At 42.4% G+C, this 138,286-nt stretch overlaps 4 protein-coding genes across 10 annotated transcripts; 2 read left to right on the forward strand and 2 right to left on the reverse strand.

The window, feature by feature from the left end:
• Positions 1-255: 255 nt before the first annotated feature.
• On the reverse strand, positions 256-8,321 carry LOC110505203 (MAPK/MAK/MRK overlapping kinase). Of its 2 annotated transcripts, none has more exons than XM_021584271.2 (12): positions 8,208-8,321; positions 7,046-7,160; positions 6,645-6,734; positions 6,475-6,545; positions 6,273-6,351; positions 6,085-6,133; positions 5,797-5,975; positions 5,467-5,568; positions 5,172-5,345; positions 4,917-5,040; positions 4,496-4,696; positions 256-594 (listed from the first exon to the last, which is right to left on the reverse strand). In XM_021584271.2, exons 2-12 carry the CDS (start codon positions 7,063-7,065, stop codon positions 517-519), a joined length of 1,167 nt encoding a protein of 388 aa, XP_021439946.1. In that variant the 5' UTR covers positions 7,066-7,160; positions 8,208-8,321; the 3' UTR covers positions 256-516. The 2 variants fall into 2 exon arrangements, with proteins under 2 accessions (XP_021439946.1, XP_021439945.1); XM_021584270.2 differs by having other exon boundaries at positions 7,955-8,315.
• A 19-nt stretch (positions 8,322-8,340) lies between these two features.
• Positions 8,341-43,015, forward strand: LOC110505202 (nuclear export mediator factor Nemf). Of its 2 annotated transcripts, XM_021584269.2 has the most exons (32): positions 8,341-8,539; positions 8,930-8,998; positions 9,154-9,256; positions 9,349-9,474; positions 9,652-9,803; positions 19,840-19,907; positions 20,043-20,132; positions 20,262-20,335; positions 20,433-20,500; positions 20,664-20,739; positions 20,908-21,048; positions 24,645-24,853; positions 26,502-26,681; positions 26,835-26,898; positions 26,995-27,083; positions 27,339-27,442; positions 27,719-27,781; positions 29,527-29,639; positions 29,738-29,795; positions 29,895-29,953; positions 30,075-30,195; positions 30,288-30,555; positions 33,905-33,944; positions 35,369-35,424; positions 35,516-35,666; positions 35,840-35,917; positions 36,135-36,326; positions 37,757-37,795; positions 37,953-38,059; positions 38,261-38,304; positions 41,865-41,944; positions 42,629-43,015. In XM_021584269.2, exons 1-32 carry the CDS (start codon positions 8,481-8,483, stop codon positions 42,704-42,706), a joined length of 3,219 nt encoding a protein of 1,072 aa, XP_021439944.1. In that variant the 5' UTR covers positions 8,341-8,480; the 3' UTR covers positions 42,707-43,015. The 2 variants fall into 2 exon arrangements, 1 of the variants encoding a protein (XP_021439944.1); XR_002470712.2 differs by lacking the exon at positions 42,629-43,015 and having other exon boundaries at positions 37,701-37,795.
• Positions 43,016-43,286: 271 nt separating this feature from the next.
• LOC110505204 (kelch domain-containing protein 2) lies at positions 43,287-60,002 on the reverse strand. Of its 4 annotated transcripts, none has more exons than XM_021584275.2 (15): positions 59,839-60,002; positions 52,176-52,239; positions 51,996-52,073; positions 51,748-51,841; positions 51,473-51,548; positions 51,254-51,337; positions 45,147-45,228; positions 44,844-44,921; positions 44,651-44,731; positions 44,412-44,470; positions 44,138-44,247; positions 43,975-44,047; positions 43,781-43,868; positions 43,615-43,667; positions 43,287-43,449 (listed from the first exon to the last, which is right to left on the reverse strand). In XM_021584275.2, the coding sequence occupies exons 7-15, from the start codon at positions 45,198-45,200 to the stop codon at positions 43,326-43,328; spliced, it is 720 nt and encodes a 239-aa protein (XP_021439950.1). In that variant the 5' UTR covers positions 45,201-45,228; positions 51,254-51,337; positions 51,473-51,548; positions 51,748-51,841; positions 51,996-52,073; positions 52,176-52,239; positions 59,839-60,002; the 3' UTR covers positions 43,287-43,325. The 4 variants fall into 4 exon arrangements, with proteins under 4 accessions (XP_021439950.1, XP_036818821.1, XP_036818822.1 ...); XM_036962926.1 differs by lacking the exon at positions 59,839-60,002 and adding an exon at positions 56,661-58,095; XM_036962927.1 differs by lacking the exons at positions 45,147-45,228; positions 59,839-60,002 and adding an exon at positions 56,661-58,094.
• Positions 58,344-64,686, forward strand: LOC110505205 (kelch domain-containing protein 1). 2 transcript variants are annotated; one of them, XM_036962924.1, is made up of 12 exons: positions 58,344-58,707; positions 61,827-61,944; positions 62,049-62,161; positions 62,326-62,410; positions 62,519-62,602; positions 62,757-62,837; positions 63,026-63,084; positions 63,209-63,318; positions 63,424-63,496; positions 63,714-63,798; positions 64,036-64,088; positions 64,358-64,686. In XM_036962924.1, exons 2-12 carry the CDS (start codon positions 61,831-61,833, stop codon positions 64,464-64,466), a joined length of 966 nt encoding a protein of 321 aa, XP_036818819.1. In that variant the 5' UTR covers positions 58,344-58,707; positions 61,827-61,830; the 3' UTR covers positions 64,467-64,686. The 2 variants fall into 2 exon arrangements, with proteins under 2 accessions (XP_036818819.1, XP_036818818.1); XM_036962923.1 differs by lacking the exon at positions 58,344-58,707 and adding an exon at positions 60,576-61,231.
• The last annotated feature ends 73,600 nt before the right edge of the window (positions 64,687-138,286 follow it).

A 138,286-nucleotide genomic window follows, 5' to 3' on the forward strand; every position in this document is an offset into this window, starting at 1 on the left:
ATTTTATCAAGCACTAGCATACACTACACTACACTGTGCTGAATCAATGAACTAATGCGGGCTCTTTCATCACTTGACTAACTATATCAGAGCTCATCCTTGAATTTCTGCGTTGCATGCGAGTAGTCATTAGCTACATTTTGAGCAAACTTATCAACAGCTGTTAACATGACACCTAATTTAGTTAGGAAATGTCTGGGTAATTAATGGTTAGTAGGCAATATCTCATTAGGCTAACACTGATGACAGAGTCAAATATACTTTGGGGATCATGTTATATTTCATCTGCAGGAATTATGACTTGTACAAATTAACCCTGGTAATTATTGCTATGTGATATTCCTTTGTCAAAAGCCCTGTTTGCATTTCTCACCAGAAAGTGGCATGCTTTACAGAAGCTGAATAGCTTTGTTCAAACAATATTGTCTTAACATTTCAAACAAAGCAGATTAGAGTATGTACAGTAGCTACAGGTATGTTCTGTTAAACAGCAACGGTTCTTATAAATTGGGGCTCTCAGTAGCCACTGCGTTTCCTGTCCAAAGGAGGCATGTAGTAGGTCTTGAAAGCAGAGCGGTAGGACTCATCCCTTGGCTGTTGGGAAAAGAGACAAAGGTTATTAACATAAATATGAACAACACATGGGTGAGTCCTGATACTGTATGCATCAAGGGTCTCAGAGTAGGAGTGTTGAGCTAGGATAAGTGTTGCCTTTTAGATCATAATGCATAAAATTACAAGGACCTGATCCTAGATCAGCACTTCTTCTGAGACGCTTGACACTTACAGCCTCAGATGTTCTGACATTAGGGTGGTCTTCCATTAGCTCTGCCTTAGCTCACTGGTCACCATAGCTACACCCACCCGTAGCACACGCTCCAGCAGGTATATTTCACTGGTCATCCCCAAAGCCAACACCTCGTTTGGCTGCCTTTCCTTCCAGTTCTCTGCTGCCAATGACTGGAACAAATTGCAAAAATCACTGAAGTTGGAGACGTATCTCCCTCACTAACTTTAAGCGTCAGCTATCAGAGCAGCTTACCAATCGCTGCAGCTGTACACAGCCCATCTGTAAATAGCCCATCCAACTATCTACCTACCTCATCCCCATTTTTGTTTTTCTGCTCTTTTGCACACCAGTATTTCTTCTTGAACATATCACTCCAGTGTAAATTGCTAAATTGTAATTACTTTGCCACTATTGGCCTATTTATTGCCTTACCTCCTTACTTCATTTGCAAACACTGTATACAGATTTTTCTATTGTGTTATTGACTGTACGTTTGTTTATCCCATGTGTAACTCTGTGTTGTTTTTGTTGCACTGCTTTGCTTTATCTTGGCCAGGTCACAGTTGTAAATGAGAACTTGTTCTCAACTGGCCTACCTGGTTAAATAAAGACAAAATAAAAAATAAATAATCCGTGGTCACCAACCTTTTGAGTACACTTTGTGTCAAAGTGCAAGCTGAGATCTACTGTTCTGATTTTTTTTTTTTACTAAAAAAACATAAGCCAGTACTGTAGCAATGAGGTTTGTGCAGTAGGCTATAGGCCCAAAACATGATCACCTCATATTGGCTTTGCTTGACTTGCCAATGAATGCATTGTTCTTCTCAGACTATTGAAAAAAACCATTTAATTTGATGTAGTTTATATGATCACACCGGTAATCGATCAGTTGTTGTATTACTTGTGAGGCACAGCTCAGTGAGCATACATTTAAGTACTTAGCTTCTTTAAAATTTTACTGGGCTGAAGGAGCCTGCATCTGATGGTCAGTCTCAGCAGAGGGAGAGGGCAGCAGACTGAGGGTCCGCCTCTCAACGTCCCTCTGCTCTCCCTTTCCTCCGCTGACACTGACTAAAAAGGGACACTGTCTTCCAGCTGATGGCGAAATTCAAATCGCACCGCATTATTTCTACCTCATGCACAAATTCGTGTTGTTACTCCTATGACCAGAGAAAGTGAAATATTCCTCAATATAAAAAAAAGACCCAAGCTTATCGATACACTTTCCTACTCATTCATTGCCACTGCAGTGCTGGTTGTAGCATGAGTGGAAGTAGGGAGAACGCACATGTTATGGCTTTATAGAAAGTATTGACAGTAGAGGTTGACAGATTAGGATTTTTCAATACCGATACTGACTATTGGAGGACCAAAAAAAGCCGATACCGATTAATCGGACGATTTAAAAAATAGATATTTTTATTTGTAATAATGACAATTACAACAATACTGAATGAACACTTATTTTAACTTAATATAATACATCCATAAAATCAATTTAGCCTCAAATAAATAATGAAACATGTTCAATTTGGTTTAAATAATGCAAAACCAAAGTGTTGGAGAAGAAAGTAAAAGTGCAATATGTGCCATGTAAGAAAGCTAACGTTTAAGTTCCTTGCTCAGAACATGAGAACATATGAACGCTGGTGGTTCCTTTTAACATGAGTCTTCAATATTCCCAGGTAAGAAGTTTTAGGTTGTAGTTAATATAGGAATTATAGGACTATTTCTCTCTATACCATTTGTATTCCATATACCTTTGACTATTGGATGTTCTTATAGGCACTTTATTATTGGCAGTGTAACAGTATAGCTTCTGTCCCTCTCCTCACGCCTACCTGGGCTCGAACCAGGAACACAACAACAGCCACCCTCGATGCAGCGTTACCCATGCAGAGCAAGGGGAACAACTACTCCAAGTCTCAGAGCGAGTGACGTTTGAAACGCTATTAGCGCGCACCCCGCTAACTAACTAGGCATTTCACATTGGTTACACCAGCCTAATCTCGGGAGTTGATAGGCTTGAAGCACAGCGAAGAGCTGCTGTCAAAAAGCACAAAGGTTTATTCTTTCAGTGAAATACGGAACCGTTCTGTATTTTATCTAACGGATGGCATCCCTCAGTCTAAATATTGCTGTTACATTGTACAACCTTCAATGTTATGTCATAATTATGTACAATTCTGGAAAATGAATTACGGCCTTTGTTAGGAATAAATGGACATCACACAGTTCGCAATGAGCCAGGCGGCCCAAACAGCTGCATATACCCTAACTTCTTGCACGGAATGCAAGAGAAGTGACAATTTCCCTAGTTATAAGAAATTCATGTTAGCACGCAATATTAACTAAATATGCAGGTTTAAATATATATACGTGTGTATTGATTTTAAAGAAAGCCATTGATGTTTATGGTTAGGTACATTGGTGCAAATGCGCTTGTTAAATCATCACCCGTTTGTCGAAGTAGGCTGTGATTCAATGAGAAATTAACAGGCACCGTATCGATTATATGCAACACAGGACACACTAGATAACTACACATGGTTGATGATATTACTAGTTTAACTAGTGATTATGTTAAGATTGATTGTTTTTTATAAGATAAGTTTAATGCTAGCTAGCAACTTACCTTGGCTTCTTGCTGACCTCACGTAACAGGTAGTAAGCCTGCCACGCAGGCTCCTCGTGGAGTGCAATGTAGGGCAGGTGGTTAGAGCATTGGACTAGTAAACGTAAGGTTGCAAAAACGAATCCCCGAGCTGACAAGGTAAAAATCTGTCGTTCTGCCCCTGAACAAGGCAGTTAACCCACCGTTCCTAGGCCGTCATTGAAAATAAAAATGTGTTCTTAACTGACTTGCCTAGTTAAATAAAGGTGTAAAAAAAAAAAAATATTTGGCAAATCGGTGTCCAAAAATACCGATTACGATTGTTATGAAAACTTGAAATCGGCCCTAATTAATCGGCCATTACGATTAATTGGTCGACCTCTAGTTGACAGTGCAGAGTAAAAACAAACATGAACTCACTCATAAAAACAGCAACTCTGCTGTAGTCGTTGAAGTCTCTCTCTAGTCATGGTTTTAAAAGTTTAGAAATCTCACAGTATCAATTTTGCTGTAGCTTTCATTTTTTTTAGTGATTTAGCAGACGATCTTATCCAGAGCGACTTACAGTAGTGAGTGCATACATTTGAATACTTTTTCCCCCCATACTGGTCCGCCATGGGAATTGAACCCACAACCCCGGCATTGCAAGCGTCATGCTCTACCAACTGAGCCACACAGGACTTTCTTTTATGCCTTCTACATTACTGCAGACATGGTAATCTGAGCCATCTGATTGGCCAGCGGTGGGCATATAGTGCTCCCCCCGGGAAGGCAGGATTTGTACCCTCTGACAAATAAAATGGGAACACGTTATCCACCCGGCGCACAGGACAGCTGAATCGGGTGCACATACCACCAAAAACGCAAAACGAATTAAAAAAATAGGAACGTAAGGTTTATCGACTTAGAAGGCCTTGGAGATCGACCAGTCAATAGCGATCGACCGTTTGGAGACCACTGCTTTATAAGATGTGCAATAAAGTAATGTCCATACAGGACTTTTGTCGTAGAGAGTAGCCTTAGGGATGTCTTAAAATAGGGAGTAGCCGTAGGGATGTTGTAAAATGTACATCGTAATGGAGTGTGTTTACCTTAGCCAACCGCAAGTGGCACTTTTTTGACGTGATGACTGGAAGGGGGGACCCACAGTGAGTGATGGTAAGAGCTGGCACTGTGGTAACAGGGTAGGTGATCTGGGGTGCAGGCACTACCACATTGAGCTTTGGTAATTCCACTGGATAATGTTGGATGTTGCGTCTGATCCGAGGCTCGGCAACATGCTTTATGTTGTGCTGCAAAACAAAATAATATTAGGCCATCATGAGAGACTAACCACATCATGGGAAAGGGCAGGGCAAAGTGCATCGCAATGGTACTTTTGGTACTATTTCCAGTATGTAGCCTACTATTACATGTCATCCTAATCTTTGTAATGGGGTTTTCATTACTCATAAAATCTGATGTAGGGTCAACCCTTTGGACCTATTTTTAAGCGATGTGGCCATCTCTTACATGCCTCCTGCCCTGTCTGGCCATGCGCCACATGTGATCCACAGAGTTGGGGGTCCCACTGCTCTGTCCTCCCTCTACAGTCCCAATGGCCCTGTGCAGACTATCAGCTCTCCTCTCTGCCAGCCTGAGACAAGGACCAAAGAGGACAGGAGGGAAGATAGCATTTACCAAATGAAATAATGTATCTTACACACTACAATTTTAAGGCACAGTACAGTATGTCTGGATTTTCTATCCAGTACAGTGTGTGCTTACCGTAGCTCTCTAAAATAGGCGTGCTGTAGCGCCGCTCGTGAGCCAATGCGCTCCTCTGGGTCGTAGGCCAGCATCTGGTAGAGCAATGACAGACTGGGCGCAGAACAGTTTGGGATGAGCCGAGAGATCCCACTGCCCTTCCGTGGAGGGAAGTCAAAACGAATCGCCCTAGACCTGTCAGCAATAATGTACAACAATGTCACTAAGGACAATTGTTTCCATTGAACATACTGTGAAGGTATTGGTCTCCATTACATGAGAAACGTATATAATGCAGCCAAAGTAAGAAACGTACTGCCTGAATTTTTGAAGAAGACTGCTGTCAGGTGTACCCAAAACATCATGGATCTTGGTCACCTGATCCAACTCGTTGGTACCCGGAAACAGAGGGCTGAGACTGAAATATAAAAACATGATAATCTGTGATGCCATCAAGGCTACTTACACAACAGTATGTGTTCATGAATTTCTGACTTTGACCATAGAGGAATACATATCACTAAGGCTATAACCTAATTATAATACTACATCCTATTTAGTCGGCTTTTTGGGTATGCAAGGATGGAAAGTACATAAGCAGTATGTAGTTTGAGAATTTGGTCACAGCCAATGACAAGAGAGGTACCTGATAATCTCGTAGAAAACACATCCTACACTCCACATGTCCATCTTGTGTGAGTAATAGCCATCTGTGAGGAGGCACTCTGGGGCTCTGTACCAGCGGGTGGAGATGTACTCTGTGTAGGGGGGCTTGGAGTGCAAACTCCTGCACGAGCCAAAGTCTCCTAGTTTGAGCACATCATGCTATGGAAGCAACCAACCAAATCATGGGCAACATATGGTAAATAATGTAACAGTAACAGTTCTTATTTACAAATTAGCAGGCAAGGTTTTCAGCATCATTTTTACTTACTTTGATGAGAATGTTCTCTGGCTTAACATCACGGTGGAAGATCCCATTGCTGTACGAAGGTAACAAAAGAGTAAAACGGTTTACTTTTAGGGGAAGCAAAACAATTACCCTTAACCCCCCTGTAAGAAATGTAAACAAAAAAAAAGAATTATTTCATGGACAAGCTCCCATCCATATTTCATTCTTACCTATGCATGTGATCGAGTGACTTGCAAAGTTGATACATGTAGTGTCTGATTTTACTTTCTGGCAAAGGTTGTTGCCTCCCTGCAAGTGAGACAAGTTAGCAATACACAAGATAACAGAATTGGAAATAGTCTTTGATGTACTGTAGTTACAGTTATGGTAAAGGTTTAATGTCATTCACAGTAGCAGTTCCCTGTGTCTGACCTCGTATGTACTCATAGATGTTCATCTCCATCAGCTCACATACCAAGGACAGGGTCCCTGATTCTTTGTCACTGTAACACATTGAATGAATCAGACAAAATGATCATGTTATAATTCAGTTCAGGCTTCACGCATACAATGAAAATGACTGTGACAAACATTGTACTCACAATATCAATTCATGCAGCTGAATGATGTTGGGGTGAGGGTTCAGTTTCTTCATGGCCTGGACTTCTCGTAGGTTGTTGGCCTGTTCCAGGCTGAGCAACAAAAAACAAAACACGTTTATTATGTGTAACTTTATCTTTCTATTGTAGAGAACATGTCTCATGACTCATTTTCAAAGATGTAGGCTTAAAAATTATTGCCACAAAACTTCAAGCCACGTTGTATATTGAAACCAATATACACATCAATGGTTGACACCCAGTAGGATAGGTAGGGGTGTCATGCTGCTGCTGCTGGCTTTCGAGGCAAGGGTCAACGTACAAAGAGGATGCCATGCACCTGAAGGCAAGCAGCAGGCAGAAAGAACCATTATATACTTATGGGCAACACTCATGATAATTACCTGCTGAGTGACTGCTTCATCGTTTTACAAGCATAATATTTCCCGTCTTTCAGGCTTTGAGCCTTCACCACTTCTGAAAATGTCCCTTCTCCAATTTTCTTGATTATCTTGTAATCTGCATAAGAACAAAGGAGTTGAGAAAAAAACATGCAGCTATCTACAGTAGCTGTATCTAGCGTACTGTACTAGTTTGCTAACGTTAGTAGCTAGCTAGCTCGTTAGTACAGGCAAACAATTCGATCAACTTACTATCCATTCTTCAAAGTGTACACTGCATATGAATAAATTATCCATAACGTTACTATCTAGTCCTATATTTAAATAACACATATGCGATATTTTCATGACACATTGTTGTCAAAGATTTGTATAACTAATCTCATTGTTCTATTTGTGGTGTTGTGGCATGTATTTCAGCTAACTAACTCCAAGATTGAAAGGCTTGGGGGAAAATACGCCTTTCTGGTCTCTAACATAGGCAATGAATGAAGACATTTCTAATCTCTACTACGAGCTGGCCATGTTGGCTGGGCCGTCACCTTGGTAACCAGGCACGCCTCACCTCAACTCTGACCTAAAAGGTGGATGATTTGAAACAAGAAACTTGTCTCGTACAGTGGCTGGCTATCTATTTCTGACATTGGACTCACACTCAATGATGTATGCACACTTTTACTGTTATGGACATCCACATGCCTGTATTCTGCAAATAGTATAACAATTGTGTTTCTGCTCTATTACAAAAGGTCTGCACCCATCAGTCGCTCAAGCAGAGAGATGGAGCCAAATGCAACATAGCTTACCAAAAAAATGCACAAATGAACCAAACATATATTTCCCATAACGTGGAGCATGTTCATGTAAACATGTTGTTCGTTTGAATGCCATTTTGCGAAGTATTGATCTCACCTTTTTTCCAAAGAAGCTTGCTTAAAATGAGCTCAGATCTATTTCGATTGTACGACGTTGTATTGTTACATAGGTCCATGAAGCTTTTCCAGTCGATACTATGCGTTTTGTTTGCTTTGCGAATGCATGCTCTATTTTTCACACCAACAAGCCAATTTGTGTAATACATAATTATACGTTAGCTGACGAAGAGAACGCATTTAGTACAACAATGCCCAAAATCTACCGTTAATTTGTATCTTGAAACACTCACAAGTAGCAGCGGGTGACCATCACCTGGCAGCATCAACCAACAAAATTCATCATTGCGTAATGTAAATCATTTTCTGCGCATGCACGTGCACAAGTGTGTGTTTGTGTGCGAGAGTCCAAGCTTGCGTGGTATTTTTGATTCAAACAGGATTCCGTACAAATCTAGACCGCGCATGCGTGCTGTAAAAGCTAGCGTGTTTCGTTGCTGTGTGCTGCTCTCCTTGTCTGCAGTGTAAATGTTTCGGACAACGAATACAAACTACTAATTTTTACCATGAAAACAAGATTCAATACCGTGGATATCAGGGCGGTCATTGCTGAGATAAATGCTAAGTAAGTTAGTCTGGTTCATGCATCATGAAACGTGCTAATGTTGGCTAGCTAGTTAACGTTAGCTAGTTACTGTAGCAAATGTCGAAGTTAAAAGAGAGTTTTGGCTTGTTCGACATAGCAGGCGACTGACTGATCTTCAAATCACCTTGGGTCATAAATAACGACTCATTATTATTTGTAGCAAGATCAGTCACAATTTACCCACGAAACCTCACGGTTTTGACACTCGAACACGGCCATTGAATAACTAGCTAACTAAATAACTACTGTCAAAAATGGGTTTTTGACAGTACAGATATCTAGCTAAATGGATAGCTAGCTAACAAAATATGATTGGGACTTATGAATAACGTCAGCATGACACTAACTTAACTTGTTATGTTATCACAGTTACCTTGGTATGCGCGTAAACAACGTGTATGACATCGACACCAAGACCTATCTCATCCGTTTGCAAAAGTAAGTAATATCTGCTGCCTGTCAGTGGTACCAAGCTACAGCAACCATCCATGTTGTTTCCATGATGTTTGTTTCCAGAACTTGTCATGTACACGTAGTCCTAGGGATGACTGGTGTTCAAGGTTAGAATGGAAAACGTTTTTGTTTGTTTTCAGGCCTGACACCAAATCTATTCTACTGGTTGAATCTGGACTCCGCATTCATTCTACAGACTTTGAATGGCCCAAAAATATGATGCCCTCTGGCTTTGCCATGAAAGTGAGGATATGTTGTTTTTTCAGTTGTCCATTCACTTGTCAAGCAATGATGGATGTCTTGGTAACTGACTGTATGATGACAATTCCCCACAGTGTCGAAAGCATCTCAAGTCAAGACGACTAACACAGGTGAAGCAGCTTGGGGTTGACAGGATTGTTGACATCCAGTTTGGCTCAGATGAGGCTGCTTACCATCTGATAGTGGAACTCTATGACAGGGTGAGAAATTACCATTCCCTTTTTCCTCTCTCCGAGTCTGACGTTTTCATTGTACTCCTCAACTGTAGAATACAGTACTCGTTTCATATTTAGCAATGATATTAGATAATCCATGCTGTTCTCTTTATGATCGTCATGTTGAATGCAGTGTAATGTGCACCCCCTGTGTATGTGAAGGGTAACATTATCCTGGCGGACCACGAGTACACCATTCTGAACCTGCTGCGCTTCCGCACAGCAGAGGGAGAGGAAGATGTGAAGATAGCAGTGAGGGAGAGGTATCCTGTGGAGAACGCAAGGCCCCCAGAGCCTCTCATCAGCCTGGAGAGGTAAGACATCCCCTGGAGGCAGATAGTGGGGTAGGATGAATTAATCATGGGTGAAGAGTGGGTTAGGATGAATCATGGGGCCAATGCAGGCAAAAGATTGGGAAAATTTAAATATTTGCAGATTAATTTGGTGAAATGTTGAGGGATTTGTCACAAGATGTTTAGTGATCTAAGCATTGTATTCAATTATATATATATATATATATATATACGGTACCAGTCAAAAGATTGGACACACCTACCCTTTCAAGGGATTTTTATTTTTACTGTTTTATACATTGAAGAATAATAGTGAAGACATCAAAACTATGAAATAACACATGGAATCATGTAGTAACCAAAAAAGTGTTAAACAAATCCTAATATATTTGAGGTTGTTCAAAGTATCCACCCTTTGCCTTGATGACAGTTTTGTACACTTTTGGCATTCTCTCAACCAGCTTCATGAGGTACCGTGGGGCAAAAAAGTATTTAGTCAGTGCACGTTCTCCCACTTAAAAAGATGAGAGGCCTGTAATTTTCATCATATGACAGGACTCAAATCCTGCAGTGCCAGACGTATCCCCCTGCTTAAGCCAGTACATGTCCAGGCCCGTCTGAAGTTTGCTAGAGAGCATTTAGATGAGCATTTGGATGATCCAGAAGAAGATTGGGAGAATGTCATATGGTCAGATGAAACCAAAGTATAACTTTTTGGTAAAAACTCAACTCGTCGTGTTTGGAGGACAAAGAATGCTGAGTTGCATCCAAAGAACACCATACCTACTATGAAGCATGGGGGTGGAAACATGCTTTGGGTCTGTTTTTCTGCAAAGGGACCAGGACGACTGATCCGTGTAAAGCAAAGAATGAATGGGGCCATGTATCGTGAGATTTTGAGTGAAAACCTCCTTCCATCAGCAAGGGCATTGAAGATGAAACGTGGCTGGGTCTTTCAGCATGACAATGATCCCAAACACACTGCCTGGGCAACGAAGAAGTGGCTTCGTAAGAAGCATTTCAAAGTCCTGGAGTGGCCTAGCCAGTCTCCAGATCTCAACCCTATAGAAAATCTTTGGAGGGAGTTGAAAGTCTGTGTTGCCCAGCAACAGCCCCAAAACATCACTGGTCTAGAGGAGATCTGCATGGAGGAATGGGCCAAAATACCAGCAACAGTGTGTGAAAACCTTGTGAAGACTTACAGAAAACATTTGACCTCTGTCATTGCCAACAAAGGGTATATAACACAAGTATTGAGAAACTTTTGTTATTGACCAAATACTTATTTTCCACCATAATTTGCAAATAAATTCATAAAAAATTCTACAATGTGATTTTCTTGATTTTTTTTCTTCTCATTTTGTCTGTCATAGTTGAAGTGTACCTATGATGACAATTGCAGGCCTCATCTTTTTAAGTGGGAGAACTTGTACAATTGTTGGCTGACTAAATACCTTTTTGCCCCACTGTAGTTACCTGGAATGCATTTCAATTAACAGGTGTGCCTTAAGTTAATTTGTGGAATTTCTTTCGTTAATGCGTTTGAGCCAATCAGTTGTTCTGACAAGGTAGGGGTGGTGTACAGAAGATAGCCCTATTTGGTAAAAGACCGAGTCCATATTATGGCAAGAACATCTCAAATAAACAAAGATAAATGACACTCCATCATTACTTTAAAACATGGTCAGTCAATCCAGAAAATTTAAGAACTTTGAAAGTGCAGTCCCAAAAACCATCAGGCGCTATGATGAAACTGGCTCTTACGAGGACCACCACAGAAAAGGAGACCCAGAGTTACCTCTGCTGCAGAGGATAAATTAATTTATTAACTGCACCTCAGATTGCAGCCCAAAAAATAAAAATACATGTATTTCAACCAGGCAAGTTGAGAACAAGTTCTCATTTACAATTGCGACCTGGCCAAGATAAAGCAAAGCAGTTCAACACATACAACGACACAGAGTTACACATGGAGTAAAACAAACATACAGTCAATAATACAGTATAAACAAGTCTATATACGATGTGAGCAAATGAGGTGAGATAAGGGAGGTAAAGGCAAAAAAAGGCCATGGTGGCAAAGTAAATACAATATAGCAAGTAAAACACTGGAATGGTAGATTTGCAATGGAAGAATGTGCAAATTAGAAATTAAAATAATGGGGTGCAAAGGAGCAAAATAAATAAATAAATACCGTAGGGAAAGAGGTAGTTGTTTGGGCTAAATTATAGGTGGGCTATGTACAGGTGCAGTAATCTGTGAGCTGCTCTGACAGTTGGTGCTTAAAGCTAGTGAGGGAGATAAGTGTTTCCAGTTTCAGAGATTTTTGTAGTTCATTCCAGTCATTGGCAGCAGAGAACTGGAAGGAGAGGCGGCCAAAGGAAGAATTGGTTTTGGGGGTGACTAGAGAGATATACCTGCTGGAGCGTGTGCTACAGGTGGGAGATGCTATGGTGACCAGCGAGCTGAGATAAGGGGGGACTTTACCTAGCAGGGTCTTGTAGATGACATGGAGCCAGTGGGTTTGGCGACAGTATGAAGCGAGAGCCAGCCAACGAGAGTGTACAGGTCGCAATGGTGGGTAGTATATGGGGCTTTGGTGACAAAACGGATTGCACTATGATAGACTGCATCCAATTTGTTGAGTAGGGTATTGGAGGCTATTTTGTAAATTACATCGCCAAAGTCGAGAATTGGTAAGATGGTCAGTTTTACAAGGGTATGTTTGGCAGCATGAGTGAAGGATGCTTTGTTGCGAAATAGGAAGCCAATTCTAGATTTAACTTTGGATTGGAGATGTTTGATATGGGTCTGGAAGGAGAGTTTACAGTCTAAACAGACACCTAAGTATTTTTAGTTGTCCACATATTCTAAGTCAGAGCCGTCCAGAGTAGTGATGTTGGGCAGGTGCAGTTAGCGATCGGTTGAAGAGCATGCATTTAGTTTTACTTGTATTTAAGAGCAATTGGAGGCCACGGAAGGAGAGTTGTATGGCATTGAAGCTTGCCTGGAGGGTTGTTAACACAGTGTCCAAAGAAGGCCAGAAGTATACAGAATGGTTTCGTCTGCGTAGAGGTGGATCAGAGACTCACCAACTCATATACAGAGAAGAGAGTCGGTCCAAGAATTGATCCCTGTGGCACCCCCATAGAGACTGCCAGAGGTCCGGACAGCAGACCCTCCGATTTGACACACTGAACTCTATCAGAGAAGTAGTTGGTGAACCAGGCGAGGCAATCATTTGAGAAACCAAGGCTGTCGAGTCTGCTGACGAGGATGTGGTGATTGACAGAGTCGAAAGCCTTGGCCAGATCAATGAATACGGCTGCACCGTAATGTTTCTTATCGATGGTGGTTAAGATATCGTTTAGGACCTTGAGCGTGGCTGAGGTGCACCCATGACCAGCTCTGAAACCAGATTGCATAGCAGAGAAGGTATGGTGAGATTCGAAATGGTCGGTAATTTGTTTGTTGACTTGGCTTTCGAAGACCTTAGAAAGGCATGGTAGGATAGATATAGGTCTGTAGCAGTTTGGGTCAAGAGTGTCCCCCCCTTTGAATAGGGGGATGACCGCAGCTGCTTTCCAATCTTTGGGAATCTCAGACGACACGAAAGAGAGGTTGAACAGGCTAGTAATAGGGGTGGCAACAATTTCGGCAGATAATTTTAGAAAGAAAGGGTCCAGATCGTCTAGCCTGGCTGATTTGTAGGGGTCCAGATTTTGCAGCTCTTTCAGAACATCAGCTGAACGGATTTGGGAGAAGGAGAAATGGGGAAGGCTTGGGCGAGTTGCTGTGGGGGGTGCAGTGCTGTTGACCGGGGTAGGAGTAGCCAGGTGGAAAGCATGGCCAGCCGTAGAAAAATGCTTATTGAAATTCTCAATTATGGTGGATTTATCAGTGGTGACAGTGTTTCCTATCTTCAGTGCAGTGGGCAGCTGGGAGGAGGTGTTCTTATTCTCCATGGACTTTACAGTGTGCCAGAACTTTTTTGAGTTAGTGTTGCAGGAAGCAAATTTCTGCTTGAAAAAGCTAGCCTTAGCTTTTCTAACTGCCTGTGTATAATGGTTTCTAGCTTCCCTGAACAGCTGCATATCACGGGGGCTGTTAGATGCTAATGCAGAACGCCATAGCATGTTTTTGTGTTGGTTAAGGGCAGTCAGGTCTGGGGAGAACCAATCGATATCTGTTCCTGGTTCTAAATTTCTTGAATGGGGCATGTTTATTTAAGATGGTTAGGAAGGCATTTAAAAAAAATATCCAGACATCCTCTACTGACGGGATGAGATCAATATCCTTCCAGGATACCCCGGCCAGGTCGATTAGAAAGTCCTGCTCGCTGAAGTGTTTCAGGGAGCGTTTGACAGTGATGAGTGGAGGTCGTTTGAGGCAGTGATCGCTGAGATCTTGGTTGAAGACAGCAGAGGTGTATTTAGAGGGCAAGTTGGTTAGGATGATATCTATGAGGGTGCCCGTGTTTAAGGCTTTGGGGAGGTACCTGGTAGGTTCATTGATAATTTGTGTGAGATTGAGGGCATCAAGTTTAGATTGTAGGATGGCTGGGGTGTTAAGCATGTTCCAGTTTAGGTCGCCTAGCAGCACGAGCTCTGAAGATAGATGGGGGGCAATCAGTTCACATATGGTGTCCAGAGCACAGCTGGGGTCCAGCGTCTAGAACGTCTGGAACAGAGAGTAAAAGGAGGTTTCTGGGGGCGATAAAATAGCATCAAGGTATAATGTACAGACAAAGGTATGGTAGGATGTGAATACAGTGGAGGTAAACCTAGGTATTGAGTGATGAAGAGAGAGATATTGTCTCTAGAAACAATATTGAAACCAGGAGATGTCATTGCATGTGTGGGTGGTGGAACTAATAGGTTGGATAAGGTATAGTGAGCAGGACTAGAGGCTCTACAGTGAAATAAGCCAATAAACACTAACCAGAACAGCAATGGACAAGGCATATTGACATTAAGGAGAGGCATGCTTAGTCGAGTGATCAAAAGGGTCCAGTGAGTAGAGAGGATTGGTTGGGGGTCACGGCGATTTAGACAGCTAGCCAGGCCATCGGTAGGAAGCTAGCATAGGATGGAGGTCTGTTATTAGCCACCTCTTGCGTTCCGTCAGTAGATTAGTGGGGTTCCGTGTGGTAGAGGGGATTAATCCAAATGACACAACAAAAAAAAAAACTATAGATATAGTTATAGAGGCCCAAGAAGAAAAAATAATAAAAATAAATAAATTAATTGTCAGATTGTCTATTCAGATAGCAGCCGATAAGACAGCTAACGGTTAGCGGGCCGCAGATGGGCGTTCAGGTAACGATGGAGGAGCCAGCCGGATAACTCCTTCGGGTAGATAACGATGGCAGTCCAGTTGTGAAGGCCCGGTTGGGCTCCGCGTAGGCAGTAAAACAGGTCCGGATAGGTGATTGTAGCCCAGGAGTGATTGATGGAACTCTTCAGCTGGCTAGCTCCGGAATAATTTATGTTTGCTCCGGAATCGACAAAAGCCAATAGTCACACGGATAGCAGCTAGCTAGCTGTGAGATCCAGGTATCCAGGTCCAGAGTTAGCGGTTGAAATCCAGGGACATGGAGAGAAAAATTGGTCCGGTATGTTCCGTTCCGCGCTGCGCCGTACAAAACTGGCGATAGATTTCCGAGCTAAAGGATAGCTGATGACCACAAACCGTGGTTAGCTGAATACTAACGATTAGCCAGTAAAGAAGCTACCTAGCTTCTGATTAGCTTCTGGATTAGCTTCTGGATTAGCTTCTGGCTAGCTTCTGGCTAGCTCCTGGCTAGCTTCTGGCTAGTTTCTGGCTAGCTTCTTGGAGGATTACAGATTTGAGGTAAATAATATTTTTTTTATAAATATAAATTGGTGAGGCGGGTTGCAGGAGAATGTTTTGAAGATGAGTTTATGGAAAATTTAAAAAATATATATAAAAGGTATGTGAAAAAAGTTGTGTGTGTATATATATATATATATATATATATATATATATATATATATATATATATATATATATATATATATATATATATATATATACGGGACAAGACGAGGACAAAAGACGTCTGAACAGCTATGCCATCTTGGAATCAATGAATCAAATGCTTCACAGAGTTCAAGTAACAGACGCATCTCAGAGGAGAGTGCATGAATCAAGCCTTCATGGTTGAATTGCTTTACAGAAACCACTACTAAAGGACACACAAAAGAAGAAGAGACTTGCTTGGGCCAAGAAACACGTGCAATGCATATTAGATGGGTGGAAATCTGTCCTTTGGTCTAAGTCTAAATTGGAGATTTTTGGTGCCAACTGCCGTGTCTTTTGTGAGATGCAGAGTAGGTGAACGGAGGATCTCCATGTGTGGTTCTCACCATGAAGCATAGAGGAGGTGGTGTGATGGTGGGGGGTGCTTTGCTGGTGACACTGTCTGTGATTTAGAGTTCAAGTCACACTTAACCAACATGGCTACCACAGCATTCTGCACCGATACGCCATCCATCTGGTTAGGGCTTAGTGGCACTATAATTTGTTTTTCAACAGGACAGTGACCCAACATACCTCCAGGCTGTGTAAGGGCTATTTGACCAAAAAGGAGAGTGATGGAGTGCTGCATCAGATGACCTGGCCTCCACAATCACCCGACCTCAACTCAATTGAGATGGTTTGGGATGAGTTCAGTGAAGGAAAAGCAGCCTACAAGTGCTCAGCATATGTGGGAACTCTTTTGTGGTCACTACATGATTCCATATGTTATTTCATAATTTTGATGTCTTCACTATTATTTTACAATGTAGAAAATAGTACAAATAGAGAATAACCCTTGAATGAGTAGGTGTGTCTAAACTTTTGACTGTGTGTGTGTGTGTGTGTGTGTGTGTGTGTGTGTGTGTGTGTGTGTGTGTAATCTGACAAGGGGAACTGTTTTGAAAACACCACGCCTCCATCTTGACATTCCCCCACCATTGCAAAATGTTTTTGAAGCTATAGAAATGCATTTATTAATGTCTACATTTGTTTTTGTCACATGCATTCTGTTAGACACCTTAATACTTACTTTTTAAATTGTATTATGTCAGCTAAACATAAAAATAAACATGAGAAAATATATAACATTTTCCTTAAAGTTATGCTAATATCCCCACTACAACAACAAAAATACTTGAATATGTGTAATTATCTCCTTTAAATTGAATTGAAATACTGTAGAATTCTATTCATTACTATGGAGGACTGCTCCTTCTATAGGGAGTGACAATATCGCCGTCCGGTGGCTTCAAAGCTCTACAGAGGGTAGTGCGTACAACTCAGTATATCACTGGGGCCGAACTCCCTGCCATCCAGGACTTCATTACCAGGCGGTGTCAGAGGAAAGCCCAAAAATTGTCAGACTCCAGCCACCCAAGTCATAGACTGTTTTCTCTGCTACCGCATTGCAAGCGGTACCGGAGCGACAAGTCTCTGACCAGAAGGCACTTGAACAGCCTATACCCCCAAGCTATATTCACTAGATTCTACCCACACACTCACATACTACACTGACACTCCAACACATACATATATTGACGCCACAGACACACTTTACACACTCTGCTTCTACTCTGTTTATTATACACTGCTCAAAAAAATAAAGGGAACACTTAAACAACATAATGTAACTCCAAGTCAATCACACTTCTGTAAAATCAAACTGTCCACTTAGGAAGCAACACTGATTGACGATACATTTCACATGCTGTTTTGCAAATGGAATAGACAACAGGTAGAAATTATAGACAATTAGCAAGACACCCCCAATAAAGGAGTGGTTCTGCAGGTGGTGACCACAGACCACTTCTCAGTTCCAATGCTTCCTGGCTGATGTTTTGGTCACTTTGGAATGCTGGTGGTGTTTTCACTCTAGTGGTAGCATGAGACAGAGTCTACAACCCACACAAGTGGCTCAGGTAGTGCAGCTCATCCAGGATGGCACATCAATGCGAGCAGTGGCAAGAAGGTTTGCTGGGTCTGTCAGCGTAGTGTCCAGAGCATGGATGCGCTACCAGGAGACAGGCCAGTACATCAGGAGACGTGGAGGAGGTCGTAGGAGGGCAACAACCCAGCAGCAGGACCGCTACCTCCGCCTTTGTGCAACGAGGAGCAGTAAGGAGCACTGCCAGAGCCCTGCAAAATGACCTCCAGCAGGCCACAAATGTGCATGTGTCTGCTCAAACGGTCAGAAACAGACTCCATGAGGGTGGTATGAGGGCCCGACGTCCACAGGTGGGGGTTGTGCTTATAGCCCAACACTGTGCAGGATGTTTGGCATTTGCCAGAGAACACCAAGATTGGCAAATTCGCCACTGGCGCCCTGTGCTCTTCACAGATGAAAGCAGGTTCACAATGAGCACATGTGACAGACGTGACAGTCTGGAGACGCCGTGGAGAACGTTCTGCTGCCTGCAACATCCTCCAGCATGACCGGTTGGGCGGTGGGTCAGTCATGGTGTGGGGTGGCATTTCTTTGGGGGGCCGCACAGCCCTCCATGTGCTCGCCAGAGGTAGCCCGACTGCCATTAGGTACCGAGATGAGATCCTCAGACCCCTTGTGAAACCATATGCTGGTGCGGTTGGCCCTGGGTTCCTCCTAATGCAAGACAATGCTAGACCTCATGTGGCTGGAGTGTGTCAGCAGTTCCTGCAAAAGGAAGGCATTGATGTTATGGACTGGCCCGTCCGTTCCCCAGACCTGAATCCAATTGAGCACATCTGGGACATCATGTCTCGCTCCATCCACCAACGCCACATTGCACCACAGACTGTCCAGGAGTTGGCGGATGCTTTAGTCCAGGTCTGGGAGGAGATCCCTCAGGAGAACATCCGCCACCTCATCAGGACTATGCCCAGGCGTTGTAGGGAGGTCATACAGGCACGTGGAGGCCACACACACTACTGAGCCTCATTTTAACTTGTTTTAAGGACATTACATCAAAGTTGGATCAGCCTGTAGTGTGGTTTTCCACTTTAATTTTGAGTGTGACTCCAAATCCAGGTTGATAAATTTGATTTCCATTGATCATTTTTGTGTGATTTTTGTTGTCAGCTCATTCAACTATGTAAAGAAAAAAGTATTTAATAAGAATATTTCATTCATTCAGATCTAGGATGTGTTATTTTATTTCCCTTTATTTTTTTGAGCAGTGTATATCCTGATTGGCTAGTAACTTTTACCCCTACCCATATGTAGTTGTGTAAAGTTCTTAAGTAAAAAATACTTTGGTGTATCTGTACTTTACTATTTATATTTTTGATAACTTTTACTTCACTACATTCCTAAAGAAAATAATGTACTTTTTACTCCATACATTTTCCCTGACACCAAAAAGTACTTGCTACATTTGGAATGCTTAGCAGGACACATGGTCTAATTCACACACTTATCAAAAGATCCTCTCTGTTCATCTACTGCCACTGATCTGGCAGACTCACTATCCATAAATTAAAAAACAATAAAATGTTGCTGTCTGGTTTGCTTAATATAAGGAATTTGAAAATATTTTTATTGTAAGTTTTGATACTTAAGTATATTTTATCAATTACACTTACTTTTGATTCTTCAGTATATTTTAAACCGAATACTTTTACTCCAGTAGTATTGTACTGCATGTTACTTGAGTATTATTCTATTAAGGTATCTTTTCCACAATTATGACAATTGGGTACTTTTTCCACCACTGCCTACATGTACGTACTGTATTGGCTACCTTGTACCCCTGCGCATTGACTACCCCTGCGCATTGACTTGTATTTCTTACTTTTTAACTCTGCACTGTTGGGAATGGGCTTGTAAGAAAGCATTTAATTGTAAAGTCTACACCTGTTGTATTTGGCGTTGTGACCAATACAATTAGATTTCAAAAAGCAGGACTTTTGCAATCATCCAGCCAGGATTTCTGGAAAACTTGGTTATTTTGGGAAAGTTTACCGGACTTTTGCAACCCTAGTTGGGCACAAGAGTTCATTGAAGAAATAATCCTTTGTTTTGGTTTGTTTTTCATGTAGACTCACTGAAGTCCTGTCGAAGGCCACGAATGGAGAACAGGTGAAAAGGATCCTCAATCCCCACCTTCGTAAGTAGTCTTCATCTCCTCAAAGTGGCTCCATCCATTGCTCATCCAGGTTTAGTTTAAAAATAAATGTTTTACACAATGTTATTATTGTAAACAGCAGACTTACCTTCTAATATGATCTATCTGCTCTTTCAGCATATGGGGCTACTCTCATAGAGCACTGTCTGATGGAAGTGGGACTCCCCGGCTTCATCAAAGTGGACAGCCAGTTTGATACTGCACGAGGTACGTTTCTTTTAGACCAGCTGTAGCCTTTGGCAGATTACAAAGATGTGCTGCTGGTATATACTATTCAATCAATGATCATCAGAATTGTGATATTCTGGATGAAATAGGCTTAATTGTTGTCTGTAGATGCACCCAAAATCCTCGATGCCCTGCAAATGGCAGAAGTTTATATGGAGAAAACGGCAAGCTTCGATGGAAAGGTAGGTCTCACGTCTTATTGAGAATATTCATTCATACATCAGATCCATTTGTCATAGCGAAATGATAGAAAACTGTTTCTCCCTTGTTTCGTTGCAGGGCTACATCATCCAAAAATGTGAGAAGAAACCAAGTTTAGCCCCAGAGAAACCTGAAGAATTGCTCACGTAAGTTATTTTATTTGACTCTCATTCTGTGCTTATGATATTATGTCTCCAAGTTCTGTTACTGGTAAGATCAGCATTACGTCTCACCAGAAGCGTTATGGAGGTTTTTGTTTGCTTGGTTGGTGAGATATGTTCAAGTCTCCAACATTGTCTTCTTTTACAGATATGAGGAATTCCACCCCTTCCTCTTTGCCCAACATGCAAATAGCCACTATGTTGAGTTTGATACATTTGACAAGGTGAATTTTAGAATATATGTCCTTTATATGTATTTATTTACCCTATGCATACGTTGGGAAAAATGTCATTGTTTCCCATACGTACCTAGTGTACTAAAACTATATTGGTATTTTCACAAGACGTAAGGTATGAGATCACTTCAGTAAGTCTTGCTCCTCTGCGCTTAGGCAGTGGACGAATTCTACTCCAAGATGGAGAGTCAGAAGATTGACGTGAAGGCCCTGCAGCAGGAGAAACAGGCTCTGAAAAAGCTGGACAATGTCAAGAGGGACCACGTGCAGAGGCTGGAGGCACTGCACCAACTTCAGGTCAATACTGAAGAACTCTCGCATTACCACCAGACCTGAGCTGTGTTCGAATACTCATACTAACCGCACTAACTGTACTATTTGTGACGTGAATTGAGTACAGTTGAAGTCAGAAGTTTACATACACTTAGGTTGGAGTCAATAAAACTTGTTTTTTCAACCACACAAATTTCTTGTAAACAAACTATAGTTTTGTCAAGTCGGTTAGGACATCTACTTTGTGCATGACACAGGTAAGCTTTCCAACAGTTGTTTACAGACAGATTATTTCACTGTATCACAATTCCAGTGGGTCAGAAGTTTACATACCCTAAGTTGTCTGTGCCTTTTAAACAGCTTGGAAAATTCCAGAAAATTATGTAATGGCTTTAGAAGCTTCTGATCGGCTAATTGGCATCATTTGAGTCAATTGGAGGTGTACCTGTGGATGAATTTCAAGGCCTACCCTGCTTGACATCATGGGAAAATCAAAAGAAATCAGCCAAGTCTGGTTCATCCTTGGGAGCAAACGCCTGAAGGTACCACGTTCATCTGTACAAACAATAGTACGCAATTATAAACACCATGGGATCACACAGCCGCCATACCGCTCAGGAAGGAGACGTGTTCTGTCTCCTAGAGATGAACGTACTTTGGTGCGAAAAGTGCAAATCGATCCCGGAACAGCAGCAAATAACCTTGTGAAGATGCTTGAGGAAACGGGTACAAAAGTATCTATATCCACATTAAAACGAGTCCTATACCAACATAACCTGAAAGACCGGTCAGCAAGGCAGAAGCCACTGCTCCAAAACCGCCATAAAAAAGCCAGACTACGTTTTGTAACTGCACATGGGGACAAAGATTGTACTTTTTGGAGAAATGTCCTCTGGTCTGATGAAACAAAAATAGAACTGTTTGGCCATAATGACCATCGTTATGTTCGGAGGAAAAAGGGAGAGGCTTGCAGCCGAAGACACCATCCCAACCGTGAAGCACGGTGGTGGCAGCATCATGTTGTGGTGGTGCTTTGCTGCAAGAGGGACTGGTGCACTTCACAAAATAGATGGCATCATTAGGTAGGAAAATTATGTGGATGTATTGAAGCAACATCTCGAAGTCATCAGTCACAAAGTTAAAGCTTGGTCGCAAATGGGCCTTCCAAATGGACAATGACCCCAATCATTCTTACAAAGTTGTTGCAAAATGGCTTAAGGTCATCAAAGTCAAGGTATTGGAGTGGCCATCACAAAGCCCTGACCTCTGTCATATAGAAAATGTGTGGGCAGAATTGAAAAGCGTGTGTGAGCAAAGAGGCCAGAAACCTGACTCAGTTACAACAGCTTTGTTAGGAGGAATGGGCCACAATTCACCCAACTTATTGTGGGAAGCTTGTGGAAGGCTACCCGAAATGTTTGACCCAAGTTAATCAATTTAAAGGCAATGCTACCAAATACTAATAGAGTGTATGTAAACTTCTGACCCACTGGGAATGTGATGAAAGAAATAAAAGCTGAAATAAATCATTCTCTCTTCTATTATTCTGACATTTCACATTCTTCAAATAAAGTGGTGATCGGACTTTTTACTAGGATTAAATGTCAGGAATTGTGAAACTGAGTTTAAATGTATTTGGCTAAGGTGTATGTAAACTTCCGACTTCAACTGTATATAGTATGCTTATTGGTCATAGTATGGATATCGTTAGTATGCCAAAAGTTTCCGGATGTCGTCCTAAATTTGCCAAAATACGAAGTATACATGCAGAGGACACCATTTCCGTACTTTTTGGGCTCATTATGCACATCTTCAGAAAATGGGCGTGCCATCACAATGTTTTCAGATTTGGAGAAAATGTCGGACTTCAGCAGTATAGTTTCTGGCTAGAGCGAATTCAAATTCATTGAACTAACTAATGGCAAATATTAATGTTGAGCAATGTAATAAAGTAATGATATTTCAAATAAGTTACGTTACACGTTATGTTGGCTGACAATTTGTTAGCTACGCTATCCTTATGCAAAGCATTACAGCACTATGTACCACCGGTATGTTAGCTAGTTACCTAACGTTAGTTGGATACTAATACATCGAGCTTGCCAGGCAGTATATTAACTATCTGCTAACTAACCAATGTTTTATTGACTAGCTAGTCATTTGTTATGCTAGCAGAGGTTGCACAGCAACAGCATCGACTTCCGGTAGACAGGCGACGCTCTAGTACGCTCAACTGAAATGATACCGTTCGTTTACAGTATACTAAAATTAACTAATATATACTCATTAAGTATGTAGTATGTTAGAATGGGTATTCGAACACAGCCCTGGGTTCAACTAGTATTTGTTTTCTTTCAGATACTTAAACTGCTCTTGATTTAGCCTTCCTTGCTCAATGGAACCAATGGAGTAAACCCGGCACATCAACAGGCAGTCTCAATCAAGCACTCAAAGTATTTAAAAGATAACCGATGATATTTGAACTCGGGTCTGATCACCACAGTGAAAACAAATGGTCAGAGCTAAAGGAGTGCTAATGCTCAAAGAAGTGCTAATGGGTCCGGCCAGAGTCATGTATTTAGAGAGTTGGGCCAATGCGGTTTTACATTATGATGCGTTTACATGACACTTCACCGTTCTATGGCAGCCACCACGTTAGGTCCCAATTTACATTACATGGGGAATATTAAAACAATGTTATGTAACTGAATGTCTAGAATTAGAACAATATTCAAAATTCTAAAAGTTTGCCTCTCTAAATGCATGGCCCTTGGTCCCGCTAATCAACCCAAAAGTACCCACAACTCAAAACAAACACAAACGGGTACACAAAAGAACCCATAACAACCACAAACAGGTTCTCTCTCCCCCTCGCTCTCGCCATACTACCTGTCTAATAAAGAGTCAGGTTATGGCTGGAATGAAGGATGACTGATAGGCTGTGTGGGGGGTAATGATGGGAGGATTGTCCTCCATGATGACCCACTTTGTGTATATGTCCCAAATGGCACACTATTCCCTATAAAGTGTACTTCCCTCTTGGTCAAAAGTAGTGCACTTTATAAGGATGGGGTGGCATTTGGAAATCCGCCTATGTAGCGGAGGAATATGTAGCTCCCAGGCTGTGGTTTACATATTGATCTGATCCGTAATGGGGTGATTGGGTTGATCACCTGATCGATCGGCAGTCACAAACCTTGTTACTGTAGCAGGTGACATGCATGGATTTCCATAATTTCATAGAGGTGAGACTACTCTGCGTCGCAAATGGCAACCTTTTCCCTGTATAGTGCACTACTTTTGGAACATAGTCACCTGGTGTTGGCAGCACCTTATCCCAACATCTCTGTGTGTGTAGGCAACACTAATGTACATAACCTGATCACAGGTAATCTCATTGAAGGAGGAGAGGTGGCTCTGCCAAGACATGTAGTTGAACACCTTCTGTGTGTTATCTAGTTATGATGGTAAGCATGTGTGTCCGTGCCAGGGTTATTTCGAAATGAAGATGGTCAATTCAAGAAGTGATTTTAATTTAAAACGGAAAGACTTTTGATATAAATAGCTTGTACTCAGTTATGCGAATGCTAAAGGAGTGCTAATGCTAACATGTGTTGCAGGAGGTAGACAGGCTTAGGGGCGAGCTGGTGGAAATAAACTTGCCCATAGTGGAGAGGGCTCTGCAGGTGGTGCGGAGCGCCCTGGCCAACCAGGTGGACTGGGCCGAGATAGGGCTGATCGTCAAGGAGGCCCAGGCTGCCGGAGACCCAGTGGCCTGCGCCATCAAGGAGCTGAAGCTGCAGACCAACCACATCACAATGCTTTTAAAGTGAGTTGATGCCCAAAATGGGGATACATTTCTAATTGCCCCTCAGGGATTGATAAAGTCATATTGAATTGAACTGTCTTTGGTTCGGTTTAACTTGACTTACTGCCCTTTAACATTACAACTGAGCTGAGCTGTACTAAGCTAACCTGGTTACGCATCCATCCTATGCTGCTGCAATCTTGCTGGAAGGTTGTGGGAGCGTGGCGTTGCAGTTTCCCAGCATATATCGCCCACAGCGTCTAGGATTTGAATCCCACGTCCTTGATGCTCCCCTCTATCACTGTGTCCCATCCTCTTTCAAACTGTCTAAATAAGCTGAACAATATGTAAGGGGGGCCGAGCTCTTTACTGTAGGTGTCATATGTATGCATTTATAAAGCCTTGTATAAACAGTGTTGCCAAGAATCCCACTCGAAAGGAAAAATGTGATATTGTATCCAGCACAGAACAGTTCATAGTACTCCAAATACTATGAATCAACCACTAACCCACCTTTATCTGCCCTCTAGCCAATTAAATAGATGGATGCTGAACAGAAAGAACAGGGTCATGCTCATTAGGGCCTCCATTAGAGTTCCATGTAATACTGTGTGCCTCCCATAGTCTGTTCTGGACTTGAGGACTGTGAAGAGACCTCTTGTTGCATGTCTTGAGGGGTATGCATGGGTGTCCGAGCTGTGTGCCAGTAATTTAGACAGACCACTCGGTGCATTCAACATGTCAATTCCTCTCATAAATAAAAGTAGTGATGAAGTCAATCTCTCCTCCATTTTCAGCCAGGAGAGATTGACATGCATATTATTAATATTAGCTCTCTGTGTACATCCAAGGGCCGGCCATGCTACCCTGTTCTGAGCCAATTGCAATTTTCCTAAGTCCTTTTTTGTGGCACCTGACCACACGACTGAACAGTAGTTAATGTGTGACAAGACTAGGGCCTGTAGGACCTGCCTTGTTGATAGTGTTGTTAAGAAGGCAGAGCATTGCATTATTATAGACAGACTTCTCCCCATCTTAGTTACTACTGCATCAATATGTTTTGACCATGACAGTTTACAGTCTAGTGCTACTCCAAGCAGTTTAGTCATCTCAACTAGCTCAATTTCTGCATGATTTATTACAAGATTTAGTTGGGTTTAGTGAGTGTTTTGCTCCAAATACAATGCATTTAGTTTTAGAAATATTTAGGGCTAACTTATTCCTTGCCACCCACTCTGAAACTAACTGCAGCTCTTTGTTGAGTGTTGCAGTCATTTCAGTCGCTGTAGTAGCTGACGTGTATAGTGTTGAATCATCCGCATACATAGAAACTCTGGCTTTACTCAAAGTCAGTGGCGTGTCATTAGTAAAAAATGTAAAAAGCAAGGGGCCTAAACAGCTACCCTGGGGAATTCCTGATTCTAACTGTATTATATTTGATATGCTTCCATTAAAGAACACCCTCTGTGTTCTGTTAGACAAGTAGCTCTTTATCCACATTTATAGCAGGGGGTGTATAACGCCATAACACATACGTTTTTCTAGCAGCAGACTATGATCAATATTGTCAAAAGCTGCACTGAAGTCTAACAAGACAGCCCCCCCCAATCATTTTATCATCAATTACTCTCATGCCGACTGAAAACTACGCTGTTGTTTCCCCGTTCAGGAACCCATACATTGTCCCAGAGGAAGTAGAGGAGGAGGATGTAGCCAAATTGGCTGAAGAGAAGAAGGGGGGGAAGAAGAACAAGAACAAAGAGAAGGGTCAGAAGGGCAAGCCCAAGAAAGACCAGCCCATGCTGGTGGATGTGGACCTCAGCTTGTCAGCTTACGCCAATGCCAAAAAGTAGGCTCTCCACTCTCCCTGGCTTAGTGTATTCTTTGAACTGAAAAATTAAATAGAACAGTTATGTTTTATCTCTATGCTTTGAACAGTATGGCCAGATGTGGTTTTAGGTATCAAGCTGACGAACCCAAACGTTTATCTCCTTTTTTCCAGATACTACGACCACAAGCGAACCGCTGCTAAGAAAGAGCAGAAAACCGTGGAGGCAGCCCAGAAGGTGATGGTGCCACATGCATATGAAATTCCCTGTCGATTGTGTTTGTGGTCAGTTTTTATATTTGTAACATTTTCCCCCTTTTTTATTTAATTCAAGGCTTTCAAATCTGCTGAGAAGAAGACCAAACAAACCCTTAAAGAGGTCCAAACGGTTACGACCATTCAGAAGGCCAGGAAAGTCTACTGGTAAGACACTTAACCTAACTGAATCTGCGTTCACCCTCTGAAAACTTGCCATGTGTAGAGAGATGAGCAGTCATTGACAAATCTGAACTAATGCAGCCATTTTCAGCTAATGTAACACCTGTAAGAAGTAATTAAATGAGCGCAAAGTTCTCTCCACCTTTGTGTCAGATTTGTGACAAATTCATATTCTTCTGGGCAATTACTTTCTCTTTCTTTTCAGTATGTGACAAATTATGTATCGTTGTGCTCTGTCAGGTTTGAGAAGTTCCTGTGGTTCATCAGCTCAGAAAATTACCTCACCATCGCCGGACGTGACCAGCAACAGAATGAAATTATCGTTAAGCGCTACTTGAGGGCTGGTAAGAGTGGAATACACTTATTATAGTCCTGCCTTACAACAGGCTATGGACAACTATCCAATGTCCATACCAGTATCAAATACATGCCCAATACATTGTTTCGGACTTGAACGTATGCTAGTTTGGTACACAACACGCTATGTTCCACTATCCATACTAGCATACCACATAGAATGCAGTCACAATACATTGCTTCATTGTAGTTAGTATGCTAGTATGGATATTGGAAGTCTATCTCTACCTGTGTGAAAATCTCATGTTGGTGTCTCTTATCAGGAGATATCTACGTTCACGCCGACCTCCATGGAGCAACTAGTTGTGTCATCAAGAACCCATCTGGTAAGAGCTGGCCTAGTTCTGTGATCAACACACTGTTGTTCAGTCAAATGATGCTCTCTTATCCTCTGGAATTTCTCTTTAATATACAGTACCAGTCAAAAGTTTGGGCACACCTACTCATTACAGGGTTTTTCATTAATTATACTATTTTCTACATTGTAGAATAATAGTTTCATATAGTAACCAAAAAAGTGTTAAACAAATCAAAATAATATTTGATATTCTTCAAAGTAGCCAACCGTTGCCTTGGTGACAGCTTTGCACACCCATGGCATTCTCTCAACCAGATTCATGAGATAGTCACCAGCTTCATTAGGTGTGCCTTCGTAAAAGTTAATTTGTGGAATTTATTTCCTTCTTAATGCGTTTGAGCCAATCAGTTGTGTTGTGACAAGGTAGGGGTGGTATACAGAAGATAGCCCTATTTGGTAAAAGACCAAGTCCATATTATGGCAAGAACAGCTAAAATGAGAAAAGAGAAACAACGGTCCGTCATTACTTTAAGACGTGAAGGTCAGTCAATCCGGAACATTTCAAGAACTTTGAAAATTTCTTCAAGTGCAGTCCTAAAAACCATCAAGCGCTATGATGAAACTGTCTCTCATATGAGGACCGCCACAGGAAAGGAAGACCCAGGGTTACCTTTGCTGCAGAGGATAAGTTCATTCGAGTTACCAGCCTCAGAAATTGCAGCCCAAATAAATTCTTCAGACGCATCTCAACATGAACTGTTCAGAGGTGACTGCGTGAATCAGGCCTTCATGGAAGAAGAGACTTGCTTGGGCCAAGAAACATGAGCAATGGACATTAGACCGGTGGAAATCTGTTCTTTGGTCTGATGAGTCCAAATTTGAGATTTTTGGTTCCAACCACAGTGTTCCAACCAGAGTAAGTGAATGGATGATTTCCGCATGTGTGAACCACATGTGAAGCATGGAGGAGGTGTGAGGGTGCTTTGCGGGTGACTCTGTTATTTATTTAGAATTCAAGGCACACTTAACCAACATGGCTACCATAGCATTCTGCTGCGATACGCCATCCTATCTAGTTTGCGCTTAGTGGGACTACCATTTGTTTTTCAACAGGACAATCACTCAACACACCTCCGGGCTGTTTGACAAAGAAGAGTGATGGAGTGCTGCATCAGATGACCTGGCCTCCACAATCACCCGACCTCAACCCAATTGAGATGGTTTGGGATGAGTTGGATCGCAGAGTAAAGGAAAAGCAGCCAACAAGTGCTCAGCATATGTGGGAACTCCTTCTAGACTGTTGGAAAAGCATTCCAGGTGAAGCTGGTTGAGAGAATGCCAAGAGTGTGCAAAGCTGTCATCAAGGCAAAGGGTGGCTACTTAAAAAAAAGTTTTATTTAACCTTTATTTAGCTAGGCAAGTCAGTCCTAGGAACCGTGCTTTGAAGAATATAAAATATATTTAGATTTGTTTAACACTTTTTTTGGTTACTACATGACTCCATATGTTCTTTCATAGTTGTGATGTCTTCACTATTATTCTACAATGTAGAAAATAGTAAAAATAAAGAAAAACAATTGAATGAGTAGGTGTGTCCAAACTTTTGACTTACTGTATGTTCATGCAACTTAAAGTGAATAACCCATCTTAGCCCAAATTCTAGTTATAACTAACTACCCGACTTGAATTCAAGCTTAAGTGTTGACAATCATCTGTGAACTCTCCATGTATTTTAATGGGGTGTATTGTGGCACTTATATCTCTTCCCTCTAGGTGTGCCCATTCCTCCACGCACCTTGACCGAGGCGGGCACCATGGCCGTGTGCTACAGTGCAGCCTGGGACGCCAAGGTTATCACCAGCGCATGGTGGGTGCACTACCACCAGGTGAGTTCTCCTGGGAGCCTACTTCAGGATTGGATGGTTGGATCAGGGTGTGGTCAGAGCTGCTCCAATTATAACTCTTCTCGTCTCTCTCTGTCTAGGTGACTAAGTCTGCCCCCACTGGAGAATACCTGACCACTGGAAGTTTCATGATCCGAGGTATGCCAAGATCTTCCCAGTAGCCTCCACATGGTGGTTATGTGTCAATTATGTAGTTTTGGGTTATCGACAGCTAAAACAGCATTCCTATTTTCACAGGAAAGAAGAACTACATGCCGCCCTCTTATTTAATGATGGGTTTCAGCTTTCTCTTCAAGGTGAAAGCTAATGTTTTAAACGTGTTTGCTCTGTCATAGTCTTAAAATATGTCTGACTGCCTTTTGAGGAGTCAGTTGGTAAACCCTATCTTGGCTCAACAGTCTAGTCTTGTGTCCACAGGTAGATGAGCAGTGTGTATTCAGACACCGGGGTGAGAGGAAGGTCAAGACCATTGACGAGGACATGGCGGATGTGACGTCCAGCACAGCAGAGCTACTAGAGGATGGGGAGGAGCTTATTGGTACAGGGCTTCAAGAGCCACAGACACATACACACCTCTGTACGTGAATCTATTGGTTGTTGCATTTATGTACCATACATATGTTTTCCCAGGAGATGACAGTAGCAACGAGGGAGAGGGGGAAGACGGAGGAGGAGATGGAAAGAAGAATGGAGTGGAGGTAAAAGTAGAGAAAGCCACTGAAGGGGCAGAGGCTGAACATAAGGAGGATGGAGATGCTAAAGAACTGGACGACATGAAGGAGGAAGGAGAGGAGGATGAGGTGGAGGGGCTCGAGGCAAAGGTGAAGAGTGATGGGGAGAGTGCAGAGTTCAGTTTTCCAGACACCACCATCTCCCTGTCCCACTTGCAGTCCACCAGGTAATATTATGCTGCTACTGTATGTCGCCGTTGTATGTGTGCCGGTCATGTTAATATGTTATTCCACTGTAGTTGAATACCAAATATTACCTTTTGAATTGAGTAAAGGCTGGTGTCTAGAACAGTAGACCTAGGTCAAATATGTAGGTGAAATAGTTTAGAGATACAGTACCAGTCAAAAGTTTGGGGACGCCTACTCATTCAAGGGTTTTTCTTTATTTTTTTTTACTATTTTCTACATTGTAGAATAATAGTGACGACATCAACAATATGAAATAACATATATGGAGTCATGTAGTAACCAAAACAGTGTTAAACAGATCTAAATATATTTGAGATTCTTCAAAGTATTCACCCTTTGCCTTGACAGCTTTGCACACTCTTGCATTCTCTCAACCAGCTTCACCTGGAATGCTCTTTCCAACAGTCTTGAAGGAGTTCCCACATGCTGAGCACTTGATGGCTGCTATTCCTTCACTCTGCGGTCCAACTCCTCCCAAACCATGTAAATTGGGTTGAGGTCAGGTGATTGTGGAGGCCAGGTCATCTGATGCAGCACTCCATCACTCTCCTTCTTGATCAAATAACCCTTACACAGCCTGGAGATGTCTTTTTGGTTATTGTTCTGTTGAAAAACAAATGATAGTCCCAAATGATAGTCCCAACCAGATGGGGATGGCATATTTCTGTGGTAAGTGTGCCTTGAATTCTAAATAAATCACAGTCACCAGCAAAGTACCATCACATCTCCTCCTTCATGCTTCACCGTGGGAACCACACATGCGGAGATCATCTGTTCACCTACTCAGCGTCTCACAAAGACACTGCAGTTGGAACCAAAAATATCAAATTTAGACTCCTCAGACCAAAGAGTCCACCGGTCTGATGTCCATTGCTCATGTTTCTTGACCCAAGCAAGTCTCTTCTTATTATTGTTGTCCTTTAGTAGTGGTTTCTTTGCAGCAATTCGACCATGAAGGCATGATTCACGCAGTCTCCTCTGAACAGTTGATGTTGAGATTTGTTTCTTACTTGAACTCTGTGATGCATAAATTTGGGCTGCAAATTGGGGGTGCCGTTAACTCTATTGAGCTTATCTGTAGCAGAGAGAACTCTGGGCCTTCCTTTCCTGTGGTGATCCTCATGAGAGTCAGTTTCATCAGAGCGCTTGATGGCTTTTTAGGACTGCACTTTAAAAGTTCTTGACTTTTTCCGCATTGACTGACCTTCATGTCTTAGTCTAAACCTTGATGAATGTCATCAGAGTGCGACGTATGTTTGTTGTTGTCGACCACTGAAACCTGTCGAACACTGAAGCCTGAACTAAAGACCTTGGTTTACTGACAGTGTTTTTACTGACTGTTTACTGACAGTGTTTTTATATACTTTTATTTTATTTTGAATCCTACGGCTCTGTTGAGCTAAGTTGCTGTGAGCGCTGCTATCTGTCCTGCTGGGATCCTGACAGATTCTGTATAGGGGGAGAGACGCGAAAGCCCAGCTAGCCTAGCTGGCTCGGCGGTCTCAAATGGAGGCCGCCATTGAACGTTTCCAACGTTGCAGGAGCTGCGTTTACTTTGTTTTGCTCCGGGACAATGTGGACCGCGTTGACTTTCAATGTAGCAACTGCTTGCTTGCGAAGGACTACAGGAGCGAAGTAGCTACACTTAGCAAGCAAGTAGCAAACCTACATAAGCTACTGGGCCACGCCCACCTACTTTTCCCCACATGACACTGTCGTAATCCATGTGGGGTCAAACGACATCAGGAGAGCTAGCTTGGAACGTTTGAAAAATTGATTTTAAAGAACTGATTTTAGCATTAAGACTCAAAAACAGCCAATAATTTCAGGTCCAGTACCATCGTCGGGCCGCAGGTGTGAAAGATTCAGCAGACTGCTGGCATTACACATCTGGCTAAAAGACTACTGTAGTCACTTTTATTGATAACTTTGACACCTTCTGGAAACAGAAGATACTCTACAGGAATGACTGAGTCCATCCAAATCATCTTGGCTCCTGAACTCTGTCCAAGCATTTCAAGGCTATGTTGAAACAATGACTGGTAAATTATAAAAAAGGTATTTCTCACGACGGCTACGGAGAGCGTGATCACACAGTCGTCCGGAACAGCTGATTCTCTCATGCATGCCTCGGTGTTGCTTGCCTCAAAGCGACTGCATGGCCAGGCACGACTACAGCACCACCATTAAGTTTACAGATGACACAACAGTGGAAGGCCTGATCTCCGACAATGATTTAGCTTGTCTGGTAGGCTCATGTCACTGGGCAGCTCGTGGCTGTTCTTCCCTTTGTAGTCTGTAATAGTTTGCAGGCCCTGCCACATCTGACGAGCGTCGGAGCCAGTGTAGTACGATTCAATCTTAGTCCTGTATTGGCGCTTTGCCTGTTTGATGGTTCGTCGGAGGACATAGCAGGATTTCTTAGAAGCTTCCAGGTTAGAGTCCCTCACCTTGAATGCGGCAGCTCTACTACAGTTTACAGTCCTGTAGTTTAGACCGAGTCACTTCCTGCTTAAATTTTTACTTGTAAGCAGGAATCAGGAGGATAGAATTATGATCAGATTTGCTAAATAGAGAGCGAGGGAGAGCTTTGTACGCGTCTCTGTGTGTGGAGTAAAGGTTACCTAGAATTTTTTAAATGTGGTTGCACAATTAACATGCTGATAGAAATTAGGTAAGAAGTTTCCCTGCATTAAAGTCCCCGGCCACTAGGAGAGCCGCCTCTGGGTTAGATTTCGTGCACCAGCTGTTTTCTTTACAAATATACACAGAACCCCGCTCGTCTTTCCGGACGTAGTGTGTTGTTCTATCTAGCCGGTGCAGCGTATATATCCCGCCAGCTAAATTTGATCCATGTCGTCATTCAGCCACAATTCAGTGAAATGTAAGATATTACAGTTTTTGATGTCCTTTTGGTAGGATATTCGTGATCGTACCTCATCTAATTTATTGTCCAATGATTGTACGTTGGCAAGTAATATTGATGGTAAGGGCAGATTTCCCAAACGCTGTCAGCGGATCCTTACGAGGCAAACCCGCCCTGTGTCCTCTATACCTGCGTCTCTTTCTCTTGCCAATGACAGGGATTTTGGCCTTGTTGGGTGTCTGAAGTACATCCTGTGCATCCTGCTTGTTGAAGAAAAAATATTTGTCTAATACAAGGTGAGTGATTGCTGTCCTGATATCCAGAAGCTCTTTTTTTGCCGTAAGATACGATGGCAGAATAAAGTGCAGCTCAAGTATTTGAGATGTCTATTTGACCCAGGTCTGTTCAGTACCCGAAAGTGCAACAGTATCAGAAAGGTTTCTGTTTGTTTCTCTCTCCAGGGAAACCCAAAGTGCTGGTTTCAAAAAGGTGTCCATTCAGGTAAAGCCATTGTGATCGGTGAACTTCTGACCTTTTGCATTATGCAATAAAATAATTGATGTTTTATAGTATACGTTTTTATTTTGTAAACGTAATATCATACAGTTGAAGTCGGAAGTTTACATACACATAGGTTGGAGTCATTAAAACACCTTTTTCAACCACTCCACAAATGTCTTGTTAACAAACTATCGTTTTGGCAAGTCAGTTAAGACATCTATTTTGTGCATGACACAAGTAAGCTTATTTCACTGTATCACAATTCCAGTGGGTCAGAAGTTTACATACACTAAGTTGACTGTGGTTTTAAACAGCTAGAAAAATTCCAGAAAATTGTCATGGCTTTACAAGCTTCTGATAGGCCCATTGACGTAATTTGAGTCAATTGGAGGTGTACCTGTGGATGTATTTCAAGGCCTACCTTCAAACTCTGTGCCTCTTTGCTTGACATCATGGGAAAATCAAAAGAAGTCAGCCAAGACCTCAGACATTTTTTTGTAGACCTCCACAAGTCTGGTTCATCTTTGGGAGCAATTTCCAAACGCCTGAAGGTACCATGTTCATCTGTACAAACAATAAACACCATGGGACCACACAGCCGTCATACCGCTCAGGAAGGAGACTCGTTCTGTCTCGTAGAGATGAACGTACTTTGGTGCGAAAAGTGCAAATCATTCCCAAAACATCAGCAAAGGACCTTGTGAAGATGCTGGAGGAAACGGGTACTAAAGTATCTATATCGACATAACCTGAAAGGCCACTCAGCAAGGAAGAAGCCACTGCTCCAAACCCTCCATAAAAAAATCCAGACTACTGTTTGGAACTGCACATGGGGACAAAGACCGTACTTTTTGGAGAAATGTCCTTTGGTCTGATGAAACAAAAATATAACTCTTTGTCATAATGACCATCGTTATGTTGGGTCTTTCAAATGGACAATGACCCCAAGCATACTTCCAATGTTGTGGCAAAATCGCTTAAGGACAACAAAGTCAAGGTATTGGAATGGCCATCACAATGCCCTGACCTCAATCCTATAGAAAACGTGTGGGCTAAAATTCACCCAAAATGGGTGAAAATGGGCCAAAATTCACCCAACTTATTGTGGGAAGCTTGTGGAAGGCTACCCTTAATGTTTAACCCAAGTTAATATAAACAATTTACAGGCAATGAAACCAAATACTAATTGAGTGTATTGTAAACTTCTGACACACTGGGAATGTGATGAAAGAAATAAAAGCTGAAATCACTCTCTACTATTATTCTGACATTTTACATTCTTAAAATATAGTGGTGATCCTAAGACAGGGAATTTTTACCACGATTATATGTCAGGAATTGTGAGAGAAAAAAGTTTAAATGTATTTGGCTAAGGTGTATGTAAACTTCCGATTTAACTGTATGTACAATTTATTCTTCATTAGGTTGAGGTGGAGGCGCAAAAAGAGGGGGGAAAACACATTACAGCCAAGCAAAGAAGGTAAGCTAAATACATAGCAATGTAACCTTCCCTCGTGGCTAACATGCATGAATGCAATGGTTTTGTTTTGCTGCTTTCTTCTTGTCCAAAGGGAGGAGAAGAAGGGGAAACAGGATCATTCTGAATCTCAGGAAGAAGAGGGAAAGACTGAGGAGACGCATGGTGCCTCCGCAGCCAATCAGAAAACCAAGAGTGGAGGAGGGGGAGGAGCCTCTCAGCATCCTCTTAAGAGACATCAAAAGGTGAGACATTTTCAAAGTTTTAAATGAACTAAATTAGTTGTAGTCCAATTCGACCAGAGATTGGTTCTAGTGCTGGCTAAGGTGGTCAGCTTTGCTGTCTTTGTGGTGGCATTAGTTAGAATAAACTGCTCTTGAAAGTCAAGCTTTTCATCTATGCTGTTGTTGAAATCTAGAACAAGCTGAAGAAAATTAAAGAGAAGTACAAAGACCAAGATGAAGAGGATCGGGAGCTGATGATGAAATTGTTGGGGGTGAGGAGTATATTGTTGAACTTTCCCTCACACTGTTGAAATGTCTGGATTACGAACTGGAACACAAATTAATGATATGAACATATCTGTATACCAGAAAATGTATAAAAACACATTGAATGAAACTGATTTTTTTTATGGCTGGTTACTGGTTACCAATAAATGTTTCCAATAAAGCAGTACAGTACAGGAATTTATTGAAATTTTCCGTCTGCAGTCTGCTGGCTCCACTAAGGAAGAGAACCCTAAGAAGGGCAAGAAGGGGAAGGGCAAAGACGAGGTGTTGAGAAAAGCACCCCAGAAGCAAGCCCAGAGACCCCGTCCTCAGGAGGTCATCTTAAAGAAACCAGAAGGGGAAGAGGAGGGTCTAGCTGTGGAGGAGGGAGCAGCACCTGAACAGGATGACAAGGTAAAAAAAAAAGTTTTTGTTTTCCTTTCTCCAGGGAACACGCAAATACTCTTAAAATGAATGATTCCTTCCTCAAAGTAATCACTAGGCAGGTTTCCATTGACCTGAGGTTTATTAGACAAAAATAGTGTCCCAAAATTGTGATGATAAAAACATTTTTTTAATTACATTTAACTAGCCAAGTCAGTTAAGAACACATTCTTATTTTCAGTGACGGCCTAGGAACAGTGGGTTAATTGCCTTGTTCAGGGGCAGAACGACAAGAGTTTTATCTTGTCAGCTCGGGCATTTGATCTTGCAACCTTTCGGTTACTAGTCCAGCACTCTAACCACTAGGCTACCTGCCGCCCCACTAGTATAATAGAAATAGGTCAAAAGTATAATAGAAATGTTCTAAAGATCAATACTGAACAAAAATATATAAACGCAAAACACGCAACGATTTTACTAGGTTACAGTTCATAGAAGGAAATCAGTTGATAAAAGGAGAAATGCTCACTAATGGGGATATAAAACATTTGTTAACAAAATTTGAGAGAAATAATATTTTTGTGCGTATGGTATATTTCCACTCATGAAACATGGGACCAACACTTCATCTTTTTTAAATGTTTAACTATTCAACGGGTGGATTTTTCTTTCGTCAAACTCTTTTATTGCAACAAATGATGGAAACTGTTTTTTTGAATAATGCTGATTGCTTAATCATTTATGAAGGTACGTGTGGCACGTGATATCACGCAATTACAAAGCTTCACTCCACATTTAATTCTAAATGCCTACTGCTTTCTAAATATCATTTTTTCCACAAGGATTGTCTTGACTTTCAAGAATGCTTGAATTGCGTTGGCTAGATGCAAGTTTCACCATCCAATTATTTCAGATCTACAGGAGTGCAAGTTTCACCATGGCATGGTGTGTGGCACATGATACATTTTTGTAAATTCTTGCATTCTATCCATGGCTTTTGCGGGCTATCTGAGACATGAAACAGATAGGTGGGAGGGAATACAGGGTGCCTAAATGTATCATGGAAACACTTCATTTCTATTTGACACTAGGTTTTTGTGAAAAAGTGCTTTCTTTTTTGTTGTGACATCATTATGTCCAGCTGTTTTTGTCAACACAAGACTGTTAAGACTGGAAATGCACCGTAGAAGGCAATTGTCACATCTATTTTCTATGCAAACAGGCTAAATGTCGAGAAAAAAATAACTGGACAAGTTAATAAACGTAGCTACTGATCTACATGACATAATTGGTTAAAGCAATGCCATAGAAAACTTGCACCAATTATCAATCCATTTGTCAGATCAGTGATTATTTTAAGAATATTTGAACAGGGCCTCTGAATCCATGTTTTCTTGATCTAAGAATTGAAACAAAGGTGACTGAAGAAAAGGGAGGAAGACTATTTATTTCTGTTGCAGGAAGGAGATGATCAGGACCAAGACAACCCTGGAGCAGAGGTGGGTTCTTCGAGATTACTGTATTACTGTTCAAACCTGGCCTATAATATATTTTATTTTATTTTATATAATATATTTTTAAATATATTTTAATGAAATCCTTTGTTGCAGGGCCAACATCCTTGTCTTATTGTGTCTCTCCCATTGACTTCCTTAGGAAGCAGAGAAACTGCTGAATTCTCTGACGGGCCAACCCCACCCAGAGGATGTACTGCTGTTCGCTGTGCCAGTCTGTGCCCCCTACACTGCCCTCTCCAACTACAAGTAAGGACAACATATCTACCTAGTTTTATAATATCTATGTAACGCCAGTAATTCCTACCATTCCATCAAAGCCAACCTAACACGAATGTTGATTAATCCATTTACCCGTATAGGGATATACTTATTCCGCTTCCATTTGCCATAGGAAATGGGACATGGCTATGTTTTCAAAGTTAGCTAAACAACAGTGTTTCCCACTAGGCACAAGGTGAAGTTGACCCCAGGGACCCAGAAGAAAGGAAAAGGTAATATCAGAGCAGTTAACGTGTTATAAATGATAAGAGGGTGTGTGCCGAGTGATTAACCAACATTTCGGTTAATTTTCAGTTTTTAAACAACTAATTGATCCGACGTCGTTTCAATTGAAATTAATTCCATTTCGTTCAGTTTTTTTCTGAGCTCAATCCGCACATTGTTGTTTCTCTATAAATAAATCAGATCCAGCCTGAACTGTGTGAGGGAGTTGTAGTTTCCAACAAGTCAGAATTCTACATAGTTAAGTGCATAAAACGTAATTAACTCCAATGACCACAATCAATCAAATCAAATACACATGGTTAGCAGATGTTAATGCGAGTGTAGCGAAATGCTTGTGCTTCTAGTTCCGACAATGCAGTAATAACCAACAAGTAATCTAACTAACAATTCCAAAACTACTGTCTTATACACAGTGTAAGGGGATAAAGAATATGTACATAAAGATATATGGATGAGTGATGGTATTATTATTATAATACTATTATATAATACTATTAATACTATTATATTATTATATTAGGTAGCATTGTTTAAAGTGGCTAGTGATATATTTTACATTTCCCATCAATTCCCATTATTAAAGTGGCTGGAGTTGAGTCAGTGTATTGGCAGCAGCCACTCAATGTTAGTGGTGGCTGTTTAACAGTCTGATGGCCTTGAGATAGAAGCTGTTTTTCAGTCTCTCGGTCCCAGCTTTGATGCACCTGTACTGACCTTGCCTTCTGGATGATAGCGGGGTGAACAGGCAGTGGCTCGGGTGGTTGTTGTCCTTGATGATCTTTATGGCCTTCCTGTAACATCGGGTGGTGTAGGTGTCCTGGAGGGCAGGTAGTTTGCCCCCGGTGATGCGTTGTGCAGACCTCACTACCCTCTGGAGAGCCTTACGGTTGTGGGCGGAGCAGTTGCCGTACCAGGCGGTGATACAGCCCGCCAGGATGCTCTCGATTGTGCATCTGTAGAAGTTTGTGAGTGCTTTTGGTGACAAGCCGAATTTCTTCAGCCTCCTGAGGTTGAAGAGGCGCTACTGCACCTTCTTCACGATGCTGTCTGTGAGTGGACCAATTCAGTTTGTCTGTGATGTGTATGCCGAGGAACTTAAAACTTACTACCCTCTCCACTACTGTTCGATCGATGTGGATAGGGGGGTGTTCCCTCTGCTGTTTCCTGAAGTCCACAATCATCTCCTTAGTTTTGTTGACGTTGAGTGTGAGGTTATTTTCCTGACACCACACTCCGAGGGCCCTCACCTCCTCCCTGTAGGCCGTCTCGTCGTTGTTGGTAATCAAGCCTACCACTGTTGTGTCGTCCGCAAACTTGATGATTGAGTTGGAGGCGTGCGTGGCCACGCAGTCGTGGGTGAACAGGGAGTACAGGAGAGGGCTCAGAACGCACCCTTGTGGGGCCCCAGTGTTGAGGATCAGCGGGGTGGAGATGTTGTTGCCTACCCTCACCACCTGGGGGCGGCCCGTCAGGAAGTCCAGTACCCAGTTGCACAGGGTCTCGAGCTTGATGACGAGCTTGGAGGGTACTATGGTGTTGAATGCCGAGCTGTAGTCGATGAACAGCATTCTCACATAGGTATTCCTCTTGTCCAGATGGGTTAGGGCAGTGTGCAGTATGGTTGAGATTGCATCGTCTGTGGACCTATTTGGGCGGTAAGCAAATTGGAGTGGGTCTAGGGTGTCAGGTAGGTTGGAGGTGATATGGTCCTTGACTAGTCTCTCAAAGCACTTCATGATGACGGAAGTGAGTGCTACGGGGCGGTAGTCGTTTAGCTCAGTTACCTTAGCTTTCTTGGGAACAGGAACAATGGTGGCCCTCTTGAAGCATGTGGGAACAGCAGACTGGTATAGGGATTGATTGAATACGTCCGTAAACACACCGGCCAGCTGGTCTGCGCATGCTCTGAGGGCGCGGCTGGGGATGCCGTCTGGGCCTGCAGCCTTGCGAGGGTTAACACGTTTAAATGTTTTACTCACCTCGGCTGCAGTGAAGGAGAGTCCGCATGTTTTCGTTGCAGGCCGTGTCAGTGGCACTGTATTGTCCTCAAAGCGGGCAATAAAGTTATTTAGTCTGCCTGGGAGCAAGACATCCTGGTCCGTGACTGGGCTGGTTTTCTTCTTGTAGTCCGTGATTGACTGTAGACCCTGCCACATACCTCTTGTGTCTGAGCCGTTGAATTGAGATTCTACTTTGTCTCTATACTGACGCTTAGCTTGTTTGATAGCCTTGCGGAGGGAATAGCTGCACTGTTTGTATTCGGTCATGTTACCAGTCACCTTGCCCTGATTAAAAGCAGTGGTTCGCGCTTTCAGTTTCACGCGAATGCTGCCATCAATCCACGGTTTCTGGTTAGGGAATGTTTTAATCGTTGTTATGGGAACGACATCTTCAACGCACGGTCTAATGAACTCGCACAGCGAATCAGCGTATTCGTCAATGTTGTTATCTGACGCAATACGAAACATATCCCAGTCCACGTGATGGAAGCAGTCTTGGAGTGTGGAATCAGCTTGGTCGGACCAGCGTTGGACAGACCTCAGCGTGGGAGGTTCTTGTTTTAGTTTCTGTCTGTTTCTGTCTGTAGGCAGGGATCAGCAAAATGGAGTCGTGGTCAGCTTTTCTGAAAGGAGGGCGGGGCAGGGCCTTATATGCATCGCGGAAGTTAGAATAACAATGATCCAAGGTTTTTCCAGCCCTGGTTGCGCAATCGATATGTTGATACAATTTAGGGAGTCTTGTTTTCAGATTAGCCTTGTTAAAATCCCCAGCTACAATGAATGCAGCCTCAGGATGTATGGATTCCAGTTTGCAAAGAGTCAAATAAAGTTCGTTCAGAGCCATCGATGTGTCTGCTTGGGGGGGAATATATACGGCTGTGATTATAATCAAAGAGAATTCTCAATTGCGCATCTACTTGTCTGGTTGGTTTCTTTTATGCCTGCTATGAAGAGGCAGAAGAAATCACGATCTTGAGGGGATATAGAGAGCAGCTGTTGCTTCACGAGGTATCTCTACCTGAAAATACATGATAAGTGATTGGTTGTTGGTATTCAGCAGTCATAAAAGTATGCCTTTACTTTGAAAAACTACAAAATTGTGGTTTTATCAGATAGCATATGTAGCAGCTCTATAGAGATGATGACTTGGAATTAAATAAAAAGTCATAAAACAAATGTAATACACAACTGAAGTATTTTATTAAAGTGAATAAATTATGGTCAATAAGTGAAAAGCAGTCAATACCTTCATGGGACTTTTTATTAATTGTTTCAGCGTTCCATCCATATATATTTTTAAATGAACCAAAACAACCTCAAGCACTAATCGCTCAGCACTTGCGTCTTAAGGTCCTTACTACTGAATAGTGTCTGTTCCAGGTGCATAGGAGTCAAAATATGAATACTGGAAGAGGTGGAGACCCGCACAGTAACAAAAAAGGGAATAAATCCAAAACTTTTTTTGACAGTGTGCAGGTCTCTATCTTATCTAGTATTATAAATGGCTGGATCCTAGGAAATTCTGTATCTATATTTTGTCCTCCCAGCTGCCCGCACTGCAGTATTCAGCTTCATGAAGGCCAGGGAGGCTTCGACTAGAGAGAAGGACCTGTTTCGCAGTGTCAAGGTAAGGCGGAACGTGTTCATTAGGGTGCACTGTAACAAAACAAGTTATTTTTATTGGACAGAGTCCATTTTGAGACTACTGAATGGCAGGTAGCCAACGTGCTCGAGTTATTTTATGTAAATGGAATGTTATTTCTATAACATGCCGGTCCAGACAAATCTTTTGTGATTTCACATTTGAGAAACCCCAAACAGCAAATCACTTCCGAAAAATATGAACAAAGGCTCCAAATACATCCTTTTAGAAACAGCAAAGCTCTCAGTATAGTGATGCAGGTCTTTAGACGTTGTACACATGAAATTGTGTCATTCCAAACTTTATCCACAACATCTAAGTAAATGAAGAATACAAAGTATATTGAAAGCTACAGACAGTTGTAGAATCTATGCCAAGAGGCATAGTGGTGGCCAACAAGTTAGTGTTTCCTTTACTTTGGCATGCAGCAGGCTACACGGAGAATTGAACAGCAAAATTAAGAGTCGCGCAAAAGGGAATATAACATTGCGTACAACATCTAAAGACTTGCATCACTATACTGAGAGCTTTGCCATTTATAAACGGGTGATTTATGTATATAAAATCAATTTGACATTCTAGAATATGTAAGCACCTTAGCTATTACTTGATATGAATGACTGCGTAGCCACTTGGCACAAAACAACAACCATCCTTTTCTCATTTCAGGATACAGATTTATCAAGAAACATCCCAGGCAAAGTTAAAGTGTCAGCACCTAACCTAATGGCAGCCAAGAAGAAATAGACCTATACAATTTAGTCGACATGGACTTTCTTCACGAAACAATGAGTTAACCCCACCCTTAATAGTACTATGATGTCTGCAATTGGATGACAGGAAAAGCTTGTGCACCGAAGCATTACATTTTCCTGGATCTTTACTTCAAGATGACAGGGAGGGGGAAAGCAATATGCAAAATGTCCGAACAAAATCTGATTTTACATGTATTTTTTCTTCAAAATGAAACTTGTGCAAATAATACAAAATGAGAAACTTTTTGTGGTAACTTCAGTGCAACTGGTATTATTACCTGATTAAAAACAGAAAATACTACACAAGCCTCTTCTGACTAACATGGTCAAAGGTATAACACCTTTCCAGCAGGACTGAACATGGTACTTTCACTTTAAAAAAATATATACATTTTCAAACACTGGCATGACAAATTCACACGTAAGGATAATGAACATTGCCATGCTTGCTGACTGGCCAACACCACTCCCATCAAAAGCCTACAATTTTTTCACTAAATTAATAACACTCATGACAAGATGGGTTGAGCTGTCCTCTTTGTTCAGCTAGCACCAAGGTCATGGCTGTCCACACACACCCCGGCATCCCATAGAATGTGGTGGTATATGCCTCATGACCCCAGTGCATTGATGCCTCCCATCCTCTGTTTGAGACTGTGTAGCAGGTGTTTAGGCAAGCAGTCCCATGACGCAGCCAGCAACTCTCTGTGCTGCAATGCTGCTTCCATACAGAACCTAGAGAGGGGGACAAGCAAGTTTTACATTGACTAAAATATGTGTTCATTAGGCACCAAACAGACTGACTACTGAACCTTTGTTGTTGCATGCCCTCCCTAATAAACAAAACCCAGTAGTTAGGGCCATGTTTTTGTCTGGGTTCAGGGTTGTTTCTCTACTCACCAGACAAGTGACTTTGGTTGAACCGTGAACACCAGCAACTCTTTGCTGTGAGCCTGTTAAAGGCAATTGACATATCTTTATTCAAACCATACTTGGTAGTAAACCTTGTTATCAATCAGTTTGTAGTTCTAATTTTAAGTGACACTTGTGGTCTCACTGTACTCACTGCTCGCTGATGGGACAGCAGGTTATTGGCACAACCGCCAAACACAAAGACCTCCCCATCAGGACCGGAACAGGCCGTGTGCCAGAGCCTGACACAAAAAAATAGGAAAATGACTAAGGACACACACACACAAACAGTGAAACAAGCAGCTCCCATTCATTACCACTAATTTGGTTTCTCTCTTGTGATATTACCTGGGGCTCTGTGTATGATTGTGCTTGTACTGCTGCCACTTGTTCTTGCTGACGCAGTACAGCCAAGCGTCACCTGTATATATTACAAAAGGATGGAGGAATAAAAACATTTGGTCATGCCATGGACTCAAGGAAAATGGATAAGGAAGTATTCTTCACTCACTCAGTGTCTCTCTATATGTTGTGAAGCCTCCGAACAGGAAGATGTGATCAGGTGACACGGGGGTGAGGGAGTGCCATGAGCGTCCCACAGGACCCTGCTGAGGAACACTCCTGTAGAGGGGCAAGGGAAGGTCAAGGGGAAATAGGACCGGGGTAAAGGGTTAGTCCCATAAAGGTGAACAGAGGTACATCTATGGGTTAGAGCACAGCCCCTTCCCCTAAAAAAAGGTGTTTAATGTTATAACATGCATGAAGACATTTTGGATGAGGACTACATTTCATGCCACTCCCAGGAATCCATGTCGATGTAGTGCAAGTCGTTCAGGCGGTAATCCTGTTGTAAAAGAGACAAAGCATCAAACATTTAGAATACAAGATCCTTTATGTGATAAGTCATAGAAATGAACATGGTCAACATCCATCTACAGGCCCGTGATACAATTTCACATTAGACAGTGTGACCGTAAACTCAGCAGGAACTTGAGTAATCTCTTTTCAGAACATTCCTACTTACCCTGTAACGCCCCCCAAACACATAGCCTCGGTTGCCCACCTTGGCACAGGCATGTGCTGCCCGGGGAGATGGGGCATTACCCTTCAATAGAAAGGGGGAATGGAGAGGTGAGACTGGAGCTCCCATTGAAACAGATGTGCAAAATGGCTTCCAACACAGAAAGTTGTGACATGATTTAAGGGAATGCTGTTACCTTGGTGACTGGCTGGCTCCAGGTGGACAGGTCCAGGATGTGAATGTGGTTGTTCCAGCCCCGCCCCGGATTATCTCCCTGTTACAACACACAGAGAAGGGATTGTTTTCATTAGGGCATGCAAACATTTAACTACGGAACAAAAATGTGCGTTTCTTATTGGTAATCCAGGTTGTCCATCCCCGTTTCAGTAAAAAAAAATAAACTCCCTTTGCTGCAGACAGATACACTTAACAGACCATTTTCATACTGGTGTTAAAAGCAGCTGAAGGTTTCAAGGGTTGTGCAATTAATTGACCATACCATGAATGAAGTTTCATCGTATTCAAATGTCCCTCTGTGAGCTCCTTGTGCCATATATCCGTAGCCACCGAAGAATACTAGCCTGTGAACAGTTAATGTAGAAATGGTTTGAAGTGACAAATGCATCAGAAAGGTATTGGGAAGATCATCAGTCAATTTTGTATGATCTGTGTAGAATTTCTCTTGCAACCCCATAGCTTGGTAAAGGCTGCTTTAGAGGTAATGAGATGGAGCAACTCGAAGACCTATTATACAGTGCCTTGCGAAAGTATTCGGCCCCCTTGAACTTTGCGACCTTTTGCCACATTTCAGGCTTCAAACAAAGATATACAACTGTATTTTTTTTGTGAAGAATCAACAACAAGTGGGACACAATCATGAAGTGGAATGACATTTATTGGATATTTCAAACTTTTTTAACAAATCAAAAACTGAAAAATTGGGCGTGCAAAATTATTCAGCCCCCTTAAGTTAATACTTTGTAGCGCCACCTTTTGCTGCGATTACAGCTGTAAGTCGCTTGGGGTATGTCTCTATCAGTTTTGCACATCGAGAGACTGAAATGTTTTCCCATTCCTCCTTGCAAAACAGCTCGAGCTCAGTGAGGTTGGATGGAGAGCATTTGTGAACAGCAGTTTTCAGTTCTTTCCACAGATTCTCGATTGGATTCAGGTCTGGACTTTGAGTTGGCAATTCTAACACCTGGATATGTTTATTTTTGAACCATTCCATTGTAGATTTTGCTTTATGTTTTGGATCATTGTCTTGTTGGAAGACAAATCTCCGTCCCAGTCTCAGGTCTTTTGCAGACTCCATCAGGTTTTCTTCCAGAATGGTCCTGTATTTGGTTCCATCCATCTTCCCATCAATTTTAACCATCTTCCCTGTCCCTGCTGAAGAAAAGCAGGCCCAAACCATGATGCTGCCACCACCATGTTTGACAGTGGGGATGGTGTGTTCAGCTGTGTTGCTTTTACGCCAAACATAACGTTTTGCATTGTTGCCAAAAAGTTCAATTTTGGTTTCATCTGACCAGAGCACCTTCTTCCACATGTTTGGTGTGTCTCCCAGGTGGCTTGTGGCAAACTTTAAACGACACTTTTTATGGATATCTTTAAGAAATGTCTTTCTTCTTGCCACTCTTCCATAAAGGCCAGATTTGTGCAATATACGACTGATTGTTGTCCTATGGACAGAGTCTCCCACCTCAGCTGTAGATCTCTGCAGTTCATCCAGAGTGATCATGGGCCTCTTGGCTGCATCTCTGATCAGTCTTCTCCTTGTATGAGCTGAAAGTTTAGAGGGACGGCCAGGTCTTGGTAGATTTGCAGTGGTCTGATACTCCTTCCATTTCAATATTATCGCTTGCACAGTGCTCCTTGGGATGTTTAAAGCTTGGGAAATCTTTTTGTATCCAAATCCGGCTTTAAACTTCTTCACAACAGTATCTCGGACCTGCCTGGTGTGTTCCTTGTTCTTCATGATGCTCTCTGCGCTTTTAACGGACCTCTGAGACTATCACAGTGCAGGTGCATTTATACGGAGACTTGATTACACACAGGTGGATTGTATTTATCATCATTAGTCATTTAGGTCAACATTGGATCATTCAGAGATCCTCACTGAACTTCTGGAGAGAGTTTGCTGCACTGAAAGTAAAGGGGCTGAATAATTTTGCACGCCCAATTTTTCAGTTTTTGATTTGTTAAAAAAGTTTGAAATATCCAATAAATGTCGTTCCACTTCATGATTGTGTCCCACTTGTTGTTGATTCTTCACAAAAAAATAGTTTTATATCTTTATGTTTGAAGCCTGAAATGTGGCAAAAGGTCGCCGAATACTTTCGCAAGGCACTGTATGTGTGTATAGAAAACACTCTGAAGTCTCTAAAACTGGTTAAATCGGGTCTGTGGCTATAACAGAACGTGTTTAGGAGTAAAAATCCCTGGTAAAACTGTTTACCAAAAACACAAAAAAAATATTCGTCCGCCATTCAATGTATTATTTAACGCGACAGAAAATATATGCGAATCCCCTGTAAACGCCTACACACGCTTCCACACGATGTCGCCATTGCTTTCAATTTCTGACCCCTCCTTTCTTGAGGCGCACCACAGTATGTTGTGAAACTGAAAAAATGGACGATGATTTCCAGACTTGCTGCTATCGAATACAGATCGCCCCGTGATCAATTTGATACATCATTAACGTTTATTAATACCTAAAGTTGGTTTAGAAAAGTCGTTTGAAGTGATTTGTAAAAGTTTATAGGCGACTTTTGTAATTTTAAAAAGTGTCGTTGCGTCTTGTAAATGGGCTTTTTGCAGCATCAGACTGGCCTTCAGCAAATGACATTTTGGGTATACAATGACGGATTTAATCGGGAAAAAGACCCAATTGTGATGTTTATGGGACATATAGGAGTGCCAACAAAGAAGCTCGTCCAAGGTAATGAATGTTTTATATTTTATTTCTGCGTTTTGGGTAGCGCCGGCTACCGCAAAATCTGTTGTTTACGTGTCGTGCTGGTATTTTGGGGGGGTGCATGCTATCAGATAATAGCTTCTCATGCTTTCGCCGAAAAGCATTTTACAAATCTGACTTGGTGGCTAGATTCACAACGAGTGTAGCTTTAATTCAGTACCTTGCATGTGTATTTTTATGAAAGTTTGAGATTTATTGAGTACTATAGGTGGCGCTCTGAAATTTCCGCTGAGCTGTCCCTGTTCAGGGACCACCTCCGTAAGTCGTTATCAGAGGTAGACTTACTCATGTTATTTACATTGGAGCTGATAGTGCAGGATGAGCAGCATAAAGTGGTCTTACTACTATTGCACACCGCCTCAGTGCTAACAGTGTAACTCTGGATTATAGGCTCATGATTACGGCTTACAATAGCTATAGGATAAACAGATGTATTCGGTGCAATTAGGGGTACAATTAAATTACTTACATTGTGTTTGCCAATGCCCCTAAGATCATGTACATTTGATGCAGCATTATGGCGACTCATTGTCACAATGGTAGGGATTAACTGAGCTGGTCTTGGATAATTTACCAGTCACTGTTTCAAAGCAGCCTTGAAATGAGTTTCACACCCACGGCCCAACGATGGTACTGGACCTGAAATTATTGGCTGTCTTTTAATGCTAAAATCAGTTCTTTAAAATCAATTTTCAAATGTTCCGAGCTAGCCCTCCTAATGTCGTTTGAGCAACACATGGACTACGACAGTGTCAGCTCCCGGCATCTGTGGTAGAACAGTCGGAAGCAGCCTTGTTATGTCCTGTACTCGTGCTCCTGGGTAGCACAGGGTTTTTGCCAAGGGGACCGAGATGTTTCTCACCGTAGAGCTGCCAATGATGACAGCTGGTGATGTTGAATGGGCCGGTCTCTCAGCAGCCTCACGGTCTGGTGAACCCGAGGTAGAAGACACCGGAGAGGGAGACAGAGCCGAGGACGAAGACGCAGGTACCTCCGGATCTGATCTTGATTGGGAAGCCACCATGGACGAAGGCAAAGCCGTTTCTGGTCTGTGTCAGTTCCGGGCTCAACATCTCCATGGAGACCCCCGTTGCCAGAGGACGCCTTCTTCGATTTCCACGGCGAGTGACATACCTCCATGGCTGGTTGGTTGGGTCGAGATCAGCTCCGTTCTCCAGGGAAGGGGGAGACCCCTTCAGGGATGGCCCACTCCTTAGCACCGCTCAGTCGGCTGTGGAGAGCCGACACGGCGGTGAAACTTCCACCAGACCAGAGCGGTGTCCAGCTACTGGTGTGGAAGAAAAAAGGTGGCCGTGGGTTCCCCAGTAGCTTATGTAGGTTTGTAACTTGCTTGCTAAGAGTAGCTACTTCACTCTTGTAGTCCTCTGCAAGCAAGCAGTTACTACATTGAAAGTCAACATTTTCCCGGAACAAAACAAAGTAAACGCAGCTCCTGCAACGTTGGAAACGTTCAATGGCGGCCTCCATTTGAGACCGCCGAGCCAGCTAGGCTAGCTGGGCTTTCACGTCTCTCCCCCGCTACAGAATCTGGGGCGGCAGGGTAGCCTAGTGGTTAGAGCGTTGGACTAGTAACCGGTTGCAAGTTCAAACCCCCGAGCTGACATGGTACAAATCTGTTGTTCTGCCCCTTAACCCACTGTTCCTAGGCCGTCATTGAAAATAAGAATTTGTTCTTAACTGACTTGCCTGGTTAAATAAAGGTTAAAAATAAATAAAAATCTGGCAGGATCCCGGGAGCGGTGTCCAGCTACTGGTGTAGCAGCACTCAGTGCTCCCAATTTAGCCCAAAAGTCACAGGATTCAAAATAAAACAAAGTATATAAAAATAAGTTCAGGTTTCAGCATTCGACAGGTTTCAACAACAAACATTGCAACAAACGCTCTGATTGTGTGTGTATAGTATTCAGACCTCTTGACTTTTTCCACACTTTGTTACATTACAGCCTTATTCTAAAATGGAGTAAATATATTTTTTTCTCTCAATCTACAGACAATACCCCATAATTGGCTCCCGAGTGGCACAGCGGTCAAAGGCACTGCATCTCAGTGAAAGTGGCGTCACTACAGTCCTTGGTTCGATTCCAGTCCCTGGTTCGATGGCACACCTATATTTGGGGAGTTTCTCCCATTCTTCTCTGCAGATCCTCAAGCTCTGTCAGGTTGGATGGGGAGCGTCGCTGCACAGCTATTTTCAGGTCTCTCCAGAGATGTTCAATCGGGTTCAAGTCCGAGCTCTGGCTGGGCCACTCAAGGACATTCAGAGACATGTCCCGAAGCCACTCCTGCGTTGTCTTGGCTATGTGCCTAGGGTCGTTGTCCTGTTGGAAGGTGAATCTTCGCCCCAGTCTGAGGTCCTGAGCGCTCTGGAGCATGTTTTCATCAAGGATCTGTTTGTATGTCTGCTCCATTAATCTTTCCCTCGATCCTGATTAGTCTCCCAGTCCCTGCCGCTGAAAAAGATCCCCACAGCCTCGAAGGCCAGCATGCAAGAGTCTCCTTTTCACTGTTGACGTTGAGACTGTTATTTTGCGGGTACTATTTAAATGAAGCTGCCAGTTGAGGACTTGAGGTGTCTGCTTCTCAATCTAGACACTAATGTACTTGTCCTTTTGCTCAGTTGTGCACTGGGGCCTCCTCTTTCTATTCTGGTTAGAGCCAGTTTGAGCTGTGAAGGGAGTAGTACACAGCGTTGTACGAGATCTTCAGTTTCTTGCCAATTTTTCGCATGGAATAACCTTCATTTCTCAGAACATGAATAGACTGACGAGTTTCAGAAGAAGATTCTTTGTTTCTGGCCATTTTGAGCCTGTAATCGAACCCTCAAATGCTAATGCTAAAGATACTCAACTAGTCTAAAGGCCCGTTTTATTGCTTCTTTAATCAGGACAACATTTTTCAGCTGTACTAACATAATTGCAAAAGGGTTTTCTAATGATCATTTATCCTTTTAAAATGATAAACTTGGATTAGTTAACACAACGTGCCATTGGAACACAGGAGTGATGGATGCTGATAAATGGGCCTCTGTACAATGGGGAGAACAAGTATTTGATACACTGCTGCAGCGTGCGCAAACCTGGTCAAGAACTACAGGAAACGTATGATCTCTAATTGCAAACAAAGGTTTCTGTACCAAATATTAAGTTCTGCTTTTCTGATGTATCAAATACATGCATGCAAAAAAATGCAAATGAATTACTTAAAATCATACAATGTGATTTTCTGGATTTTTGTTTTAGATTCCGTCTCTCACAGTTGAAGTATACCTATGATCAAAATTACAGACCTCTACATGCTTTGTAAGTAGGAAAACCTGCAAAATCGGCAGTGTATCAAATACTTGTTCCCACTGTAGATATTCCATTCAAAGAAATCTGCTGTTTCCAGCTACAATAGTCATGTACTATTAACAATGTCTACACTGTATTTCTGATCAATTTGATGTTATTTTAATGGATACATTTTTTTGCTTTTCTTTCAAAAACAAGGACATTTCTAAGTGACCCCAAACTTTTTAACGGTAGTGTATATTCATTCATTTGTATTGCAGATATTACTATATTTTCCAATTCAAAGTCCTTAACATGATTTTAGCTGCTCACCTCTTTAGCGTGTGTGACCATCCCCAAGACAATGATCTCTCGTAGCTTAGCCGTACTACCTAAAAGTGCTTCAACAGTCTTAAGCTGAAAACAAGCACAGATCAAGATCAGGGCAATCCATTCACAACACTTGAGGAAAGTCTGGAAAATGTCCTCATAGCTTATGTAAAATCGATTAAACACGTAAAGTGTGTCTTTAAGTTATAACAGCGTTATTACCTGAAATGTGTTCCTGCTTTCTTCTGCAGCGGCCCTGCCTCTATTACAGGTGGGGTGAAGAGCTCATGCCGATGGCCTAAGTGTCAATGTGGATCATGGTACACATTTCACTATCATGTACTTACTTTACATTTATTTGGCAAGTGGATTTGGAACACATTCTCTTACAACAACCTCACAGAGGTTGCAGAGCAGCGTGTCAGGGGACTTTTTTGTATATCAAAGACCAGCAATATAGGATTCATTCAAAGGCCAAAAAAATGGAGCGAACTGACCTGCTGTAGGAGTGTGTAGCGTTCCCTGAAGAACTCTGCCTTGTCCCTCGCTGAGCCACAGAGACATGGAGCAGAGTGGGTGGTCATGGTAAGGCTGGGGGAAGAACAAACAACAGCTTCACTGAGGGATGTCTTGATATGGTGGTTTCATTAGAAATAACATTTATTCTAGAGTGTATTTGGTATAATATTTGGACCATAGGACCATGACCCATGCAGACGAAGTCAACACACACATTTATACTTACGGTACAAACTTCTTCCTCTCCGTACTGTAGATATATCTTGGCACATCAAAAGGGCCAATGATGTTGAAGACGTTATCTCTGAAAATAATTATATTTCACATTGACAAGGAAAATATGGGGGGTGACAAGTGAATGTATGTGAAATTGGTTCTTGTGAGACTGACACCTTGCTCAACTTACATGGTTTCATCACGACTGGCTGGAGTGCTGCACAGTAGTCTCCACCACAGCCAGCTCAATCATACTGGAGGTCACCGTCCAGGAGAAAAGAGGAGTACATCATTGACATAATTCACAACTGATTGTATTGAGAATTGTGTACATTATGTTAGTGGTTATGATCAAAGACTCATCGATGATGACATCCAGTTCCAGCCCATTGACAGACTAACACCTCCACCATGTACCTGCAGGCTTCATTGGAGGACAACAACACATATATATGCCCAGTCAGACCATTATTACTGTTCCAGCTGGCTGATAGGCGTTATTAGGTAGGTAATGTAAAAACTAGCACATTGAATTTTCCATCAACCTTTATTTGGTGATCCTTCCTCAATTCCAACTTGGAAGGAAACAAGTCTTCTAAACTGCCATGTCCAAATGCAGGGAGTTTGTTTGATGCTCTGTTAAAAAATATACTTTTTTGCTCCATGAAGTAATCCAACAATGTGTACGCCGCCATCTTGTCCATTTCAAATCTTCTCTCATTCATTGAGACAGGTGGATGTCCAGCCCAAAGTGCTACATGTCATGACACTCACCCATCTCGATCAATGAGAGAAGATTTAAAATAGACAAGATGACCGCGTACATACTGTTGGATTACTTCTACATTCCTAAATTCCAACAAACCCCCAACAACTAGACATGGAAGTTTAGAAGACAAAACGTCTTCCATGTCGGGAATTGAGGAAGTATCGCAAAGTAAAGGTTTATGTGTGCCACGCTTAACATTACCCATCTAGCCATTAACACCCATCAGACAGCTGTAATCGTAACTAAAACATCTGACTGCCATACATCATTACCCCCATAAACACTGAGTGTACAACACATTAAGGACACCTTCCTAATATTGAGTTGCAATATTTTCCCTCAAAACAGCCTCAATTTGTCAGGGCATGGGTTTTACAAGGTGTCCCACAGGGATGCGGGCCCATGTTGACTGGCTGGACATCCTTTGGGTGGTGGACCATTCTTGATACACACAGGAGGGAAACTATTGAGTGTGGAAAAACCCAGCAGCATTAATTCTTGACACAAACCAGTGCACCTGACACCTACTACCACACCCCATTCAAAGGCAGTTAAATATTTTGTCTTGCCCATTCCTCTAAATGGCACACATACACAATCCATGTCTCAATTGGCTCAAGGCTTAAAAATACTTATTTAACCTGTCTCCTCCCCTTCATCTACACTGATCTAATGGATTTAATCTTTCTGGGACGGGGATTCCGCTAGCGGAACACCTGGCCAACAACCAGTGAAATTGCAGGGCGCCAAATTCAAAACAACAGAAATCTCAGAATTAAAATTCCTCAAACATACAAGTATTATACACCATTTTAAAAGATACAATTCTTGTTAATCCAACCAGTGTCCAATTTCAAAAAGGCTTTACAGCAAAAGCACACCATATGATTGTTAGGACAGCGCCTAGCCACAAAAACCATACAGATATTTTCCAGCCAAGAAGAGGTGTCACAAAAGTCAGAAATGGCGTTAAAATTAATCACTAACCTTTGATGATCTTCATCTGATGGCACTCCCAGGTCTCCATGTTAGACAATAAATGTTTGTTTTGTTCGATAAAGTTAATCTTTATGTCCAAATACCTCATTTTTGTTCGCTCGTTTAGTCCAGTAATTCAAATGCACAAAACGCGAGCACAAAGTCCAGACTCAAAGTCAAAAAAGTTCCATTAAAGTTCGTAGAAACATGTCAAACGATGTTTCTAATCAATCCTTAAGGTGCTATCATAAATATTCAATAATGTTTCAACCAGACAATATTGTTTTCATTAGAAAGGGAACGAACGTTGTGCGCACGGCCACGCGAGATAAACAACTTATGGCTTTCAGCTGAGCCACTTGCTCCGAGTGGTCTTATTCTTTCCCCTTTCACAATAGAAGCCTGAAAAAACTTCTAAAGACTGTTGACATCTACTGGAAACCATAGGAAGTGCAATCTGACCCCACAGACACTGGATATTTGATAGGCATTCACTTAAACTACAAACCTCATAATTCCCACTTCCTGGATGGATTTATCTCAGGTTTTCGCTTGCCATATGAGTTCTGTTATACTCAAACATTATTTTAACCGTTTTTGCAACTTTAGAGTGTTTGCTATCCAAATCTACTAATTATATGCATATTCTAGCTTCTGGGCCTGAGTAACAGGTAGTTTACTCTGGGCACGCTTTTCATCCAAACTTCCCAATGCTGCCCCATATCCATAAGAGGTTTTAACAAGTGACATCAATAAGGGATCATAACTTTCACCTGGGTTCACCTAGTCAGTCTATTTCATGGGAAAAGCAGGTGTCCTTAATGTTTTGTACACTGTGTGTGTGTGTGTGTGTGTACACACCCATATACAGTACCAGTCAAAAGATTTGACACCTACTCATTCAAGGGTTTTTCTTTAGTTTACTATTTTCTACATTTTAGAATAATAGTGAAGACATCAAAACTATGAAATGACACATATGGAATCATGTAGTAACCAAAACAGTGTTAAACAAATCAAAATATATTTTACATTTGAGATTCATCAAAGTAGCCACCCTTTGCCTTGATGACAGCTTTGCACACACTTGGCATTCTCTCAACCAGCTTCATGAGGTTGTCCCCTGGAATGCATTTCAATTAACAGGTGTGCCTTGTTAAATGTCTTTCCTTCTTAATGCATTTGAGCCAATCAGTTGTGTTGTGACAAGGTAGGGGTTGGTATACAGAAGATATTTGGTAAAAGACCAAGTCCATATTATGGCAAGAAGAGCTCAAATAAGCAAAGAGAAACAACAGTCCATCATTACTTTTAGGTAATGGTCAGTAAATTTGGAAAATGTCAAGAACTTTGAAAGTTTCTTCAAGCACAGTCGCAAAAACCATTACGCACTATGATGAAACTGGCTGTCATGAGGACCGCCACAGGAACGTAAGACCCAGCGTTACCTCTGCTGCAGAGGATAAGTTCATTAGAGTTACCAGCCTCAGAAATTGCAGCCCAAATAAATACTTCAGAGTTCAAGTAACAGACACATCTCAACATCAACTGTTCAGAGGAGACTGTGTGAAATCAGGCCTTCGTGGTCAAATTGCTGCAAAGAAACCACTACTAAAAGGACACCAATAAGAAGAAGAGACTTGCTTGGGCCAGGAAACACAATCAATGGACATTAGACCAGTGGAAATCTGTCCTTTGGTGTGATGAGTCCAAATTTCAGATTTTTGGTTCCAACCGCCTTGTCTTTGTGAGACGCAGAGTAGGTGAACGGATGATCTCTGCAAATGTTTAACTTTTAACATGGCACACCTGTTAATTGAAATGCATTCCAAGTGACTACCTCATGAAGCTGGTTGAGAGAATGCCAAAAGTGTGCAAAGCTGTCAAGGCAAAGGGTGAATACTTTGAATCTCAAATTTATTTAGATCTGTTTAACACTGTTTTGGTTACTACATGATTCCATATGTGTTATTTCATAGTTTAGATTACTTCACTCTCATTCCACAATGTAGAAAAAAAATTAAAAAATAAAGAAAAACCTTCGAATGAGTAGGCATGTCCAAACTTTGGACTGGTACTGTATGTGTAATATAATGGAACTGAGAGTCATGATCAAAGACTAGCTCGGGCCCTGCGCCACTAGGGGGCTTAGCCCCCTTCAGTTTAAAAACTTTGGCCGCCTCAGTTTTATGTCCCTATATAAAAATAGCAAAAAAGTTAAAATGATTGAGTTAGAGGTTGGCGCCCGCAAAAGATCTGTATCTCCTCTCCTCTGTGTCAGCACAATAGACAGGGCATGATGTGGTGTGTGTAAGCAGCCTGGTATTTTTTATTTATTTAACCTTTATTCATAGACTAGACGTAACATAGTCAATATAGATTAGTATCATATGTTATGTTTGGTTACATAAGACAGAAGGTTACTTAAAAGGTGCTAAATATGCAGAAATCGCTACCGCTATTTTCTGGTTGCTAAAATAAGAATAGCTCGCATAATTTCAGTTTGTAAAAACAAACAGTTATAGTACAATGATTCTCTGCACAATCTAAACCGCTGTGAAAAATATTTTCCATAACCAAAAATATATATTTTCAGCTGTTTGAAGCTGGTGTACAAAACCGAAAGTAAAAGATGCAAAAACAAAACTTAAGAATGGAACTCATAGAAATAGTGCACATAGAACAGATCTACTGCTTCTTAGACATGCTTTCAATGAGAATGGCAGATCTATAACTCAACATTTATTTGTGAATTTGGTCAGGTCGTCCAAAAAGTTACATATTGCAGCGTTAAGGCAAACAAATATTGTACATTTTGCAAATTCGTAACAAATCACACATATTGTAATTCGTAACATATACAAAAATAGATACATACCATACGAACGTAACATATTATACTAAATGGAGTATCTCGGATTTACTTACAGAATAATACAAAATGCTCTGAGACCAGGTTGCAGCTGGGGGGCTATGGAAAGCCACTGGGTGGTTAGGTGTGACTCCGTTGGGTTTACACTCCGTTGTGAAAGTGAATAATGTGATACACCTCCTCCTGTAATATTTGATTTCAACGTTTTCCGTTGAGGCTGCTTCACTCTTAGGTATAAAACGAGTTAGCGTTATTAGCTTTAGTCTATTTAGCTAGCTTGACCCAACTAATCTGCCACGATGGATATCTGAAATTGGCTTCGCCCAAGTACCCAAACAAAGGAGAAAGAGAGCGATGAGCAGCTGCATCAAACCACCGAGGCCGCCGCCAAGCCCAACAGCGATGATGCTCCCGAGCTGCAGCTAGCTCCATGTACAGAGCATACCCACCCTTCCACAAGTGCTGCCATAATGGCTCCACAGCCGCCTCCACCCCCGACTGTTCCTGATGATCTTGGAACAGAGAAGCCAGCCCAGGTTAGCGTAGAATCCTTTAATAACAACTGGCTAATAGGAAGAGAGTGGCTAGAATACTCGGTTACTGCAGATGCTGCATTTTGTTTTCCCATGTCGAAAGTTCTGTTTTGGGTCCAATGCTAACGCAGACAAGGTCTTCCACCCAAGCTGGGTATTCTAACTGAAAGAATGATATTGATAGTACCAAAGGATTTGCTAGACACGCATCAAGCAAAGAGCATTGCACTGTGGAAATAAAAAATTGTTTGAAGTGCTATTGGGACCATTGGTGTCACTTTCAACACTTGTTAATGATCGGCAGCTGGCAAGAAATCTCATTTATTTGTCGGCGATTGTGATTATCGAGTTCCTTGTTTCTAACCAGCAACCACTGAGGGGGACATTGGACACGATAAGAATCAAGATGGGAGGGGGGCAGCGGACTTTTTCTGTCTATGATGAAATATACTCTCCAAAAAGACGAGGAACCTGCCAAGGTGTTTAGCACCATATCCCATAATACCACATAAGTAACACGATATTCAAAATTAAATCGTTCCTACTGGATGTGAATATATATCCACTGGACAGTACAGCAGGACAGAGGAAAAGAGACTGAGTGTAAAAGACTGTTCCTCAACACGTTGGATGTGGTCATTGGTGAAATGTCAGAACAATTCAGCAAAGGCAACTGCCAACTGGTGGCGGCACTGTGTGCCCTTGACCCAGAGAGCCATTACTTTCTAGATGTAAAGCGAAACCTGGATCTAAGCAAAAAAAATATTTGGTGGAAGCTGAGTTTAGGGTCGAGCTGCAGTTTTTGCAGCCTCAAATGGACCCCACTTGTTATCCTGTAACAATTATCTGGGCCTCTCTCCACTATAACGATGTGATAACATGCGTCTTGGTGAGAGGTGTAGGAGTCAGGCGCAGGAGAGCAGGGATGTCTGAGGAGCGTGTTTAATAATAGTCCAGCAATGCAAATGGCACAGAACAAAAATCCCAAAACTACACTCTCGAATAATCGTGCAAACACACGGAGGAACTAACACAGTTCCGACACTTTACATACACGTGCGTAAATGCGAAAAAAACAACAAACATCAAATACCATCGAACGCAATACACACAAATCTAATCCTGCACGAATTACGGCAGGTAACAGCTGCCCTATATACCCACAGAAATCAAAGCAATTGAAAACCAGGTGTGAAAAGGAACACAGACAAAACAACCAGAAAAAGAAAAAGGGATCGGTAGTGGCTAGTAGACCGGCGACGCCGAGCGCCGAGCGCCGCCCGAACAGGGAGAGAAGTTACCCTCGGTAGAAGTCGTGACAAACGACTGTGCTTTCTGCACTGACACATGGACTGACTTTGGGGCGTCCACAGCTACATGCGAGAATTCGACTTTTTTTCCACTTTGAAAAATATGTTCAGTCAGCAGAGTAGAAGCACGCTACGCCAGAAGAAAGCTCAACTAATACAACTGTCATTTGAGGGGGATCTTACAAGATTTGGGGAGAATAGAATTATCAATTTCTCCGGAAATTCCACAGAGCATCAAGGAAGCTGGAACTCTTTAAAAGGTAAGATTGAAACAATCGAGCTGGTTGGTTTTATAAAAACCTTGCTTTATTGTGTAGAGCGCTGTCCATTGTGCTGATAGAGCGCCGCAAGATTGTGGACTTGTCACTTCTTGGTCAAATGCATTTAAAAAAAAAAACTTTTGTGTTTGTGGTATAGCGTGATATAAGCAGGATTCAATTTTATTCCAACGCAAGTACCCAAATGACTCCCCATTTATTTGGCAAAACAGCTGAGCATGGCTGCATCTCACTGTATTAGGCTGTAGGCTATGCTTTTGTTATTTGGATTTCCATTGGCCTTTCATTTACTGCGTTTGTTAACTGTTAATGTAAAATACATATAGTTGGTGTCATGCCTTATCCGAGGTGATATTTTGTTTACTAGGCTTACTACTATGTACCACTGTTTTGTTCTGTTCGAGGTTGTCGGTATTCTAAGCCAAACTGCTATACAGTTTTTGTTTGCATGCATAAATAACTAGCCTACTTGTGGTAAGGCAGCTGTGTGTACGGCTGCATTCACATAGGCTGCTTGTAATAGGGTAATTGCCTATCTAAACCGCACTGCTGTAGGGGGCTGTCCATTGTTCTGATACGTCGCAACAGACAGGCTACAGATTCCAAAATAACTCAATGATCTCGAAGTCTCAGCATTTTAACGTTGTTTATTATGGTTTATTACATGATTCCATAAGTGTTATTTCAAAGTTTAGATGTCTTCACTCTCATTCTACAATGTAGAAAATACTTTTTTTGTTTAAGAAAAGAAAAACCCTTGAATGAGTAGGCGTACTACTTTCGGCATTTAGTTAGCATTATTGTAAATGAAAGGCGAATGGAGATCCAATGATTATAAGCAGAATTCGATATAAGTCCAATGCAAGAACACAAAATGTAGCCCGCTTGGCGATTTCAACTGACCCTAGCCACTCTATCCTGTCTGGGCTAGCATAGCTTCTTGGTATGACACTGACACAACAGACCAATTTGGCTTCTAACTAGCAATGCTGCCGTTACATTTACTGTAAACAAATGTCAAGAACAACATGATTGACAAACAATAACATAAGGTCGAAGCATAAATCCCCGCATCTTGCAGACAGCAGATACTTTCGTCTTGACTTTGCTAACCTTCATTGTCAATCCAATCTTCCTTCAACAATCAAACATTTGGACCTAAATCTTAACTTCCGCCGATAGGCTACATGTTTCGTCACTTCCTCCAACGCAAAAATTCTACACAAGTTTATTTTTAGTCTGCAGTCTTTGCAATCCGGAATTTTTGGGACATCCGCATTGAAGTTGAAACGTAAATTGGTAGGGTAAAGGTTAAAGGGGCAGTCAGCAGTTGCTACATGAATTTACATCCATATTAATGATATGTATGCATTGATTATTGGAAAATATCATTTATAAATGTGTTTTTAAACAAATAAAATGAAAGCAAACACCTTATAGCCTAAAAACATGATTAAACTGTAATGTTTTATATCATGGAAGGTCAATCCTTGCACCCGTAGCTCTGTCTATTAATTTGAGAGTGATTACATTTCTCCAGCCCCATCCCTAGGCTTTTTACCGAACCATGAGTGGGAACGCCTTTATTGTTTTTAATGCTGATTGCCGCTATTAGGTTAGGGTTTAGGTAGGGACGTCCCGAGGATCCCAGATAGTACAAATCACGATTATGCCGAGATTTACTGTTTGAAGTCAGCTGATGTTGTTAAAACACCCCGTATTCACAGACATGTAAGTATATAAATTATTACTCGAATGTTAATTAATGTATTATCCTCCATGTGTTTATTCATCATATCTCAATAATATTCTCATGTTTACAACACATCAGTGTAGAACGAATACAGAATAAAACAACTATTAGGTTGAATTGGGACAACCTGCCTGAAAGGGAAAGAAAAACTTGTTTTCTCTGAAAGCTGTTGCACTTGATTAAAAACATCTTGAGATGACAGGACGCGACCAATTGTAATTCTTCAATTACCATCCTCTTCTCTTCGCTGTGTTGACAAAAAATGAGCAACTCGGATCTCTGAGCAGATTTCTTCAACGATACCATATAATGTCCTGACACAGTGATATTTGTTTCAATGTGGCAACGTATCGTATTTTATTTTTCCTTATTAGCATTCATGGATTCTGCAATTGAAAAGCACTGTTCAGAGCTTGTAGCCCGTGAGCGAAGCGGTCATACGGCTCTAACTGAGAGAAATGTCCTGTACGTGTGGGGAGGCTACGTGGTAAGCAGAGACTGTCAAACAGAAAGCCTACCTGGCTGCAACTGTCTTGACAAGCATTGCCAATGACTAGTGTTATCTTTCATTTATGTTTTGCATTTCACCAACATTCTATTTGGATCATGAATAAATATTCAAGGATTATGCAATATGTTGATTGATGCCAAATTACTATTCTATGTTACTTGTTTTCTGCAGTCAATTGCTGATGATGAAGTTTTCCTACCTAATGATGAAATCTGGTTATATGACTTAGAAAGAGGTGTATGGTAAGAATATGAATGGAATTTTAACAAAGTAACACATTTCTAAGATCATGAATGGAGAAGTTGATATCTTATGAGAACTAAGCTTGATTTCGAATCTTCTACTACAGTCTACCCATCAAAAAACAACCACGCAACAATTTACTTAACCAGTTTTTTCCCAGTGGGTTGGTTCAGTGCAAAAGTTGAATAATTTAATTTCAACAACAACAACAAAAAATCTATGTGATGACATTGAATCAATGTGCAAAAACGCATCGAGGTCAGGGAATTTTGTCATTTTTTCACCCAACGTTTAACCTAAATCCAATGACAGGGTTATTTTTTTTATTTTATTTCATGTTGAATTCATATCAACCAAATGTAAATCAAAACTAGATGTTGAGCTGACATCTGTGCCAAGTGGGAAACATTTGAGAGATGTAAACACTACATTTCATAATTATGGAGCTCTGCATTATTTACAATGTTGTTACATAGTTGCTAGAAGTTTATTGGTCAGTGGTTTGTGTTTATATCTGTACTCTTTGCTTTTTGTGAATTTTGCACCCTGCAACTTACATTTCCCTGTTTTGTTTGTTTATTCTCCATTCTGAAGGGAAATGTGCAGGATGTCAGGTGAGGTCCCGCCCCCCATGTCAGGCACCTGTGGCTGCTGTCTGAATGGAGACATGTACATATTTGGGGGATGCGATGACAACGGCCAGACCAACCAGGTAAATGTACAGTACATTTGCAAGGATGTGTGAAAATCCTCAATAGCTTACTAAGCCTTACATTGTTTTGTTTACATTTACATGCTGAAATGGTCTGTTTTCAGCTTTACTGTGTCAATCTTCTGGATGGAATATACACTTGGAGGAAAGTTAACCATAAGAGTGGCTCCCCTCCCTCACCCAGAGATAAGCTCTCTTGCTGGGTTTTCAATGGCAGGCAAGCATTCTTTAAAAAAACAAAACAATGCCCATGGCAGTACTGCCCTAATTGGGAACATTTATAAATCGAACCTTGCCATTTTACTATTGGTGGTGATCTAAAAAAATCGTTGGGGGTGCACAGCTACCCCGTAAAACGGATATGTTTTGGTTATTCTGTAGGCTCATCTACTTTGGTGGATATGGTCATAAGCAACTTGATGACATCAATAACAACAGAAGCTTCCTTATGGATGAGGTGTCATGGGTAAGTTTATCTTATGGGTGCAATTATAGCCAAACATATAAATACATTTTCTAGTACTATTAACTATTTTAACTTTATTATATGGATTAGTAATACTGTGCTCTGTAGGTGGATGACATCTATTGGGGATGGAACAATGAAGTCCATATGTTTGACCCAACATCGGCCAGTTGGAGTGAACCACATACCAGTGTAAGACTATATATTGAACGTGTTTATTTATTTTTAAAAAGACATGATATCATATACAATAAATTTAAGAATGTGCTATGACATCACATGATTTGAGGAATGGAACATACAAGGCACGTATTATACTTTATTTGTGGATATCTACTGTCTACAGGGTTGTGACCCTGACCCGAGAGCTGCCCATGCCAGTGTAACACTTTGCCACAAAGGATATGTATGTGGGGGCAGAATAAGGGTGAGAAATTATTAATTTTGACTCCTCTTCATGGTTGCATTGAAACACAGACACAAAAATACTAAAGTGTATTGCTAATAAGATTTGTGGGATTAAATCTTTTATTGTACATACAAGTTTAAATATACATACTTAACTCAAGTTTTTTTGATTTGGTTTTAAATCTTCATTTTTCTTTTCACTTTCAGGAAACCAGGACAAGTGACATTTATTGTCTAGATCTAGAATCATGGACATGGTACGAAATGTACGCATTTACTGTTCACTCTTTCAAATGCTCAACTTAAAATGGTTACTTTCCTGTTCTATACTGTTGTCAGAACACGCTTGATTTTATTTTTTTAACTGTTCTTTCAAAATGGCTTTTCTAGAGTACCAGCATCCAATGTTCCAATGGGAAGGTCGTGGCATACCCTCACTGCAATATCTGACAGCGGTTTGTTTCTATTTGGAGGACTGAGTATAGACTGCAAACCAATGAGTAAGTCATTTACCTGTACAGATTCAAAATCCTACCTCTGTACCTTAATAAGGTCCACGGAAACATGGCATTCGCTTTTCTAAAAAATAAATTAAATCTCTCCAGGCGATGGCTGGGTATTTGATGTTGGGACGAAGAAATGGAGAGAGTTTGAGCATCCATACATGAACAAACCAAGGTAGTGCATGTTCAAGTTGTTTGTGTCATGTTTAAATCAAGCTAAATTACTAAACTGGTATTGGATAGCATTACATGTTCCAATCTAAAGTCTGAGGAATGTACCCAAAATGTGCAAATGATAAAACTGTAAGCACATTGTCTGACCCATAGAGATCCTTTGATTTACTTTACATGTAATTCTATGATCTGACCCTTTATTTATTTTCCACCCTCAGGTTGTGGCACACAGCATGCCAAGGGAAAGACTCTGATGTCATTGTGTTTGGGGGTAGTTGCAACTACATCCTTCGAGTAGACACAGTAAGTATAATGGAAACCACCTTAGAATCATTCTAATTCTATGGAAACCACTCAAGGATCTTCTCTAATCATTCACATTGGATGATTTTACCATTTGTGACAGGAAGGAAATTGCTTGGTATTATGTTAATGTACATTATTAAAATTCATAAGCAGATCATTGATGAATTATGGAACACATATCATGAATTATGGAAGACATGTTTACAATGAGCTGTTATGGTACTGTTTCTTCAGGGTCACTGCAATGATGCACATGTTTTCCAGACCCAGCCCTACCCACTCTTTCGGTAACTAATCAATTATGATAATTCAATGAGGGAGAATCTGTTCTCAGCTAGAAGACACTGATATTTTGGAAATCATGTTGACTGATAAAACAAAAAAATATTCTATATGCAGAATGGTCCCCATACAAATAGTTCATGGAATTTATTATTTTGCTATTACATAGATGCTATAACACAGTGACAGTTTAGTATAGTAAGCTACAACTACCAAATGCATGCAATGCCCTCTTAGCCTATACTTAAAATGTTTTTTTTTAAATGTCTCACAGGATATGTGAGGATTACATAGCCAAGAATGTGAAGAACTGCAAGATGCTTGAAAAACAGCTTCCATTTGTGCCCCCAAAACTACTGCCAGCTGTACAGAAGATAATATAATTTTTTCGGACAACAAAGAAAATATAGCATTGTCAGATATAAATATTTAGGGAAATGTTCAGTATTATAAACTAGGGGGTTTGAGTCCTGAATGCTCATTGGCTGACAGCCATGGTATATCAGACTGTATACCACATGTATGACAAAACATTTATTTTTACTAATTACGTTGGTAACCAGTTTATAATAGCAATAAAGCACCTCTGAGGTTGGTGGTGTATGGCCAATATACCACAGCTAAAGGCTTATTCAGGCACTCCGCGTTGCATCGTGCTAAGGACAGCCCTTAGCCATGGTATATTGGCCATATACCACCAACCGCCGAGGTGCCGTATTGCTTAAGTAGACTACAGTAAACTGATAATGCAGAGTTCAGACTATGTTCCTCATATTACTGTTGAGAAGGCCTTCATAGTATGTGGGGCGATTTGTCTTACAAAACATTATTGATTTATTGTCAAATGTCTTAGTGTATTTTACAAGGCATTCAGAAATTATTCAGACCCTTTAACTTTTTCCACATGTTATGTTACAGCCATCATTACTTTAACACATGGTCAGTCAATCCGGAAAATTTCAAGAACTTAAAAGTTCCTTCAAGTACAGTTTCAAAAACGATCAAGCGCTATGATGAAACTGGCTCTCATGAGGACCCCCACAGGAACGGAAGACCCAGAGTTACCTCTGCTGCAGAGGATGAGTTCATTAGTTACCGCCTCAGAAATAGGAGCCCAAATAAATGCTTCAGAGTTCAAGTAACAGACACATCTCAACATCACCTGTTCAGAGGAGACTGCGTGAAATCCGGGCCTTCATGGTCGATTTGCTGCAAAGAAACCTCTACTAAAGGACACCAATAAGAAGAAGAGACGTACTTGGGCCAAGAAACACGAGCGATGGAAATCTGTCCTTTGAGTCCAAATGTGAGATTTTTGGCTCCAACTGCTGTCTCTTTGTGAGAAACAGAGTAGGTGAACGGATGATCTCCGCATGTGTGGTTCCCACCATGAAGCATGGAGGAGGTGTGATGGCGCTTTGCTGGTGACACTGTCAGTGATTTATTTAGAATTCAAGGCAAACTTAACCAGCATGGCTACCACAGCATTCTGCAGCGATACGCCATCCCATCTGGTTTGCATTTAGTGGGGCTATAATTTGTTTTTCAACAGGACAATGACCCAAAACAGCTCCAGGCTGTGTAAGGGCAATTTTACCAAGGAGAGTGATGGAGTGCTACAGTACATCAGATGGCCTGTCCTCCACAATCCCCTGACCTCAAACCAATTGAGATGGTTTGGGATGAGTTGGACCGCAGAGTGAAGGAAAAGCAGCCAACAAATGCTCAGCATATGTGGGAACTCCTTCAAGAATGTTGGAGAAGCATTCCTCATGAAGCTAGGTGATAGAATGTCAAGAGTGTGCAAAGCTATCATCAAGGCAAAGGGTGGCTATGAAGAATCTAAAATCTAAAATATTTTGATTTGTTTATCACTTATTTGGTTATTTCACAGTTTATTCTACAATGTAGAAAATAGTAAAAATAAAGAAAACCCTTGAATGAGTAGGTGTGTCCAAACTTTTGACTGGTACTGTAAGTATTCCTACCCTTAGCTATGAGATTTGAAATGGAGCTCAGGTGCATCCTGTTTCCATTCATCATCCTTGAGATGTTTCTACAACTTGATTGGGGTTTACCTGTGGTAAATTCAATTGAATGGACATTTGGAAAGGCGCACACACATCCTGTTTCCATTGATTTGGAAAAGGCACACACCTGTCTATTTAAAGGTCCCACTGTTGACAGTGCATGTCAGAGCAATAACCAAACCATGATGTTGAAGGAATTGTTCATAGAGCACCGAGACAGGATTTGTGTCGAAGCACAGATCTGGGGAAGGAACGGTACCAAAAAAAATTATAAAGCATTGAAGGTCCCCAAAAACACAGTGGCATCCATCATTCTTAACAATGGAAGAAGTTTGGAACCACCAAGACTCTTCCTAGTGCAGGCCACCCAGCCAAACTGTGCAATCGGGGGAGGAGGGTTGAGCTTGAGGCGTCACTACAGACACTGTTGCCCGGGTTTAGCCGGTATAGGCCGTCATTATAAATAAGAATGTTCTTAAATGACTTGCCAAGTTAAATAAAAGGGCCTTGGTCAGGGAGGTGACCAAGAACCCGATGGTCACTCCAGAGTTCCTCTGTGAAGATGGGAGAACCTTCCAGAAGGACAACCATCTCTGCAGCACCACCAATCAGGCCTTTATGGTAGAGTGGCTAGACGGAAGCCACTCAGTAAATACACATGACCGCCCGCTTAGAGTTTGCCAGAAGGCACCTAAAGGATGATGAAACCAAGATTGAACTCTTTGGCCTGAATGCCCAAGCATCATGTCTGGAGGAAACCTGTAATCTCTACGGTAAAGCATAGTGGTGGCAGCAACGTGCTGTGGGGATGTTTTTCAGCGGCAGGGACTGGGAGACTAGTCAGGATCGAGGGAAAGATGAACAGAACAAACACAGAGGTCCTTGATAAAAACCTGCTCCAGAGCGCTCAAGACCTCAGACTTGGGCAAATATTCACCTTCCAACAGGACAACAACCCTAAGCACACAGCCAAGAACATGCAGGAGTGGCTTCGGGACAATTCTCTGAATGTCCTTGAGTGGCCCAGCCAGAGCTCGGACTTGAACCCGATCGAACATCTCTGGAGAGACCTGAAAATAGCTGTGCAGCGACGCTCCCCATGCAACCTGACAGAGCTTGAGAGGATCTGCAGAGAAGAATGGGAGAAGTTCCCCAAATACAGGTGTGCCAAGCTTGTAGCGTCCTACCCAAGAAGCCTCAAGGCTGTAATCGCTACCAAAGGTGCTTTAACAATGTACTGAGTAAAGGGTCTGAATACTTATATAAATGTGATATTTTCCCATTTAAAAAAAAAATAGTAATACATTTGCAAACATTTCTAAACCTGTTTTTGCTTTGTAATTATGGGCAAGTGTGTGTGTAGATTGATTGGAAAAAAACTATTTAATACATTTTAGAATGTCGAAAAAGTCAAGGGGTCTGAATAATTTCCGAATGAACTGTATATGATGACTATGAATGGATGTGTATTCTGCCTGCAACAAAAGCAAAGGCATTTTAATAAAGAAGACTGTTGTAATGTTTAATATCATTCCTAATTTTTACAACTTCAACTTTGCTTTGGCCACCACCCCCAACATGGTTATAATAACATATAAACCTTTTGATGAGTCATACAATTTTTAATTCACTGATGTCAGAGAGGCTGAAGTTCTTATTATTACTTTTTTTGCTTTTTAGACAAACGTCACGCAATTGGATGAGCCCCTTTCCTGGGCCCAGCACCTGCCTTGTTGCCATGTTTTCGTCAGAGCGAATGCTCTCTTAGCGTGGTGTTTTGGGAAATGCATTTTACATCTTCCACCGTTGTAGGAAAATGCATCGCTAAAACCTAAATTCCTCAACCTAAATTCCATCGCTATCTGGAAACCGGGCCCTGTGAGGTGATTGGTTAAAAAAAACAATTAGTGGAAAAAAAGATGACAGGCTGTGTAAACGCAACCAGTAACACTCTCATGTCTTCAGTATCTATTTCAGAGTTCTTATAATTGTTATTCATTATATTATTTTTTACAAAAGGGGACATATTCTTCTTTCTAAAAAAGGGGAAAGGTTACATCTTGTGTGTTTAGCTTTACTTACCTTGTGCTGTTACACCATTTGAGCATAGCTTCTACAATTGCAAAGTGCTGTACTCTGACCTTGCCAAGAGGGTCAAGTCTGCTTGGAATATCAAAGAGCATTAGTCACACCAAAATAAATACTACAATTTGAAAGAATTGTATTACTGTTATCATAATTTTCTTGAACATTGTTTGTATTACTACAAGGTGTAACCAGATGATAATGGAATTCTAAATCTCCAAACATAATCTAATTGAGACAAGGATAGATAAGGATGGCAACTTTAATTTATTTAAATCTTGTAACAATATAGTAAAAATGTAATTACATTTTTGGAATCTGCAAACTAATGTTTTATATACACAAAATAACCTTTTTAAACCAGACAAACATACATTATATACTACTTCTTGTCATTTTTGGTCTCCCAATCTGTAAAACTGATATGTGCGAAACATACCTGAGCATATGTTCGATCAGTGATCACATGACAAGTTCTAAGGTACGTGTCGGGTACAATGTCCAAAGTCTCCATACTGTCCTTGACATTACACTACACTGGCTGGTCACCATTTCATTCAGAATTACATCAAAAGCACTGCCACGGAACAGTTAAGGGACCTTATCATCTTAGGCCTTGCTGAAGGCATTGGTCTAGGAACTCAGAGTAACACAATAGGGAGCAAAAGTGGTGATGCACTGGCACATCTGTGCCTCCCATGTCATCTACCAATACCACAGTGTGAGAGACGAGATGCAGATTCATGCTGACTGCTGTTTTGATGTAGTTCACACTTGACAAAGGTGGGCAGGGATGAGATGAGGCCCATATGGGATTCTGTGTGGTGTAAACACAAAACAAGAGAAAAAGTTTAGGCTAAAATATTATATAACACCTTGCATGATACTACAGGTGATCCTATACTTCAAAACGTGGTAAAAGCATTTTATGGGTGAAATGTTGAAATTAATAATTGAACACAGCCCTGGATGCCATCTCCTGCAGTGTGAGGGGAAAGGTGAGCTGGATGGTGTGGCCCAGGGGGTTGGGATGGGCTAACAGATTACCAAACAGGTCCAGGTTCAAGAGTTAACTTTCGGAAGTCCCCTGGCAGCACGGCCAGCTTTTGTGGGCTGCTGACAGAAAGCGCAGCTTGGAGATATGGCCGATGTGAAAGGGCAGCCACACCAGTTTGTTGTCGTCCAGCTTGAACTTGATCTGCTCTCGCAGCTGGCAGAACTGAAGCGGCAGGGCCTGTTCTGACTCAGGTCTAGGTGTTGAAGGGTTCGCTGCAGGCTGGACAGGCAGAGGGCATCACTAAAGGTCGTTAAAGTGGTCGATTTGGAGCAGTGGTTCCCAAACTTTTTATAGTCCTGTACCCCTCCCTTCAAACATTCAACCTCCAGCTGCATATCCCCTCTAGCATCAGGTTCAGCACACTCTCAAAGGTTGTTTTTTGCTATCATTGTAAGCCTGCCACACACACACACGCACATTTATTAAACATAAGAATGAGTGTGAGTTGTCACAACCCGGCTCGTGGGAAGTGACAACAAGCTCTAATAGGACCAGGGCACAAATAATAATCAATAATTTTGCTCTTTATTTAACCATCTTACATATTACATATTCATCAAAAATTCTGAATAACTCCCCACAGTTTAATGAGAAGGGTGTGCTTGAAAGGATGCACATAACTCTGCAATGTTGGGTTGTATTGGAGAGAGTCTCAGTCTTAAATCATTTTCCACACACATTCTGTGCCTGTATTTACATTGTCACATAGGTACGTGGCTGCAAAGGGCATCAGTTCATTAACAGCAGGATTTGCCAAGGCAGGATACTCTGCGCGCAGCCCAATCCAGAAATCTGACAGTGGCTTCTGATTTAAATTACATTTTCACAGAACCGCTTGTTGCAATTTCAATGAGGCTCTCCTGTTCTGATATCGGTAAGTGGATTGGGCAGGGCATGAAAGTGCTAACGAATCCAGTTTGTGTTATCCATTTCAGGAAAGTACCTGCGAAATTGCACACCTAACTCACTCAGGTGCTTCGCTATATCACATTTGGTACTAATTAGGATGAGAATGTTGAGTATCAACATGCAAGAGTACCTAGTTCTGCAAATAGGTGCTGGAGGTCTGATACTCATGGATGTGTGTCCATTCAGCAACATGTGGATGAGTTAGGGGGTGGAGCTGACATCCTGGAGTGATAGGTACCTTCCTTCATTTGAGATTACCAATGATCAGCGACCACCCTACCTAGTAATTACACATGCCCCTATTGTTATGTTTTAATAGGTCACTCTCTCAGAACTTGTCTCAAATGCACCAGGACGCGTTTGTCAAAGTAGGACAGAGGAAGCGTGATCAGACAACAGATCTATCTGCCTGTGACGGTACTAAGGTTGTGGAATGTCTAATGCCTGTTGAATTGACTCTTAGTAATGGCACTATGACTATTTTTTATGCCAGTACCTTTGGTAATATCATCAATAATTGTATGATAGTCCTATCATACCATTGGGACTTACTTTATTTCCTAATGGGACTTACTTTATTTTATGCCTATTCCTGGTTACCAAAGTTGTGGCAAGGGTCGTGTTATTTGATATAAGTAGTACCACATGTAAGACATTCTGTGAACTCTCCCTTTTCACACCGTCACTGTCACGTTATGACCCTAGTTCCTTTGATTTGTCTTTGTTTTAGTATGGTCAGGGTGTGAGTTGGGTGGGTTATCTATGTTCCGTTTTCTATGTTGTGTTTGCGTTTGGTCTGGTATGGTTCTCAATCAGAGGCAGGTGTCGTTAGTTGTCTCTGATTGAGAATCATACCTAGGTAGCCTTTTCCCACTTGTGTTTTGTGGGTGTTTATTTTCTGTCTTTGTGTATGTCACCAGACAGGACTGTTTCGTTTCGTATCATTCTCGTTATTTTTGTCTGAGTTGAATAAACAAAGCGGATCCCTTTCCACGAAGGTCTGGGCCCAACAGAGATACCTGATGACGTCCTTCAACACGTAAATACATGCATTACTACTTACCCAAAAGGGTGGCAGTTCGGGGCAAGAGCTACTGTGAGCGTAGTTCCCAAACAGATCAAAGTGTTGCTTCTCTTTCTCTCTCTTTAACTCCCATCTTGTGTCATATTGTGTTAGTCCGCTAGGGACTTGTTGTCATCGAATTAAGTTTTGAATCAATAACCTATACCGTGTGTGTGTAGCCTATGTTATCATTTAGTTTGTTAGTAATAATAAATGTATTTGTGTGGTACGGCATGATTAGTAAGATTTGGGTTTGTGCAGATTCACGAAGTCTGCACAAAATCTGCACGAAGTCTCAAAATGAGACGGATATGAGGAAATTATTAGTTAGTGGCTGGTATCAAAATATATATTCTTGAGTTAATTCGGGAGACGATAACTCGGTAAACAACTTCTCCTGTGGTGCCCCAAATTCCTAATGAGTTAATTATTACGTGATTAAATTAATTGAGTAACAATTATACAGATTCGATAACTAACAGTCATTAGATTAATGATAGTCATGTCACAACATCTGGAATGCATTTAAATTAAGAGTTAAAAGTTAATTTGTGGAATTTATTTAGTTCTTAATGCGTTTGAGCTAATCAGTTGTGTTGTGACTAGGTAGGGTTAGTATACAGAAGATAGCCCTATTTGGTTAAAGTCCATATTATGACAAGAACCGCTCAAATAAGCAAAGAGAAACAACAGTACTTTAAGACATGAAGGTCAGTCAATGTTTATTCAATTGCAGTCGCAAAAACTGCTCTGATGAAACTGGCTCTCATAAGGACTGCCACAGGAATGGAAGACCTAGAGTTAACTCTGCTGCAAAGGATAACTTCATTAAAGTTACCAGCCTCAGAAATTGAAGCCCAAATAAATGCTTCACAGAGTTCAACTAACAGACACATCTCAACATCAACTGTTCAGAGGAGACTGTGCGAATCAGGCCTTCATGGTCGAATTGCTGCAAAGAAACCACTACTAAAGGACACCAATAAGAAGAGACTTGGGGGGGGAGGGGTTGCTTTGCTGGTGACACTGTCTGTGATTTATTTAGAATTCAAGGCACACTTAACCAGCATGACTACCACAGCAGTCTGCATCGATACGCCATCCCATCTGATTTGGGCTGATGATGACCTAGCCTACACAATCCCACGACTTCAACCAAATTGAGATGGTTATGGATGAGTCGGACCACAGAGTGAAAGAAAAGCAGCCAACAAGTGCTCAGCATATGTGGGAACTCCTTCAAGACTGTTGGAAAAGCATTCCAGGTGAAGCTGGTTGAGAGAATGCCAAAAGTGTGCAAAGCTGTCATCAAGGCAAAGGGTGGCTATTTGAAGAATCTCAAATATAAACTGTATTTTGATTTGTTTATCACTTTTGTGGTTACTAGTTTCGATGTGATATTTCATAGATTTGATGTCTTCACTATTATTCTACAATTTAGAAAATAGTAAAAAATAAAGAAAAACCTTGAATGAGTAGGTGTTCTAAAACTTTTGACCGGTAGTGTACGTGTCACGTCCTGACCTTAGTTCCTTTTGTAGTATGTTTCTATTTTAGGTTGGTCAGGGCGTGAGTTGGGGTGGCATTCTGTGTTTTGTTCTTGTGTTTATATTTCTATGTGTTTGGACTGGTATGGTTCCCAATCAGAGGCAGCTGTCAATTGTTGTCTCTGATTGAGAATCATACTTAGGTAGCCTGTTTTCCCACTCTTGTTTGTGGGTGGTTATTTTCCATTTCAGTGTTTTTCACCATTCGGGACTGTTTCGGTTTCTCTTTATTCGCTTGTTCGTTTGTTTCCTGTGTTCAGTGTAATAAATATGACGAACACTTACCACGTTGCATATTGGTCCGATATTTCCTACTCCTCCTCAGAAGAGGAAGACGACAACCGTTACAGTACGTTCCCATAACTTCCATGGAACCCAATGTTTTATCTGGGCTGTATCAAGTGAATTGAAAGACTCACAGGTTAAGGCCAGGCACCAAACCCTAATAGGGTATTTTTCTTCCTTTAATCGTATCACAATCAACTTTTACCAGTTGAATGTGGACACAAAGATACAATTTTTCTGAAATATTGTATTACAATATGCAAATTAGGCGATCTCATTAAATAGACACATATTTGCATATAACGCAAATAAGGTTTCTGGACACTGGATGAAGCTAAGCAGGTTTGGTCCTGGTCAGTCCCTGGATGGGAGAACAGATGCTGCTGGAAGTGGTGTTGGAAGGTCAGTAGGAGGCACCCTTTCCTGTGGTCTGCAAAAAATATCCCAGGGCAGTGATTGGGGACATTTCCCAAATCATCATTTTTGGATGGGACGTTAAATGCATGGCCACTTAAAGAGCCCATGGCAAATATCGTAAGAATAGGGGTGTTAACCCCGGTGTCCTGGCTAAATTCTCAATCTGGCACTCATACCATAATGGTCACCTAATCATCCCCAGTTTACAATTGGCTCATTCCTCTCCCTTGTAACTATTCCCCAGGTCGTTGCTGTAAATGAGAATGTGTTCTCAGTCAACTTACCTGGTAAAATAAAATAAAAAATATGTAGTTGGTACCCCCTCTACTGCTATAACGGCCTCCTCTCTTCTTGAAAAGCCTTCCACTATCTGTTCGAACATTGATGCGAGGACTTGCTTCCATTCAGTCACAAGAGCATTAGCAAGGTCTGGCACTGTTGTTCGGCAATTAGGCCTAGCTCGCAGTCGGTGTTCCAATTCATCCCGATGGGGTTGAGGTCAGGGCTCTTTGCAGGCCTGTCAAGTTCTTCCACACCGATCTCGACAAACCATTGCTGGATGGACCTCGCTTTGTGCATTGGGGAATTGTCATGCTGAAACAGGAAAGGGCCTTTCCCAAACTGTAAATAGCTGTGCTGCGACGCTCCCCATTCAACCTGACAGAGCTTGAGAGGATCTGCAGAGAAGAATGGGAGAAACTCCCCAAATACAATTGTGCCACGCTTGTAGTGTCATACCCAATACTTTGCTTCAACAAAGTACAATTTAATCAATTTTAGAATAAGGCTGTAATGTAGCAAAATGTGGAAAACATGAAGGGGCCTGACTAATTTCCGAATGCACTGTATGTTACAACTTGGCAGCTTTAACAGAAAGCATGAGGATTTTAGCTCAGGATTTTAGCTCACAGATACTATATTAGTGATGTAATAATGACTTGGATGACTCACAACTTCTTCCAGCTAAATCAAGAAAAGACCAAGGCACTTATTTTTGGAGTGAATCTGTCCGCACATTTTAATTCACAGGCAATAAAGATTAAACACCAGGTAAAACACCTAGGTGTGATTTTAGATTCTGAACTCAATTTCAAATCACACATTAGGAATGTGACCAAAATAGCTATTTACCACTTGAGGAACATTGCCAAGGTGGGGCCGTTTCTATCTCAGGCTAATACAGAGAGACACCACACTCATCAACCTATGTGTGTCAGGGAACCACAGCGAGATGATCCAATTCCTGCTCATTAAGTCTCCTCAGGTTGCCGTGGAATTGGGATTCTCTTTGCTCCAGCGACACAATCCCTGAATTGACTGGTCTGCTGGTGCCATCACGGACTGGAGCCCATTCTGCCACGCTCATTGCCTGAAGTCAGCACAGCCTGCCCCTGGACGTCTTCCTGGGGGCTCGGAAGTTGCCCCGGACCTCTCCTCCATTCCCGCAGAGTACCAGGACCTCTGGGAGGTGTTCAGGAAGGCCCGGGTGACTTCGCTTCCGCCGCTACTTGTGCCTCCTCCGCCGGCACAGGGTTCTTCTTTGTGGAGAGGACAAAACCCTGCGCCCGTACATTGAATACCGGGGCCTCAAAGACATCACGGTGAAGAACCGCTAACCGCTACCACTCATCTCCTCTGCCTTTGAGCCACTCCAGGTGGCCACCGTGTTCTCCAAGCTGGACCTACAACCTGGTGCGGATACGGGATGGGGACGAGTTGAAAACTGCCTTCAACATGGCCAGCGGTCACTACGAGTATGTGGTCATGCCATTTGGCCTTACCAACACCCCTGCTGTGTTCTAGGCTCTGGTTAATGATGTTCTCCGTGACATGTTGAACCAGTTCATCTTCACCTACCTCGACGACATCCTCGTCTTGTCCCGCTCCACCCAAGAATAAGTGCTCCACGTCCGACAAGTTCTCCAACGCTTCCCGGAGAACCAGCTTTTTGTGAAAGCAGAGAAGCGCGAATTCCATCGTTCCACCATCCCTTTCCTGGGTGACATCATCACCGCAGGGAGTGTACAGATGGATCCTACATCCAGTGTGCAGCTGCAACGTTCCCTGGGATTTGCCCAAATTTTATCGCCACAATTTTAATCGCCATCCAGGGTTACAGCACCCTGTTGTCCCTCCTGTCTGCACTTACCTCTCCCAAGGTTCCGTTCACGTGGTCTCCAGCTGCTGACCGGGATCTCAAACACTGTTTCACCACAGCTCCCATCTTGGTTCATCCTGAACCGTCCTACTAGTTCGTGGTGGAGACCAATGCTGCATCTGGGTCTTCCCTGAAACGTGATATGCTGTTGCAGAAACCAGAGATACATAAGCGATTCTCGCAATAGTTACATAACAGTGACCGTTGCTTTGAATTATTAAAAAGGTTCAATTTGATATGGTAAAATGATACTGTATTTTCTAGATTAAATTATTTAAAATGTATAAAAATCACTGATAAGCATAATATATAATATATACACTATATATACAAAGTATGTGGACAACCCTTCAAATTAGTGGATTCGGCTAATTCTGTCACACCCGTTGCTGATAGGTGTATAAGATCGAGCACACAGCCATGCAAGCTCAATGGACAAATATTGGCAGTAGAATGGCGTTACTGACGAGCTCAGTGACATTCAATGTGGCACCGTCATAGGATGCCACCTTTCCAACAAGTCAGTTCGTCAAATTTCTGCCCTTCTAGAGCTGCCCCGGTCAACTGTAAGTGCTGTTATTGTGAAGTGGAAACGTCTGGCTCAGCCACGAAGTGGTTGGCCACACAAGCTCACAGAACAGGTCCACCAAATGCTGAAGCGCGTAGCGGGTATAAATCGTCTGTCCTTGGATGCAATACTCACTACAGAGTTCCAAACTGCCTCTGGAAGTGGAGGGTTAAACCAAGGCCTCATACCTTTTAAAGGGTTAATAAATTGTGTTATGATAAACTGTAAGGTCTCCTCTTCAGGAGACCTGTCTCTGTGTGTGTGTGTGTGTGTGTGTGTGTGTGTGTTAAACCTGTTTTGAGTGTTGTGCCCTTCAGACACTATCAGAAGGCGAAAAACTACAGTACGTTCATACTCCACCTCTCTGGGCTCCACCATGGTTATCTGGTTTTCTGAGAACACAAGGCTATCGCAGGCCTGATGAAAACAGCCGTCTGTCAGAAGATGCTTTGACTCGTTCACCTTGTTATGACTATACTTGTGATGAAAGGTCAAGTTTCGGTCAAACCCACTTCTGAGCTATTAATTGCTGATAGGGGGAGGTTAGATTTATTAAAATGTTGTTGCCAGAGAAACTCACACAAGGAGGACTGGGAGAGGCTATATGAGTTACAGGATATCTTAGACATTTTGCAGAACCTGGGGAGAGCTATCATATACTGTACTCTGTACCAACTTCTGCCTACAGTTGTATTGCTAAAGGATAATTTGAATACTTAAACAAAGAGTCTGTTTCCTTTCCATTACTAATAATTATATAGACCTGATCATTTGTTGAAGAAATTGACCAACAGAAGAATTGTTTGTCGGCAGCTTCATGAAATTGGTTTCCATTGCCGACAAGCCTAAGATCACCATGCGCATGGCAAGTGTCGGGCGGTGTGGTGTACAGCTTGCCACCATTGGACTCTAGAGCAGTGGAAACGCGTTCTCTGGAGTGATGAATCACGCTTCCCCATCTGGCAGAACGCTACCTGCCCCAATACATAGTGCCAACTGTAAAGTTTGGTGGAGGACGAATAATGGCATGGGGCTGTTTTTAATGGCTTGGGATAGGCCCCTTAGCTCCAGAGAAGGGAAATCTTAAAGCTACAGCATACAATGTCATTCTAGATTATTATGTGCTTCTATCTCTGTGGCAACAGTTGGGGGAAGGCCCATTTCTGTTTCAGCATGACAATGCTCCCGTGCACAAAGCGAGGTCCATACAGAAAAGGTTTGCAAAATCAGTGTGGAAAAACTTGACTGGCCTGCACAGAGCCCTGACCTCAACACCATCAAACACCTTTGGGATGAATTGGAACGCCGACTGCAGGCCAGGCTAAATCGCCTAACATCAGTGCCCGACTTCATTAATTATCTTGTGGCTGAATGGAAGCAAGTCCCTGCAGCAATGTTCCAACCTCTAGTGGAAACCCTTCCCAGAAGAGATGATGGTGTTATAGCAGAAAAGGGGGGACCAACTCCATGTTAATGGCCTTGATTTTGGAATGAGATGTTCGATGAGTAGGTATCCACATACTTTTGTTATGTAGTGTATGAGTATATAGCTATTTGCATCCCACACACCTAAAAATCTATTTGTCTGGAATTCAGCTTTTAGCTACAAATGTGTACAAAATCAAATAAACCTCACTATAAAATAAATGCCACACTGAAGTACATTATTATACAACATGTCAGTGATAACATTTGCGTTGTATATGTTATGATAGGTATAATTTCATTACATTAATTAAATTCCTATGAACAGGTTACACAATAATAGTGTGACAGGTTAGAATACAAAAGTGTTGTTCAGTGTTTCCCTGGGGACCCTTATAATGTGAAACATTTATAATGGGGAGACATCCCACAAGTAGACCAGACCCAGCTGCTACTGCATTGGTGTCTATGGGGGAGCCACCCCTTAAATAGACTGCAACTGACAAGTTTTTTAAATGGTAAACAAACTGAGTGAACTATCTTAATTTATCCACCATCTTTGCTTACACCTGTTCAGGTGAGGGCATTATCCTGACAGGGATAGTTCACCCAAACTACAAGCTGACATATTGGTCATCTTAATGAACAGTCTATGGACAAATGCTCAAATGTTAGCTTTTAGCATTTGTGGCACAAATCCAATGCAAGTCAATATCCCCTATATTAGTATTTTTCACACTTCATGTCCAAATCATGTTAAATAAACTTAATTGAGCTACACAATCAATTTTAAACACACTTTTCATAAGAAGCCTTTGATGATGCGTGCAGCATTCTGTTTGAAACAAGCAAAATATACCTTTATCCTCTTTCAGTAAACTTAGCTTGTCTTTAGGTCTGCTTCAGACTGTTTACCTTATATTGGCCTAGAACCTGTGATTTGATTAGATAATACGTATCTGTTATTTTGATTAGATAATATGTACAATAATACAGTTGAAGTCGGAAGTCTACATGCACTTAGGTTGGAGTCATTAAAACTAGTTTTTCAACCACTCCGCAAATTTATTGTTAACAAACTATAGTTTTGGCAAGTCAGTTAGGACATCTACTTTGTGCATTTTCCAACAATTGTTTACAGACAGATTATTTCACTTCTAATTCACTGTATCACAATTCCAGTGGGACAGAAGTTAACATACACAAGTTGACTGTGCCTTTAAACAAAATTATGTAATGGCTGTAGAAGCTTCTGATAGGCTAATTGACACCATTTGAGTCAATTGGAGGTGTACATGTGGATGTATTTGAAGGCCTACCTTCAAACTCAGGGCCTCTTTGCTTGACATCATGGGAAAATTAAAATAAATCAGCCAAGACCTCAGAAAAAAATTGTAGACCTCCACAGGTCTGGTTCATCCTTGGGAGCAATTTCCAAACGCCTGAAGGTAACACGTTCATCTGTACAAACAATAGTATGCAAGTATAAACACCATGGGATCACGCAGCCATCATACCGCTCAGGGAAGAGACGTGTTCTGTCTCCTAAAGATGAACGTACTTTGGTGCGAAAAGTGCAAATCAATCACAGAACAACAGCAAAGGACCTTGTGAAGATGCGGGAGGAAACAGGTACAAAAGTATCTATATCCACAGTAAAGCGAATCCTATATCGACATAACCTAAAAGGCCGCTCAGCAAGGAAGAAGCCACTGCTCCAAAACTGCCATAAAAAAGCCAGACTATGGTTTGCAACTGCACATGGGGACAAAGATTGTACTTTTTGGAGAAATGTCCTCTCATCTGATGAAACAAAAATAGACCTGTTTGGCCATAATGACCATGGTTATGTTTGGAGGAAAAAGGGGGAGGCTTGCGAGCCGAAGAACACCATCCCAACCGTGAAGCACGGGGGTGGCAGCATCATGTTGTGGGGGTGTTTGCTGCAGTAGGGACTGGTCCACTTCACAAAATAGATTAACAGATATGACAGCTTGTTACACATAAGAAAAGGAAAAGAGCTGGGTTTGAGTGAAAGAGCGGGAAGACTGAGGAACAAAGGACGAAGCTGTGCTCTTGTAAATACAGTATCTTATGAATTCTAAATTACTGCCCATTTGGAAAAGGCAAATGCTATAAATATTTACTCTGAGCTACGCTTCAGTACGTTGGTGGTAGATGGAAGGCCGTGTTGCCCAACCGAGTCCTTTGAAGAATGTCTCTGCTGGTAAATTGGATACGTTGTAGTAACGTCGTTGTGTGACGGGATACTCTGTCTGTTCCTTCCTAACCTGCGTTTGCAGCTGCTGTTGCTAACTCAACGGCTAGGAAGTATCACTTCTGTAGTGAATAAGAGTTCAAAGTTCATACCATTTGCAACCAAAACTCACGCTGATGTTGGCTTCGTTCTGTAGTTATTATCTGAACATCGGACCGTCGTCCTCACATCCTCGGAAAGGAGGTTATTTTGTCGTCAAGGCTTTATATAGGAAGGGAGAGGAGGGCGTGATTGAAAAGTTTTATAGCCCATGTCCCTTCACAGGGGCGGGCCACTGATTGAGCCCAAATCTCACATTTTAGAAGCTAAAATCACATTTCATCACATCACGAATAATTTCATATTGAAACATTTGAATTGAACAACAATTCCATGTGAATCCGATAACTCTGATGTGTAGACTTTCCACTGTAGAGTTTGCCATCTTATCATTGATGAGAATGTCTCAGATGACAACCGAACTGACATCATATTCATTAAGTACCACCGTATGTGTTCAATTGGTCGGGTTACCAGAATATAGTTCATTTCCCCCACCTTCTGATGTTCCCAGAATCTCTATGTTAACCAAGGGGTTTACAAATGTTACATATGTAGGGTAGAGAGAGGAAAAAGGGGGAAAGAGGTATTTATGACTGTCATAAACCTACCCCCAGGCCAACGTCATTACACAACACAACACTAAACAATACATTAATTGCACTATAACAGTGACAAACTGTGGCCACAAATTGTTATGGCCTACATAAAGCTGTCCCAACAGCAGAGCTTTCTTTTCATGGAGTGCATTGCTACACCAGGCTATCAGTGGAGCCTTGTCTGGCAGCGAAACAGTTAATTCAGTCTTGTTTTACTACCTTTTAAAAAAACATAGCTGATATGCCTGACATGCTTTAACAAATGTGGTTTCTACTGACAATTGAGATTTACAAACTATGGCATAAGGGAACGACTACTGCAGAAGAGGCTATCAGTAATTTTGATTAAGACATTAATGAGCGAGCTAGGATGGACGTAGTCAATATAGCTATTTGTTCAGTACTTTTGAAATGTACAGTGACAGAATTCAGAACATAGGCCATTCTTACAGTATTCTCCCTGTACAACATGTCAGAACCGTAGGATATATAAAGGGAGCATATAAGAAGACAACGAAAGCTCTTACAATATTCGATGATTGCAGTATACATCTCCCTGGCATATTACATAATTTATGCAACAGCATACAATACATTTTTAGACTTACCTTGTTGTGCTGTGCACACTTGAACCGGAAGATGGCGGAAGACGCCTCTCCTTCCAGTTCTCTGCTGCCAATGACTGGAATTAACTACAAAAATCTCTGAAACTGGAAACACTTATCTCCCTGACTAGCTTTAAGCACCAACTGTCAGAGCAGCTCACAGATTACTGCACCTGTACATAGCCCACCTATAATTTAGCCCAAACAACTACCTCTTTCCCTACTGTATTTATTTCATTTATTTAGCTCCTTTGCACCCCATTATTTTTATTTCTACTTTGCACATTCTTCCACTGCAAATCTACCATTCCAGTGTTTTACTTGCTATATTGTATTTACTTTGCCACCATGGCCTTTTCTTGCCTTTACACCTCCCTTATCTCACTTCATTTGCTCACATCGTATATAGACTTGTTTATACTGTATTATTGACTGTATGTTTGTTTTACTCCATGTGCTTTATCTTGGCCAGGTCGCAATTGTAAATGAGAACTTGTTCTCAAATTGCCTACCTGGTGAAATAAAGGTGAAATAAAAAAATAAAAAAAAAAAATGTCCCATAAACATCACAAATGGTCCTTTTGTTCGATTAATTCCGTCGACATATATCCAAAATATCCATTTATTTGGCACGTTTGATCCAGAAAAACACCGGTTCCAACTTGCTCAACGTAACTTTTGAGATATTTTGTAGTCAACTGTAAACTTTGCCAAAACATTTCAAACTACTTTTGTAATACACCTTTAGGTATTTTTTTAATGTAAATAATCGATAAAATTGAAGACGGGATGATTTGTGTTCAATACAGGAAGAAAACAAACTGAAGCATGCTTTCTGGTCACTTGCCTCTATCTAACAGCACACTTCAAGTGACCCTCGTTCAAGATGGCCGTACTTCTTCCTTACACAAATGAATAACCTCAACCAATTTCTAAAGACTGTTGACATCCAGAGGAAGCGATAGGAACTGCAGGAAGGACCTTTAGAAATCTGGATTCCCAATGAAAACTCATTGAAAAGAGAATGACCTCAAAAAAATAAAAATCTGAATGGTTTGTCCTCCGGGTTTCGCCTGCTAAATAAGTTCTGTTATACTCACAGACATGATTCAAACAGTTTTAGAAACTTCTTTCCAAATCTCTACTAATAATATGCATATCTTATCTTCTGGAGTAGCAGGTAGTTGAATTTGGGCATGCATTTCATCCGGACGTGAAAATACTGCCCCCTGTCACCAAGAAGTTAGAAGCCTCTTGGACTTGGCTCTCCGCTACCACTTGCCGTGCGGTAGCAGAGAGAACAGTCTATGACTAGGGTGGCTGGAGTCTTTGACAATTTTTAGGGCCTTCCTCTGACATTGCCAGGTATAGAGGTCCTGGATGCGAGGAAGCTTGGCCCCAGTGATGTACTGGGCCGTATGCATTACCCTCTGTAGTGCCTTGCGGTCAGAGGCCGAGCAGTTGCCATACAATGCAGTGATGCAAACCGTCAGGATGCTCTCGATGGTGCAGCTGTAGAACCTTTTGAGGATCTGAGGACCCATGCCAAATCTGTTTAGTCTCCTGAGGGGGAATAGGTTTTGTTGTGCCCTCTTCACAACAGTTTTGGTGTGTTTGGACCATGTTAGTTTGTTGATGATGTGGACGCCAAGTAACTTCAAGCTCACAACCTGCTCTACTACAGCCCTGTCGATAAGAATGCGGGCGTGCTCGATCCTCCTTTCCTGTAGACCACAATCATCTCCTTTGTCTTGATCACATTGAGGGAGAGGTTGTTGTCCTTGCACCACACGGTCAGGTCTCTGACCTCCTCTCTATATGCTGTCTCGTCGTTGTCGGTGATCAGGCCTAACGCTGTTGTGTCATCGGCAAACTTAATGATGGTGTTGGAGTCGTGCCTGGACGTGCAGTCATGAGTGAACAGGGCGTCCCTGTAGATTTTGCTGTGACGTAATGTCCCCTGTGACAGCAAACTGAACCAATCACGGCGCAACTAGAGAACATTACCATCCCCTATGCTCTGTATTTTCCACTGGCTGCCCAACCACCACAGAAAACACTGAGCTAGGCTGAAACACCTGCATTTTGGAGCTGCCTTACTCAAGAAGCAAAAAAGAGAGCATGTTGGTATGCGGCTTTATTAACTCAATTATATATATTTTTTTACATTGTTTGCAAACAGATAGTGACACATTAATAATACTGATGACGAGTACATACCGTATCTGGCATATTGGTGTCTGTCTTGTGTTGTCTCACCAGCTCACACAGGCACTACTCCAAACTGGACCTAGACAATTGCGCTTTGCAAAAAAAAGCACAAAAAAGGAAGCTTGCAAGTAGTAGAAGCGAAGTAGCGGAACGTCCATCTCTTCTGTGTTTATACCAGAAGGGATACCGGAAAAGATGTGTTGTAGAAACAGGGGCGGGACTTCTGTTGCAAAACTCACTCAATACTGCCCCTCAGTCTTTGCAAGGAATGATCGGGTCTCAATTTCCAGGTAGGAAAAAACTGCGTTGAACAACGGAGCGTATTACAAGGAGCAGCCTCTTTTGTGATGAAAAACGACATTGCAACACTGCGCTACTCTCCGACGACCCTGTTTACGTATTGTCTGTAGACCCCTTTAGTGTGAGTGGCCATATAAATTATATGGCAATGACCTTACTTGTCATCATTTCATTTCAGTGAATCACACGACTGCTAGTAGTGGCTCTGTGCTTGTGATGTGCTAGTGTAAGGGGTGGGTTAGGAGGGAAGGTGTTATGGGAGATGATTGGTTGGTCGATTTAGCCGGTTAAGCCAATGCCTATGCCCCAGGAATTTCTCCTGATATTTCTGTATTTGTTAACAGGCCAAGTTTGACGTGTTGGTTCACCAGACTCTTTGCGCATTTGGGTAGAAGTGTCTGGGAACGAGATTACTGTATTTACCCTTTTATTTGATAGACAAGAGACCTCTTAGGCAAGAAATGACTTTGTAATGATTACATTGAGTTCTCTACTTAAATCATACCTACACTCAATGACATCCTCCATATTTAATTTACATACTATCTGTCACCTGTCTTGAGACCCATTTTAGGTCACTTTCGAGCTCCTTCATAGCCTGAGTGTCATGAAAGTGGTGTCACCTTAGCACATTTTATCTAGACGTGTGCAAATGTCAAAAGTGACTTACAAAAACTGAATTGATCCTTAACTCCACATATCCCCAGGCTTTATTCAGAAAGGCATGAAAAAAACAAACACATCAACAAACACCGTATCGATCAGCAGGGCAATGATTGGCCCATGTTCTACTGAAAATCCACTTGTACTACTGCCAATCGATATTATTTACAACCCTCTATGGCTACATTTACACAGGCAGCCCAAGTGCTCTGGGAATAATTGCAGATAGAAAAGCTGAAGGAAAAGTGATGGGAAGCAGGCATGACCCAGAATTGCTTCAAGGAGAGAAAATATATTCAGTTTAATGATCAGGCCCCCTCCATTGACATTTGGAAAATCCAATATTCCAACTTGGAGCAGGCAATCTCTGAGTCTCTTTCTCTTTCTCATGGCAATGCGTTTTTTAGCGCGATCCGCGGCGGAGTCCAATGAACATTTATAACTCCCCACATATTTTGCATCAAGTCCACCATCACCAGTGTACCAGAGACAGGTAATAACACTGTGATGTGTGAGAAACAGAAACATCCCGCTGAGCTGCAAGAATGATTTCACCAGGATGCAAAACCACAGGATGATATAATTAAACTACTTAATCACGTAACTGTAATTAACTAGGAAGTCGGGGCACCAAGGAAAATATTCAGATTATAAAGTTATAATTTTCCTAATATAACATTTCAGATATTTTAATATCTGATCAATAGTCTCCTGAATTAATGAATTATTTATTTGACCTCACGTTAGTCTCATTCCAAACGTCGTAAATTGTTGGTTATCTGCAGGAACCCAGTCTTCACTATGAGTCATCCATACATCAATTGTCTTAAATCATTTATTTATTAACTAACTAAACAATCACAGAATTTCACACACAAACAAACAAAGTAAATATGGTTACAAGAAATGATAGGGGAATGTGCCACTAGGGTGGGCTAAACCGGCATGTACAAAAACTGGTGTACAAAAGGGAAGTGGGGGTCGACTGAGAAGACAGCACACAGTTGATAATTATAACAATTGAAATGCTAATCCTTTGCACATGAACGCTCACTCATTTGGCAACAATTGCAATCAATACATATATTTACGCTCAGTGTGTCGTCGGGATCTCTGCTGAAAAGTTTGTTTCTGTTGAAGACTTTTCATCCTCTCTCTCTCTCTCTCTCTGTGTCGTAGTTAGAATGGATGGTTCAGAGTGACATTCATTCATTTCGTTAAAGATGTTTCGGCGGTTGTCGTTCTTTGCGTTCAATGATACCGAATTCCTAGCTGCAGACTAGTAATTAATATCAAAGACTTGTTCTTATTCTGTCGGTATCGATAGTCTAAGAGTTTAACCACGTGGGATGGTTAAAGGATTCAGCAATCGTCTCAAACCTTGGCCCTCTTGTTATCGAGGTAAGCTGGTCTGCAACCTTCGTCCTGTCGTAATTGAGAGAAACATGGTCTGTTGAGAAATTCTCAAAGTGGGGGTTTCATTCGGGACAGCAGAAAAAGGCTGTCTCATGACGCCAGGTCCGAACTGGGCTCATGGGCAGTCCTCTGATTTAGTTAAACTCAAAAGGCAATTGGAGTTTCCTTCATTAAACAGTCCAAAATCACATTACACAATTTTACAAACAGTATCATCTTCACTCATTCATCTTATACAAAAATTCGATGTAAACCTCATATCTGAGGCTATTATATAAATTGCGTTATGGTAATGTGGCCGTATTGTCTCCCATGAGTGTCACAAAATGGTACCAAATGGACCAGTTCGGAGCTGGATTCTTCACTGATCTTTTATACCTTCTCCAGAACATAAATGTTGTTCGGACCTCAAAGTTCTGTGAAGTGGAAGAAATTCCTTTGTTCTCTATGAAAATTCACTCTGTCTCTATACTGTGGCCATGAGGAGATCATCTCCTCCAGGAATTTACGACCTCTCTCTGACCACAGCAGCCTCTGTGTAGGAGACAGGGAGAGGGGGATGGGGCTTGGTGTACCCAAAGAGGCCAACATCATGATATTCCCGACCCTCCAAATGGTGCTGAGGCACACCACTTTCTATTCCAATTCAATTTCTGCTGTAATTTTGTAAATGTACAATTTTTAAATCACATTACTACAAAAGTAAAAGTACATTGAGAACTTCACAGTTTCTATTTTCGATAGGAGAAGCATTAGCTACTTTGAATGTGTTTAAATAAATCAACCAACCACCGGTATAAAAAACCTGAACTGTAAATAAGAGAGCACAGAACAACCTGGCTCAACCTTCGCTCCAGCAGATTACAGTGCCTTGCGAAAGTATTCGGCCCCCTTGAACTTTGCGACCTTTTGCCACATTTCAGGCTTCAAACATAAAGATATAAAACTGTATTTTTTTGTGAAGAATCAACAACAAGTGGGACACAATCATGAAGTGGAACGACATTTATTGGATATTTCAAACTTTTTTAACAAATCAAAAACTGAAAAATTGGGCGTGCAAAATTATTCAGCCCCTTTACTTTTAGTGCAGCAAACTCTCTCCAGAAGTTCAGTGAGGATCTCTGAATGATCCAATGTTGACCTAAATGACTAATGATGATAAATACAATCCACCTGTGTGTAATCAAGTCTCCGTATAAATGCACCTGCACTGTGATAGTCTCAGAGGTCCGTTAAAAGCGCAGAGAGCATCATGAAGAACAAGGAACACACCAGGCAGGTCCGAGATACTGTTGTGAAGAAGTTTAAAGCCGGATTTGGATACAAAAAGATTTCCCAAGCTTTAAACATCCCAAGGAGCACTGTGCAAGCGATAATATTGAAATGGAAGGAGTATCAGACCACTGCAAATCTACCAAGACCTGGCCGTCCCTCTAAACTTTCAGCTCATACAAGGAGAAGACTGATCAGAGATGCAGCCAAGAGGCCCATGATCACTCTGGATGAACTGCAGAGATCTACAGCTGAGGTGGGAGACTCTGTCCATAGGACAACAATCATTCGTATATTGTATATTGTTTATTCGTATATTGCACAAATCTGGCCTTTATGGAAGAGTGGCAAGAAGAAAGACATTTCTTAAAGATATCCATAAAAAGTGTCGTTTAAAGTTTGCCACAAGCCACCTGGGAGACACACCAAACATGTGGAAGAAGGTGCTCTGGTCAGATGAAACCAAAATTGAACTTTTTGGCAACAATGCAAAACGTTATGTTTGGCGTAAAAGCAACACAGCTGAACACACCATCCCCACTGTCAAACATGGTGGTGGCAGCATCATGGTTTGGGCCTGCTTTTCTTCAGCAGGGACAGGGAAGATGGTTAAAATTGATGGGAAGATGGATGGAGCCAAATACAGGACCATTCTGGAAGAAAACCTGATGGAGTCTGCAAAAGACCTGAGACTGGGACGGAGATTTGTCTTCCAACAAGACAATGATCCAAAACATAAAGCAAAATCTACAATGGAATGGTTCAAAAATAAACATATCTAGGTGTTAGAATGGCCAAGTCAAAGTCCAGACCTGAATCCAATCGAGAATCTGTGGAAAGAACTGAAAACTGCTGTTCACAAATGCTCTCCATCCAACCTCACTGAGCTCGAGCTGTTTTTGCAGGGAGGAATGGGAAAAAATGTCAGTCTCTCGATGTGCAAAACTGATAGAGACATACCCCAAGCGACTTACAGCTGTAATCGCAGCAAAAGGTGGCGCTACAAAATATTAACTTAAGGGGGCTGAATAATTTTGCACGCCCAATTTTTCAGTTTTTGATTTGTTAAAAAAGTTTGAAATATCCAATAAATGTCGTTCCACTTCATGATTGTGTCCCACTTGTTGTTGATTCTTTACAAAAAAATACAGTTTTATATCTTTATGTTTGAAGCCTGAAATGTGGCAAAAGGTCGCAAAGTTCAAGGGGGCCGAATACTTTCGCAAGGCACTGTACCTCGTTGACCTTAATGGAAATAAACATGGAGACTATTCACAATCACTGCAACAACAAAAAATTATGGGAAATCACCTCAAGTGAAAATGGGACATCTTTGTAGTTTGTTTCTCATTCAGCCCTCTCTTCTTTAATTAAACTTCAACAAATTCCAACTCAAGAAGCTGTTTGTATGACTGGCAGGGTAATTACCCATGGAAGAAATTCCCAATTTGTTTTGTTGCCAGTGTTTAAATGCTTTTTGGATTTATTTGTAAGCCTGAAATTTGGATTTATTTGTAAGCCTGAAAAGTAGCTTGGCATCTAAATCGTTAACAGCGGGTAACTCCATGTTTAATCATGAAGTTCGTTTTTGCCAGGGTACATGTAAACCCATTCACCACCACCTGCACAATTACTGTATGAGCTCCAACCTGAGGGAAAACACAACAAACAAATAATGCACGATGGAGAGATGCTTCTCTCAGTACATGACCTTGTAGGGTGCTTTCAGGAGGTCTATCAAAACGTTTTATTACTTTGGCCCCAAGGCCAACAACAACGTACTGTAGCTTTGTATAAAAATATATCAACATTAAAGCCAAACATAATTATGAAATATCCAGTGTTTGGGCTTTTTAAACACACCTTAGTAATTGTTGGGTTGAAGATTTTAGAGTATGTTCAGGTATTATTTTTTGACTATATCAAAACACTTTAAGCAAAATATGTCCCATCCCAAAAATATCTAATGACCTAATGCAGAGGTTAAAACCTACAAAACATGTAAAAAATGTATTAATGCCACTTTTTTATTGTCTGGCAATAGGAAGCCACCTAGTGCATTTGGAGAGTATTCAGACCCCTTGACATTTTCCCCTCATCAATCTACACACAATCCCCCATAATGAAAAAGCAAAAACTGTTTTCCATTTATCTCAAGTTCTGTCAGGTTGGATGGGGAGCATCGCTGCACAGCTGTTTTCAGGTCACTCCAGAGATATTCAATCGGGTTCATGTCCGGGCTCTGGACATTCAGAGGCTTGTCCCAAAGCCACCACTGCGTTGTCTTGGCTGTGTGCTTAGGGTTGTTGTCCCGTTGGAATGTGAACATTCGCCCCAGTCGGAGGTCCTGAGCACTCTGGAACAGGTTTTCATCAAGGATCTCTCAGGATTTTGCTCCGTTCATCTTTCCCTTGATCCTGACTAGTCTGCCAGTCCCTGCCGCTGAAAGACGTCCCCACAGCATGAGGCTGCCACCAACATGCTTCACCATAGGGATGGTTCCAGGTTTCCTCCAGACGTGATGCTTGGCATTCAGACCAAAGAGTTCAATCTTGGTTTCCTCAGACCAGAGAATCTTGTTTCTCATGGTCTGAGAGTCCATTAGGTCCCTTTTGGCTAACTCCAAAAAGGCTGTCATGTGCCTGATTGGTGGAGTTCTGCAGAGATGGTTGTCCTTCTGGAAGGTTCTCCCATCTCATCAGACAAACTCTGGAGCTCTGTCAGAGTGACCATTGGGTTTTCAGTCACCTCTCTGACCAAGGCCCTTCTCCCCCGATTGTTCAGTTTGGCCGGGCGGCCAGCTCTAGGAAGAGTCTAAGTGGTTCCAAACTTCTTCCATTTAAGAATGATGGAAGCCAATTTGTTCTTGGGGACCTTCAATGTTTTTGGTACCCTCCCCCAGATCTGTGCCTTGACACGATCCTGTGTCGGAGCTCTACGGACAATTTCTTCGACCTCATGGCTTGGTTTTTGCTTTGACATGCACTGTCAACTGTGGGGCCTTTACAAATCATGTACAATTAATTGAATTTAGCACAGGTGAACTCCAATCAAGTTGTAGAAACATCTCAAGGATGATCAATGGAATCAGGATGCACTGGAGCTCAATTTTGAGTCTCATAGCAAAGGATCTAAATACGTATGTAAATATGGTATTTCTGTTTTTTATGTGTAGTAACTTTGCTAAAATTTTGAAAAACCTTTTTTTCACTTTGTCAGGGCCAGGACTGAGTTTAGGAAAACCTGCTTCATAATTTGATCTAATTAATGCCACTTAGCAGGCGCTTTTATCCAAAGCGACTTACAGTACTGTGAGTGCATACATTATTTAGGCTATATTTATCTAGCTAGCTATAGCACAATATTTGATGAGGGTTTGAGTATGGTCATACTGTCGTCGAAAATATCCAGTTAGTACCGTGGACAACCTGGGACCAGAAATCAGGCATTTCTAACACATGATTAATGAGATATGTGTCGCTCTGCATGAGGCAAATCGTGGTCACACCAGATACTGACTGGTTTTCTGAGCTACGCCCCTACCTTTTTTGAAAGGTATCTGTGACCAACTGTATTCCCAGTCATGTGAAATCCAAAGATTAGGGCATAATGAATTTCAATTGACTGATTTCCTTATATGAACTGTAACTCAATAAAATCTTTGAAATTGTTCCATGTATCATTTATATTTTTGTTCGGTGTAGTATTTGGAATCTGTAAAATATTTGGAGTGTTTGCTTGAACCTACCTGCACTGTCAGATGGGTGGGGTTGTGACGTATATGCAGTCAGGAAGGAGGTGCAGGAAGAGCGTTTAATAATAAGATGAGGCAGATGACTAAAACAGGAGTAGCGTACTGAATGTGAAAACAAACCAATACTGCCTGATGACTAAGGCTACTGAGGGCTAAATAAAGGGAAGGTAATCAAGGTTATGATGAAGTTCAGGTGTGCGTAATGAAGGGGAGCAGGTGTGCGTAACGATGGTTGTGAGCACAGGTGGTTAGTAGACCGGCGACGTTGAGCGCTGGCGAGGGGGTTTACACTTTTGGGATGATTCCATTGGTTTCATTGTGCCAGGCAGGCAAGATCAATCAAGCAAACCTAAAGTAGGCCTATGTGAAAGATGTTAAATATTATCTGAACCCAGATCTGACTACTGCAAAACAGTAAAAAATAACTAGCTATCTGTGTGGTTCCAACATGGCTTTTCTGTGTTGTAACGTTCCTTATCACCATCATAAGGCTAAATGTAAACATGGGCAGATAAGTGGCTCGGTCAGGTTAATGTTGTGTTAATTATGTGTTTTCATTCCATGAGTGAGTACAAAATACAAATGAGATGTATCAAATTGTTTCTGTCAGCAAGGCAAGCGAGTACAGAAGGGGAGACGTCCACAATTCAGCCAATTACGTTGAAAGACTTGGTTAAAAACTGTGTATAAAACTGTATATATACACAGTGTGTATAAGAACTACAGTAAATCACACGTGAGTTTGCATACAGTAATCATCTTGATTAGTACACACATCTTTTTCAATCAAAATAAAGATTTCAGCCACTGTAAACGTATATTTCTCGCAACGCAAACATATAGGCTAAAATAGGACCTCAAATATCAAAATGGAAAAGCCTGACGGAAACCATTCCCCACACCTCAGAGAATTCACGTCTGATAACTGTCACACAGGTTTTATTGCCCCCATGTAGGTTGATTATAACTTGCTTGACTTTGCCTTTACGGAGGTTGACGGTAATAGAGTTATGGAATCCAAACAATCCATTTGTTTGCTGCAATGTAATTCGTTTTTGCCCATATATTATTAACGTTGACATTGAGGGTAATAGCCAGTTGTATCCATTTCAGGGGGACTGACTCTGCTGTGAACTAAATGGGGAGCGGTGTCACAATTAATGAGAACTAATGGCGCTTGATTACAAATCTCCCACCCAAAACCAATCTCATTTCTCATAAACAATGTTATTTTTCTCCATCTCCTCTGGTGGAACCTGATTGCAGACTTCACAGGATGTTCCTCAAATTTAAGGCTTTTAAAGGGAATTTCACCCTGGCTCTTGTCGTGGGATAATCAGAATTTGTTGGTAACATTTGTAAGCTGTTTAATATTCATCAAATGTGTGTAAGTTACTTCTCATCAGAATGGTATTTTTGTGTAATTCTGTGGTGAGGTTGCAGTTATCTGTTCTATGTCAAAACTAAGTTGCATGGGCCGCTGAGAGGAGAGAGGTCAAAGTGTCATCATGTGTAAACATATCTTTCACTCCCTACCTTTCCCATGGTGGGGAAAGGAAGGTTGCAGTGTCTGGAATCATTATATGCTCCCTCTTATGTTGTTTCTATCTTAAACTATAGCCCCACCCTCCTCTCCGTGAGTTTGTCCAGGAGTTTGTATTTAGAGTGGGTTGTATATAAATGACAATTTGATATATGCCTGTTGATATGGATGATTTGGTTTATGGTTTCACGGGTTTGGGAAAGGAGACAAAGCTGAACGATGAGTTATGTCTATGCTGTCTGACTATGTGTGTCTTTGCTATTAAAGGAACTCAGTTGCATTGTAAGGGGACTCTCAGAGGATTCACTGGGAGACACTGAATGATCTGAGAGTCACAGGATTGTGATAAGAGCTCATATAATTAAAGATGGACTTTTATAACTAACTCTGACGTGTGTGTGTGGTTTGCTCCCATGATTTGGTAAATAGAGGAAATTTCCACGACACTCTGCCATGGCATATAGTCATTACTATATTAACAACATTACATTTTTATCATAAACATCGCAATTATCCAAACCACAAGCTAGAACAAACACATTTTAATGTCACTGGTAGAATCGAGAAGTTTCGACTCATCTGCTCATAGTGAACCACAAAGTCCGGCATTCATGGTGAATGCTGATACCGCCCCCTAGGCAGAGGGGGTCCACAAACTTGAATATTGGCGTTGTTTACTTTGAACGACCAACACACAGTAATCTCTAAACTTCTCTAGGCAAGATTTTTTTGAAAACTGTTTTTCACTGTTTGTCATGATGCCCATGTGGTGTTTTGTGCCTGGCTGTGCTAATTACAAACAAGCGCCAAAATCATGAATTTGGATTACTGGGCTGAACGCGCAAACAAAAAGGAGGTATTTGGACATAAAGATGAACTTTATCGAACAACTCAAACATTTATTGTGGAACTGGGATTCCTGGGAGTGCATTCTGATGAAGATTATCAAAGGTAAGTGAATATTTATAATGTTATTTCTGACTTCTGTTGACTCCAACATGGCGCCGTACTCAGATTATTGCATGCTTTTTCCGTAAAGTTTTTAAAAAATCTGACACAGCGGTTGCATTAACTTCTTATACCTGCAGGGGCAGTATTGAGTAGCTTGGATGAAAAGGTGCCCATTGTAAATGGCCAGCTCCTCAGTCTCAGTTGCTAATATATGCATATTATTATTAGTATTGGATAGAAAACACTCTAAAGTTTCCAAAACTGTCAAAATATTGTCTGTGAGTATAACAGAACTGATATTGCAGGCAAAACCCTGAGGAATATCAAACCAGGAAGTGGCTTCTATTTTGAAAACTCCATGTTTCATAGCCTCCCTTTGCTCCATTTAAAGGGATATCAACCAGATTCCCTTTCCTATCGCTTCCTCAAGGTGTCAACAGTCTTCAGACATAGTTTCAGGCTTTTATTTTGAAAAATGAGCCAGAACGATAACATTGCGTCAAGTGTTCGCATGAGTTTTTCTCGCGCAACAGAGTTTGGGCAGACATTGCCGTTCCCTCTCCTACTGAACAAGACCGTTGCCGTTGATATATTATCGATTATATATTTTAAAAACAAGGATTGATTCTAAAAAAACATTTGACATGTTTCTGTGTACACTACGGAAACTATTTGGAATTTGTCTGCGTTGTCCTGAACGCTCTTTCCTGTGGATTTCTGAACATAACGCGTCAAACAAACGGAGGTATTTTGGATATAAAAATAATCTTTATGGAACAAAATGAACATTTATTGTGTAACTGGGAGTCTCCTGAGTGAAAACATCCAAAGATCATCAAAGGTAAACGATTAATTTGATTGCTATTCTGATTTTCGTGACCGAGCTACTTGATGCTAAGTGTACTTAATGTTTTGTTGAGCAATGGATAAACTTACACAAACTGTAAAGCATAATTTCAATAATTTCAAAATCTGACACGACAGGTGTTAACAAAAGGCTAAGCTGTGTTTTCCTATATTGTACTTGTGATTTCATGAATATAAATATTTTTAGTAATATTTATTGAATGTAGCGCTATGCTATTCAGCGGTTGTTGATGACAATTATCCCGTTAACGGGATTTTAGCCATAACAAGTTAAGGAGAAGGATATCTTTAATTCTGTGAATAAAAGTTGTATCTTTTATCAATGTTTATTATGAGTATTTCTGTAAATTGATGTGGCTCTCTGCAAAATCACAAGATGTTTTGGAAGCAAAACATTACTGAACGTAACGCGCCAATGTAAACTGAGATTTTTGGATATAAATATGCACTTCATCGAACAAAACATACATGTATTGTGTACCATGATGTCCTATGAGTGTCATCTGATGGAGCCCCTCTGCTTTTTGTGACTCCTCTCTTTGGCTGGAAAAATGGCAGTGTGTTTTTGTGACTTGGCTCTGACCTAACATAATCTGTTGTGCTTTCGCTGTAAATCCTTTTGAAATTGGACACGATGGGTAGATTAACAAGAAGTTTATCTTTCATTTGATGTATTGCACTTGTTAATGTATGAAAGTTACATATTTCTAAAAAATATTTTTGAATTTCGCGCTCTGCCTTTTCAGCGGAATGTTGTCGAGAGGTGCCGCTAGCGGAACCCCTAGCCGTAAGAAGTGTTAAGGGAGAAATATAAGTTTATTGCCCGTATCACCAGTGTCCTGCAGTAAAGAACAATGTTTGTACAGATGGGTAGGAGGAGACTCAGCCTAGGAGAAAGAGTTAAATATCAGTGCTTGTGTGAAATGTATTTTGTCTGAATACAGCTGTGTCAACCCTTTGGGAAGAATTAAACTTGGTTAAGCTTCTCTAGTGTCTGTGAGTTATTTAATCTGAAAAATTTGAACCTAACAGATAATATAAGTGGAGGGTAAGTTCCTTTAACTTCTTATGGTATAGGGGACGCTTGCGTCCCACTCTGCCAAAAGCCAGGGAAAATGCAGCGTGGCAAATTCAAATAAATGATATAAAAATCTAACTTTCATTAAATCACACATGTAAGATACTCAATTAAAGCTACACTCGTTGTGAATCCAGCCAACATGTCAGATTTTAAAAAGGCGCTAAAGAAGCTATTATCTGATGATATCACAACAGTAAACAAAGAGGGTAGCATATTTCAACCCTGCAGGCGCTACACAAAACACAGAAATAAAATATAAAACATGCCTTACCCTTTGACAAGCTTCTTTTGTTGGCACTCCAATATGTCCCATAAACATCACAATTGGTCCTTTTGTTCGATTAATTCCGTCCACATATATCTAAGATGTCAATTTATTTGGCGTGTTTGATCCAGAAAAAAAACAGCTTCCAAAATGCGCAACGTCACTACAAAATATTTCAAAAGTTGCCTATAAACTTTGCCAAAATATTTCAAACTACTTTTGTAATACAACTTTGGGTAGTTTTAAACGTTAATAATTTATCAAATTGAAGACGGGTCTATCTGTGTTCAATACAGGAACACAACAAACCAAGCTACTTTTCAAGTCTTGCTCAACTCTCAACAGTGTTACGCAGTTCCTAGATGGCCGTACTTCTTCATTGCACAAATGAATAACCTCAACCAAATTCCAAAGACTGGTGACATCCAGTGGAAGTGGTAGGAACTGAAAACAAGTTCCTAAGAAATATAATTTGCCAATGTGAAAAAATCTGAACGGTTAGTTCTCTGGGTTTTGCCTGCTACATAAGTTCTGTTATACTCACAGACATGATTCAAACAGTTTTAGAAACTTCAGAGTGTTTTCCATCCAAATCTATTAATATCATGCATATCTTATATTCCTGGCATGAGTAGCAGGAAGTTTAAATTGGGCACGCTATTTATCCAAAAGTGAAAATGCTGCCCCCTATACCTTAGAAGTTAAGGATAGGTGGAGGTTTTTCTCTGCGAGAGCCAGTAGTGACAATACAGGGGAGGGTAGGTTCCGTATTAGGATAGGTCCCTAGTGGGGGTATTTCCCTGAGAGATCTGTAAAAGGGACAAAAGTCCCAGTTGCAGTGAGTTTTTGTAAGACGAGAGTTCTAGAAGCTAGTGAGTTAAAAAACAAAAAGGAAAAATAAGATATTCGAACACTACTTGAGTTACGTATAGTAGCAGTATCAATACAGAGAGATGTTGGTTTATGCCCTATGGGGAAGGGCAGCCATGAGAGATTATGTGGCTTATCAATAATAGCAATATTTGAGGAAATAATGGAATAAGACATTAAGTCATCCTTATTCTCCAGTAATACATTTGCAGACGCTATTGTAAAGGTTCGAATTCAAGGTATTAAGTGCCGTGACCAATTAATTATTAACCGGGGAAGTGGGTAGCGCTATCTTGAAAAATAGTTAATAGGTGTGTATTATAGACGGGAGTGAAGAAATCTAAAATACCCTGAACACCGTTAGGGAATAATAACTATTCATAAGGCAGCAAATGGCACTGTTTCTACATGTAATATGGAGATAGAGGATTTTAATAAAGTCCTGGAGGCGCTGAAAGAAGTGCACCAGCATTCTACCAATTCGGCTCGAATATGGGAACATTTTTGCAAACTGGATAAAATTGGACAACATTTTCATGCTGACGGACAATTCAAATCAAATAATGAATTCTGGGAGGCAATTATGACTTGGCACAAAGACATAAAACCAGAATCAAAAGCTCAATATACCAGTGTTTTGATGTCAGCATTCTATCAACAAAAAATGCACCACGATAAACCCGGAATGAGTATCAGTACGCTGTCACAGAAAAACCGTGAACGGGAGTGTATTGATAGAATTTGCACTTCTGCTTCGATGGCAGGTTTGAACCCTGTGATTAAAACAGTAATTGCGGGGGTAGTGGATTTAATTCAAGAGGATGTTTTGAGAGTGGAATATAACTCTGCTCACTTCGCACTACCTAGAGTTTCAATGGCCAAGGTAAACCAAAGAAATGTAGTGAAAAAACATCAAAGCATAGGGAGACAGAGTCCTGTTTTAGGTGTGGAGCTTTTAGTCATTGGAAAAGGGAGAGTAAAGTGGGTAAGGAGCCTGCTGTATTCGGAGGAAATGCTGCCAGGCAAGCGTTTGCATCGTTTTCAAAAGAGCAACAACAAATCCTCCGGAAAGTAGCAGGACAGGAACTTTCACCTAGCGGCATATAGCCTTGGTTAGATCAATAAGTGGTTCATAGAGATTACAGTTTTTATGTGAAGGAATACGTATGAGATCACGTCTTACCTACCTTTTTAGTGGAGGCCAGGGATAAAATATTGCTGATTCCTTACGATGAAAAATGGACTAAATTTGCCACAGGAAAACTTATTTTGGGTTGAAGAATTTAGCAAAATGTCAGGGGAATGGATTCTAAAGGTAACAAATGTAAATTATATAGCAAAACACTCCTTTCAAACTCAGAAAGCCTTGTTTTTGTTTTGATCTCACAAGACATTTAATGTCGTCTTATTTTGAAATAGATTTCTAGAATGGGCGAAAGGGTGGAGGGGTCACGAGGAATTAGTATAGAGGTTACCAAACCTAAAATTAACTTTACATTTTTTTATGTGGTGCGGTGGTTATGGAGAATCATATCAAAAAGAGACCAGTGAATTGTTAGACTTGGTGGCAAAATAATGTTGCCGTGTCTAAGGGTAGTACATGCTAAATAAAGGATGGGGTGGATTAAAATAAACATTTAATGATTGGAGTAAGGACAGTGGATTTACAATGATCAGGTTTGGTTATAATTAATACTTTTGGATTGCTGATTAAAATGCTAACAAAATGCACACTCTCTTTTCCAAAAGAGGGGGTTTCATTATTTCTTGTTGGAAGGTCCCCGGAGACTGTAGACCTGTTCATGTGTGTTCTTGACCTACGGTTCACCAGCACGCACACACAATTTACCGGTTACGAATAGGCGTGAGTGGTGTTGAAAACTGTGGGATTTGTTTTGGATGGGGTCTTTTTAATTCAGTTTTAAAGGATGGAAATGTTTTGAAAGGTATTTAAATGGTTTCTGAAGGAAAGGGAAAGAAAAGGGAGAGGAAACATTTTAATGGTGTCGAATGCCCTGTATCCTGACTTTCTGGTGATGCCTGATCAATCTCGTAGAAATGATCAGAACAGGGCGATTTAATTATAAAATTAATGAGAAGCACCAGTCTGTCACGACTCCCCTTCCCGTTCGGGTGGCGCTCGGCGGCCTACTAGCTGCCACTGATTATTTTCTCCCCCTCCTTATGTGTTTATTGAGTACACCTGTTTTGAGTTGGTTGTAATTAGTGAGGCTTTATTAGTCAGCCGGCCCGCCTGGTTCTTTGTGCGGGTGCATAGCCCGGGGCGGTACATACCAGCTCCTCGCATCGGCCGGGCTAGAGTGGGCATCGAGCCAGGTGCCATGAAGCTCTACGCATCTGGTCTCTACGCTCCTTGGGCCGGAGTACATTGCACCAGCCTTACACATGGTGTCCCCGGTTCGCCAGCACAGCCCAGTGCGGGCTATTCCACCTCGCCGCACTGGCAGGGCGACCGGGAGCATTCAACCAGGTAAGGTTGGGCAGGCTCGGTGCTCAAGAGCTCCAGTGCGCCTGCACGGTCCGGTCTATCCAGTACCACCTCCACGCACCAGCCCTCCGGTGGCAGCCCCCCGCACCAGGCTGTCTCTCCGTCTCATCCCTACAGAGATCCTCCATCCAGCGCTGCCAGAGCTTCCACCCCTCAATCCAGCGTCGCCAGAGCCCCTCAGTCCAGAGGCGCCAGAGCCCCTCAGTCCGGCGCTGCCGGATCCTCCCGCCTGTCCGGCGCTGCCGGAGTCATCCTTCACGCCGGCGCTGCCGGAAGCTCCCGTCCATTCGGGACCCATTTCTAGGGTCCCCAGTCCGAGGTCGGCGCCGAGGGTCGCCATGTTTAGGATGCCACGGAGGCGGACAATGAGGTGGAGGAAGACTGTGTGTGGGGTCCACGTCCTGCGCCAGAGCCGCCACCGCAGACAGACGCCCACCCAGACTCTCGCCTATAGGTTCAGGTTTTGCGGCCGGAGTCCGCACCCTTGGGGGGGGGGGGGGGGGGAGTACTGTCACGTTCTGACCTTTATTTCCTTTGTTTTGTCATTATTTAGTATGGTCAGGGCGTGAGTTGGGGTGGGCAGTCTATGTTTGTTTTTCTATGATTTTGGGATTTCTATGTTTCGGCCTAGTATGGTTCTCAATCAGAGGCAGGTGTCATTAGTTGTCTCTGATTGAGAATCCAGTGCGCCTGCACTGTCCGGTCTATCCAGTACCACCTCCACGCACCAGCCCTCCGGTGGCAGCCCCCCGCACCAGGCTGTCTCTCCGTCTCATCCCTACAGAGCTCCTCCATCCAGCGCTGCCAGAGCTTCCACCCCTCAATCCAGAGGCGCCAGAGCCCCTCAGTCCAGAGGCGCCGGAGCCCCTCAGTCCAGAGGCGCCAGAGCCCCTCAGTCCATTGAGAATCATACTTAGGTAACCTGGGTTTCACTGTTTGTTTGTGGGTGTTTGTCTGTTAGTTGCTTGTGTCAGCACAGTTCTTATGATAGCTTCACGTCGTTATTTGCTTATTGTTTCTGTACAGTTTCCTTCGTGTTTTTTATCATCTATTAAATTATGCATTCACACCACGCTGCGCTTTGGTCCGCTTCTTACGACGATCGTGACACAGTCTCTATTCAAATTGTACCATTACTTTGATATATTATTTTTACCGTAGGGATTAATAATCATTCTAAATTGATTAGTAATTCGAATTGGTTAATTTTTGATTTAATTAACATGTTTTTGTTTGAAAGGGGAAAATGACCAGTTCCCTGGGGTCCTGGTCTTTGGGTAAATATGCATATAGAAGGAAAAATATATGTTAATAAGGGATGACAGTTACTTCAAATTGATTGAGATATATGTATTGCTTATTTCATTTTGTATTTTTGTTTCGATACACATTTCACCAGATTGGGATACTGGAGTGTGGGATTCTGCGAGGGGTTAGGGTGTTAGCACCCTTCATGAACTGATAACTCTTCAGAGAGGTCGCCAGTAGAATAAGGGAGTATAGACAAATTTTTAAGAATATATTGAAGAATATTGTTTTAGCAGTAACTGTCATACCCTGATCTGTTTCACCTGTCCTCGTCATTGTCTCGTCATTGTCTCGTCATTGTCTCCAAGTGTCGCTTGTTTTTCCCAGTGTATTTACCCCTGTGTTTCCTGTCTCTCTGTGCCAGTTCGTCTTGTATGTCCAAGCCTACCAGAGTTTTTTTTCCTGTTTTCCTACTTTGCCTTTCTCCTTTTCTAGTCCTCCTGGTTTTGACCCTTGACTGTTCTGGACTCTGTACTCGCCTGTCTGACCATTCTGCCTGTCCTGAGCTTGAGCCTGCTTGCCACTGTGTCCTCCTGGACTCTGATCTGGTTATGACCTTTTGCCTGTCCACGACCATTCTCTTGCCTATTCCCTTTGGAATTATTACACATCTTAAACTCCAACCATCTGCCTCCTGTGTCTGCATTTGGGTCTCGCCTAGTGTCATAATAGTACGAACTGGCCGACCCAGTAAACTTGAACCAGCTCCGCCACGCTGTCTCCCCACAGGGAGCCACCATTGGGAAACATCAGGAGTTGCTACAGGGCCTTTTGGAAGGGCTCAGTTCCTTGACGGAATGCCAAGACCATGGGTTAAAGACTGTTATGGTGCAAATCAGGGAGTTAGCACAGACTGTCTGCTAACTCTGAAAAATCCCAATCACCCAGTATTTTTTCCCTATGAGGTGAGTTTGTACAGCCTATCCCGACTCCCTGTGAACCCCGCTTACCTCCTCCAGAGCGATATTTGGGGAATCCTGGTACCTGCCGGGGTTTTCTTTCTCAGTGCTCGCTTATTTTTGAGCTACAGCCATCTTTGTTGTCTTCAGACCGATTGAAGATAGCGTATATAATTACGCTTATGACGGGAAGGGCGCTCTCCTGGGCTACGGAAATTTGGGAACAACAATCTGCCATTTGCAGTCATTTGGAGGAATTCATGGCAGAGGTGAGACGTTTTTGAGTTTCCGGTATCCAGGAGAAAGGCGGCCAGCAAACTGCCGTAGTGTGGCAGACTACGCGGTGGACTTTTGCACGTTGGCCCCCGAGAGTGCCTAGAATCCGGAGTCTCTTTCCGATACTTTTCTGCACGGATTATCTGAGGAGGTTAAGGATGAGCTAGCTGCTCGGGAACTGCCGGTGGACCTCAACTCCCTTATCACTTTAATCATTAAAATTTATGGACGCCTAACGGAAAGCAAGAGTGAGAGGAGGTCTTGTCTCGGGCACACTTGTGCACGTTCACCTTCTATGGAATCCAGAGGTTTCCGAAGGCAGCTCTTCCGAGAGGAGTCGAAGCCACCCGAGCTCTCTTGTGAATCTATACTCCTGAGCCTATGCAGTTGGGAAGAACTAGGCTATCAGTTTGGGAGCGACTCATCCACGCCCCCGCTGTTTTCCAGGCTTTGGTCAATGATGTGCTTCGGGACATGCTAAACCGGTTTGTGTTCATGTACCTTGACAACATCCTGTTTTTTTCCCAGATCTGCACAAGAACATGTTGTTCATGTCAGACAGGTCCTTCAATGCCTCCTGGAGAACCAACTGTTCGTGAAAGCCGAGAAGTGTGTTCCACCCACTCTACTATTACATTTCTGGGATATGTTATTGCTGAGGGCAATGTTCAGATGGATCCTCGAAAGGTGAAAGCAGTGGTGGATTGGCCTCAACCAACGTTCAGGGTGCAGTTGCAACGATTGCTTGGTTTTGCAAACTTCTACCACCGTTTCATTCGGGACTACAGCACCCTGGTGGCTCCCCTCTCGGCACTCACCTCTCCCAAGGTTCAAATGGTCTCCAGCTGTCGACAAAGCCTTTGTGAACCTGAAGCATTGGTTCACAACAGCACCCATCCTCATCCATCCGGACCCCTTGGGTCAATTTGTGGTGGAAGTGGATGCTTCGGATGTCGGAGTGGGGCCATCCTGTCCCGGTGATCTGCCCAGGACCAGAAGCTTCATCCCTGTGCCTTCTTGTCCCATCGTCTCAATCCGGCTGAAAGGAACTACGATGTTGGCAACTGAGAACTCCTGGTGGTGAAGATGGAGTTGGAAGAGTGGAGGCACTCGCTGGAAGGAGCAGAACAGCCACTCCTGGTCTGGACTGACCATAAAAACCTAGAATATCTCCATACAGCCAAGCGCCTCAACTCCAGGCAAGCCCGGTAGGCCCTCCTGTTCACCAGATTTAACTTCACCATCTCCTACCGTGTGAAGCCTTCCGCCCTCTCCAGCCTATACAGTTCCTCTGCCACACCCTCGACCCCTGAAACCATTCTCCCTACCTCATGCCTTGCTGCCACTGTGGATTTGGGTATTGAGAACCTGGTCCGCGAGGCACAACGCTCCCAGCCTGGACCTGAAGGGGGCACAACTAACTGGCTGTTTGTCCCTAGTCCGGTCCCGGATCCTGGAATGCTTCATCCCCATTCCTCCAGGCTACCTGTCATCCAGGTTCCATTCGTACACTAGCCTTCCTTCAACAACGTTTCTGGTGGCCCACAATGGTCCCTGATGTCTCTTCCTTCATCACCGCATACACTGTGTGTGCTCAAAACAAGACTCTACGGCAAGCTCCTTCTGGCCTCCTGCAGCCACTACTGGTTCCTCATCGTCCCTGGTCTCATATCGCTGGACTTTGTCACTGGGCTCCCTCTGTCTGATGGCAACACTGTCATTCTGATGGTAGTCGACCGGTTCTCCAAGGCCGCCCATTTCATCCCTCTCCCCAAACTACCTTCTGCCAAGGAGACGGCCCAGCTTATAGTGCAGCATGTCTTTCGGATCCATTGAATCCCGGTAGACATGGTCTCCGATCGGGGTTCTCGTCTCAGTTCTAGAAGGCATTCTGCACCCTTATCGGGTCGTCGACCAGCCCGTCATCTGGATTCCATCCCCAAACTAACGGTCAATCGAAGCAAGCCAACCAAGACCTGGAGACCACCTTAAGGTGCCTGGTCTCAACCAACCCCACTACCTGGAACTGTCAACTGGTCTGGGTGGAGTATGCACAGAACACTCTTCCCAGTTCTGCCACAGGACTCTTCCCTTTCGAGTGCTCCATGAAGTGTCAGCCTCCACTCTTCCCTGAACAAGAGCAGGAGGTCAGCGTACCCTCGGCCCAGATGTTTGTCCCCCGCTATCGACGTACCTGGAGAAGAGCCAGGGCGGCTATTCTCAAGACCAACTCTAGGTATTGTCGACAATTGGACCATTGCCGGACCCCAGCTCCCCGCTACCGCATTGGGCAGAGGGTATGGCTGTCCTCACGGGACCTGCCCCTTCGGGTATAGCCACACAAACTGTCCCCCCATTTTATTGGTCCTTTTTCCATTTCCAGTCCTGAGTTCCACTGCTGTCCGTCTCTTGTTACCCCGTACCCTCTGTATTCACCCTAAGGCCCATGTCTAGAATTAAACCTGTGTCTCACAGTTCTTTGTCTTCTGTCCCCAGGCTCACCACCCCCTCCCCGTGCTCGCCTGAGGTAAAGTATCTCATGATAAGCTGTAGACCACATTACCAACATAGAGAGTTTTAATCTGTATTTTTCGTAGCTGTCTACAAACCAACACAGACTGAGGCTGGCACTAAAATCACACTCAATGAGCTGTATTCCGCCATAAGCAAACAGGAAAATGCTCTTCCAGAGGCGGCGCTCCTAGTGGGACTTTAATAAATTTAAGCAGGAAGCACCAGTGACTCAGTCTATAAAACAGTTGTCAGATGAAGCAGATGCTAAGCTAAAGGACAGCTTTGCTAGCACAGATGGGAATATGTTCCTGGATTCTTCCGATGGCATGAGGAGTACACGACATCACTCAATGGCTTTATCAATAAGTGCATCGAGGACGTCGTCCCCACAGTGACTGCACGTACATACCCCAACAGAAGCCATGGACTACAGGCAACATTCGCACTGAGCTAAAGGGTAGAGCTGCTGCTTTCAAGGAGCAGGACTCTAACCCGGAAGCTTATAAGAAATCCCGCTGTGCCCTTCGAGGAACCATCAAACAGGCAAAGCGTCAATACAGGACTAAGATCAAATCGTACCACATCGGCTCTGACGCTCGTCGGATGTGGCAGGGCTTGCAAACCATTACAGACTACAAAGGGAAGCACAGCCTAGAGCTGCCCAGTGACACGAGCCAAATAACGAGGCAAATAACATTGAAACATGCATGAGAGCATCAGCTGATCCGGACAACTGTGTGTTCACTCTCTCCGCAGCCTATGTGAGTAAAACCTTTAAACAGGTCAACATTCACAAGGCCACGGGGCCAGACGGATTACCAGGACGTGTACTCCGAGCATGCACTGACCAGCTGGCAAGTGTTTCCACTGACATTTTCAACTTCTCCCTTCCTGAGTCTGTAATACCAACATGTTTCAAGCAGAGCACCATAGTGCCTGTGCCCAAGAACACTAAGGTAACCTGCCTAAATGACTACCAACCCATAGCACTTATGTATGTAGCCATGAAATGCTTTGAAAGGCTGGTCATTGCTCACATCAACACCACTATTCCAGAAAGTCTAGACCCACTCAATTTGCATACAGATTCCCACAGATGATGCAATCTCTATTGCACTCCACACTGCCCTTTCCCACCTGAACAAAAATAACACCTATGTGAGAATGCTATTCATTGACTACATCTCAGCATTCAACACCATAGTGCCCTCAAAGCTCATCAAAGCTAAGGACCTTGGGGACTAAACACCTCCCTCTACAACTGAAATCTGGCGGTGGTAAGGGTAGGTAACAACACATCCGCCACACTGATCCTCAACACGGGGGCCCCTCAAGGGTGCGTGCTCAGTCCCCTCCTGTACTCCCTGTACACTCATGACTGCATGACCAGTCACGACTCCAAAACCATCATTAGGTTGCTGATGACACAACAGTGGTAGGCCTGATCATCGGCAACGATGAGACAGCCTATAGGAAGGAGGTCAGAGACCTAACCGTGTGGTGCAAGGACAACAACCTCTCCCTCAACGTGATTAAGACAAAGGAGATGAAGGAGGACAGAGCAATCACCCATTCTCATCGACAGGGCTGTAGTTTAGCAGGTTGAGAGTTTCAAGTTCCTTGGCGTCCACATCACCAACAAACTAACATGGTCCAAGCACACCAAGACAGTCGTGAAGAGGGCACGACAAAACCTATTCCCCCTCAGGAGACTGAAAAGATTTGGCATGGGTCCTCAGATCCACAAAAGGTTACAGCTGCACCATCGAGAGCATCCTGACGGGTTGCATCACTGCCTGGTATGGCAACTGCTCAACCTCTGACCGCAAGGCACTACAGAGGGTAGTGCGTACGGCCGAGTACATCACCAGGGCCAAGCTTCCTGCCATCCAGGACCTCTATACCAGGCAGTGTCAGAGGAAGGCCCTAAAAATTGTGAAAGACTCCAGCCATCCTAGTTATAGACTGTTCTCTCTGCTACCGCACGGCAAATGGTGCCGGAGAGCAAAGTCTAGGTCCAAGAGGCTTCTAAACAGCTTCTACCCCCAAGCCATAAGACTTCTGAACAGCTAATCAAATGGCTACCCAGACTATTTGCACCCCCCCCCCCCCCCCCCCCCCCACTGTTGGTCAAGGGCTTGTAAGTACGCATTTCACTGTAAGGCTCAGGTGACAAATAAAATTTGATTTGATATACTGTATTTTATACCATCTATTGCATCTTGCCTATGCTACTCGGTCATCGCTCATCCATATATATTTACATGTGCTACATATTCTTATTCCATCCCTTTAGATTTGTGTGTATTACAGTAGGTAGTTGTTTTGGAATTGTTAGATTACTTGTTCGATATTACTGCACTTTCGGAACTAGATGCACAAGCATTTCACTACACCCGCATTAACATCTGCAAACCATGTGTAGGTGACCAACAAAATTTGATTTGATTTGATGCAATGAAGAGTAAGTGAGGTAAAGTGTACCCTTCAGTGACAGTGAGCTACGAATTCAAATAAACGCTACCCCAGCCATTTGAGTGTCTCCATGATGTCTCTGGGAGCACTGCTTTAAATTGAATTCACACTGCTACCCAGGGCCTCTCCTGCCTTTCCTCCCTCTCTCCTGCCTCTCCTTTCAATGATTCAGGACCATTAGCGTTTTAGAGATAGCATTTGACTCCCCTAAGTAGCAGGCCGAAGTTTGGAAAAACACTATATTGAAAACTGTAGTATTTATTGTAGCGTTTTTGAGGATATGACTAGTATTTACTATAGTGGTTTTGCTTTATTATCTTTGACAGTGGTGATTAGTCATTCAGGTGTTTTGTGCACCACCTGTTTAGCAAAAAATGAATAAAATAAAAACCTGTTTTGACACGTTGTATAAATGATTGGAGACAGGCGCAGGAATACGTAATAGTTTTTTTTTAATACTCCACCCCAAAATACAATATGCTGTCACACCCTGACCATAGTTTGCTTTGTATGTTTATAGGTTTTGTTTGGTCAGGGTATGATCTGAGTGGGCATTCGATGTTGGATGTCTAGTTTGTCTGTTTCTGTGTTTGGCCTGATATGGTTCTCAATCAGAGGCAGGTGTTAGTCGTTGTCTCTGATTGGGAGCCATATTTAGGTAGCCTGTTTTGTCATTTTGGGTTGTGGGTGACTGTCTATGTTAGTTGCTTGTGTCAGCACAGTTCTTATGATAGCTTCACGGTCGTTATTTGTTTATTGTTTTTGTACAGTTTACTTCGTGTTTTTTGTCATCTATTAAATGATGCATTCGCACCACGCTGCGCTTTGGTCCGCTTCTTACGACAATCGTGACACATGCACAGGGACAAAGCCCAAAACAAACACGTATACAAAAACACAGGAATGTAAAGCCAAACAAAAGAGCGAGGTTAAACCTCTAATAAATACATGGGACGATACCCGAAATAACAAGTGCACAATGCACACAGCACGAAAGTCAAAACAACAAAGCACAAGACCAACGGACATGGGAACAATAAACGACCAATGAACAAAGGGCACAATTATACAATTACTAATCAGAGGAAATGGGAACCAGGTGTGCGTAATAAAACAGTTCAGTGACGCCAAGAGGCCGGTGACGTAGACCTGCGGAACTGGTGCACGGAATGAGCAACAGTACCTGGGGATCCGGCAGTGTATCAAATACAGTAGTGTATCTGTAACTGTTGAGAAGCCTTTTTGTCCTAGACTTGGCACACCGGTACCGCTTGCCAGGCCGTAGTAGAGAGAACAGTCTATGACTAGGGTGGCTGGGGTCTGACAATTTTTAGTGCCTTCCTCTGACACCGCCTGGTGTAGAGGTCCTGGATGGCAGGAAGCTTAGCCCCAGTGATGTACTGGGCCTTACGCCCTACCCTCTGTAGCCGCGTCTGAATCGACGAGCGCCTTATGCTGGGAATGCAGGGAAAACTCAGAAAAAGTAACATACAAAAACATATGTGCAACTGATGGCTCTGGGTGTGAATGGTGCCTGCTTACCTGGGGTGACGCCAGAGTGCCCTGCCTGTTGCCTCGATCCCCAGAGAAACCGGCAGTGTGGCCTCTGCGGCCACAGATGGTGCACGAGCTGGAACCTCCTCCCTCACCTCCCAGCTCCATGGGTATCGGAGAGGTGGTGTGGGGGGATGGAACCGACAAACCCCGATCTGGACGTCCGCGGGTAGCCAGCAGGTTATCCAGCCAGATGGACAGGTCCACCAGCTGGTCGAAGATGAGGGTGGTGTCTCTGCAGGCCAACTCCCGACAGACATCCTCGCGCAAACTGCAACGATAATGGTCGATCAGGGCCCTGTCATTCATCCTGCACTGGTTGCCAGGGTCCGAAACTCCAGGGCAAACTCCTGGGCGCTCCTCATCCCCTGCCTCAGATGGAAGAGGCTCTACCCTTGGGCGGTTGGTCAAAGACTGCCTGGAAGCGGCGGGTGAGCTCCTCGAAATGGTCCAATGCCGCATCTCCCTCTCCCCACACGGCGTTGGCCCACACCAGGGCTTTCCCAGAGAGGGGCGAGACGAGGGCGGACACCCTCTCACGGCCCGAAGGAGCCGGGTGGATGGTTGCCATGTATAGGTCGAGCTGCAACAGGAACCCCTGGCAGCCTGCAGCCGTCCCGTCGTATTCCCGGCGAAGGGCGAGACGAATCCAACTGGGACCAGGAGAAGGGGGGGCGAGTAGTGGAGACCCCGGTTGTGTTGGTGGAGGCGCTGGAAGAACTCCCTGTCTCTCCCAGTGGTCCATTGTTTGGACAACGCAGTCCATGGCAGTGCCAAGATGGTGGAGCATCGCCGCGTGCTCCTGGACGCACTCCTCCACCCCTATACCAGGGGCACCTGCTCCTGCTGACTCCATTAGTGGTGCGGAATTCTGTAAGGGAGTGCGTAACTGGCGGCGGGGAAGTCAGGCACAGGAGAGCAAAACTTGGTAATCAACGGAGCAGTTTTATTTATAAAACCACCGATAACCAGAACCGCGGACCAGAGAAACCGTGAACATAAACTTACAATAAACAATTCCGCATAAAGACATGGGGGGGAACAGAGGGTTTTAACAACATGTCATGAGGGAAATTGAGACCAGGTGTGTGAGAAGACAAGACAAAACAAATGGAAAATGAAAAGTGGATCGATGATGGCTAGAAAGACCGGCGACGCCGACAGCCGCCTGAACAAGGAGAGGAACCAACTTCGGCGGAAGTCGTGACTGGGTGTATTGATACATCTTCCAAAGTGTAATTAATAACTTCACCATCCTCAAAGGGATATTCAATGTCTGCTTTTTTATATTTTACCCGTCTAGCAATAAGTGCCCTTCTTTGCGAGGCATTGAAAAACCTCCCTGGTCTTTGTGGTTGAATCTGTGTTTGAAATTCACTGCTCGACTGAGGAACTTTACAGATAATTGTATGTGTGGGGTACAGAGATGAGGTAGTCATTAAAAAGTCATGTTAAACACTTATTGCACACAGAGTCCATTCAACTTATGTGATTTGTTAAGCAAATGTTTACTCCTGAACTTCTTTAGGCTTGCCATTATATACTTATTGACTCAAGACATTTCAGCTTTTTATTATTCATTAATTTGTACAACATTTCAAAAAAACTTAATTCAATTTTAAATTCAGGCTGTAACACAATAAAACGTGAAAAAAGTCCAGGTGTGAATACTTTCTGAAGGCACTGTAGGTAGACGATAGAAGACACCTTTTCCACAATCTAATTTGGCCATATATACACTTGTGTTCTGCAGTATCTTCTGATTGGCATTGGGCCACCACAAGCTGCAATAATAGCTTCAATGTGCCTTGGCATAGATTCTGCAAATATCTGGAACTCTATTCGAGGGATGAAACACCAATCTTCCATGAACAATTCCATAATTTGGTGTTTTGTTGATAGTGGAAAACACGGTCTCAGACGCCACTCCAGAATCTCCCATAAAATGTTCAATTGTTTAGAGAAAAAGGTTATACACACACACACACACACACACACACACACACACACACACACACACACACACACACACACACACACACTCTCTTAGAAATTCACTGAGATCTTTTCTTCTATCCATAGTAGCCAAAATAATGGGCAACTGGGCATTTTTATACATGACCCTAAGCATGATGGGATGTTAATTGCTTAATTAACTCAGGAGCCACACCTGTGTGTAAGCACCTGCTTTCAATATACTTTGTATTCTTCATTTACTCAAGTGTTTCCTTTATTTTGGCACTTACATGTTGCTCTGCCCTAGCCATATTTCTACCTCTAGTTTTCCACTGCTAGTTTCAATGTTTTGTGTCAGAGCGCACCTTACTGTAAGAGTGATTTTTAATTACCTTCATATAGCCCAATGACCCATACTGGGCACTGTATATGGGATTTATGTTGCTCCCATGTCATTTCATTGGGATTTGTAACTACCCTTAACCTGGAATGCTCAATGAAATAGAACAGCAATACACAAAAAGAAATCACCTGGTTGAATGACAACACTTACGTTAGTGTTAGGAATTTTATGAATAAATGACTAAACAATATCCCCATTTCAAATAGAACTGTAACTAAGTAAACATATTGTCATGCCCTGGCCTTAGTTATCTTTGTTTTCTGTATTATTTTGGTTAGGTCAGGGTGTGACATGGGGGATTTATGTGTTTTTTCTAGTCTAGGGGTTTTTGTATGTTTATGAGGTGTTTCTAGTCTAGGTGTTTATGGAAGTCTATGGTTGCCTAGGTTGGTTCTCAATTAGAGGCAGGTGTTTATCGTTGCCTCTGATTGGGAACCATATTTAGGCAGCCATGTTCTTTGGGTATTTTGTGGGTGATTGTCTTCTGTCTTTGTGTCATTGCACCAGCTAGGACTGTTTCGGGTTTTCACATTTGTTGTTTTGTATTGTGTAGTGTTCTCGTGTATGGTCTTTATTAAACATGTTGAACTCTAACCAAGCTGCATTTTGGTCCTCCTCTCCTTCAGCGAAAGAAAGCCGTTACAGAATCACCCACCACAACAGGACCAAGCAGCGTGGTAACGGGCAGGAGCAGGAGAGGCAACGATGTCAGGATTTCTGGACATGGGAGCAGAATCTGGACTATACAACTTGGGAAGAGAGACAGGTGGGCGGTCGACCCAGGGAGAGTGCCGGAGCCCGCCTGGGATTCGCTGGAGCAGTGCAAGGAGGGTTACAGGAGAATGGAGTTGGAGAAACGAGCACGGCGGCGTGGTAGGAAGCCCGAGAGTCAGCCCCAAAAATGTATTGGGGAGGCACACAGGGAGTATGGCGGAGGCACACAGGGAGTATGGCGGAGGCACACAGGGAGTATGGCGAAGCCAGGTAGGAGACCTTCGCCAACTTCCTGTGCTACCGGAGAGCGAGAGGGACTGGGCAGGCACCGTGTTATGCTGTGGAGCGCACGATGTCTCCAGTGCGGGTGCATAGCCCGGTATCGGCTGGGCTAGAGTGGGCATCAGGCCAGGTAAGGTTGGGCAGGCTCGGTGCTCAAGAGCTCCGGTGCACCTGCAAGGTCCGGTCTATCCAGTACCACCTACACGCACCAGCCCCCCGCACCAGGCTTCCTGTGCTTTTCCAGAGCCCAGTACTTACTCCCTGTTTCACCTCCCCGCACTCGTCACCAGTCTGTCCTGAGCCGCCAGAGTCGCCAGTCTGTCCTGAGCCACCAGAGTCCCCAGTCTGTCCTGAGCCGCCAGAGTCCCCAGTCTGTCCTGAGCCGCCAGAGTCGCCAGTCTGTCCTGAGCCGCCAGAGTCGCCAGTCTGTCCTGAGCCGCCAGAGTCGCCAGTCTGTCCTGAGCCGCCAGAGTCGCCAGTCTGTCCTGAGCCGCCAGAGTCGCCAGTCTGTCCTGAGCCGCCAGAGTCGCCAGTCTGTCCTGAGCCGCCAGAGTCGCCAGTCTGTCCTGAGCCGCCAGAGTCGCCAGTCTGTCCTGAGCCGCCAGAGTCGCCAGTCTGTCCTGAGCCGCCAGAGTCGCCAGTCTGTCCTGAGCCGCCAGAGTCGCCAGTCTGTCCTGAGCCGCCAGAGTCGCCAGTCTGTCCTGAGCCGCCAGAGTCGCCAGTCTGTCCTGAGCCGCCAGAGTCGGCAGTCTGTCCTGAGCCGCCAGAGTCGCCAGTCTGTCCTGAGCCGCCAGAGTCGCCAGTCTGTCCTGAGCCGCCAGAGTCGCCAGTCTGTCCTGAGCCGCCAGTCTGTCCTGAGCCGCCAGAGTCGCCAGTCTGTCCTGAGCCGCCAGAGTCGCCAGTCTGTCCTGAGCCGCCAGAGTCGCCAGTCTGTCCTGAGCCGCCAGTCTGTCCTGAGCCGCCAGTCTGTCCTGAGCCGCCAGTCTGTCCTGAGCCGCCAGTCTGTCCTGAGCCGCCAGTCTGTCCTGAGCCGCCAGTCTGTCCTGAGCCGCCAGAGTCGCCAGTCTGTCCTGAGCCGCCAGAGTCGCCAGTCTGTCCTGAGCCGCCAGAGTCGCCAGTCTGTCCTGAGCCGCCAGAGTCGCCAGTCTGTCCTGAGCCGCCAGAGTCGCCAGTCTGTCCTGAGCCGCCAGAGTCGCCAGTCTGTCCTGAGCCGCCAGAGCCGCCAGTCTTTCAGGAGCCGCCAGAACCGCCAGTCTTTCAGGAGCCGCCAGAACCACCAGTCAGCCAGGAGCCGCCAGTCGGCCAGGAGCAGCCAGAGCCGTCAGTCAGCCAGGAGCTGCCAGAGTCTCCCTAAAGTCCGGATCCGCCAGAGTCTCCCTCCAGTCCGGATCCGCCAGAGTCTCCCTCCTGTCCGGATCCGCCAGAGTCTCCCTCCTGTCCGGATCCGCCAGTCTCCCTCCTGTCCGGATCCGCCAGAGTCTCCCTCCAGTCCGGATCCGCCAGAGTCTCCCTCCAGTCCGGATCCGCCAGAGTCTCCCTCCAGTCCGGATCCGCCAGGGTCTCCCTCCAGTCCGGATCCGCCAGAGTCTCCCTCCAGTCCGGATCCGCCAGAGTCTCCCTCCAATCCAGGCGCCACTCACTCCAGACTCGACCATCAGTCCAGTGGCGTCCTCTAGTCCGCTGTCGGCGGAGACATTAAGTAAGAGACATTAAGTAAGGTTGAAGTGGAGCGGGGTCTACGTCCCGAGCCAGAACCGCCACCTCGGATTTATGCCCTCCCAGACCCTCCCGTATAGTGTTAGGTGTGCGGCCGCACCTTTGGGGGGGGGGGGGGGGGGTGCTACTGTCACACCCTGACCTTAGTATTCTTTGTTTTCTTTGTTATTTCGGTTAGGTCAGGGTGTGACATGGGTGATGTATGTGTTTCGTCGTGTCTAGGGGTTTTGTATGTTTATGGGGGTGTTTTCCTATCTAGGTGTTTTTGTACGTCTATGGTTACCTAGATTGGTTCTCAATTAGAGGCAGCTGTCTATCGTTGTCTCTGATTGGGAACCATATTTAGGCAGCCATATTCTGTGGGTATTTTGTGGGTGATTGTTCCTGTTTCCAGTGTTCCAGTGTTAGTGTTCACGTTAAGGGACTGTTTCGTCTTCATTCATTTTTGTTGGTTTGTTGTTTTTGTTCATTGTTTAAGTTTCCTATTAAATATGGATAATCATCACGCTGCATTTTGGTCCTCCTCGCTTTCACCCGAAGACAATCGTTACAGACAGTATCTGCTGTGTCAACAGTTTTCATTGTGTACAGACCAGTGTCTGGTCCTCTGACTCCAAACTGGAACCATCTCTCCCTGGTACGGTATAGAACAGAAAAATGAACTCTTGCTGGAATGCTCTTTAGGTTTTATTTCCCAGAGGCCCATCCTCAGTAGAACACACACACAATAGTTAAGAATACTCTATTCTGTTGCCTAAAACAACCATTTAATGCAATAAAAGTATTATAACATAATCTTGCAATTTTGCTCTCACACAGATGCACGGGTTTATGTCTAGAACTGCAAAGCTGTTGGGTTTTTCACGCTCAATAGTTTCCTGTGTGTATCAAGAGTGGTCCACCACCCAAAGGACATCCAGCCAACTTGACATAACTGTGGAAAGCATTGAAGTCAACATGGGCCAGCATTCCTGTGGAACTCTTTCGATACCTTGTAGAGTCCATGCCCAAAAAGGGGGGCAGGGTTGCAACTCAATATTAAGAAAGAGTTCTTAATGTTTTATACACACAGTGTACATCAGCCGGTCTGCAGTCAACTTCATGTCGCACATCATAATTTATCCATGATAGACTGCCCAGCCTCCAGTCCAGACATACAATTAAATGGCACTCGGGTAATAACAAAGTGGATTATTCCTCTATTTGGTCGAGAGCATGATTCTTCCAATAGCCAGGATAAGGAGTAAATGAATGCTTGCATCAACTTTATATTACCTTTAGCTTCCATCGTCATTAAATATATGCATAAAGTACATTCCCAGAGATCTTCATCCATCTACTCGGGTCATTCAGAATAAGGGCCTCTTCAGAATATAAATTGGGTGGCTCTGCATTATGCCTGTCTTTCAAATCTATGTGTAGGGTTGTACAAAAATATATAACCTATTTTATTCAATGATTGTTTTAGTAAATGTCTCTAGCCTGAAGGACTGTAAATGCAGCTCTCAGACAGAGCTCTACAAATATTTTTGTGGGACTATGCTGCCTTCGGTTACTGGCAGAGGGTTATGTAATTTAAACTGAACAAAGCACTGTTTCCTTTTCATTACATTCTTGAGAAAATTTTATGAAAAAAAAACACCACAATTGATTGCTCAAACTACGTAGAAATCCAATTAAAACAATTTCCACTCGCTTTGAGGAAACTCCGAACTGTAAAATGGCTCCGGAGAAGAAGGCAGATGTTTTTTGTTTGTCTATTTGCATTGTTTGTAACTTATTTTTTTACTTATTTTGTACATAATGTTGACGCTACAGTCTCTTCTGACCGAAAATAACTTCTGGACATCAGGACTGTGAAAACTCACCATGGACTGGCAGAATCATTTTTTTCCTTTGACAAGTCTGACGAGCCCGACGTGAACGATATACTGCTTTCTCGGTAACAAGCCCAGATCCCGGTAATTTGCGTGAAGAGGAGGCAAAGAAAAAGGGGCCGGAGGGCGAGCTGCCTTCTGAGAATTTGTAAGCGATCGAATAAACCCCCACTTCCTTCCATTCTGCTAGCAAACGTGCAATCTTTGGATAATAAAATAGATGACCTACGCAGAATATTAAACTACCAACGGGAAATTCAAAACTGTAATATCTTATGCTTCACGGAGGTTTGGCTGAACGACGACACTATCAACATACAGCTGGCTGGTTATACGCTGCACCAGCAGGATAGAACAGCGGCGTCTGGTAAGCCGAGGGGCGGCGGACTATGCATTTTTGTATATAACAGATGGTGCCCGATATCAAAGGAAGTCTCGCGCTATTGCTCGCCTGAGGTAGAATATCTCACGATAAGCTGTAGACCACACTATCTACCTAGAGAGTTTTCATCTGTATTTTTCGTAGCTGTTTACATACCACCACAGTCAGAGGCTGGCACTAAGACATAAACAAACAGGAAAATGCTCACCCAGAGGCGACGCTTCTAGCAGTTGGGGACTTTAGTGCATGGAAACTTAAATCTGTTTTTACCAAATTTCTAATCGGCATGTGCAACCAGATGTGCAACCAGAGAAAAAAAAATCTCTGGGCCACCTTTACTCCACACACAGAGACGCATAACAAAGCTCTCCCTCGCCCTCTATTTGGCAAATCTGATGATCATTTTATCCTCATGATTCCTGCTTACAAGCAAAAATTAAAGCAGGAAGCACCAGCGACTAGATCAATAAAACAAGGGGTCAGATGAAGAAGATGCTAAGCTACAGAACTGTTTTGCTAGCACAGACTGGAATATGTTCCGGGATTCCTCCGATGGCATTGAGGAGTACACCACATCAGCCATGGGCTTCATCAATAAGTGCATCGATGACGTCGTCCCCACAGTGAATGTACGTACATACCCCAACCAGAAGCCATGGATTACAGGCAACATCCGCACTTAGCTAAAGGCTAGAGCTGCCGCTTTCAGGGAGCAGGACTCTAACTCGGAAGCGTCGACAAAGCATCAATACAGGACTAAGATCAACTCGTACAACACCAACTCTGATGCTCGTCGGATGTGGCAGGGCTTGCAAACCATTACAGACTACAAAGGGAAGCACAGTTGAAAGCTGCCCAGTGACACGAGCCTACTAGACGAGCTAAACTACTTCTATGCTCGCTTTGAGGCAAATAACACTGAAACACGCATGAGAGCGCCAGCTGTTCCGGAAGACTGTGTGATCACACTCTCCGCAGCCGATGTGAAGGTTCTACAGTACTTCACTGTGGCCAAGCTTCCAGCCATCCAGGACCTCATACCAGGCGGTATCAGAGGAAGGCCCTAAAAATTGTCAAAGACTCCAGCCACCCTAGTCATAGACAGTTCTCTCTGCTACCACACGGCAAGCGGTACCGGAGTGCCAAGTCTGTCCAAGAGGCTTCTACAGCTTCTACCCCCAAGCCATAAAACTTCTGAACAGCTAACCAAATGGCTACCCAGACTATTTGCATTGCCCCCCGCGCCCCTGTAAATAGTCCAACTATTGTTATTGGACTGCTGCTCTTTAATTACTTGCTACGTGTATTTCTTATTCTTATCTGTATTTTTTTAACTGTATTGTTGGTTAGGGGCTCGTAAGTACGCATTTCACTGTATTCAGCGCATGTGACTAATATGATTTGATTCAAGTTTGTCATATCAAATATAAGCACAATTTCAGATATTTTTTTCCCTTCGATAGTATCAAACTTTTGATTTCGCAAACAAATAAAATACCTATCATGGTGCAAAGAAATATAAATTCTCCATTTGTAATGTATTCAACGCTACTTAATTAAAACTCTGTTGTGAATTCCAATTTCTGTCCTAGTATCTCCTCAGGGCATGGGGTGTCAGTTAGTATGTCACTGAAAATATAGATTAACCAGTGTGTTTAATAGAAATGATCAACATGCCATTTGATTATAAAATGTTGAAAGTCGCCCACAGACACTAATTGGTTTTAATCAAACTTGTCACATGCACCGAAAACAACAGCTGAAGACCTTACTGTGAATTCCTCACTTACAAGCCCCTAACTCTATTTCTGGAACTATATTGTTGGTTAAGAAAATATTTACTAAATAAACAAAAGTAAAATCTAAAAATAAAAAGTAACACTAAAAATAACAATAACGAGGCTACAGTAAATACAGGGGGTACCAGTACCGAGTCAATGTAAGGGGGTACAGGTTAGTAGAGGTAATTTGTACATGTAGGTAGAGGTAAAGTGACTATGCAAAGAGAATAAACAGCGAGTAGCAGCAGTGGGGGGGATAATGTAAATAGTCCAGGTGGCCATTTTATTTATTGTTCAGCAGTCTTATGTCTTGGGGGTAGAAGCTGTTAGGGAGCCTTTTGGACTTGGCACTGTCTTGGGTGAATGGAGTCTTTGACAATTTTTTGGGCCTTCCTCTGACACTACCTATTTAACTTATAATATACACTGTGTCACAATTCCAGTGGGTCAGAAGTATACATACACTAAGTTGACTGTGCCTTTATACAGCTTGGAGAATTCCAGAAAATGTCATGGCTTTAGAAGCTTCAGATAGGCTAATTGACATCATTTGAGTCAATTGGAGGTGTAACTGTGGATGTATTTCAAGGCCTACCTTCAAACTCAGTGCATCTGTGCTTGGCATCATGGGAATATCAAAAGAAATCAGCCAGGACCTAAGAAATACATTGTAGACCTCTTCAAGTCTGGTTCATCCTTGGGAGAAATTTCCAAACGCCTGACGGTACCGCGTTCATCTATACAAACAATAGCACGTAAGTATAAACACAATGGGACCACGCAGCCGTCATACCGCTCAGGAAGGAGATGCGTTCTGTCTCCTAGAGATGAACGTACTTTGGTGCGAAAAGTGCAAATCAATCCCAGAACTACAGCACTGCGGTTTGCAACTGCACATTGGGACAAAGATCGTACTTTTTGGAGAAATGTTCTCTGGTCTGATGAAACAAACATAGAACTGTTTGGCCATAATGACCGTTTGGAGGAAAAAGGGGGATGCTTGTAAGCCGAAGAACACCATCCCAACCGTGAAGCACAGGGGTGGCAGCGTCATGTTGTGTGGGTGCTTTGCTGCAGGAGGGACTGGTGCATTTTGCAAAATATATGGCATCATGAGGAGGAAAATTATGTGGATATATTGAAGCAACATCTCAAGACTTTGACTGAAGTTAAATCTTGGTCGCAATGGGCCTTACAAACCTGACTCAGTTAACACCAGCTCTGTCAGGAGGAATGGGCCAAAATTTACACAACTTATTGTGGGAAGCTTGTGGAAGGCTACCCAAAATGTTTGACCCAAGTTAAACAATTTAAAAACGGAGTTTAAATGTATTTGGCTAAGGTGTATTTAAACTTCCGACTTTAACTGTAGATATAAATTTAGATATGATGCTTACACAAGATGTGTAAGATGCACAAGATGTTCAAATCAAATCAAATCAAATTTATTTATATAGCCCTTCGTACATCAGCTGATATCTCAAAGTGCTGTACAGAAACCCAGCCTAAAACCCCAAACAGCAGGCAATGCAGGTGTAGAAGCACGGTGGCTAGGAAAAACTCCCTAGAAAGGCCAAAACCTAGGAAGAAACCTAGAGAGGAACCAGGCTATGTGGGGTGGCCAGTCCTCTTCTGGCTGTGCCGGGTGGAGATTATAACAGAACATGGCCAAGATGTTCAAATGTTCATAAATGACCAGAATGGTCGAATAATAATAAGGCAGAACAGTTGAAACTGGAGCAGCAGCTCGGCCAGGTGGACTGGGGACAGCAAGGAGTCATCATGTCAGGTAGTCCTGGGGCATGGTCCTAGGGCTCAGGTCCTCCGAGAGAGAGAAAGAAAGAGAGAAGGAGAGAATTAGAGAACGCACACTTAGATTCACACAGGACACCAAATAGGACAGGAGAAGTACTCCAGATATAACAAACTGACCCTAGCCCCCCGACACATAAACTACTGCAGCATAAAGATAGGAGGGGTCAGGAGACACTGTGGCCCCATCCAAGGACACAGGGCCAAACAGGAAGGATATAACCCCACCCACTTTGCCAAAGCACAGCCCCCACACCACTAGAGGGATATCTTCAACCACCAACTTACCATCCTGAGACAAGGCTGAGTATAGCCCACAAAGACCTCCGCCATGGCACAACCCAAGGGGGGGCGCCAACCCAGACAGGATGACCACATCAGTGAATCAACCCACTCAGGTGACGCACCCCTTCCAGGGACGGCATGAGAGAGCCCCAGTAAGCCAGTGACTCAGCCCCTGTAATAGGGTTAGAGGCAGAGAATCCCAGTGGAAAGAGGGGAACCTGCCAGGCAGAGACAGCAAGGGCGGTTCGTTGCTCCAGAGCCTTTCCGTTCACCTTCCCACTCCTGGGCTACACTCAATCATATGACCCACTGAAGAGATGAGTCTTCAGTAAAGGTTGAGACCGAGTTTGCGTCTCTGACATGGGTAGGCAGAAATCAGCCTTTGCTTTGACAGGAAGCCAGTGTAGGGAGGCTAGCACTAGAGTAATATGATCAAATTTTTGGGTTCTAGTCAGGATTCTAGCAGCTGTATTTAGCACTAACTGAAGTTTATTTTGTGCTTTATCCGGGTAGCCGGAAAGTAGAGCATTGCAGTAGTCTAACCTAGAAGTGACAAAAGCATGGATTAATTTTTCTGCATCATTTTTGGACAGAAAGTTTCAGATTTTTGCAATGTTACGTAGATGGAAAAAAGCTGTCCTTGAAATGGTTTTGATATGTTCTTCAAAAGAGAGATCAGGGTCCAGAGTAACGACGAGGTCCTTCACAGTTTTATTTGAGACGACTGTACAACCATTAAGATTAATTGTCAGATTCAACAGAAGATCTCTTTGTTTCTTGGGACCTAGAACAAGCATCTCTGTTTTGTCCGAATTTAAAAGTAGAAAGTTTGCAGCCATCCACTTCCTTATGTCTGAAACACATGCTTCTAGTAAGGGCAATTTTGGGGCTTCACCATGTTTCATTGAAATGTACAGCTGTGTGTCATCCGCATAGCAGTGAAAGTTAACATTATGTTTTCGAATAACATCCCAAAATAAACGGAACCTTGAGGAACACCGAAATTTACAGTTGATTTGTCAGAGGACAAACCATTCACAGAGACAAACTGATATCTTTCCGACAGATAAGATCTAAACCAGGCCAGAACTTGTCCGTGTAGACCAATTTGGGTTTCCAATCTCTCCAAAAGAATGTGGTGATCGATGGTATCAAAAGCAGCACTAAGGTCTAGGAGCACGAGGACAGATGCAGAGCCTCGGTCCGATGCCATTAAAATGTAATTTACCACCTTCACAAGTGTAGTCTCAGTGCTATGATGGGGTCTAAAACCAGACTGAAGCATTTCGTATACATTGTTTGTCTTCAGGAAGGCAGTGAGTTGCTGCGCAACAGCCTTTTCTAAAATGTTTGAAGATTCGATATATGCCGATAGTTTTTTTATAATTTCTGGGTCAAGGTTTGGCTTTTTCAAGAGAGGCTTTATTACTGCAACTTTTAGTGAGTTTGGTACACATCCGGTGGATAGAGAGCCATTTATTATGTTCAACATAGGAGGGCCAAGCACAGGACGCAGCTCTTTCAGTAGTTTAGTTGGAATAGGGTCCAGTATGCAGCTTGAAGGTTTAGAGGCCATGATCATTTTCATCATAAAACACTTGAGCGTCTCTCTTTCGATCATAGGTCCTGGCAGAGTTGTGCAGACTTAGGACAACTGAGCTTTGAAGGAATACGCAGATTTAAAGAGGAGTCCGTAATTTGCTTTCTAATAATCATAATATTTTCCTCAAAGAAGTTCATGAATTTATCACTGCTAAAGTGAAAGTCATCCTCTCTTGGGGAATGATGCTTTTTAGTTAGCTTTGCGACAGTATCAAAAAGGAATTTCGGATTGTTCTTATTTTCCTCAATTAAGTTAGAAAAATAGGATGATCGAGCAGCAGTAAGGGCTCTTCGGTACTGCACGGTACTGTCTTTCCAAGCTAGTCGTAAGACTTCCAGTTTGGTGTGGCGCCATTTCCGTTCCAATTTTCTGGAAGCTTGCTTCAGAGCACGGGTATTTTCTGTCTACCAGGAAGCTAGTTTCTTATGAGAAATGTTTTTAGTTTTTAGGGATGCAACTGCATCTAGGGTATTGCGCAAGGTTAAATTGAGTTCCTCAGTTAGGTGGTTAACTGATTGTTGTCCTCTGGCATCCTTGGGTAGACAGAGGGAATCTGGAAGGACATCAAGGAATCTTTGTGTTGTCTGTGAATTTATAGCACGGCTTTTGATGTTCCTTGGTTGGGGTCTGAGCAGATTATTTGTTGCAATTGCAAACGTAATAAAAGGGTGGTCCGATAGTCCAGGATTATGAGGAAAAACATTAACTTCTTGCGTCGAGCAATCCCGTATCCGGGAGCGTAATCATAGCCTCAAGCTCATTACCATAACGCAACGTTAACTATTCATGAAAATCGCAAATGAAATGAAAGAAATATATTCACTCACAAGCTTAGCCTTTTGTTAACAACACTGTCATCTCAGATTTTCAAACCTTTCAACCATAGCTACACAAGCATTTGTGTAAGAGTATTGATAGCTAGCATAGCATTAAGCCTAGCATTCAGCAGGCAACATTTTCACAAAAACAAGAAAAGCATTCAAATAAAATAATTTACCTTTGAAGAACTTCGGATGTTTTGTTCATCACGTTTGGCTAAGAAAAACCCCCGAAAATTCTGTCATTACAACGCCAAACTTTTTTCCAAATTAACTCCATAATATCGACAGAAACATGGCAAACGTTGTTTAGAATCAATCCTCAAGGTGTTTTTCACATATCTATTCGATGATAAATCATTCGTGGCAGTTGGGTTTCTCCTCGGAAGCAAATGGAAAAATACACGCAGCTGGAGATTACGCAATAATAGCACGGAGGACACCAAGCACCTGTTAGATGTAGTGTAAAATGGTCAATCTTCCAATGATATGCCTACAAATACGTCACAATGCTGCAGACACCTTGGGGAAACGACAGAAAGTGTAAGCTCCTTCCTGGCGCATTCACAGCCATATAAAGAGACATTGGAACACAGCGCCTTCAGAATCTGGGGCACTTCCTGTTTGAAATGTCATCTTGGTTTCGCCTGTAGCATCAGTTCTGTGACACTCACAGATAATATCTTTGCAGTTTTGGAAACGTCAGAGTGTTTTCTTTCCAAAGCTGTCAATTATATGCATAGTCGAGCATCTTTTCGTGACAAAATATCTTGTTTAAAATGGGAATGTTTTTTTATCCAAAAATTAAAAGAGCGTATATCGAAGATCCACAACATTTATTCCATGGGACAAAACTAGGTCCAGAGTATGACTGGAAAAAAACCCACTGAGTCGATGAAGGCTCCGAAAGCCTTTTGGAGTGGGTCTGTGGACTTTTCCATGTGAATATTAAAGTCACCAAAGATTAAAATATTATCTGCTATGACTACAAGGTCCGATAGGAATTCAGGGAACTCAATGAGGAACGCTGTATATGGCCCAGGAGGCCTGTAAACAGTAGCTATAAAAAGTGATTGAGTAGGCTGCATAGACTTCATGACTAGAAGCTCAAAAGACGAAAACGTCATTTTTTATTTTTTTTATTGAAATTTGCTATCGTAAATGTTAGCAACACCTCCGCCTTTGCGGGATGCACGGGGGATATGGTCACTAGTGTAGCCAGGAGGTGAGGCCTCATTTAACACAGTAAGTTCATCAGGCTTAAGCCATGTTTCAGTCAGGCCAATCACACCAAGATTATGATCAGTGATTAGTTCATTGACTATAATTGCCTTTGAAGTAAGGGATCTAACATTAAGTAGCCCTATTTTGAGATGTTGGGTATCATGATCTCTTTCAATAATGACAGGAATGAAGGTGGTCTTTATCCTAGTGAGATTGCTAAGGCGAACACCGCCATGTTTAGTTTTGCCCAACCTAGGTCGAGGCACAGACACGGTCTCAATGGTGATAGCTGAGCTGACTACACTGACTGTGCTACTGGCAGACTCCACTATGCTGGCAGGCTGGCTAACAGCCTGCTGCCTGGCCTGCACCCTATTTCATTATGGAGCTAGAGGAGTTAGAGCCCTGTCTATGTTGGTAGATAAAATGAGAGCACCCCTCCAGCTAGGATGGAGTCCGTCACTCCTCAGCAGGTCAGGCTTGGTCCTGTTTGTGGGTGAGTCCCAGAAAGAGGGCCAATTATCTACAAATTCTATCTTTTGGGAGGGGCAGAAAACAGTTTTCAACCAGCGATTGAGTTGTGAGACTCTGCTGTAGAGCTCATCACTCCTCCTAACTGGGAGGGGGCCAGAGACAATTACTCGATGCCGACACATCTTTCTAGCTGATTTACACGCAGAAGCTATGTTGCTCTTGGTGATCTCTGACTGTTTCATCCTAACATCGTTGGTGCCGACGTGGATAACAATATCTCTATACTCTCTACACTCGCCAGTTTTAACTTTAGCCAGCACCATCTTCAGATTAGCCTTAACGTCGGTAACCCTGCCCCCTGGTAAACAGTGTATGATCGCTGGATGATTCGTTTTAAGTCTAATACTGCGGGTAATGGAGTCGCCAATGACTAGAGTTTTCAATTTGTCAGAGCTAATGGTGGGAAGCTTCGGCGTCTCAGACCCCGTAACGGGAGGAGTAGAGACCAGAGAAGACTCGGCCTCTGACTCCGACTCGCTGCTTAATGGGGAAAACCGGTTGAAGGCTGAATGAGCGACACCGGTTGAGCGTTCCTACAGCATTTCCTTCCAGAAACCGTGAGAAAGTTGTCCGGCTGCGGGGACTGTGCCAGGGGATTTATACTACTATCTGTACTTACTGGTGGCACAGACGCTGTTTCATCCTTTCCTACACTGAAATTACCCTTGCCTAACGATCATCCTAAAAACCTGATTATCTGCATTGATTGATTAGGGCCCTCCATCCAAAATGTAAACTGGCCAAAGTCTAGATACAGTACAGTCTTATTGGTTTCTGGACATCTATAATTGACCACAGCAAAGTCTCTAAAAAGTCTCTGCTGACATTGCTCGGCGGTAGTAGTGTATGCTGTGGTTGATGTGAGCGGCCAGGTAAGGATTGGATAGACTGCGTTTGGACAGGAAAGCGATGACATTTTCACTACAGAGCAGTCTGTGGATCCGAAGTGACCTTTGGAACACATAGTTGGCTCCATTTTCAATGTGTGTCAAACGCATTTGCTAATTTTGCTGTCCCTGCTTAACAAAGTCACAGCAACTGCTGTCAGCCAAGCGCAAGGACACAGAAAAGAGGCAATGAATAATTTGGCAGTCTCTAAGTCCTCTGGACATTTTGGGACATGTTAGCTTATGGACAGCGTTATATTCATATTTCACAACCATAAGAGTCTCAAACGTTCCTTTAAATTTACAATTCTCCCTTGTGTCTTTCATAAAGCATAACCAGAATCACACAAATGTGAGGCAAATTAGGCATGCAGTTGGTGTCTCCATGACAAGAAAGTTAGTTAAATCAAGTACAGGCTTAACTGAATGAACAGCAATGCAATATGACGTTTTATTAACTAGTATGGGGAATGGCCTTGTCTCAGAGGGAAGATCCTCCAAGCCAGATGATGTGCTGGCAGGATTCTCTACAGGGATGGTATTATGGGTAGGCCTGAGCCATACGTCCTTGATAATTTATTTGACCGAGTGTAACGTCGACACAGGGAGTCTGGAAGCAGGTGCAGTCCAGGTGTGACTGATGGTTAGTAGACAGGTGATGTCCAGCGCTGGAGAGGGGGAGTGAGAGTAGCTGGAGAGGGGGAGTGGGAGTAGACATGACACGAGACACACGTTGACAGAAAGACGCATCAAACTCAGACAAAGCATTGACATGAAGTGTATGTGTATCTATCAATTACACATACATGTCAGTACATACACACAACAAGTAGGTCACATGGGGGAAGAGGCGTTGTGCCATGAGGTTGCCCTTCCTTCTCCCGAAAGTAGGGCATACTCCTCTCCTTCTCCAGATAGTTGTGCTGTGCCCAGTTGATAACCACCCCGATAATTACCTCAAAATTGAACCCAAACTGTACCGAAACTAATTTCACACATAACATATTAAATACATTTAGAAAATAATGATGGGGGAAAAAGAGGAAGAATGGGTGAGTTGATGAGCTAGGGGAAGCAAACAATGGACGGTCACCAATTGTGAATGAAGAACAGGGCGGGCCATTCTATTATATTGATATATTCTAATTATAATCTCAACCAAATCCAATCAGTCTACTCTGGCCTACTTGGAGTACACAGCGGGAGTGTGCGTAATTTACAATAACAAGAAGAGCAAGACAAATGGATGCACATGATGCGTTAGCGTTGCTACAAAATCTAAATGACTCAGTGGGGAAGAATTGAAACATGATGACATCTCTGATGATTATTCTTCTGAGCCTGAACCCACACCTCTGAGGCCTATGTGTAAAAAAGACAGAATGGTGCAGTGAGCAGGTGCCTGCACCACCACCAAATGAAACTGTGAGACAGGAGAGGCACCATTTGGATAAGGCGGAGACAATGCCACTGGCAGATTATTAGCACAAAATGTCATCACAGAGAGCAGGCCCTACATATTTTTTGACTGCTTCGATATTGACATTTATTATTCATTATTATTCATTGTTGCTTTTGTGCTGATTTTCACTATTATTCGCACAGTTGGCACTTATGATTTTTAGGCTAGGCTACTGATGTTTTCATAATTTGACTGTGCATCTTGCTGACCTTGCCTCTTGGTGGTTGGGGTATTTTTGTAGTTATAAAAAGCTGTTTCCGCATTCCAACACGTGCTTTTTGTTTTATAGTTGTAGCAAAAGCACTCCACAAATAAAATGTATTGATCACTTGAATTTGTGCTTTTTTGTTTTACATACTATATATCCTTCAGCAACAAACAAATGAATATATTTGTGTTATTTGAAAAAAAAAAGTAATATAATGATACCTTCATAAACACAACCAATTTATTATTTTTGCAATAGAATACAGTACCAGTCAAAAGTTTGAACACACCAACTCCAGGATGGAATCATGTAGTAACCCAAAAAAGTGTTCAACAAATCAAAATATGTTTTTTATTTGAGATCCTTCAAAGTAGCCACACTTTGCCTTGATGACAGCTTTGCACACTCTTGGCATTCTCTCAACCAGCTTCATGAGGTAGTCACCTGAAATGCATTTCAATTAACAGGTGTGCATTGTTAAAAGTTAATTGTGGAATTTCCCTCCTTAATGCATTTAGGCCAATCATTTGTGCTGTGACAAGGTAGGGGTGGTGTCAGAAGATAGCCCATATTATGGCAAGAACAGCTCAAATAAGCAAAGAGAAATGACAGTCCATCATTCCTTTAAGACATGAAGGTCAGACAAGGAACATTAAGAACTTTGAAAGTTTCTTCAAGTGCAGTCACAAAAACCATCAAGCGCTATGATGAAACAGGCTCTCATAAGGACCACCACAGGAAAGGAAGACCCAGAGTTACCTCTGCTGCAGAAGACATGTTTCTTTAGAGTTACCAGCCTCAGAAATTGCAGTCAAATAAATGCTTCACAGGGTTCAAGTACAGTGGGGCAAAAAAAGTATTTAGTCAGCCACCAATTGTGCAAGTTCTCCCACTTAAAAAGATGAGAGAGGCCTGTAATTTTCATCATAGGTACACTTCAACTATGACAGACAAAATGAGAAAGAAAAATCCAGAAAATCACATTGTAGGATTTTTGTAGGATGATCTCTGCATGCGTGGTTCCCACCATGAAGCATGGAGGATGTGTGATGGTGCTTTGCTGGTGACACAGTCAGTGATTTATTTAGAATTCAAGGCACACTTAACCGGCATGGCTACCACAGCATTCTCCAGCGATACACCATGCCATCTGGTTTGCGCATTGACTACCATTTGTTTTTCAACAGGACAATGACCCAACACACCTCCAGGCTGCGTAAGGGCTATTTGACCAAGAAGGTATCACAGCTCAGGCTAAGACTGGGCTCCCAAGTGGCACAGCAGTCTAAGGCACTGCATCTCAGTGCAAGAGGCGTTACTACAGTCCCTGTTTCAAATCCAGGCTGTATCACATCCGGCCGTGATTGGGAGTCGCATAGAGCAGCGCACAATTGGCCCAGCGTTGTCCGGGTTTGGCCAGGGTAGGCCGTCATTGTAAATAAGAATGAGTTCATAACTGACTTTCCTAGTTTAATAAATAAAATAATTAAGACCAAGATGCAATCACAGGAGGCGGATAGTATGAGTCTGAGTTTATTCAAGTACAAGGGGCAGGCAAAAGGTAAGTCAAGCCAGGAAAATAGTCATAATCCAAATCAGAGTCAGGCAGGTACAGGTGGCAGAAAATTGGTAGGTGAAGGCAGGCAAGGGGTCGCAATCCCAATCAGAGTCAGACTGGTACAGGATGGCAGGACTAGGAATATCAAAAACTAGAGCACAGGGAACACGCCGGTAGGACTTGACAAGATGAACTGGCACAGACAAACAGAAAACGCAGATATAAATACACAGGAGATAATGGGAACAAATGGGAGACACCTGGTGGGGGGTTGAGACAAGCACAAGACAGGTGAAACAGACCAGGGTGTGACAGAAGGAGAGTGATGAGAGTGCTGCATCAGATGACCTGGCCTCCACAATCGTGATTCCATGTGTTATTTCATAGTTTAGATGTCTACACTATTATTCTACAAATAATAAAAAAGAACGCAATATCGGCTTTGATGTAGGCCTGTTTAAATACCAAATCTGTCTGTCTTCGTTATTCACATGGATGACATTTCTAAAAAAAGTGCAGTGAGCAATATGAATTGACAATTCTAAACAAACCTTGTGGACAATAAGATGAATTTTGAACAGTAACACTTGGAATTACAACACATTTTTATTCAAACACTTATCAATAAATCAAAACAGAACTAAGATAGACTAAATTTCCATGGACACTACTAAATCTATAAGTCATGTAATTAAAAACTCAGATGTGATGTGAAAGTTGATGAGTATTCATGTTAATTTTTTGAGTGTGTAAAATGGGATTTAAAAAAAAATCAAATGCCCGTCTAACTGATTCCTTCTGGCACTGGCCCTGTAGCTGTACGTGGGTCTGCTGGCATAAAAAAAAAAACGCTGTGGGAAAGGAGTTCCAATGACGCGTCTTAAGGTTAATACCTGGTAGTGGTTGGGAGGTTGATGGTTGTCAAACTGTTCCTGAAAAAGAGCAAGTGTCTAATAATAGAGCAGGTGAACCGTTTAATAAAACAAAACCAGTAAAGAGACAATTCCAAAAGGCTACACGTCGGTAAACAAGAACAATACCAACCGGTGACAAAACATAAGGGAGTGACATATAAAAGGGAGGAAATTATGAGGGTAATGAAGTCCAGGTGTGAGTCAATGATTAACATGTGCGCGTAATAATGAGTGCCAGGTGTGCGTAATGATTAATCCCAAGACCGATTGCTAGTATTCTGGTGACGTCGTACGCTGGAGGGGAGGAGCAAGAGAAGATGTGACAAAGTGAGAGAACAAGGGTAAGTTGACATATAAATACATCCTAAGATGCATGCCCATTGGTTGAGAGAGAGGAAGGTGATGATTGCAGGAGTGAGCCCATAGTTTAAACGGCAAGCATGAGGAATGTGCGCTATTATTCTTAGACAATAACGTAAATAGGTGAATGACATTTCCACATGGCTAATAGGAAAGATGAAAGGAAACAGGGACAATATACTGTTGATACGTTTGTTTTCAATACCACTATGCCTTTCGATTATGAAGCAAAGTGAATTATGTTCTGTTTATGTTAAACAAGCATTCAGACCAGCCTTCCTGATTGTAAACTACATTTCAATTGAGTACAGGCTTAACTGAATTAACAACTAAGACAGAATGCAATATGACATTTCATTAATTAACTTGGGAAATGGACTCGGAGCCATGCCATGATGTGATGGCAGGCCTGCTGACGTCGAAGCCCCCCCCCTCAAAATAATATAAGTTACTTTTACAAGGCAGAAGAGACGCAACGAAGCGACAATTGGATCTAAAGATGTAAAACAATGAAAAGCAGCCAACAAGTGCTCAGCATATGTGGGAACTCCTTCAAGACTGTTGGAAAAGCATTCCAGGTGAAGCTGGTTGAGAGAATGCCAAGAGTGTACAAAGCTGTCAAGGCAAAGCGTGGCTACTTTGAAGAATCCAAATATATTTTGATTTGTTTAACACTTTTTTTGGTTACTACATGATTCCTTTTGTGTTATTTCATAGTAATGTTTTAAAGCCTATTCATTGATGGAAATACCAGTTGATGTAAATACATTTGACTGGTCCTGCTCATCAGTCTATAGGTTAATTAGCATAATTTAGCGGAATTCAATTGGCACGTGTGTACAGTCGCTATGCATCTTATTTATCACACGGAAACAGCATACAGATACAGAACCTTTGAGTGGAAAATCTGTCACACAGCGCTAGAGCTGCTGCTGCAATATCTTGTGGTGCTTTCAAGACAACTGAAAGCACTGAAAAATACGAGATCAAATCATGACCTCAGTGATCTTCAGGTTGGAAAGTCAGAGCTCTAGAATTGGAAGTTGGAATTCCGAGTCGGATGACCATTCAAAATATTTTTTCCAATCGAAGCTAGTTTTTTCCGACTTCCCATTCATCTTGAATGCACTGAAATCTGAGATTTTAAAGTTCCCAGTTGTTTTGAACGCGGCATCAAACGGCAACAGAAGGCAGGCTTCAGCAAATCCCACACAACTTTCATATGAACTGGAGGCAGTATGGATTTTGAAAACATATACACTATATACAGTTGAAGTCGGAAGTTTACATACACTTAGTTTGGAGTCATTAAAACTTGTTTTTCAACCACTCCACAAATGTCTTGTTATCGAACTGTAGTTTTGGCAAGTCGGTTAGGACATCTACAAGTAATTTTTCATATTTTTTTTACAGATTATTTCACTTATAACTCGCTGTATCACAATTCCAGTGGGTCAGAAGTTTACATGCACTAAGTTGACTTAGCCTTCAAACAGCTTGGAAAATTCCAGAAAATATGTAATGGCTTAAGAAGCTTCTGACAGGCTAATTGACATCATTTGTGTCAATTGGAGGTGTACCTGTGGATGTATTTCAAGACCAACCTTCAAACTCAGTGCCTCTGTGCTTCGCATCATGGGAAAATCAAAAGTAAAATAAATTGTAGACCGCCACAGGTCTGGTTCCTCATTGGGAGCAATTTCCAAACGCCTGAAGCTACCACATTCATCTGTACAAACAATAGTAAGCAAGTAAAAACACCATGGGACCACGCAGCTGTCATAATGCTCAGGAAGGAGATGTGTTCTGTCTCCTAGAGATGAACGTACAAAGTGCAAATCAATCCCAGAACAACAGCAAAGGACCTTGTGAAGATGCTGAATGAAAAAGGTACAAAAGTATCTATATCTACAGTAAAATTAGTCGACATCGACATAACCTGAAAGGCCGCTCAGAAAGGCAGAAGCCACTACTCCAAAACCGCCATAAAAAAAGCCAGACTACAGTTTGCCACTGCACATGGGGAAAAAGTTTGTACTTTTTGGAGAAATGTCCTCGGGTCTGATGAAACAAAAAAAGAATGACCATCATTATGTTTGGAAAGAAAGGGGGATGCTTGCAAGCCGAGGAACACCATCCCAACTGTGAAGCATGGGGGTGGCAGCATCATGTTTTGGGGGTGCTTTTCTGCAGGATGGACTGGTGCACTTCACAAAATAGATAGCACCATGAGAAAGGAAAATTATGTGGACATATTGAAGCAACATCTCCAGACACCAATCAGGAAGTTAAGGCTTGGTTGCAAATGATTCTTCCAAATGGACAATGACCTCAAGCATACTTCCAAAGATCCAAAGGCAAAATGGCTTAAGGACAACAACGTCAAGGTATTGGAGTGGCCATCTGAAAGACCTGACCTCAATCCTAAGACAATTTGTGGGCAGAACTGAAAAACCTTGTGCGAGCGAGGAGGCCTACAAACCTGACTCAGTTACACCAGCTCTGTCAGGAGGAATGGGCCAAAGGCTAAAGTGTATGTATACTTTTGACTGTATGTACAAAAGTTTTTGTACACCCCTTCAAATTAGTGGATTCGGCTACTTCAGCCACACGTGTTGCACAGGTGTATAAAATCGAGTACACAACCATGAAAATCTCCATATGCAAACATTGGCAGTAGAATGGCCTTAACGAAGAGCTCAGTGTCCTTGTCATAGGATGCCACCTTTCCAACAAGTCAGTTAGTCAAATATCTGCCCTGCTAGAGCTGCCCCATTCAATTATAAGTGCTGTTATTGGAAAGTGGAAACGTCTAGGAGCAACAGCGGCTCAACTGCGAAGTAATAGGCCACAGAAGCTCATATAACTGGACTGGCAAGTGCTGAAGAGTGTTGCTTGTAAAATTGTGTCAGTCCTCGGTTGCAACACTCACTACCGAATTCCAAATTTCCTCGAAGCAACATCAACGCAAGAACTGTTCACCGGAAGCTTCATGAAATGGAAATGCAGTGGAAACATGTTCTTTGGAATAATGAATCACGCCCTACCATCTGGCAGTCCGATAGAAGAATCTGAGTTTGGCGGATGCAAGGAGAACGCTACCTGCCCCAATGCCCCATGCTTTAAAGTGTGATGGAGGAGGAATAATGGTCTGGGGCGGTTTTTAATGGTTTGGGATAGGCCCCTTAGTTCTAGTGAAGGTAAATCTTAACACAACATACAATGACATTCTAGATGATTCTGTTCTTCCAACTTGTGGCAACAGTTTGGGGAAGGCCCTTTTCTTTTCCATCATGACAAAGCCCCGGTGCACAAAGCGAGGTCCATACAGAAATAGTTTGTCGAGATCGGTGTGGAAGAACTTCACTGGCCTGCACAGAGCCCTGACCTCAACCCCATCGAACACCTTTGGGATGAACTCCAACGCTGACTGAGAGCCAGGCCTAATCACCCAACAACAGTGCCCAACCTCACTAATGCTCTTGTGGCTGAATGGAAGCAAGTCCCAGCAGCAATGTTCCAACATCTAGTGGAAAGCCTTCCCAAGAAGAGTGGAGGCTGTTATAGCAGCAAAGTGTTACCAACTCCAATGATTGTGGAACAAGCTGTTTAACGAACAGGATTCCATACTTTTGTGATTGTGTACTCAATTGTTTAAAACCTGAATGTTTTAATACATAGTATAAGGCATGTCTTACCTTGCTTCAAAGTAGCCCATTAGATCTTTCTTTCTACATTTCTAACAGATATTTTCATCTCTCCCTCTGTTTTTTTCTTCTCCGGCTAATTGCATTATGAAACTAACATTCGCGTGTAGCCTAATGCCTTGTTAGCATTGCTGCGCTTATAATGTGAATAAATAATAGTTTTTCAACATTTTAAGCTAAATCTGTTGCATCAGACTCATAGTTTTTAAATGTTTATTATGTAGCCTAGGCTTACTGGTTGTATGAATTTGCGATCTATCGTCCCACAACTGTCTAAGAGTCTGTTTGGAATAGGCTATTTCTTTATCACAAATTAACCAATAGAATAGGTAGCCTAAACTTTTCTACTTATTGACATAGGCTTGACATAGGCTAGGGATTTTGCTGGTCGTTACTTGTCTATTTGACTGAGGGAAAAGTAAACGTGTACAGTTATTCTAACATGTTCAAAGTGCACATCAGAAATTGGTAAGGACCGCACATCATTGCATCATTGACATGCACATGGGTCTGGTAAATTTCTAAAATGTCCATAAATGTTTTGAAATGTCAAGTGCCACATTTTCTTAAACTGAAACATTGCTGCTGTGGTTGTAGCTTCAGTTCTGAACGAGTGACCAGTGTAGCATTGAGGTGAAAGATAACACCTTCATATTACTTGAGAAATTTGAAAAATTAAACGAGGGTTGAGGAGAATTTGGACGAGGGTTGAAGAGGATGGATGAAAAGACTGAGGAGCAGCGAGCGTGAAAATATATTATATAATATGGCGAGGGTCGAGAGTGAATATGTATTAGCATAGCATAACACAGGATTGTGTGACTAAGGTCAGAAAAACCTAAATTGTGTGAAGGAATAAAAGTGAGGGAAGGAGTTGTGAACTCGACATTAGAAGGAAACCATAGAAAACCAGTAAGAACATATTAGTCCGAAAATTGATGTTTTCGCGAGTCTAAACAACTATTGATTTAAAACCACAGAGTTTACCGTAAAGAAAACAGAAGCTGCCTCCACTATTCCAGCACCATTTCAACACGATCTAATCACTTATGCTTAGTCTAATAGTGACAACTAAAATATACCAAAAAACGATTTAGTCCAAAGAACATAAGCTAAATATGATGTGGCTGTCCATTGTACTGATTTCTCTGTGTGTGTGTGTGTGTGTGTGTGTGTGTGTGTGTGTGTGTGTGTGTGTGTGTGTGTGTGTGTGTGTGTGTGTGTGTGTGTGTGTGTGTGTGTGTGTGTGTGTACAAGTAAAAACACCTGTTGACTCACCTTACTTGTAGAGAAATGCCAATGCCATCCTCTTCTTTCATGTTGCCTAAATGCTAAAAATACTTGTTCCCTATCCTAACTTCCTTTCCAGGCCAGCTAGTTAACATTAGCATTCTACATCTAGCTACACGTTGAACTTCCATTATTTTGTATGTTTTTTTGTTGGTCTATTTTGGGGGAAGCCTGGCTTCCCTTGGTAACCATGAATACACTCCACTGGTGCTAACCAAGGACCCGCAGGTTGCAGATGAGCCTTGCACGCGAGCAGTAAGGGAACCAGCGTGGTGAATCCCATTACTGGGTAGCTTTAATTTGGAAACAGAAGCTGGTGAATGAGACCAGCTGTTGTTAGTTGGGTAGGATGTTTTGACTCTTGCATAGAGAAACATTTCCCTGAATCAGTTCAGGAAAGATGTAACCCGGTTCTTAGAAACTAAAGCTCCATCTGCAATGAACCACATTATTAGAGTGATGACAAAAATACTGAAATTAGCATTAACAGGCTACAAGCAACATAACAGCTGAAAGCTGGAGAATATAACCATTATTTGAGATGGAACTGATTGGACTGAATAAAAGGGATACTTCTGAATTTTGGCAATGAGGCCCATAGTCAGATGAACTAGTGGATACCATTTTTATGTCCCTGTGTCCAGTATGGAAGTTACGAGGTAGTTTCGCGAGCCAATGATAACTAGGGTTAGCATGTAATTTTGTTTATGATGAGATTAAATGCAAATTAAATTAAAGATTGATGAGAGTTATAGCAGTAGTAGGTCTACTACTACTAAAGCATGGATTAAATATTCAATTTTTGGAATCACTGACGAATCAATTGATAAATGACCGTGATATTGCAAAGCACCGCTTATGAAATAGTCTACGATTATGCATTTAAGCCAAATTCATAATGTCAAATATGACTGCGTTTACGACTTTAAGAACCATGATTATTATACAATACCAATCCATGATTGCTGCTAATGGAGTGTCAGCGAGGCTGTACGACAAACTGCCCTTGGGTTCACCTTAGTTCGAGTCCCCTCCTATGCAACCATATTGCTGTGAACAGCGCAGCAGCAGCAATCGGCAGTTTACGTGTCCGCTGTGCGGGGGAAATGATAAGACATGCTGAACTACGTAGCTAATGCTGTTGTGACGGGGATCCTTATTGTAGCAACACACTTTTGGAGGGAAGGCAATCCCGCGCTGTGTTAGCTAAGTTTTCATGTCATCGGGTGTAGTTCATAAAGGTTTAAGCGTGTATGTTAGGATGAAGTGTGAATTCATGCCAGGAATAATAAGTGTGAAGTTTGATTTCCTCCCTTCTGTAATAAGCAGCCAATGAGGTATTTTTCCTTTATTCATGTGTTTAATCTGATACTGTTATAGCACCGGTTAAACTGTTATGTATGTAAGCACTTCAGAGTTATACCAAGCTAATAAGTCACTCGTAAGATAAGGAGGTTGTAAGAGTGTGCTTAACTGTATTTTTCGTTTACTTTATAGTTCTCATGGAAGGTGATAATTCTGACTAAAACTACAGAATAAAGCCGCCAGTTAAAATCAAGCAACAGTTGTGCTCGTGGTTACTGAAGGGAACTACACCTCCTACACCTCCTCCTCCACCTCCTATCTCCACAGGCCTTGGAGCCCTCCTCATGACCAAAAAGGGTAAAATAGGTATATATTTTTAGGACAAAGACATGGTCTTTCAAATTATAGAATTTCAATCCAAAAATTTAGAACAGCTTTCACTTATGTTAAATAGTACTAAAGGACTATTTGACATGAGCAGGATGATAGTTTAAGAGTGCGTAGACTTACTTACAATCTCCACAAAGACACACTATATCATGCTCATCAAACTGACTAATCAAGTTAGTGTCTAGGCATTAGGTCATGGAGCTACAGTATCACAGGTCTTCAGGTCTCAGGCAAGTAAAGTTACTTGTCTCCTCATCTGAACCACCTTCAGTTACCCTTCACCCCCTTTGACCTCCTCCTCGCAGACCCATCTGGAGCGTGGCATCAATGTGACCTAACAGGGTTTGGATTCGGAGCTCTTGCGTTAGCCCTCTAAGCTCACGCCTATCATTATTCCAGAAAGCTAATACCAGTGAGACTCATTGTGCGTCACCACACTACCTGTCTTGCTTCATGACAAGGTAAACTGAGGATTCTCTTGCTGATATTTTGTCTTATGTTTTTCACAAGAGCTCTCGCAAAAATATTTTTTGATTCTGACCGATGGCTAACATGCCCCATGCCAAATAGTCCTTGGGGAGCGGTAAACGTGAAAGCAAGAATGCAAATCTACTAGTGGAGGATTAAAGGACACACACACTCATGTGATCTTGTACTGTTTGCTTCCAAACAGATAAAGTCTAGCAAAGGCTTAAATAGGGAAGGTTTTTCAAGGTTATAGATTCCAAGGCAACTTTGTGAAGTACAAGTAGTCTCAAGATTATCGTAAACTTTAGATTTCCGACGATCCTCTCAGGTGTGCTCTCTCTTCAGAGGCTGAGGAGAGTCAGCAGAAGGGCCTGAAGTCTTCTTCAGCCTTATAAATCTCACTTCCTTTTCCCAGTCTTTGACACCTCAAAACTGTTATAAAATATTTCTTACTTCAGTATTTAAAAGGATTCATGACGAGTGAATAAGCAGTTTACAAAATACGAATGAATAATTTGGAATATTTTATAAATCAGTTAGAACCTATTGCTTGAAAATGTGTGCTTTTTATTTTGGTGCTTTCCAAATAGTTAGCTTATGAAATAAAACATTGAAAGCATAAACAACAGATCATACTAATGATGTGCAAAAACAACAATGTACTTTCTTTTTTGTAATCTGTTTATTGAGAAGTTCACAAAAAACGTAATAACCTCCATTTCAGGCTGCTCCCCCATTCCCAAGACTGGATAATGATCAGAGGTTTGATGCCAATACCAACCAGACACTGGTCCAAAATAAGCACATTCTCGGCTCATATCATATTTGTTCAGATACCAATTTTTATTTGGTTTCTCAGCACTTCCATGACAAAAGGAATTATTTGATAAGCGAGTCAACTCTAGGATATGGTTCCCTAGAGAATGTAGCCTACACAGTTGCCATAAAGAAGGTCATTACGATTCTAAAAACAAGTTCAAATCCTCCTAAAAGGTAAGCCAACGCTTATCTAAGAGTATTTCCACAACGAGTTTTGAATGGATGTTTTCCACTGAGGTAAGCTACTTAAATAGTTCAACCATACCAGGTAGAAAAAAGTGTTACGCTCATCATATTATCAATGCCAAGTAATGAAATTATCATTCAGCCTACATAATAGAAATAAATGAAAGTTAGAGTTAATTAAACAACGATTAGTATCAAATACAACACTAGCAGATTAAATCACAGGCCAATTCCCCCAATATTTTCACAACGAACACGGGATTGAAACTGGTGACCCTCCGGTGACCCTCCAGTGTGTGAATTATTTTAATGAACTCATCCACCTGGTCAAATTATGTCAGCATGACAAAACATTGAGGTGAGGGGAATGTGTTTTTCTAAAGTTTAAGTAAAAAATACAAGTATTGGTATTTTCTTTTGTAAATGTTTCAATTATGGGAGTATCGATTAACAACTATGTTTGTTGAAAAAAGGAAAGGGAGAGCTATATTTCAAACCTAGGTCATATTGTACAGAGACATTGCCACTGTCAGTATACGATAAATTCCAAGCTCTTTTGTGCTTATGCTATAAAGAGCTTAATTTCGTGTTACAAAAGGAATAAGCTACTAGCAAAAATTGTGACAACCAACCCCATACGATGGGGCTGGTTGTCACATGTGGACAGAGTGTGTTTGATGGCTTATAAATTGATGTTGGAATAAAGTATGAGGTTACAAATGGGCCCCATTTCAACCCAATACCTTGGTCTTTCTCCTAATACTTAAAAAAAGTATTGAAATACACACAAGAGTAATGACATCCAACCCCAGTCTCCCCTATCTGCTGTAATTTTGGTATAGTTGACTGACTTTAATACAAAAGTGCAAAAGTCTGGTACAGCAAACCTATCAAAGGAAATGTCAGCTTTCCCATTGGGTAGAAGAGTCCCTTCATGGAACAGAATGACAGCAGGTGTTCTCAGGTGTTCTCCAAAGGGCACCAATCCCTCTAGCAGTAGAGCCTCTGTTTGACACAGCTGCCAAGCCAGAACATGACCTCCAGCCTAGCAGTGAATACAGCTAAAACGACCTAACCATACAGTGCAAAGCTAGAAGTAGCTTATTGCACCATGGATCAATACTGACCAAATTGCTTTACGTTATCTCTAGATCAAATTTTATTTGTCACGTGCGCCGAATACAACAGGTGTAGACTTTATCGTGAAATGCTTACTTAATATGGATCCCTTCACGCGCCAATCCCTTTAGTGGGATCGATTTGACAACATCCAGTGAAATGGCAGCGCACCAAATTCATTCATTCACAAAAATATGTGTAATATGTGTAATGTTAATCCAGTCGCTGTGTCAGATTTCAAAAAGGCTTTATGGCGAAAGCAGACCATGCGATTATCTGAGGACAGCGCCCCGCATACAAACACATGAAAATCATTTTTCAACCGGGCAGGTGCGACACAAAAGTCA

This window comes from Oncorhynchus mykiss, chromosome 25 (genome assembly GCF_013265735.2).
Source record: "Oncorhynchus mykiss isolate Arlee chromosome 25, USDA_OmykA_1.1, whole genome shotgun sequence".
Classification (NCBI taxonomy): Eukaryota; Metazoa; Chordata; class Actinopteri; order Salmoniformes; family Salmonidae; genus Oncorhynchus; species Oncorhynchus mykiss.

Bases quoted from the DNA above. Each gene is read 5' to 3' on its own strand.
- LOC110505203 (XM_021584270.2), bottom strand. From the start codon at position 8,123: ATGTATTACACAAATTGGCTTGTTGGTGTGAAAAATAGAGCATGCATT. The intron at 6,546-6,644 runs GTGAGTACAATG...AATGTGTTACAG, and splicing joins CAGCTGCATGAATTGATATT to TGACAAAGAATCAGGGACCC. The intron at 4,697-4,916 runs GTAAGAGATGGC...TTTGTTTTGCAG, and splicing joins CCAGACAGGGCAGGAGGCAT to CACAACATAAAGCATGTTGC.
- LOC110505202 (XM_021584269.2), top strand. From the start codon at position 8,481: ATGAAAACAAGATTCAATACCGTGGATATCAGGGCGGTCATTGCTGAG. The intron at 9,475-9,651 runs GTGAGAAATTAC...GTGTATGTGAAG, and splicing joins TAGTGGAACTCTATGACAGG to GGTAACATTATCCTGGCGGA. The intron at 26,899-26,994 runs GTGATGGTGCCA...ATTTAATTCAAG, and splicing joins CCGTGGAGGCAGCCCAGAAG to GCTTTCAAATCTGCTGAGAA.
- LOC110505204 (XM_036962925.1), bottom strand. From the start codon at position 45,341: ATGGGGTTGCAAGAGAAATTCTACACAGATCATACAAAATTGACTGAT. The intron at 44,922-45,146 runs GTATGGTCAATT...GTGTTGTAACAG, and splicing joins ACGATGAAACTTCATTCATG to GGAGATAATCCGGGGCGGGG. The intron at 43,668-43,780 runs GTGAGTACAGTG...TGCCTTTAACAG, and splicing joins TGCTGTCCCATCAGCGAGCA to GCTCACAGCAAAGAGTTGCT.
- LOC110505205 (XM_036962923.1), top strand. From the start codon at position 61,113: ATGTTGATTGATGCCAAATTACTATTCTATGTTACTTGTTTTCTGCAG. The intron at 62,411-62,518 runs GTAAGTTTATCT...TGTGCTCTGTAG, and splicing joins TTATGGATGAGGTGTCATGG to GTGGATGACATCTATTGGGG. The intron at 63,497-63,713 runs GTAGTGCATGTT...TTCCACCCTCAG, and splicing joins CCATACATGAACAAACCAAG to GTTGTGGCACACAGCATGCC.